This window comes from Dendrobates tinctorius, unplaced genomic scaffold (genome assembly GCF_039654945.1).
Source record: "Dendrobates tinctorius isolate UK_male_01 unplaced genomic scaffold, ASM3965494v1 ptg000129l, whole genome shotgun sequence".
Classification (NCBI taxonomy): Eukaryota; Metazoa; Chordata; class Amphibia; order Anura; family Dendrobatidae; genus Dendrobates; species Dendrobates tinctorius.
In genome coordinates, this window is record NW_027361797.1 from 2,481,019 (window position 1) to 2,611,614 (window position 130,596).

Consider the following 130,596-nt stretch of genomic DNA (forward strand, 5'->3'; position numbering starts at 1 on the left):
GTTCCTCCGGGAAAACCAGACTAGGATTATGTCATTTCTCAAGTCCATGGAGTCCTGTTTATCTGCCTTACAGTCCTCCGACCCTGGGAATGCTTCCCAGTTGGCTAGCCTCCAGCAAGAACTCATGCAGCAACGCGACACCCATATCCTCAACTATATGGCGTCGGTAGATAATCGGCTCTTTCCATACAATCCGTTTCTGCACAGTCCTCGGCTCCGCACCCGCTGCTTCGCTTATGCAAACCACCCCGACATAGTGGTAACCCTAAGTTTTGTCATGGATTTTTGAACCAATGCCGGTTACATTTTGAGCTTTTACCGCAGCACTATCCCACCGAGCGTGCGAAGATAGCTTTTATTGTTTCTCATTTAGAGGAGGAGGCATTAGCATGGGTAAGCCCTCTCTGAGAGTGTGATGATCCCCTCATCTCTCAGCTTTCCACCTCTTTGGACACCTTTCGCAAGGTGTTTGAAAGGCCGGGTCATCTGGCTTCCGTCACCGAGTCCCTCTTTAACCTCCACCAGGGTACTCTATCGGTAGGACAATATGTCATCCGGTTTCGCACCTTGTCCTCTGAACTCAGTTGGAACAATGAGGCCCTTGTGGGGGCCTTCTGATGTGGTCTGTGTGGTCGGACTAAAGATGAACTGGTGGGCCGGGATACCCCTACCTCTTTGGAGGAGTTGATCTCTCTTGCCACACGCACTGACCTGCGTTTTCAAGAGCGTACCCGTGAGGCAGCCAGAGAGAGAAGATATCCTCATCTCCCTCCATCTACTTGCAGCCCTCCCCGCTCATGACCCGTGCCTTCTTCTACGGTCTCCACCCATCAGCCTATGCAGGTGGACCGGTTCAAGATGTCCGAGCAGTGCCAGAATGAGAGGCTCACACAAGGACTCTGTCTTTACTGTGGAAGTCCTCATCTTTTTCGCTCCTTTTCCAAGAAGCCGGGAAACTTCTCCACCTAGGAGTGGTAGGAGAGGCCTCCCTATGTATACGTGACTCCTCTCCCCCCTTGATCGTGTCTGTTCTGTTGCATGTGGACTCCAATCGCTATTCTAAAGAGGCTTACTTAGACTCAGGAGCGGCAGGGAACTTTATTAGGCTTGAGGCGGTTAAAAAATACCGGATTCCTGTCAGGTCCCTGGAGACTCCTCGGGTAATTGCTTCGGTCGATGGTAAACTCTTGCAGGAGACCGTTACCCATATCACCGAGGAGATTGAGATGCAGATTGGAGCTCTGCACCGAGAGAAGATTTCCTTTCATGTCTTGTCGACTATGTCCCACGGACTGCTTCTTGGTCTCCCTTGGTTACGGACTCATGAGCCAACCCTGGACTGGCGGTCGGGTGACATACAGTACTCCGCTGGGTGCCATCTTGTCAGGAGAAGTGCTTGTCGTCCGTCCATCCCATGAACTTTACCTGTCCATCCTCGGCACCTACAGGTCTGCCATCTGCTTATTGGTTTTCATGGATGTCTTCGACAAAAAGGAGGCTGAGACTCTGCCTCTTCATCGTCCATACGACTGCCCGATTGACCTCGTTCCTGGCGCTACCCCACCCAGGGGCAGAATTTACCCGCTTTCGCCTGCTGAAACCCAAGCTATGTCAGATTATATCCAAGAGAATCTTGCCAGGCGTTTCATCCGCAAGTCCTCTTCACCCGCAGGAGCGGGAATCTTCTTTGTCAAAAAGAAGGACCGCTCCCTCTGTCCCTGCATAGACTATCGAGGGCTGAACGATATCACAGTCAAGAATAAGTACCCACTACCACTGATCCCAGAGCTCTTCGACCTGTTATGGAAATATATATGTATATTTCATCTAGATCTCACTTGCATGCTATATACTCCATGTACCCCATATACTCATATATACTCTATATATTCATATCTGCGCGCTTAGAGAAATAATCATAGCTGTCCTGAACTTTGTAACTAGTTACTGGAGATTACCTAACCCTAACCCCATGAAGCCTGTCTGGACAGCCAACGTGATAGCATTGTCTTGTGTCTTGAGAAATATCTAGCAGACATAGGGAATAAGGAAGTAAGGCCAGATGTGCCAGTCGATACCAGAACATGCTGACACTGCAGAACAATAGGCCGTAAATTATATTGCTAGAATCAGCTTTTTTGGTTAAACTCTTCCATATATGTTCATGTATTCAAACTGACCAATTAAACTAGAAGTTCACCCTTTCCCTGGATGTATCCATAAATATAGGTATGCTTAATAAAGCTTCAGAGAATTGAAAGAATCGATTGCTGTTTGTGTGTACAGTTCTTTTCTTCCAGCTGAGCGCTCAATAAGACTGTCTAATTTGGGCAGGCCACAGCATGCACAAGGGTATATCTACCCAAGCAAATTTCTACAACATACCGACTAAGAGGAGCACGAATTTTTACCAAGTTGGGTCTTTGTGGGGCCTACAACTTAGTCCGCATTCGCTCCGGTGACGAGTGGAAGACCGCCTTTAACACCCGAGACGGTCACTATGAGTACTTAGTCATGCCCTTCGGTCTTTGCAACGTCCCAGCGGTATTACAGGAGTTTGTGAATGACGTCTTCCGGGATATGCTGTACTCCTGTGTGGTAGTCTACTTGGACGATATTCTCGTGTTTTCCGCTGATCTGTCTGCTCACAGAAAAAACGTGCGCCAAGTCCTCTTGCGCTTAAGGGAAAACCGCTTTTACGCCAAGCTCGAAAAATGTGTCTTCGAACAGATGTCCTTGCCATTCCTGGGGTACATTATTTCAGACTCCGGTCTACGAATGGATCTGGCGAAGATGTCTGCTGTTCTCGATTGGCCACGGCCCCATGGAGTGAAAGCAATCCAATGTTTCTTCGGCTTTGCGAACTACTATCGGCAGTTCATCCCCCATTTTTTTTCGTTGGTTCACCCTATCTCTTCCCTAATCCGCAAAGGGGCTAACCCAAATGCTTGGTCCCCTGAGGAAGAAGAAGCTTTCCAGGCCTTGAAACGAGCCTTCGCCTTGGCTCCAGTGCTTCGTCCTGAGGTTAATAGACCTTTCACCCTCGAGGTGGACGCATCTTCGGCCGGGGTCGGCACAGTCCTTCTGCAGAGGTCATCTTCCGGACACCTAGTCATGTGTGGCTTCTTTTCTAAAATTTTATCCCCATCTGAGCGAAACTACTCCATCGGCGACAAAGAGCTGTTGGCCATTAAATTGGCTTTGGAAGAATGGGGATACTTACTGGAAGGCACCATACATCCGTTCAAGATCTATATGAACCATAAGAACCTGGCGTACATCCAGTCCGCTCAGAGACTCAACCCCCGGCAAGCTAGGTGGTCCCTGTTCTTCGCCCACTTTGAATTTGAACTTCATTTTCGGCCCGGCGATAAAAACGTTAAAGCGGATGCGTTGTCTAGGTCTTTCCAGTTGACTGAAGCTGAAGAAGAACCTTCCCATATCATCAACTCGTCTAAGGTGATTACCATGGCTCCTATCAGGTTGACCACGTTACCTCTAGGAAGAACCTTTGTGACTGAGAGCAACTGGAGACGAGTGTTGAACTGGGGACATTCGTCCAAGATTGCCGGCCACGCTGGTGTCAAGAAAACTTTCCTTAATTTCCCGTTACTATTGGTGGCCATCCCTTTCCCAGGATGTCAAAGACTTTGTGGCTTCTTGTCCTTCCTGCGCTCAGAACAAAGTACCCAGGCAGCCACCCTCCGGTCTTCTGCTTCCACTTCTTGTACCTTCGGTTCCATGGCAGCACATAGCCATGGATTTTATTACCGATGTACCTCGCTCCTCCGGTTGCACGATGGTTCTGGTGGTCATAGACCAATTCTCGAAAATGGCTCATTTCGTTCCTCTTCCCAGCCTACCCTCTGCTCCTGAATTGGCGAAGATATTCATTTCCCACGTCTTCAGAATCCACGGTTTTCCGCTGCACATCGTATCTGACAGAGGGGTTCAATTCACGTCCCGGTTTTGGAGAGCTCTTTGTGGACTCATGAAGATGACATTGGACTTCTCTTCCGCCTATCACCCCCAAACCAATGGGCAGGTGGAACGCACAAACCAGATCCTTACATCCTATCTCCGGCACTTTACTAAAGCTCATCAAAATGACTGGGTTGGACTACTTCCTTGGGCCGAATTTGCCTACAATAACGACTCCAGCGAATCGTCCACCAAGTCTCCCTTCTTCATCATTTTCGGACAGCATCCCAGTGTGCCTCTTCCAGTACTTCCTGCCTCTGGGGTACCTGCGGCCGACTCCCTATCCGTGGAGTTCTCCAGGGTATGGCAGGAGACCAAAACCGCTCTCGAGAAAGCCTGTGACAGGATGAAACAACACGCTGACAAGAGGTGCCTGGACGTTCCCCGATATCTTCCTGGTGACAAGGTGTGGCTTTCCTCCAGATACATTCGCTTTAAGGTACCATCTTACAAACTGGGTCCCCGTTACATTGGTCCTTTTGAGGTTATCAGGCGCATTAATGATGTTGCGTACAAACTGAAATTACCCCCTTCGCTCCATATTTCCAATTCCTTCCATGTGTCACTCCTCAAACCTGTGGTACTGAACCGGTTCCATCCTTCTACTGGCCACACTACCCAGCCTGTTGGCATGGGGGACAAGTTTGAGGTAAACGACATTCTGGCCATGAAGAAGGTAAGAGGGAAAACTCTTTTCTTAACTGATTGGAAGGGTTTTGGTCCTGAAGAAAGGTCATGGGAACCCAGAGAGAATATCCATGCTCCTCTGATTTTGTCTAAGTTTCTTTCCAGCCTTAGAAAGAGGGGGCGTAAAGGGGGGTACTGTCATGCCACTCCCACCTGGGGGCGGGACCCCGGGTTTGTTGTCACCACTTCCGGTGCCACGGCCGCTCCGAAGGTCCCGTCAGGTGCGCACGCGCACCTCTCACTCCTAGCTCCATGGTTGCGCTATGTTCCAGTGCCCAGCTCTGTGTTTGGTCTCGTCCTCTCTATGATACTGGAGGACTTGACCCGGAAGTTCTAGGACTCAGGTGCTATATCAGGCTGCCTCTTCCTATGGGAGGTGCCTGATTATTGTTATACTTCCTGGTTTGGTCTGCTGTGTCCCTGCCTGGCTGTGCGCTGTATTCGGGTCCTCAGCCTTGTACTGTATTGTGCCTCTTGGCACACGCTCTGATCCTACACTCTGCCTTGTACTCCGTTGTGCCTCTTGGCACACGCTCTATCCTGTACTCCGTTCCAGTACTCTGTTGTGCCCCCTGGCACACCTGCTGTCTAGCTCTGTATTCTGGCATGCTCTTTTGCATGCATCCCGCTTGCACGTCCCTGCAGACACACTCACTTGTGTCTCCTGTGAGCCGGTCGCCTAGTGCCAGCAGTCGTGGTACCTTACCCCTAGGGGATTGCCCCTGGCACTCCCTGTATAGGGGGTGGTCCTCACTAGGTCAGCTCCCTCTGGACGAGTTGGTGCCACGACCCAGAGAGTCCACTCCAGGAGTCGTCACACTTTATTAAACTATTGCTTCCCTTAAATTTTCTATATTTTGTTTAAAAAATATTGTGGTGGGGTATTGGCCAGTTTCTGTACACTTTAAGCAGGTCTAAGAGACTGAATTAATATTCTCCACAGACCTATTCAGGCCGCAGCTTTACACATATTTATAACATGGTCATTGCCACTCTAAGGCCTATACCTTAGCTATGTAGCACTGCCTGTCACCTGTGTAATACACTCCACAGACCTCGTCACTCTCTGGTACATATCCTGTAATTATGCCGTTGTTGCTCAAAACCATGCAAAAGATACATTCTGCCTGGTTGGGTAGTTTCCAAAAGAAGAGTGTAGGTGTCATGATCCATGCTGGATCAAGACATATAAAAAGCACAGGTAACCTTTTTTTTTCCTAAGCTGTGTTTAAGTTTGGTTTTTGCCCCCCGTGGCCATTAGGATTATTGCACTGTGGTGTCGTTTGTTCTAAGTTTACCCCCAGTGGTGGTGAGTGTCATTGCACTCTAGTTTCTTTGGTTAAGTGCACATGATTATTATGCAGGTGTGATTGCTGGCTCTGCTATAAAAGAGTCACAGATGTTGCAATCAGTGTTGGTGATAGTGTTCATTTCAACCATTCTTGGTGGAGGAAGGAGCTGGAGAGCGTTCCTAGCAGCACTGTCTTAGCCTGGTGTGAAAGGAGTCATATGGGATTTCCTTGTAGCTCTGACAGAGCTTGGTGGCAGCAAATCAGGAGGAGAGCTGCATGCTGGTGGTGGACTCTTGCCAGGAGCAAGTGCAACAGAGTAAAGCTAAGTGGTGTCTCCCTGTTTGTGTTTTTCCTTAGTGTGTATTAGTGCAGCGGTGGGGCCAGTGCCTGCGCCACCCAGTTCCCTAGCAAGGGATAGATGTAGGGTGTGCTAGGGCGACAGGTTCCTGATTGGCGTCCGGTGCGGAACCGGCATAGGGAACGTTAGGAGCATTAGGGACATTGACTCAGGGGAGTGCAGGAGGTCTCCACGTCCACTTCCCCTATCGCAGGGCCCACCGTTGTAACTGTTTCCCTTCCCTTTGTCTTGTTGTTTTAGTTACCGGCCTGCGAGCCGTGTCACACAGGACAGTATCACGTGCCGCGTCCTGTTGTTTTAGTTACCGGCCTGTTGGTCGCGCCACACAGGACGGGTCCATGTGACAGTAGGCTTGGGAAGATTGGTCAATGGCACTCCTGGCTCTTTCCCTTGAGGAGATTGCTTAAAAAAAATGAGGCTTGTACATGTTCCTGACATGGGTTTCAGGGCTGACAGACTGACCACAATACAGGCCCTTGCTTACATACACTATATTCAGAATTTAATTCTAAAGCTTTTGGTGTCTGGTAGAATCCACTTTACTGACATTGATCATATGGCTCCCCCAACTCCTGTGTTACATTCACCTTAGAGCAGCTTCACCCACAATGACAGTGGCTTCATTGGGATCCGGTGGCCAAAATGAATTTGGTGCTCACTAAACTCAGGTTTCACAGCACCTACTGGTCCTCTAAAAATGTGAAGCGAGGGCCGCATAGTGACATGGTGGTGGATGTGGTAGGCAAAGCCCAAGCTGAAGAGGGAGCCCCCACACTCTGTTAACCATCTAGATGCTATAGTCATTTTTTACAGCAGCATTTAAGGGGTTAAACAACTATAGTCTGCATCAACACAATTCATGGCAGATGCAGCGAATTGTCAGCTATATTATACAGTTGACAGCTACACGATTGTCACCCATCGGGGAATGCTAGTCTCTTATAATGAAGGTCAGTAAAAGACGAATTGGCGGTCACTAAGGGGTTAAAAAGGAACCAGTCGCAAAGTCCTAAACATGATAATAAAAACATTTCCCACATTATACTTATTTTACATCACTCACCGACTTATATATAGGGGGATAAACCAAACATAAGAGGATCAGTATGTGCACTTAAAGAGGTTTTTGGGATAGGTCATCAATATTTGATTGGTGGGTGTGTGACACTCGACAATTTCGCTGATCAGCTCACGATCTCCTATGAACACCAGCCAGAGGAGGATCGTGATGACAGGCACGGGGTCTTCAGCAAACCTCTAGTTGTCATGACAACCCATTGGCACCCCGCAATCACATGACAGGTGCACCAATGTGAAGGATCAATGATGCACTTTCTGGCTTTGTGTGTAACATTACACTGTCAGTAGTGTTGAGCATTCTGATGCTGCAAATATCGGGTATCAGCCGATATTCGCTGTATCGAAATTCCGATACCGAGTACCGATATTTTTACAATATCGTATACCGGAATCGGAAGTTCCCAGAATGCAATGAGCCAGTGTTGTGGCTGTGATTGGCTGCTGAAATGATGTCATCATGATGCGCGGTCTGTGCGCATCATGATGCGCGGTCTGTGCGCATCATGATGCGCGGTATGTGCTGGCCTGCCGGGGGTCTGTGCGGGCCTGCCGGGGGTCTGTGCGGGCTAGCTGGGGGTCTGTACGGGCCTGCCAGGGGTCTGTGCGGGCTGCTGGGGGTCTGTGCGGGCCTGCCGGGGGTCTGTGCGGGCTGCCAGGGGTCTGTACGGGCATGCCGGGGGTCTGTGCGGGCTGCACACACACACAACCCCTGGCAGGCCCGCACAGACCCCCAGCAGCCCGCACATACCCCCGGCAAGCCCGCACAGACCCCTGGCAGCCCGTTCAGACCTCCGGCAGGCCCGCACAGACCCCCAGCAGCCCGCATAGACTAGACCCCCGGCAGGCCCGCACAGACCCACGAGAGGCCCGTACAGACCCCGCCTGCACACACAGACATGCACAGTGTCCGCCCACGCACCGCCAAAATATTCCCCCCTCCCAAACTGGATGTGCAAGTAAAGAAAGTGTTTTTTTTTATTTCGATATTTGTGCCCCATTGACTTACATGGGTTTCCGGTATCGGAATCGGCGATACCCGATACTTTTTGGGTATCGGTCCGATCCAATCCGATCCGATACTTCATGATATCGGATGGTATCGCTAAACACTAACTGTCAGTAATAAAAGCGACACTTAATTAATTAACAGCCGTGGGTGGATCCTGGATCCACCTGTGGCTGTTAGAGGCACTTGATGGCTGATTAAATCAGCCATCACGTGTGTGGAAAAATGTGGGCTCTGAGTGGGAACCTGCATAGAGTGGGAGCCTGCATCAAAGGCATGGACATGAAGAGATTAAAGACTTCTATACTAAAGTGGACATACTGATCTTCTTATGTTTTGTTTAATCCCTTAATATTAGGTGGTGAGTGAAGTGTTATGAGTGGCGGAAGGCACTAAAAAAAATAAATAATTAAAGTGTCTTCGCCACTCGGGGTCCACCGTGCGACAGATGGCAAAACCGCTGCTAAGGGAGGCAGTGCACTACAGCGGTAGTGTGCACAGGGTTCTAAATCACCCAAGTGCAAAAGAGGCAGTCTCTGTTATGGGACACAGAGCTGCACAGGAAAATAATAAAGAAAAGGTAACGCTGAGCCTGTTAAACGCACAGGGACACAGGAGTAGTTAAAGTGGCACTACAACCAAATGGACTTACCGTAAATGAGCGTGTGCACGGCGTCGCAACTGCGAACGCCACAGAAGTCTGCAACCGCAATAACGCAAGCGCAATGCAGGACGCTTTGCTGCTGAGATGGCTTGAAGCTTGAGCGCGCTGGCGCTAGCGCTGCTACTGGCTGACCCAATCACTCACACACTCGTAATAACCGAGGGAAGGGGTTTCATAATAAGTCATCCACCAGACCAAGCATCCATCAACAAACATACAGCAGCAAGTATCAGAAAATACTAGCGCATGGCATAACGGCCATGCGCACTTTTTATAGTGACCGGGACCTTCCGGAAATCTCCAGAGACCTCAGCTGAACCAATGGAATCAGGAGCAGGGACCTGAGCACCTGACTCCTGAACTCCAATGGGAGCTCATTCCAGGAGCATGCTCAGAAGCTGGCAGAAAGGACTTAGCCTCTGGAGATGAATGTGAGGATCTGGATCTCTGCATTAGTATGGCAAGACACAGATTCCTAACATTACCCCCCCTCCTAAGGCCCCCTCCTCCCCGAGCCCTGGTAGGAGTTACAGTAACCCGAGACACCTGGAAGGCATCAGAGGAACCGAGGTCACCAGGTTTCAAGAGGGACACTTGGGAGATAGTAGGAGCGGGAGTGACAGAGGCACGCTGCCGCGTGTCGGCAGTTCTCGCCACCCTCTGTCTAGGAGGGTTAGGCTGAGCACACAAGGTGCAAGCCTGAATATATCTTTTTATGTCCCGAGCTCTATGGGGCCACCAATACGCACCAGTCAACAGTTTTGAGACCTGCATATAGCCCCGATGGTGGTGCGTGTTAGGTGCATGCGCCCAGGCGAGCACCTGAGCCCTAAGATGAGGAGGAACAAAGGTCTTGATAACTGGTTCAGACTCCAACCTTTGCGGGGAGACGGCTTCCGGAGAAACTGCACAGACATGATGACAACCGCAGATGGATTCCTGGTCGGAGTCTGAATTAAGGTTGGTACGAGATATCTCCATGGGCTCAGGAGGTAGAATCTCTGGCTCTGCCAGCTCAAGGGGTTCAAAAAATTTGGGAGCTGAAACGGATTTGCGCTTGGAGTGCGCCCGCTCCATTCTGCGCTCCGAAAAACGGAGGTCAATCCGTGAGGAGACGGAGATTAGCTCCTCTAAGCTGGTGGGGATCTCTCTAGTAGAGAGAGCATCCTTCGCATGCTCCGCTAGACCTCACCAAAAAACGGGGATTAGGTCCTTGTCGGACCATTCCAACTCAGACGCCAGTGTCCGAAAACGGACGGCATACTGGCTAACCGAGAGTGACCCCTGAGTAAGGGCGAGTAGCTGCAGGGACGTATCATGCATGACCCGAGGACCGAGAAAAACTTGCCTGATGGCAGTCAGCAAGTTAGCCGCGGACCGAATCTTGGGGTCACCACGCTCCCACAGAGGCATAGCCCATTCCAGCGCCTTGCCCGACAGTAGGGAGATGACAAAAGCCACCTTAGCCCGCTCTGTAGGAAATTGCGCAGCCAGCAGCTCTAGGTGTATCGAGCACTGACTGATAAAACCCCTACAGGAGGCGCCATCCCCAGCATATTTATCGGGCAACGGGAGGCGGGTAACTGTCGGTGCAAGGGCGGACATGGACATACGCCCTACCGCGTCCATAAGTGCCTGGACGGCAGCATCTGTGGCCTGCGCAGCTGCGAGAGACCTCTCGAGGGAGGCCAAGCGAGCCTCGAGCTGACGCACAAGCTGTAACAGCTGCTGCTGATCCGCCATCTCTAGCCAGACCCTGGCGCTAGTATTATGTTATGAGTGGCGGAAGGCACTAAAGAAAATAAATAATTAAAGTGCCTTCGCCACTCGGGGTCCACCGTGCGACAGATGGCAAAACCGCTGCTAAGGGAGGCAGTCCACTACAGCGGTAGTGTGCACAGGGTTCTAAATCACCCAAGTGCAAAAGAGGCAGTCTCTGTTATGGGACACAGAGCTGCACAGGAAAATAATAAAGAAAAGGTAACGCTGAGCCTGTTAAACGCACAGGGACACAGCGGCACACGTACGGTAGCCGAACACAGGAGTAGTTAAAGTGGCACTACAACCAAACGGACTTACCGTAAATGAGCGTGTGCATGGCGTCGCAACTGCGAACGCCACAGAAGTCTGCAACCGCAATAATGCAAGCGCAATGCAGGACGCTTTGCTGCTGAGATGGCTTGAAGCTTGAGCGCGCTGGCGCTAGCGCTGCTACTGGCTGACCCAATCACTCACACACTCGTAATAACCGAGGGAAGGGGTTTCATAATAAGTCATCCACCAGACCAAGCATCCATCAACAAACATACAGCAGCAAGTATCAGAAAATACTAGCGCATGGCATAACGGCCATGCGCACTTTTTATAGTGACCGGGACCTTCCGGAAATCTCCAGAGACCTCAGCTGAACCAATGGAATCAGGAGCAGGACCTGAGCACCTGACTCCTGAACTCCAATGGGAGCTCATTCCAGGAGCATGCTCAGAAGCTGGCAGAAAGGACTTAGCCTTTGGAGATGAATGTGAGGATCTGGATCTCTGCATTAGTATGGCAGGACACAGATTCCTAACATGAAGCATCCCTAATTATTTTCAAAAGAAGTGAAGTGTAGTATGGAAATTTTTTCTATGTTAATGGCTCTTTATGACATGGTTTCCCATTATAGCATTGCCCCTATTGACTTATTTCCAACAAGCCAGTGTCATCCTGCATTTAATGTAATGCTCACAAGGAGGATATTAGTGTATCAAAGGCAAAGATAAATTCTATGTCAAGGTGACACTATATATTAATCATCCTATGTACTCATGATTTCTGCAAATGAACGAAAAACATATTTAAAATGCCAAATCTACATTGGCTCAGGTCACTAAATGACCTTAATATCTTGTTTTATTGCAGTGTATTGCTTGTAAATTGATTTGTGTAAAGTCATAGATCATGAAATAAAATGTTAATAACCCTAAGAATTATCATTATTAATACAAGGAAGATGGAAAAGGAATTTTTAAAAGCAACCCGTCGTTTGAAAACTTTGTGCCTGATGTACATACATGGTGGCTCAGTGGTTAGGATTGAGAGCTGTAGTCCTGGGTTCTAGTCCCACCAGGAATAACATCTGCATAGAGTTTGTATGTTCTCCGCCAACACACCAAATTCAGTAACATTTGTAAGACACGTAAAGGGGTATCTCCATATCTAAGGTCCTATCCCAACATGTAGTAGGTGTAATAAATAATAATAATAGCAAATACCTAAAATTAAAAATGTATTATAGTTCTTCTCATAAGCTATGTCACTTTACTCATGTGTAGGGTACTGCAGTAGTTTAGGTATCCATGGTTACTAGTGATGGGCGAACCTGAACAGTAAAGTTCGGAGTCCATTCAAAACACCTAATATTCGGGCACAGACCTCGAACACAGATTAATCCAGGAAGTCCGTGTTACTGCTTGGGTTTAGCACACCGTACATCGTTTCTTTTCCACATTGTCATCTGCATGACAGTGCAAGAAACATCGGTGGCTCTGATCGGGGTAAAATCATTCCTACCTGTCAGAGCTGCTGTCAGAGCACTGTGGTCAGAGCAGGTCACAGAGGCATCAGCTGATGTGAATACTACTCCCATCAGCTTACGCCTACTGTCACTGATAACAGCAAAAGCAGGTGCTGCTGATGGGAATATTCATCAGCCGGCTCCTGCTCTATAAATAAATTTAAAGAATGATGTGGTCGTGAGGTCTGTTCCATTTTTGATCACCAGCATGGCTTAACTGACATCTGCGTGCTGTCAGCTTTATCTAGGCTGGTTATCAAGAATAGAGCGGTCCCCACGCCTTATTTTTTAATTAGTTAAATTAGAAAATTTAAAAACGGGTGAGGTGTCCCCCATTTTTGACATCCAGCCAAGCTAAAGCAGACCGCTGGAGGCTGGTATTCTCAGGGTGGTAAGTGGCCTTGGATATTTGCCCCTAGCCTAAAAATAGAAGTCCGCAGCCACCCCAGATTAGGCTCATTTATTAGATGCTGATTATCTGACAACATGGGAACCGCAGCTCTCTGACCAGCAGTAATTATCTTACCGCCGATAGAAGGCCATGTTTGCTATGCTGTCACACAGATGACAGTATGGCAAACAATGGATGTTCAGGGCCCCAATTCATCTGAATGGGCCCTGGGTTTGGGTCCGGGTATTGTTCTCGTACCCAAAATTGAACTTTTATTAAATTCGGCTGAACCCGCCGGACCTGAAAATCCAGGTGTTCACCCATCACTAGTCGTAACCATGGATGCCTAAGCTACTGCAATGCCCTGCACATAGGTTAAGTGGCATAGCTTATCAAAAGTACTATATTACATTTCTATTATGAGGTATTTGCTGATATTAGTATTATAACACCTACTACATAATGGCATAGGATTTTGGAGATGGGGATATCCCTTTAATGATTTTGGTCCATTTTATCAGTGGAATGCGCCATTCTGGCATCTCATCACAAATATTACTCCAGTTCCACCTACGCTTTTGGAAAATTTGTTTAGTGAGCGTAGTCGGGTCCTCCTAGTCCTGGTACCTCCGCAACTCCGACCAGTTTGGTAGAGCTGTCCGAAAGTGGTACGAATGTTTATTTTCTATTAGTGTCCTGTCTATGCACATCTTATTATGTACACATTTTGCTCCATTTTTAAAGTTGTTTTTCTTTTTTAAGTCTTTTTTTATTCTTCCTCAATAGCATTTCTTATCCAAACTTTTTAGACATATTACTAAATGTGTCTTTTTTTAAAACTTTAATTATTTTGGTGCATCTCTTTCCAGTCCCCTCCTATAGTTAGGTTTCTGGTGTAGTTTTTATTTTAACACAGTTGAAGACTAACGTGTGACATTTTAAAAGGTTTCCAACTTTTTATGCTAAAAAGTAGCAAAAAAAATGGCTAGAGACAAAAATAAAAAGCATTTTGGATTTAGAGCCAAGTACATGAACTTTGTGTGTCATTTGGAACAATTTGGTACCAAAAATGTGCAAACCACAAGACAAAAAAGAAGACTGATGAATCGTGACCTAAGTGTTTAGACTCCTGCAGGTGCCTGGGTTGTCTGCTATGCCCCACGCTCTATTAATATGCATTATTTGCCGTGAGACACGAAGAAGTATGAATACGTTGAAATTTATTACTGCCACCTGGACTGTACAAAGTATCAGAAGCAGCTTTAGCTACAATATTTTTTTGCATCACATCATGAATTATTTATAGCTATAAAAAGTTTTTCTGCTTGTAAACGGAAAATGCAATACAAATATTTAACCATGGATACTATTCTAATGAGAAAATGCATTAACATACCAGCTATAAAATAAATGTGTGTTTTCCTTATACAGATTCGTCTCTAATGGATTTTCACTCAACTATTCTTTAAAATACTTTTGTTTAAAAAATACGGCTTTTTAGCGTCACTTGACATTATTCACTGAGGTTACATTTGCTGGTTGCATCTCAAGTTTTATAGATACATATGTCATCAGTTTTTAAGTAGGCTGAACATGTCTTAAAGAAGCACTCACATCTATATTTGTATCATTAAATAAGTGTATCTATGAATGTAATGTAGTTGTGAGTGCATTAATCTGGCATTTTTGTGCGCACAGTAGCTGTGCGCGCACGATCGTCGCCAGGTGTTCAGATAGCTGACACCCGGCTCTCAAAGCCAATCTCCGTGTTTGGAACGACCTACCCCATAAAACTGTCACACTAGTTAACCTTTTCAGTAAACACCATAAAAAACCTAATAAAAAATGGGGCAAAATACTATGCTTTTTCTTTTCATCACACTGCCGAACAAAAAAACTAAATAAAACGCGATCAAAAAGAAAAAAAAAAATAATAAAAATGGTATAGCTGAAAATGTCATCTTGTTCCACAAAAAGCAAGCTGTCATTTAGCTCCATCAGTGGTAAAATAAAAAAAACTACAGCTCTCAGAACAAAGCGATGCAAAAATAAAAAATTTTTCTATGAAATAGTTTTTATTGTGAATTTTATTGTGAAAAGGCCCAAAACATAAAAAATTATATAAATGTGGTATCGCTGTCATCATATTGACCTGCCGAATAAATCTGTATATCAATTTTACATGACAAAACAGACATCTCAGATGGCACAGCAATGACAGGGGGTGGTGTGTAATGAGACCATACGCGTTTCGAGCAACACGGCTCTTGAACACCAGTTTTCTAATTTTTAAATAAGCCCTGTGAGTGAGCTGCATCCACTTCTATTTTTCCTATTGCCTTGGACGCTGTGCAGCAGTGAGGAAGCCGTGCTCCTTTTTGTGCTTGGAATTACATCTCGGGGGTGAGCTTAATGTTCTCTTTTGTTTTTGCATATCAATTTTACCACATGCCGAACGGCATAAAAATACCCAAAGAAACAATTCCTGAATTGCTGGTTTTTCTCCATTTTGTCAGTGTGCCTAAACTACATTTAGCATCCACATATTTGGCATTTTTGTAGCAATGAGCGTCCGCCTAATTTATGGGTGCATATCATCTGTAGCATAAACGGGGCACCACAACTTACTGGGCGCTACAATGTACTGGTCACTACAATGACAGATTGCAATTTTCATTCAGCAATATCCACTGCTGCCTTGTTTCTGGAAAAAAAACATGGAGTCAAAATCTTCACTACACCTGTAAATAAATTCCCAAAATAGTATAATTTCCAAAATTTGGTCCCTTGAGGGGATACTCTGCTCTTCTAGCACTTAGGGACTCTGTATATGGAGTCCGCAAACCATTCTAGGAAAATCTACACTCCAGGAGGCAAATAGGGCTTCGTCCCTCTTGATTTTCGCCATATGTCTAAGCAGTATTGTACAGCCACATATGGGGTATTTTCACGTTCAGCATTAATTGTGGCACACATTTTTATGCCATTTTTACCCAATTCCTAGTGTGAAAATGTAAAATTTGGGGCAAAAAAATTGGTGTCAAAAATGTAATTATTTTTTCTTCACTGCCCTATGGTATAAAAATCTGTGATACACCTGTGGTGTCAATTTGACCACTGCACTCCAACATGAATTTATTGAGAGGTACAGTTTGTAAAATGGAGTCACTTATGGGAAGATTCTGCTGTTCTGAGCTTTGAGGGCTCCTTCCTTTCTGAGCTTTGCTATATGCCTGAAAAGTATTTCCTGATTACATATAGAGTATTGACGCACAAGAAATTGCACAACAAACTGAGAGGTCCATTTTTCCTGCTAGCCCTTAGAAAATAAAAAATTGGTGCTAAAACAAAATTTTAGTGGTAAAAATGTAACTATTGCCTCCAAATGCAATATGGCGTCCGCTCTCAATTTCAGCCAATTTTGTGTTAAAAAAGTCAAACGGTGCTCCTTCCCTTCCAAGTCTTGCCATGCAAGTTTTCCCCCACATATGGGTTATTGTACAACAAATCTTGGATTCACATTTTCTCCTGTTACCCTTGTGAAAATAAAAAAAAATGGGGCTATTAGAACATTTTTGGGGGGAAAAATTAGATTTTTTTTATTTTCACAACTCTAAGTTATAAACTTTTGTGAAGCACCTGGGAGTTCAAGATGCTCACCAGTGATGAGTGAACTTGCTTGGTGATACTCGGATTTCACTTGAGTATCTGGGGTCTCGGAAATGTTTGGCACTTATCGTGCATTTGCTGGTGCTCGGATTAAATGCTCAAATCTATGCCCTATATAGGAAGGAGAGAAGTCCGGCTTTCAGGATCACGCTGTTCCAGTCCAAAGTTCACAAGGAGTTAATCCAAGGACCAAGCAGTGATTATAACTTTCTTTTTATTCCATAAACTCTACGCGTTTCGTGTACACACTGTACACTTCCTCAGGAGCAAAGTTACACTGGCATCACATTCCATTCTCCTTATATACTAACTCCCCCAGGAAGTGAGGTAGGTGATCATTGCACTTAAAAAAATTCACACATAACTATCAACATAATGTAAAATCACAAAAATCACTAAAATTCATCTATAAAACACACTTCTATAAAAACACACATATGTAAAACTTCACACTAGAAAAAATGTAAAACATTATAATAAAATTATGATTATACTCAATAAAAATCTAAAATTCTTGGTACATCATATCAATTAGCAGAACAACATACACAAATCTCTTATATAACCGCACTTATATTTTCCTTTCAGTATTAACCCTTCATTCAACATATACTTTTACTTTCCTTATATTTCAGGCAGATGATCATATACTAATTAATGTATGTACTCCTATGCAGATTCGATCCTGCACAGCAGACCCATGCTCTGCACTCAAGAAACGTTTCTGTTCTCTCAGCCAAAGGCTCCACATCTCCAGAGCTGTCAGTTCCTTTTCAAGGCACCAGCCAACTATTCCAATCATAGTAAAATACCGCCGATTGTATCTCTTTATATGTTAGCGATATGATCATTCCCTTGCTGTAATGTTATAGCATGGACATCACACAATTATCAGATGCCAATACTACTCTAATTCTTAGCAGACAAATATGCGGAGCACCAAAATTATTTAAAGATGTCAGATATTTCATTTAAACCGTATGGTTGCTAAGTCTGCAACCTATGAATCCAGTAAATTTCCTTTCTCATCAGAATGACACTCCTGTTCACAGTGTCTTCTGAAACATAATCAATTGGGGCCACTTTAATACATGGTTTCTTCCCATGTTTTATAGTGCAATGTTTTGATACTCCATGGAACATAAAACCTTCAATTATATTGTGTCTGTGCGAATTCATGCGGTTATGCAGTTCTTGTGTGGTTTTACCCACATACTGTAAACCACATTCGCATTCTATCAGATATATCACAAAACTACTTTTACAATTCAGGGAAAACTTTATATCAAACACCTTATTATTCTTAATTGAACTGAATGTGGTCATATTATGCATAATCATGCCACAACACAGACACCGAGCGGTATTACATTTAAAGACTCCTGGTTTTTTGCATTGTTCATCCCTAATTTTTTCTTTTTTCAGGCGACTGGAGGCCAGTATATTTCTAAGAGTAGAGGATCTTTTAAAGGTTAGTCCTGGTTTATTCGGTAGCATACTCCCCAACACTGGATCATTAAGAAGAACAGACCAATGATCCTGTAAAATATTCCTAATTTTTTTATTTTGTTTAGTAAAATTAGTTAAAAAGTTTAAGGAGAAACTATCATTCTCTTTTTCTTTTTTCTTAGGATTTACTAAGTCCATCTGTTCCAAACCTGCGCACTCATTATATGCTTTTTCTAGCAGTTTTTTTGGGTAGTTTTTCTCAATAAACCTATTTTTCAATTCTTTGGCTTGTGATACAAAATCTGACTCTAAACTACAATTTTTCTTAATCCTTTTATACTGGTTCTTCGGGACATTGATTAACCATTTATAATAATGACCACTATTAAAATCTAACAAACTATTTTCATCACACTTCTTAAAAAAAGTTTTAGTAAAAATCTTCCCTTCTGAATGGAAAATGGTCAGATCCAAATAATCTATACTCTATGCCCTGCATGTTTGGCATCTGTTGCACAGCCAATAAACATGCTGAGATTGCCATGTTACTAGTGGCATTACTGTGATTGGTTGCCCTCATTACCTCATCAGAGGTTATAAAATAATTAGCACAATCACACTTGGCACACTGATGCCATTGTACAGCTCAGGGACAGTTCTTACTGGAGGAAAAGAGCAGTTGTCCAAGGCCTATGTGCAAAGTTTTAAGAGTCAGAGTCCTCTAGTGGTGATACTTTGATGAACCATCTTACTAAGAGGTCTTCTTAGGGCTAATCTTGTGCTTTGCGGTTTCCATGTGATACAGTCTGCATTTAGCCTAGGGACAGTTGGATTAGGGAGAGTGGCTGACTACAGTACAGCGGCCTCTAGGCAGAACTTAGGGATTTGCATTTTGTTACTAAATATATAGCTGATGCAGGTGACCACATTTTTTTTGTTGCAAAAATTGGCTATTGTCATCCATACAGTTTAACCTGCTTTGTGTGAAATTACATTGGTATGAAATTTTTAAAAATCGCTGGGCCTGCTACAGGTGCTGAAATTTTTTTTTTTAAATGAAAAAATGTAGTTTCAATTAATCAAGGAAACTTGTTTTCCAGAGACTTAGCAATAACAAAATGAGTAAAGCATGCGATAAGGGACAGGGAAGTGTAAGTGCTGATGATGCTGCACACAGACGGTGCGGATGTGGGGCAGGTATGACTGCACCTACTGCTGGAGCACAAGCAACACGCCCATCTGTGACACATAGTTTCCTGTCCCACTTTGCAGGGAAGCACAGGACAACACTTCTGAAGACAAATCAGTGTGAACAGTTGGTCGGTTGGATAGCAGAAAATGCTTCCAGCATGCATTCCAGCACCACCCAGTCTACCACACCGTCCAGTCTCACCAACCAAGGAACACTTAATCCTTGTGTTTGTGGGGCAGTGTGGTTTGGAGTCATCGGGACTAAGTCCTGCATCATGGGCACTGTGAGGCACCAGGGCGCCCGCCCTGCTAGTGCATTGTCGCTGCAACAGTGGTTAGTACCCAACGTCGCTCCTTTAAGTCAATAAAAGTTAGGACCCATTGAGAAGTTTGCCATGATGTTGCAGTGGGCTTCATACAGTCTGATTAGAATGTTAAACTAAGAACCCCATGTTCAGTTATATATAGTTTTTGCCTGGCGGCATTAGATTGATGTATGATTTTTGGAGGTGCTGTCATTCTCTTTTTTAGCATAATACTCACCCTGATCCTCCTTCCTCCCATTATGTCGAGTCCCATGAAAACAGTGATCCCACACTAGCCTCATTGGTTTGCATTTCACTTATGAAATGGATATTGAGAAACTTCCACTTCTCGATGTTTTGATTAAAAAAACGGACAACGGAACATGAAAAACAAAAGTTTTTGGTAAAAGAATCCACCAACACTCTTCTCAGATGGGAGAGCTACCATCCTTTGCCTCTGAGAAGAAGAATCCCAAAGGGCCAATATTTGCGCATTTGGCCGAATTGTTCCGATAATTAAACATTCGTTCAGGATGCACAGTATTTACAGAATAGATTCTGGGATGGGGCAACCCAGACCATGAGGTAAGAGAATCCTACCAATATGCTTTCAAACAGAGAAGGGAGTTGCTGCTGGTGCACACAGGAGAAGAGGGTGCAACTCATTGCAACCTCTGACAACCTATGGTCCAAGGTTAGCGATCCATCTTCTGGGGGTCTCCGGTACCTTCCACTGAGCCCCTAGTTCATTAGCTGGTGCAGCCAAAGCAACAATAGCTGCAGCAATCCGGGGGTTAAACGAGGGTTGTGATACACTGTCCGGCAGTAAGGTCCATAGGGTACTGTCCTGTAACTGGCCTTGAGCTCTCTGCACATGCGCCAACCTCACTGTCACTGGATGCATGGTGCCTCCTACACTAGCTTTCTCACTGGTCGCACTGGGAGGTGTCTGCTGCAGTCCGTCACAGCGCTGGGTGCTGAGCATGCTGCCTATCTTGCTGCTCGCACGCTGATGGCGGGAACCCCACTGCTGCTTTGCGCGCTTTTCTCCCAGCTTCCGGACGGGTTTTCTGTCTAAACACACCCCCATTGCCCGGGTCTTGGGGCCTGTCTGGTCCCCTATTCCTTCCCCTGGGAAACATGGGACGCAGCCTCGACTGTTCCGTACTCGGCTCAGTACAGGTACCTGCAGCCCAGTCTTCCTCCTTACAGACATGCCTGTCAATAAAATCAGATTCAGGTCCACCATATTTTAAAGATTTGGAGGTGACCCTGTTTTGATCTTTTTTGGCTCTATCATGAGTGAATGGGCATATATTATAATTAGGCCTCCGCCTCTGATGGTCTTCCCCACGCCAGGGATGTTACTTTAATCTGTTTGGTGGTATTCAATAATGGGAATCTGATCATCCCCATTGAAAATGTATCTCCACTGCGGATGAGGGATGGATATTTTCCATCCCCCGGTAATGGTGGTCTTTTTAGCTAATACCTTGTCTGTCTCTTCCTCCCCATACTTTATATCTATTTTGGGGCCCGGGTTATATATTGGAGAGTTTGTGGAAGAATAATGATCTGCATGCTGGCAGATATTAAATACAGTATGCACATCTAGCACACCTACCCCTCCTCCAAAAAAACAGTCCATATTCCATCCTTGTTGATAAGCCCTGTTTCACACATCCGTTTTTTGCATCCGTCATAGTGTTAAAAAACGGATCCGTTTCCGTTTTGCCGCAAACGGATGCAAACGGATCCGGTTTTTTGACGGATTCGCGGTAGCCGCTAATGGAAGTCTATGGGACAAGAAAATGGATCCTCCAAAAAATGGCGGATCCATTTTTTAACGGAAAACAACGGATTTTGACGGATTTGAAAAAACGGAAGTGTGATCCAGGCGTTAGTAGGAAGTGGAGAGAGCAAACATGATTCTCTCTGTCTGATGTGACACATTAGCATGGTCACGGTGAGAGAAGCGTGAACAGGGAGCCAGTTATTCTAAGTTTGGAGGTTGCGATGCATCACCTTGGTAACCACCAAACAATGTTGATATGGGACCTCTGTGTACACATCATGGGCACCCTATAAGATCCCGTACACAGGGACGCATCACTATGGCAACCACCAGCTGTTAATAAGGCACCATTAGTGGGCATGCACGTAATTTACCTAATTACACGTCGGGACGCATCACCAAGGTAACTTGTCGGCGAATAGTAGGATGCAACTTCCAGACATGCACAATAGGCCATTGCTCAGGAACGCATCACCACAGCAATAACTGGCCATCAATGAGGCGCAGTCACTAGGCATGTGCAAAAGCGTGGTATACAGTCACGGACACTGGGTCTTATTACCACAGTAACAGCCAGCACCGAGACACATTACCATGATAATCACAAGCCAACTGCAAAACTTCCGGGTATGCACAGTAATAAGAGCTCGACAAACAGTGGGTTGACATTATGTAAAAAAAAAATAGGCAGGGATATGATGGTTTTCACATAACCTATATAAGTATGGGACAAAGGGTCGCTATGGAAAACACTCATTACCTTATAAAAATTGTTCCCAGCATCATGTGACCTGTCATTAGCAAGATCTGGATATGAAGTCAGACTCCAAGGGGAGAAATTTTGTCTCTGTAAATTGGCATTAAATGGCTGCTCCAGGCAAGCATTTGATCCATGTGTTGCACAGCACTCTGTCAGCATTCTGCCACATGAAGGGGCTCTGATATTATTATAGCACCCCCTAATTGTCCTTTTTGAAACTTAGGAGGCCTTCTACTACCCAGGGGTTACCTTCATAGTCTTTTACCTTTATATATATTCATCTCCATTGAGAAGTCCCCCACTACAGGGTGATGAAACGGGTAGGGTTGGTTTGTACAGGGCCATTTTTAGAGGGACAGGTCACACCTGGGCACTGTCCTTGTCAGGACGGGAGATATTGCATTGGGCACAACAGGGAACATAGTTTTACCTGCCTGACTTAATTTCCTTTTTCCCCCTCCTGCATTATGTTTTAACTGGCCGAAAACTGCTAATGGTAAAATCCAACCATTTTTTAATTGAGTACTGGTTCACTTTATCACTTTAATGTCTGCATATGTCATTGCGAGGTATTGGTTACCCATATTTTAATCTTGAATATTAAAAGCTAATTATGATATCGGATCCTGATTAATGCTACTTAGATTGATTGGATTCTTGTACCCCTAGTGGGCTTTGCTTATCCGGTATGTCAGTCTCCACAAGGAGGAACGTTATTCCTTAGACCTTAGTCCAGAGCCTTTCAACTAGCCAAATCAGTTGTCATACTTGCACTGATGAGGGGCAATTCCCCAAAACATCATGTCTGCAAATTAAGATTCTGATTTGGCTTTTACCCTAAGTCATATTGCAAAGCTCAATAAAGGGTCAATTGACTTGTAGGATTGCTGCTTCCAACAGGTGGTGCTATAGAGTTCAAGTCCTCTTCCTCTCCGAAGAGGCAATTTGCATATCGTGCTTCTGTAGTAATTCACATCCTTTTGATTATATTGCTGCATGCTGTGACACATTGAGACAGGTCCCATTTTATGACAGAGAATAGAAGACATGATTATTGCTGGTGAGTTATTATTAGATATAAGTATGTGAAAACACTTAGAATATAGCGTTACATTGTAATGTCAAGGCAAGCGTGTTCAGTGTTTTCTAGTTACCTTTGCAGAACAATGAAAATAATTTTAAGCAAAATTATTTCTGCAAATGGTGGAGACTCAAAATAGCAAAATAGATATAATTTAATTTTGAGCAGAGCAGGTGGCCAAACATGACACAGTAACTGTAATTAAGTGGCTTCATCATTGAATCAGATGAGATATGAGGTGTTTTGCAAAATTCTGAAATATGGACAGAGTACATTTTAGCCTAAAATGTTATGCATGGTTAACAGGTCCCTGTCAATTGAATTAGAATTTATCATACATTATTATTTTACCAGCCATGGATATGAAGGTCTGCCACTGTAGGGAAACAAAACGATTTCAAAGGCTAGTTTCACACTAGCGTTTTTTTGCGCTGCGTTTGGAGCACACATGAAACGCATGTCAAAAGCGCATGCAAATGCTTGTAAACGCTGCGTTATTTTGTAGCATTATTGTGCGCATAACTACAAAAAATTGCAGCGTTTTTATGCGTTTGTAAGCGTTTTTCATGCGTTTGCATTTTTTATGCGCAATAAACTGGAGAAAAAATCCTTGAAAAATTCTTGCAACACACTCCACCAATGGGACAGCAGTGGGCGTATTGAAATTCTTTATATAGCCTCTGTTTACAGCTGAATTCTTCACATTTTTCTTGCATTTGACTTGAGAAACATGAATCTGCGCTGGAAGAACTTTGACTTGGATCTGGACATGAGGACGGCTCAGCCTTATGCCGTTGCTTGCCATGAACATAGGGAGAGAGAGAGGCAGCAAAGACGGCAGCAGCGGCGTATGTGGATACATCCCATTATTGAACTCTGGGAGAGCCGTGGAGCGTACCACACCCTCTACAGTGAGCTCCAGGCAAACCCGGAGAAATTTACTGATTATACCCTGATGACCAAAGAAACCTTTCACTTTTGCTTGGTCGTGTCCAAGAAGTCATCCGGAGACAGGACACGCAGCTCCGGCGTGCGATTACTCCTGAGGAACGGCTCCTGGTCACATTACGGTATGTAGTTTTGCAAAACCAATGCCTAATTTTCTTTGTTGTGACATGTACTCTAAATCTGGCAGAATTATAGTTCTGCCATGTAGTTAACAAAAGGCTGTGGTAATTTTTTTATGGCATGTATTGAACAAAAGGCTGCTGATATATTTTTTTATTGAATTTTAGGTGTGTACAAAAATCCCTATACACAAATAATTAATTTTTTTTTTCTTTGTATCACAGATTCCTGGCTACTGGAGAGACACTCTCTTCACTGCACTTCCAGTACCGGATTGGAATATCCACCTTGTCTGGAATTGTTGCGGACACCTGCCGGGCTTTGTGAAACATTCTTTGTCCCGAATTCATGCCCATGCCAACCGCAGAAAAGTGGTTGGAAATCGCCGACAGATTCTGGACTGTATGCAATTTCCCTAACTGTTTGGGAGCGGTGGATGGGAAACACATCAAGATTATCAAGCCCAAAAGACCAGGCTCCGAGTACTACAACTACCAAAAGTACTTTTCTACTGTACTGATGGCCATTGCTGATGCGGACTGTATGTTTATTGCAGTGGACATTGGAGCATTTGGCCGTGGGAATGACTACCAGGCTTTTAAGACCTCTGACATGGGCAGGAGGTTGTATGGCAACAACTTCAATTTCCCCATGCCACGGCTTCTTCCCAACACCGAAGGTCCGCCATAGCCATTTGTAATGGTTGGTGATGAAGCTTTCCAGATGTGCCAAAACCTGCTCAAACCCTACCCCAGCCGGGATTTGGACCTCCACAAAAGAATTTATAATTACCGGCTCACCAGGGCCAGGAGAACAGTAGAGTGTGCATTTGGTATACTTGTATCTAGATGGCACATTCTTGGCACAGCTATTAATCTGAAACTGGAAACAGTGGATGAGGTGGTCAAGGCCTGTGTGGTTCTACATAATTTTGTAATTTCTCGAGAACACCCGAACTTTGATCTTGATGATGTTGCTCCTAATCCACTGCCTGAATTTACACAGCACCCTCTCAGGTCATCCATCGAAGTTGGCCAAATGAGGGACCAATTTGCGGCCTACTTCAACTCAGATTTGGACGGGTGGAATGGCAAGAGCAAATGGTGTAAAAACGTTTTATTGCATGTTGTTGGTATGTTAATAAAAAAAACTGTTTTGCTACCTGTACTGAGTGCATTCTCTGTTTTTACACTCCCAATACCTTTAGCAAGTAGCCAGGTGTATCAGTGAATTTATGATGCTGTGTTTTGTGTATCATGAATTTACTAATACTTCTGAGTAGGTGACATACACACACAAGTTGTATTACCTTTATGATCTCTACAGTGTGTTCAATTAACAGCGATGGTGGAGATAATACAACTGTGTCAGGTAAAATACCCAGGCCTTGTGTCATGCTGAATACTTATCACAAATGGCCATTACAATACAGATTAAATTGCAGCATCACTACACTCTTCTGGAAAATATATTGAGAGTTATAGCAACGCTGCAGGTTCAAACTCTATTCACCTGCCCAGGTGTGATAGTGATGCAAGGTCAGGGTATTTGGGAAGTATATATAACATTGATTTTCAAGATCAGCAATGTGTTTCTTCCACAAACATGTAATAGAGTATGTGGTTATTTCCAAGGTATATCTATAGTTCCTTGCCTTTTCTCTAATAGTTAAATGCGAACGGAAAAAAAAGGAAGGTAACAATAAATATGCCTTGCACTCAACACCATCCTCTATGCCAGGGTTTCAAAAATGTAGTCCTAAATGTCAACCAACAGATCATGTTTCCCTTTTTTTTTTTTTTGTAACTCAATTCGATTTACTAAAAACATGATTTGTTTGTTGGCTTTTAACACTGTAGTTGGGGAACCCTTCCATAATTTAGTGTGTGCAATACACCAGTTATCTCCATTACTGATGTTTCTTGTGTCAGTCTTGGAGATATGTGTTGTCAACGAAGCCAATCTACATGACTTGTCTTTTTCACAGCAGTCTCTACATTTTTTTAAGATTGCACAGACTGTATCCAGCAGGGCTCCCCAACTCCACTCCTCATGGTCCACCAACAGATCATGTTGTAATGAAATACATATCTCCATTGATAATGGTTTCACAAGAGCCCAAAAAAAAGAGAATTCCATACAACATGATCTATTGGTGGACTTTGAGGACTGGAGTTGGGGAACCCTGCTGAATCCAGTCTGTGCAATATTAAAAGAATGTAGAGACTGCTGTGAAAAAGACAAGTCATGTAGATTGGTTTTGTTTTTTGGACAACACATATCTATATGAGTTGTCTTTTCCACAGCAGTCTCTATATTCTAGTAATATTGCACAGACTGGATCCAGCAGGGTTCCCCAACTCCACTCCTCAAGGTCCACCAACAGATCATGTTGTAATGAAATCCATAGCTCGGTTGCTAACTGCTTCACAAGAGCACAAAAAAAAGAGGATTTCATACAACGTGATCAGATGGTGTATCTTGAGGACTAGAGTTGTGGAAGTATGCTGGATCCAGTCTGTGCAATATTACAAGAATGTAGAGACTGTTGTTGAAACGACAAGTCATGTAGATTTGTTTCGTTGACAACACATATCTCCAAGACTGACACAAGAAACATGTCTCAGTAATGGAGATATCTGGTGGCAAAAACGCTAAGTGTACGGCGCAGTGTGTGTACGGCGCAGTGTGTGTAGTCGGCGATTGACACAGTAACAAATCAAAATATTTTGAAAGCACAATTGCATATTTATTTTTTAACAAAAAATAAAAAAATTCTTTTATTAGGAATGACGTTTGGGGAAGATTGGGATACTTTGGGTGTGTGGAGAGACGAGGAATGACTGGAGGTTGAGGAAGGGGTTCTAGGAGAAGGGGCGACGAAAGTACTGGGGGAAGGGAGCTCTGGCATGGACATGGAGGCAGGTTGAGACACATTAGGAGGAGAGGGTGGATGGACGAACAAAGTTTTTTTTTTTCTTTGGCGCAGGAATATGCTGCCCGGAGCGACTTGCAGCCTGTGACCGCCTTACTTTGGTTGACCGCCTGGTGATGGTGGACTGTGTCGCTGCCCCATAAAATAGGGAAGGTGGATCACCCCTTTGCTGCTCTGTGGTGGCGGTGACGGTGCTGATAGAAGTGGCAGTGGCGGTGCTCCTTGAAGGGGAGAAAGTTGGGTCGGTGCTCCGAGCAGGAGGCTGCCTGTCTGGTATCTCAGCCAAAGTTCTTGGGGGACTCTGAGGAAGAGTATTGGTGGCGGTGATCTTATGATGAGGAGTGGTGGTGCTCCTTTGATGAGTAGTGGTGGTGGTGATCCTTTGATGAGGAGTGCTGGCGGTGCTCTGTTGCTGAAGAGTGCTGGCGGTGCTCTGTTGCTGAAGAGTGCTGGCGGTGCTCTGTTGCTGAAGAGTGCTGACGGTGCTCTGTTGCTGAAGAGTGCTGGCTGTGCTCTGCTGCTGAGGAGTGCTGGCTGTGCTCTGCTGCTGAGTGTTGGTGGTGCTCCTTTGATGTTGACTGGTGGTGTCTGTGGCCCAAGCAGGTTCTGTGGTGGTTTGGCTCCAAGCTGATGGTGCTGTGGCGGTGGTGGTGCTCCATACAGGAGCAGCGCTTGCCATAGTGGTGGTGGCGGAGGAGTGTCCAGCAGCACTGGCTTGGGGTGGTGTATTGGTGTCCAGCTTCGCTGGGAAAGCAGGTGGCTGTGCAGTGGTATGCAGCAGAAGTCGGTAGGGTGGTGAAGCGAGTCAGCGGTGGAACTGTGGGAAATGACACCACTGACTGCTGCACATACCGATTCTGCTGCATAGCCTGCAAGTAAGCAGTGTTGCAGGCCTGTAACACACTCAGCTGTTGCTCAGGACTAAGGTGTTCCACCATGCCCTGTTCAATTTTACTGAAAAAATGGTGTGCTGGTCTGTTGAGGTTGGCCTCCAGATGGTCAAGGCGCTGGTCAACAGAGTGAAAGCGGTGTTCCATGTGGTTAAAACCACGTTCCATCAGGGAAAAACCGTTTTCCATTCTGGCGGACAGCGCCTTGAGGCTGCCCTTAAAGGCCTCGCTCAAGAGCATGAACTCGGGCATGACAGGCCTGTCCGAGGCCCTCTGCCGCTGGCGGGTAGTGCCCGCATAACCAGTGACAGAGACCTGGGACAGGGGAACACCTGATGGACCAGCTTCCTGGTCACCAGCTGTCTGTGTTGCTGACCTGCAAGATGCTTCCTGGCTGTCAGATGGCTGGGACGGGTACGAGGCCAATCGATGAAGAACCGCTCCCCGGACAGGTTGCAGGGTGCTGCTCCAAGTGCTGTGGAAAGAAAGGGAAACCATTAGTATCATGCATTAGCAAGAAGCATCATCTGTGGAATAGAAAAGCACATAACAATAACAAACAAACAAACAAAAAAAAACTTACGCTCTGCTGGCAAGGACCGGTCTCAGGAAAGCCAACTCTCGCTAATAGCGGTACTTTCTTCTGTGCCTTGCCGCTGAACCACTCCGAACCTGTCCCACAGCACGAACATCAGTGTTGAAGCGGTCCTTCATCGAGGGCCAACGTGTGCGGATTTTGTTCACTGTTGGGAAAAAAAAGAAAAAAAAAATTAGAAAATGCACTTTAGGCAACTTAATTATCAGCACACACACCGGATAGAACTTTGCAAACAATCAATGCTGCAGCACAAATAAAATTCTAGACAAAATGCAGTCACTGTTGATACTGAGGACACTGTTATGTTTCCTGCTAGAATATATGTAGCAGCGAAAATAACAGTATCATCCGGAGCAAGAGTGAAAGCCGGATCAAAACAGCAGTTGACAAAGCAAACACATTGTTTACTCAAATCGCGTGCGCGCACAAGGCGCTGACGTGCGCCCTGCCAAGCGCTCGTCAGCGACCCCATAGACTGTAATGCTATTTTTGGGCGCACACCGAGCGCACACGTGCACGCGCGATTTTTTTAACGATGTAGGCGGAACAAAAAATGCAACATGTAGTGTATGGCGCGTCTGGGCGCACACCTATAAAATGCGCAGCGCACGCTAAACGCTGATGAGCGCATACATTCGCAAGACCCTGCGACCACCATGTTACAGATAGGGGAACATTGCGCGTGCTCCCAATAGCGCACGATGCGCTGCGCGATCAAACACTAGCGTGAAACCAGCCAAAGTCAGAGATTTGACTGTCTCCTTCTGGCTATAAGAACAAATAATGACCTTAAATTGTGACTGAATGATCATGATTCAGGTAGCCCCCATTTTTTTAGCGCTGAGAGGACAGTTCTGTTTTCACATTGCTTGTCACCAGTGGCATATGACGGCCGCTATGGGGCCTGTGAGTTAGGAATCCCGTTGCTGGTGCCGGTGCCAGCATACTGCATCTTATATTAGATGTGGGCACATGCCAACTGAATTCAATGACCAGTTACACATTCCTGCTATTGGGACGTGATTAGAGATGATTGAACCCAAATTGTAAAGTTTGGGGTTTGTACTGGACCCCTAGTGACACAGAAGTCCGGTTTCCTGTTTGGATTTGGATGCCTATTAAAGTTTGTTGAAAGGCTGCAACACAGCAAATTAACAGGCTTTTAGACTTCATTTACAAAGTACTACAATCTTTCTACCACACATACAAGGATAGCTTGCACCGAATCGAATGGAAATGCCACAGCTTCTTCAGTTTGACTCATCTGTCTATAAACGGCAGCAATGCTTGCAATTTCCTCACAAAATGTTTAACATTTTTTAGACCATTTATATAATTTAGGTAGCCTAAAATGTCTGATACTGCAGCATATTGTTAAGTATTCTGTTTATTACTTCTGGCTACATTTTGTTTTCCCCTAGTCTGATAGGTGAAAGTCACTAGACAGTAAAAAGGGTGTGTTAGCATTACAGAACGCAACACGTGTTCATTCGACTTCAAGGGCAATTCTCAGTGGTCTACACATTTATTCCAAGCAATTAGAATCCTTTTAATGATGCTATTCCCGCTTATTTACCATGAATCAACTTTTTGGCAAATTTGAATTTCAAAAGATCCACTCATCTCTAGTTCATAGCTAATGAGCTGGCGAGTTTGAGACCTGTGCACTGTTCCCTCTGAAGGGTATAGCTGTGGAAGGAGGAGCAGTTGAAGCATGTGCTCTTGGAACAGTAATGCATGAGGAAAGGGGAAGGCACCAACTTGGCATCATTGTTAGTTATATTTGAGTGTCTGGTAATACGAATACCAAGGGTGTGAGCACTTACCCTAAGAAAGAGCTCAGTAGTTAAAAAGCAGAGGCTAGTGCAGCCTGCAACTTAAAAGATGTATTCTCAAGTTGGGAAGTTATCCCCGATCTATGGGACCAATACCCATCCCAGCAATCAGGAATCTAAAGAATCCCATGTGGTAGATCATGCGCATTACTGCTTTATTAATTTTTAATGGGTTTTGCTTAGTGCAGGGGAGGTGCCCAGCCTGACTGTTGTCAGGACAGAACACATCAATGAGAGAAGTAGAGTTACACTAGGTTACTTTAGTTCCTGGTTGAATAGGAGAATATTTTAATACTATGAAAAACAAAGGATCACACTGGCGCTGATCAAAATGTACCTGAAAGACAAGCTGCTGGCAGTCTGGCAGATATAGTGTGCTGATCTGCCTATACAATACAATGCAAATTAGATTGCCGCGCTCAATAGCAAGCTCCAAAGTTGCTGCTGAAATGAAACTGACCTGTCTTTGTCATTCACAAGCTGGAGGAAGTGTGACTGAGTCCTGCATGTGATGATCAGACGTCGGGGGAGTTTTCTGCACAAAGGCCAGTAATGTCTGATGCTGGGAGCGTCCTCCCGTTGTTGACAAACCCCCATGAAGACACTGAAAGGCACAGCGGGTAACCTCGGACGACGGCGCCACTGTGAGGTAGCGTGGTGAGCGGGGGGCGTGGCTAAGCGGTGACATCACCTGTCCGTGAATGACGGACATGTGCTAGGGCCAATCTGTATTTCATTTTTTTGTAAAAATATCTGAAATGTGATGAAAATTTGAAAAAAATAGCAATTTCAAAATTTTGAGTGCTTATATTCTTAAACCAGATATGCCATACAAAACAGTAGATAAATAACATTTACAATTTGTCTGCTTGATGTCACAGAACAATATTAGGGTGTGATAATAAAAAAATTAAGTTTATTCAAGAAAACGGTTATTTTACCCCAAATTTGTAATTTTCACAAGGGGTAAAAGGAGAAAACAAACCTTACAATTTGCAACACGATTTCTTTCAAATGCAATGATACTCCACATATAACAAAAAGAGTGCTGATTGGGCACATTACAAGGTCCAAAATGTTGACAGGGCTATTTGGTATTTGGATCTTAAATTTGGCTGTAATAGATTGGGAATGCCATGTCACATTTACATGGCTCCTGACATGCCAAAATAGCAGAAACCCCCTACAAGTAACCTGATTTTACAAACTAGACCACTCAAGGAATTAATCTAGAGGTGTATTGAACACTTCAAACAGGTTATTTACAAAACTTTTTAGCATTTAGGGTACGTTCCCATGGTCCGTAATCGGCAGCACTTTGGACATAGCACATGTCCGTTGCATCCAAAGCGCTGCCGGTTTTCGAATGCAGGTGATTCTGCATGTGTTCATTGAACCGTGTGGATTCACCACTATACATTGTATGGGTGATATTTATCCTGTTGAGACTTGCGTCTCCGCAAGATAAATTGACATGCTGCGGTCTGTAAAGATGCGCTGCATGTGCTGTCTCCGCAGGTGTCTGTGCACGCATAGTGGACATGGGATTTCCTGAAATCCCATCCACTATGCTGTAACATCTGGACGCTGTTGGTTGGATTCTGCCGACGTACGCAGCGTCCAACCCTCAGTGTTTACTGACCATGGGAACATACCCTTAGCTGTGAAAACAAAACATTTTCCACTAAAATACTGTTTTTGCACCAAATTTATAATTTTCACAAGGGGTAATAGAAAAAAAAATGAACCCTATAATTTGCATTGCAATTTCTCTTGAACACAGTAGTATCCTATACTGTATGTTTTTAAAAACTAATGTTTGGGTATGTGGCAAAGCGCGACAAGCAAGGAGCACAATTTAATTTTTAGCACACAAATTTGGACACCATGTTGCATTTGCAGAGCCCCTAAGGTGCAAAAAAGCAGAACTACAGACAAGTTACCCCATTTGGCAAACTAAACCTCATAAGGAATTCATCTTTAGGTGTGGTGCGCATTTTTAACCTAGAAAATACAACACAGAATTTTATACATTTCGGCTGTGAAAATGAAAAACTTTGGGATTTTGCATTAAAATTTTACTTTAGCCTAAAAGTTTGAATTCAACCACTATAGTGGTTGTCCTGAAGTAGTTGGCAAACAGAGCTGTATGAAGGCCTATTCTTTGCAGGATGAATTAAATATTTTTTTGGTAACATTTTGGGGCACATAACTTTTTCATTCACTTTTCATCCCGTATTTTCTGATGCAAAATGCATAAAACAAAAACCAGCAATTCAATTTTTTTTTTTAACTCACCATGAGGTAAAAGTGATAAGACAGATAAATAATAATCTTTATATAGCGCTAACATATTCTGCAGCGCTTTACAGACATTATCATCGCTGTCCCCAATGGGGCTCACAATCTAAAATCCTTATCAGTATGTCTTTAGAATGTGGGAGGAAACCCACACAAACACGTGGAGAACATACAGACTCCTTGCAGATGTTGTCCTTGGTGGGATTTGAACCCAGGACTCCAGTGCTGCATGGCGGCAGTACTAACCACTGAGCCACCATGATGCCTGGTGCTTTGGGTCAGTAATGATAATGATACCAGATTTATATTGTTTTTTATGTTTTGCTACTTTTGCAAACTAAACAATATTTTGCAAAAAATTTCTTTCTGCATTAGAGAGCTGTAACTTTTTTAACTTTATTTTTGAATGAGCCATATATTAGGGCTTGATAAAAAAACAACACCAAAAGCACACTGGCGCTTGTAGGTTACTGGTGACTGAAGATGCTGGCAGTTCAACAGGCTCTGTGTGCCGTCCTGTCTAGAAACTTTACAAACTGAGTCAAAAAAATGAAACTACTGCACTACTGAACCAATCTAGATGATAAAACTTGTTCCAGTGAAGACCGTTAACCTCTAGGATCATTATTATGTGATGTAACATAAGTATTGCCACTTAGATAGTGGCACTATTGGGAATGTAGTACTTACAGGAATACGTGAACTGCGGCTTCCGTTTTAGCACTAATTACTGATGAGGTCCTGGTAGAGCGGGCAGTATGTATCGGGCGTGTCTTCCTGTCGGCGTGCCTACCTGGGCTTGCAAGATGTGCATACACGGCATGCTCCATCTGGAAACACTGTCACTGAGTAATGAGTGATGAAGCAATCAGTGGGTGTGGCAGAACGTGACGTCTGCAAGATGTGCGTACACGGCATTCTCCGGCCAGAAACACTGTCACTGAGTAACAAGTGACGAAGCAAGTGGTGTGCATGGCAGAGGGTGACATCTGCAAAATGTGTGTACATGGTGTGCTTTGACCAGAAGCTCTGTCGCTGAGTAAGCAAGTGTGAGGCGTGGCAGAGTATGACATACCACCCGCTCTACTAGGACCTCTTCAGCAATTAACCTAATAGTAACATAGTTTTGAAGGCTGAAGGAAGACCTTATGTCCATCTAGTTCAGCCAGTTTTTAGTGCAGCTGTTCTGCATTGTTGTTCCCAGGGAATCCTGGGGATCAGTGCTACAATGTTAACGGTCTTCACTGGAACAAGTTTTAGCATCTAGATTGGTGCAGTAATTTTTTTACTCCATATTAGGGCTTGTTTTTTGAGAGACAATTTGACGTTTTCATTCATACAATATTTTTTACATTCTTATAACTTTTACTTTTCGGTTGCTTTTTATTCAATTTTTTGCATGTGAGTAAGATGAAAAAGCAACATTTTTGGCGTGTTTACTTTTTTTCTGCTGTGTTCGCCATAACAGTAACTCTTTTATATGGCCAATTGGCAAGTCCAAAGCAGCTATTCAGCATACTTAATTGTGCTCAATATTGAGAGACATAAAATAATAATTATAAGTGAAAGCCAAATGAAGTTCAGCATTTTGGTTCGGCACTCGACAACAGTCATGGTCTCTCCCGTGGCCGTTGGGAAAATGAATTGCTCACCCCTGGTGTGTATCCTTCTGTGTATATACATCACATCTTGCCGTCTGCCATGAGAACTGTGAATGGACATCATTTGAATTGTGTGCTTAGTTGCATATTTCTTGCAGTGCTTGAATTCACTTTATAAGCTATAGTTGTGCTTTATTACTGTGCATATATTGTAGTACTAACTGTGGACACTATTTGTCACAGGGGAATGAGGCTGAGGTCACAGTGTGTGATAGAATGTTTATACACAAGAGTTGAGCGACTTTAGTCGGATCGGGTTTCATGAAACAAAATTTGTTTCAGATGAAACTGGTCCGACTAGGGCAAAAAAAGTCGGAGTTTCGTCCGAAACCCGACCCCAATGCAAGTCAAGGGGAATAAAAGTTTCATTGAGTGGATGAAATATGCATCATGACCGGAAGCAAACATCTCATCAATTCCAATTATTCTGCCTTCTTCATAGCTTCAGAGGAGCAGAGGACAGAACTCCACAGCTGGCAATCTCATGGTTGAACACCTTAATGATCATGGAGAGTTATCCATATCAGATAGGTGGGATCGGACCTCCGGACCTCCATCCAATCAGCTCTTCCTAACTCCAGGGTCAGACATTATATTATTGTGTTATATAATGGTCTTAGTTTCTGACTTACTATGTAAGCTGTTAAATGAATCGATAATTTATATGCTTATGGAAGTTGTGGTCATAAACATTACTTACTCTTTGAGTTTTCTATTGTATTCTTTCCCTTTTCCCTTTTTTCCTTCTGTACCCCATTTTCTTTTTCCTTTTCCCTTTTCCCTATGTCTATTAATATTTGAAAAACCTTAATAAAAATTATTGGAAAATAAAAATGGAACAAAACTATAATGCCTAGTGCACCACTTTAAATTCATGTTTTATACAGTATTATGCAGAGACTACAATATGAAGAAAAGTTACAGGTTCAGTCTACAAGGGAATAAGATGTTACTAATGTTGCATTAGGTAAAGACAATTTCTAAGGCCGGGGTCACACTAACCAACGCAACATACGGTCAGTATTTGACATGCGTAATACGGATGAATAGCCCCTAAACAGTGCTCCGTATGTCATCCGTAATCAAGGTGTGGTCGCGTATTTTGCGCATGTAAGCATCCATATGTAATCCGTATGGCATCCGTATGGCGAGATTTTCTCGCAGGCTTGCAAAATGGACATATAATGGAGCCCTATGACAGGTTTATAACAGAAACCAAAGAATAGATATGGACACATAGAATACATATATATATATATATATATATATATATATATATGTATTCTATGTGTGTATATCTATTCTTTCTTTCTTTATTAAACCTGTCACTGTGAGTTTACTGTATAGCGCACTGAATTGCCGGCTTTGCTAAAAGACACCGGGTGCGTATTTCTCGCAAGTCACATGTGTGGTCCGTGTGTAATCAGTATTTTTTGCGCACCCATAGACTTGCATTGGCGTACTACGGCCGTAGTACGCTGACAATCGCAGCATGCTGCGATTGGCACAGAGTGTAGAATACTGATGAGAAATATACGGCTGGTGCGAGGGACCCCATAGAGAATCATTGGTCCGTGTCTAATGCGGGCTTTTAGTGCCTCTCACTCGGCTGTATTCCTCGCCAGTGTGACCCCGGCCTAAGAGTATGTTGGTACAGATCTAACGTCTATAAATAATTTTCAGTAGCTAATCCTAGGGGGCATTATATATATGAAAAAAAACACATTTGAAAGGTTGATGTCCTATGCAAGCCTTATTTGTGTGAATTTTTTCCACTAGGCAGCCAGACCATAATGGGTTACTGGCTGTCTTCATCAGTGGGTTGCACCTGTGCTGCCCCAGCCTTTGTCAATGGAGGTCTGATGCATCCTGCTAGTGCTAATATTAGTCAGGGTTTGATGAGTCAACCTTTCAAATGTGTTTTTTTTTATTTTTGGGAATTTTTTCCTATTTCCTTATGTGTTTAGAAATAGTGTTAGGGACTCGCAAAATTTGGGGACCCTTGACGTTCGGGTTGCGAGCTTATCTGCTTTGGCCAAAATAGTAACTAATAACCCATATCATTTTATCTTTTTGCACTTTTTATCATTTTTGCAGGATGCAGCTAGACCTCTTTATGTTGGCTTGTTTTTTTCTGTGTGATGCATATATATATATATATATATATATATATATATATATATATATAGTGCTGAGCAGCCCGCCTGCTAATACTATGGGTGTCATTAATAGGCTGTTATCTGTGTGACTGATGTCCTATGCAAGTCTTATTTGTGTGCATTTCTTTCCACTAGGCAGCCAGACCCTCTTGGGTTACTGGCTGTTCTCATCAGTGGTTTGCACCTGTGCTGCCCCAGCCTTTGTCAATGGAGGTTTGCTGCATCCTGCTAGTGCATTAGTCAGGGTTTGGTGAGTCAACCTTTCAAATGTGGTTTTTTTTTTTAATTTTTGGGAATTTATTCCTATTTTCTTATGTGCGCATTATATATATGCCTTCTAATATTATGTACAAGCCTAATTCCAAAAAATACAAATTATTTGGAAATCTCTTGCAGACATACCGTATTTTCCGCTTTGTAAGACGTACTTTTTTTCCCCCAAAATTGAGGGGAAAAAGGGGGTGCGTCTTACAAAGAGGATATACATTTGCGCTGCCACTGAGGGTACTTGCCGCGGCACTCTGTGCCCTGATGCTGCCGCTGCGCTGTCCGCCACCGCTGCGCTCCTGTCCCCCGGTGGTTTCTTCCACCCCACCGCCGCCGCCGCCTCGCTCTGTCCCGTTCAGCGTGGGGGGGTCTCTGTCGCTCCATGCCTGCTTTCTTCCTGGAAAATGGCCGCCGCGCATGCGCAGACGGACATCTCGGCACTGAAATCTCGGGAGATGAGATTTCAGCGCTGAAATCTCATCTCCCGAGATTTCAGTGCCGAGATGTCCGTCTGCGCATGCGCGGCGGCCATTTTCCAGGAAGAAAGCAGGCATGGAGCGACAGAGACCCCCCCACGCTGAACGGGACAGAGCGCGGCGGCGGCGGCGGTGGGGCGGAAGAAACCACCGGGGGACAGGAGCGCGGCGGTGGCGGACAGTGCAGCGGCAGCATCAGGGCACAGAGTGCCGCGGCAAGTACCCTCAGAACGGGACAGAGCGCGGCGATGGCGGCAAACACCGGGGGGACAGAGCGCGGTGGTGGCGGTAAGAACCGGGGGAGAGCGCGGCGGTGGTGGCAAGCAGGCACCGGGGGACAGCGTGGCGGTGGTGGCAAGCACTGGGGGACAGAGTGCGGCGGTGGTGGCAAGCAGGCACCGGGGGACAGAGCGTGGCGGTGGTGGCAAGCATCAGGGGACAGAGGGCGGCGGCAGTAACAGACACCGGCAGCGGCACGCTGCACATCAAAACACCCCCTCATCCCAGCAGCAATGTTCCACTCCGGCCTCCTCCATCACCACCCCTGGAAAGCAATAAGACGCATGGATTATAAGATGCACCACCATTTTATTAAAAATAAAGTTTTTTTCCTATTTTTCTCCTCAAAATTTGGGGTGCGTCTTGTAATCCGGAGCGTCTTATAAAGCGAAAAATACGGTAGTTTATCACACAGTAGAACAAAGAGAAGATATCAGAAGTTGAAAGTCAGACACTTTTCCGTTTTCGTTTGAAAAAATGAAACATTTTTTGAATTGGGGTTATATTTAATTTTTCTTCATATCCTATATACTTCTTATTCTATATCTGGAAGGCTTCCTGCCAAATTAAATGAAATTCAGGTGGTAATAACGCAGTCTGAATACCATAGGTTCTTATGTTATGCTGATTTATTCCTGCAGGATGCAATAAAGCTAACATTTTCACACTTTTATTTAAACACATTAATTTATTTTATAACGTTTTATTACAATATTAAGTTAGGTGAATGTGGAGGAATACAAAAACCCTCCGAGAGCTCCTACTGCCACTGCTGTCTTGTGGCTCAGACATACATCTGTGGGAAAACAGAAAACATATAAGAAAATGTAACAGGTATAAACCACACACAAACACATAAAACAATACTAGGATTAATCTATAATAGGCAAAACACTTCTATGTAGATACACCTTTACAAATATAAAGGTTACCTGGTTTGGTGATAGTTTTAAAGGTACTTTTTGGGGATACATAAAGTCCTATTGTACACAGAATATTTGTTTATTCAGATCCTTATGAAGTTGGAAGACAGAGTACCCCCATGTCTGTATTGGTGATGAAGTAATGTTATATTGTCAGCCATGTAAGAAATCAAAAAGCTTGAAGAAGCAATCCTCCTCCTCCAACAAATGTGATTATTCTCCTAATATACTGAAATCCTCATATTATGTAGCACTGTGTACTTACAATTGCACATTTTGTCTTTCTACCCAGTTAGTTCTTCTCTTTTCTCTATGTAGAAACAGGAAGTCTCTTTTATCTGCATGAGTCATCTACTTCTTCATCTTCTGACCCAGCTGCTGCTGCATTCCTCTCTTCTAGCATTGATTTTTGCAGTGACTCATGACTCATGCAGGGAAATGTTACTTCCTATTTTTGCATAGAGCAGAGAAAAGAGAAGAATTAACTGGGTAGAAAGGAAAAATTAGCAATTTTATTTGCACAATGCTATATAATATAAAGACTGCAACAGAGGTGTATCTAGTGGGGGCAGACGGGGAATATTCCCCATGAGCAACCGGCAGGGGGGTGCAATCAGGCCACTTAACATGGCAGCCCGAAATGTCTTCCCCGGTGGCTGCATTTTGCCGTCCCCAGGACTGGGAGTCGGCCATACTCTGAGTTGGCTGTTAAGCTGACAGCTGGCTCCCAGTGATCAATTGTACACGCATCTTATAGACGGGAGTACAATTAAAGTTCTGATCACAGGGTCAGGGCAATTTTATCAACATGATCAGGTCATGTGATCACACTGCTGATACTGTCACTCGCCAGCGCTGCAGAAGATGAAGACACTGAAGATTCAGTGTAACTGGGGATATCTAGGGTGGGGGACTCTAGTGTGTAGGGGGGGAGATTTAGTGTGGGGGAGGGGTTTGGCAATATTTAGAGAGGTGGGTGAAATTTAGTGTAAAAGGGAGAGGAAGATTTGAGGACACAAGTTTGGGGAGCAAGAAAGGGACAGGTGCAGAGACAATATGGGGAGCGGGAAGAATTTGAAGACAGTATGAGGAGTAAGGGGGAAGATGGGGGCATGAGTAAACAGTATGGGGGTTGGGTGTGGACACAGTATAATGAGTGGTTGGGTGCGGTCACAGTATGAGGGGTGAGGGGGGTAATGTATGGATGCACAGTATGGTAAGTGGGGGATTGGTGCAAATGCAGTATGGAAAGCAAAGGGAGAATGTATGTGAACACAGTATGAGGAGTGAGTGGGGCCTGCAGGCTTATGTGGCACCCCTGAGGGTTCAGTCGCCACAGAGGTGCTGCACCTCCTCCTGAGGTGTGGTGCCCCATCATCCAGATAAGGTGGAGACACCTGACCACACTCCAACACCTGCATCCCACACAACATAGTAGTGTAGCAAAGCACCTTTGGTGGACCCTGCTTGGAACACGAAGAGTGCTGGGAGGTGGGTGGAGCTTAGCTGCACAAGTGAGCGAGAGATGATTAGGACTAGGTTAGTCTGTGAGAGAAGATCCCCTGAGTGGGATGGATGGAGGGAGGTGCTGCAGCAGTCTCCTGTGACCTGGAACTGCTGGCACTGGAAAGAGATATAGAAAGCCTGATTCTCCATAAGGAAGAAAGATTTGTATGGAACGTAAGGAGAAGAAGAGAACTAAGGACTAGGGTCAGAGTGGAGCCCTTCCTCAAGTTCTAAGCGCAAGGCTGGGGTCTGGTCCCCGAGGTTGTATAGATACTAATGGTCCAGCAGCAGACACCGGAGGAATAGATGTTGTCACCACTTTATTCCCACACAAGACTTGGGGGCACAACCGCAACGTGAGTGAGCCGGGACTTGGTAGTAAGGAGTCCCCGAAGCAGGCTACAGCTGTCTGCCATACAAGTAGAGTTCAAAGGAACATCTTAAAGGAGGAACTTGGGTTTAACACACAACCACAAGTACTTCATTACAAGCGCTAGAAAGGAGACGTTCAGAGAAGGCATATGTTTGCGGAGTGTTGGAACGGAGTACTTCATCTTGCCTGGAGGTTGGCTGAGCCCCTGACCTGGAGGACACAGCTCCGAGGCGGGCACCTGTATGCACAACAGACTGTGAATAAAGCTTTGGAACTACATGCCCTGGTGTCCTCCGCTTAATCCTGCATCAACCCACTCAGCACTGCTACATCTCTGTGCTTAACACTGCACCGTTACGCTCTCCTCATTATCTCCACATTTACACTGCCCTGGGACTACAGCCCTACCTGTGGAGGGCTACAACATCATTGCTGCACCACACCATCTGTCCCAGAGAAGCAACCCTGCATGTTATGAGTTCATTTTCCCCTTCACCATTGAGGTCTGATGAACTCCCTCTTCTGGTGAAGGAAAGTAGTGAGGCTGATTACCAAGCACCTGAGCTGGGAGAGGATGACTGGGCGACGGGGATCTCTGACTGGATATAAGGCAGCCGACGCCCTTCTGCCTCGCTGGTGATTTCTCTGTGGAATTCTAGGAGACCAGTCTGATTCCTGCTCCTTTTTGCATTTGTGTTTTGGTTTTAGTTTGCCTTGCTTTTCTGGATTCTGCCATTCCCTGCTGGGGTGAGCTGAATTCCTTTTTGCCTTTTTGCTCTGTCTTCAGAAAATACCTGAGTACTGACATAGTCTTTTTGAAGCCTAGCGTCTTCAGGGCCTTTTTCCCTGTCAGTCTGTTGGCTCTTATTTTTGATAGGGTTTTTCGTGGACTGCAAACAGCAGCTTTCCTATCCTGTCCTATCTAGTTAGCTTTGGCCCCATCATTTGCTCAGTCTATCTTTCTCTATCTGTGTTAGTGTTTTTTCTTCTTGCTTCACCGTCATTATATGTTGGGGGCTGCCTATTGCTTTGGGGTCTGCTCTGGGGCAGTTTAGATTTCCCTTTCTGTCTTTAGGCTATTTAGCTCTCCGGCTGTGATCGAGGGGTCTAGGGCACCATAGGAACCCCCCACGGCTACTGCTAGTTGTTGTTGATAGGTTCAGGGGTCTGCAATCCGATAGCTGCCAACTTCTCTGGTTTTCTGGACTTAGCTAGCATTTCTGTTTTTGCCTCCTACGGTGACTCATTCATAACACCTGCAGCTCTGGTCAAATTGACCAGAAACCACAGGTGGCGTCACGAATCATCCACTTATAAACTTTAATCAGCCACGCTTAACACCATCCCCTTTCACATGGACGCCCAGGGCCACGGACCGGGTCGCCGCTACTGTGACACTTCCCTCTGAGATACTGGCCCGGTACTGAGTACCCCACGGCCCTGGCGGGCGATCCATTTTGGCATCACGAACAGGATGACGAAGCCCGGTACCACCGGGTCCTGTGTGCTGAAGATTTACTACATTGGACTTAAAATTGCTGAGAAGGTGCAAAATAACCAAGTTGATAGACTGTAAAATGGACTCTCAAAATGGCCGCCGGCGCGGTGAAGAAGGGCGTGACAACATGGGTGGCCCTAAAAAAAGAGGGTGAACTGTCTTGGGCCTTCCCTGCCTGAACTTCTATGCGACAGCAACATGGCCCACCCCCAGAGGGGTTTGTATACTGGCTTTGTATGGAGGCCGGGGGCAGAAGACACCGCCCCCAGAAGGAGGAGTGAGGCCCTGTGGCAGAAAAGGAGCCCAGGAAGCAGAGAGAACGCCAGGACGCCATACTGGAAGAAGCACGGAGGCCTGAAGAGCGCGTGGAGGCTGAGCTCATCTTCCTCAGCGCACTGATTGAAGGCTCCAACCCCGCTTCCACCATGGACCGCCAGCAGCTGGAGGATGAAATTACCTAGCTGACCCACCGTTTGCGGCTGAAGCAGGAGACTTTGTGGACTCTGAAATTGCAGCTCGCCCAGGGTGGGCCTACACCAATGGTACCTTCACCACCAGTACCCACCACCGCTGCAGCGGTTCTTCCTCAGGCAGCACCTGTGGAACCTGCGGCTGCTGCGATGCCATCGGCAGCGCCTAGTACCACTTCCACGCTGCAACTGTCGCTGAGCGCTGCCTGCCAGGAAGATTTACCCGAGGGCCTGGGAGCTGAGGAGGAAGAAGCTGTGCTCCTGCCTGGCCAAACGCGGCCGCGCAGGTCCTGCTGGAGGCCCCTGCGGACCCGGAGACACCATCCGCTTCACCACCTTCTCTGGCCTCTGACCAGGCAGCTCCAGCAACCACCACTGCCACCGGCTGCTGTCCAGTACCTGCATCGGAGCCAAGACACCACCGGGAAGCATCAGGTATGGCCGCTGCCCCTGCAACCAGGTTGCCCCCTGAATTCCCGTACACCGCGTGCAACGGGCCGGTGCCCCGCATGGGACAAATGGAAGAGCTGTGTTCTCAATTCCAAGGCACTAAGCTGACTGTGATGGGGAAGTGGAAGAAGGCTCTGCTAAAAAGAGCAAGGCTGGAGCAGGCGCATCCCATTCGACATCTTCTAATCTCAGGAGAGGAGTCTGAGCAGCTGATGGGTGTTACTATGCATCATGGGTTCCCCCTTCCAGAGATTCATGATCCCCGCGTTTCACCCTACAAGCGGCCACAGGCAAAAGTTTCACCCGCGGTCCGACCAAAAGCCAAGGCAGCAGAGATACCACCTGAAGCTGAGGTACAACACCCCCAGGTACAAATTGCTACCCCTGCTGTACCACAGGCAGCTTCTGCTCAAAGACCAGCTGCCACTCCATCTGCACGGGCAGCCACCAATCTAACTCCTTGACAGGAAGAGTACCTGCAATTTGTCAATCCGCCAGGAGGTGGACATCCAGACAATCTTCCCTGGAAGCAGCAAAAGAAGCCCGCTTCCACCACCCCAGGAGGAGAAAAGCACTTAAAATGACTGCAACTAACTGAATTGTTACCCAGGAGGGTATGGGCACCGTTGTGCCCTCATTTTCTGTGTTTTTCCCCAGTTCGCCCAGTTGGCACCAGTTTTTATTAAACTGAGAGATCATGGACAATGATTGATCCAAAAACTGTCTTGTAAATAGTTGCGCCTCTTAAGGTGCCCTTTCTTGGTTTTAAATAGGCCTTCTTAAAATAAGAACTACCTCGGAATGGGAGCTCTGCTCCTAACATAAGGACATTTCAAGACATTTTGGACTGGATCAGTGTCTACTTTATCACTAATGTCTTAATAATTAATGCTTAGTATTTTATAGTGAAGGATAAGAATAGGTTATCATGATAGTCTTTGATAAAGATATTGATAGCAACAGAGTTATAGAATTTAGTCTTGTAGTAATGCTTGAATAAAGATGTGAAATTTGAATAAAGATTTGAATGCAGGTGACGAACCAGGCATCAGCGGTTGTCACTCTTGGTCTAGAGGAAGGAGTAAAATGGTAAAATGTGGAAAATGTGAAAGACAGAAAGATGAAAAATGCGTTGATGATGGTACTTGAATTAGCAGTAAACTTCTTAGTAATTATTATTATCCAATAGCACTTTAAATTAGGTAATATGATAAGATATAGATAGTCTGTTAAATCGTTCTGTAACGTTCAAGAGTCCATGCCTCCCACAATGGGAAGTTTAGTTTAAGAACTGTTTATCAAGTATTTCAAAAATTTTGTATGTTCCTTATTTGTACATCTTTGTTTCATTTACAACCCACGGACGTGCTGTTTTTAACGGGGGGGTATGTGGCACCCCTGAGGGTTCAGTCACCACAGAGGTGCTGCACCTCCTCCTGAGGTGTGGTGCCCCATCATCCAGGTAAGGTGGAGACACCTGACCACACTCCAACACCTGCATCCCACACAAAATAGTAGTGTAGCAAAGCACCTTTGGTGGCTCCCTGCTTGGAACACGAAGAGTGCTGGGAGGTGGGTGGAGCTTAGTTGTACAAGTGAGGGGGAGATGATTAGGACTAGGTCAGTCTGTGAGAGAAGATTCCCTGAGTGGGATGGATGGATGGAGGTGCTGCAGCAGTCTCCTGTGACCTGGAACTGCTGGCACTGGAAAGAGTCATAGAAAGCCTGATTCTCCATAAGGAAGAAAGATTTGTACGGAACATAAGGAGAAGAAGAGAACTAAGGACTAGGGTCGGAGTGGAGCCATTCCTCAAGTTCTAAGCGCATGGCCGGGGTCCGGTCCCCGAGGTTGTATGGATACTAATGGTCCAGCAGCAGACACCGGAGGAATAGAAGTTGTCACCACTTTATTCCCACACAAGACTTGGGGGCACAACCGCAACGTGAGTGAGCCTGGACTTGGTAGTAAGGACTCCCTGAAGCAGGCTACAGCTGTCTGCCATACAAGTAGAGTTCAAAGGAGCATCTTAAAGGAGGAACTTGGGTTTAACACACAACCACAAGTACTTCATTACAAGCGCTAGAAAGGAGACGTTCAGAGAAAGCATATGTTTGCGGAGTGTTGGAACGGAGTACTTCATCTTGCCTGGAGGTTGGCTGAGCCCCTGACCTGGAGGACACAGCACCGAGGCGGGCACCTGTAATGCACAACAGACTGTGAGTAAAGCTTTGGAACTACATGCCCTGGTGTCCTCCGCTTAATCCTGCATCAACCCACTCAGCACTGCTACATCTCTGTGCTTAACACTGCACCGTTACGCTCTGCTCACTATGTCCCCATTTACACTGCCCTGGGACTACAGCCCTACCTGTGGAGGACTACAACATCATTGCTGCACCACACCATCTGTCCCAGAGAAGCAACCCTGCAGCGCTGGTCAAATTGACCAGAAACCACAGGTGGCGTAACAAATCATCCACTTATAAACTTTAATCAGCCACGCTTAACACCATCACCTTTCACATGGACGCCCAGGGCCACGGACCGGGTCGCCGCTACTGTGACACTTCCCTCTGAGATACCGGCCCGGTACTGACTACCCCACGGCCCTGCTGGGTGATCCACTTGGACTGGCCCTCAAGATAACAGGAGAATCCTCCAGTGGGCCCCTGTGCAAGAGTGGGCCACCACCCTCTTATATGAGAAGTACTCACCACAATATACATGAATCACTATGTACCTATAAAGACAGTATCTTATTCCTGTAACAATCTACCCAGTCCATTGTTATATAACTTTGTGATTGAGGATAATATCCCATTTACATGTAGCTGAAAAGTGGGGCCCTGGAGTTGGTGACTGGTGGGCCCTTGGCACCCCAGTCTGACACTGAGTGGGGCGTGGGTGCAGACAGTATGGTGAATGGGGGGAAGGGTGCAGACACAGCATGAGTAGTGAGGGGAAAAATGTATGCGGACACAGTATGGAGAGTGAGAGTGATGGAATGTGTGCAGACACAGTATGGGGAGCGAGGATGATGCGATGTGTGCAGTCACAGTATACAGTTGTGGCCAAAAGTATTGAAACCCCTGCAATTCTGTCAGATAATACTCAGTTTCTTCCTGAAAATGATTGCAAACACAAATTCTTTGGTATTATTATCTTCATTTAATTTGTCTTAAATGAAAAAACACAAAAGAGAATGAAGCAAAAAGCAAAACATTGATCATTTCACACAAAACTCCAAAAATGGGCCAGACAAAATATTGGCACCCTCAGCCTAATACTTGGCTGCACAACCTTTAGCCAAAATAACTGCGACCAACCGCTTCCGGTAACCATCAATGAGTTTCTTACAATGCTCTGCTGGAATATTAGACCATTCTTCTTTGGCAAACTGCTCCAGGTCCCTGATATTTGAAGGGTGCCTTCTCCAAACTGCCATTTTTAGATCTCTCCACAGGTGTTCTATGGGATTCAGGTCTGGACTCATTGCTGGCCACCTTAGAAGTCTCCATTGCTTTCTCTCAAACCATTTTCTAGTGCTTTTTGAAGTGTGTTTTGGGTCATTGTCCTGCTGGAAGACCCATGACCTCTGAGGGAGACCCAGCTTTCTCACACTGGGCCCTACATTATGCTGCAAAATTTGTTGGTAGTCTTCAGACTTCATAACGCCATGCACACGGTCAAGCAGTCCAGTGCCAGAGGCAGCAAAGCAACCCCAAACATCAGGGAACCTCCACCATGTTTGACTGTAGGGACCGTGTTCTTTTCTTTGAATGCCTCTTTTTTTCTCCTGTAAACTCTATGTTGATGCCTTTGCCCAAAAAGCTCTACTTTTGTCTCATCTGACCAGAGAACATTCTTCCAAAATGTTTTAGGCTTTTTCAGGTAAGTTTAGGCAAACTCCAGCCTGGCTTTTTTATGTCTCGGGGTAAGAAGTGGGGTCTTCCTGGGTCTCCTACCATACAGTCCCTTTTCATTCAGATGCCTGCGTATAGTACGGGTTGACACTATTGTACCCTCGGACTGCAGGGCTGCTTGAACTTGTTTGGATGTTAGTCGAGGTTCTTTATCCAACATCCGCATAATCTTGCGTTGAAATCTCTTGTCAATTTTTCTTTTCCGTCCACATCTAGGGAGGTTAGCCACAGTGCCATGGGCTTTAAACTTCTTGATGACACTGCGCACGGTAGACACAGGAACATTCAGGTCTTTGGAGATGGACTTGTAGCCTTGAGATTGCTCATGCTTCCTCACAATTTGGTTTCTCAAGTCCTCAGACAGTTATTTGGTCTTCTTTCTTTTCTCCATGCTCAATGTGGTACACACAAGGACACAGGACAGAGGTTTAGTCAACTTTAATCCATGTCAACTGGCTGCAAGTGTGATTTAGTTATTGCCAACACCTGTTAGGTGCCACAGGTAAGTTAAAGGTGCTGTTAATTACACAAATTAGAGAAGCATCACATGAATTTTCGAACAGTGCCAATACTTTTGTTCACCCTCTTTTTTATGTTTGGTGTGGAATTATATCCAATTTGGCTTTAGGACAATTCTTTTTGTGTTTTTTCATTTAAGACAAATTAAATGAAGATAATAATACCAAAGAATTTGTGTTTGCAATCATTTTCAGGAAGAAACTGAGTATTATCTGACAGAATTGCAGGGGTGTCAATACTTTTGGCCACAACTGTAGGAAGTTGGGGGATGTGTAAGGAGGCACTATGGAGAGTGAAGGGTAAATATATGAGGAGACAGTATGTATGAATAGCAGGGTTGATGCTAGAGGAGACAGTATGATGAGGGAGGGGGAGACATGTGAGGAGACTACTGAGGGGAATCGTGTAAAGGGACAGTATGGATGGAGAAAAGTGTGATTGGACACAGAATAAAAACTGAGTAATGTGAGGGGGAGCATGGGGGACAGTGTAAGGGCAAAGCCAGGAGGGGACCGTATGCCAAGGAGGTGGAGTGTGAAGAGGGAGCACAGTATAGAGACTGGGCCCTATAGGGGGGACCCAGTGTGAGAGGACAGTGTGAGGAGGGGGCCCAGTATGGACAGGGGCAGTGTGGAGGGTATGTACCATAAGAGGGACAGTATGTTGGTGATATTTTATGCAGGGAATATAATGAGGGTCAATTATTTATTCAGGGGCTCAGCATAGGGCAGATATTTTTATTCAAGAGCATTAAAATTACACTGCTATATTTAAGGCTATGTGCACACGTGCGGAATTGCTGCGGATATTTCCGCGGCATTACACAACTCCCTGCCGCGGGAAATCCACGGGAAATACGCATGCGGAATTCCCGTGAAAAAATTGCGTTTTCCAAGCTATCTGTAGCATCGCTCGGAAAACTGAATGACAGGTTGGTCACACTCATCAAACATAGTGTTTGACGAGTGTGACCAACTTTTTACTATTGAGGCTGCCTCTGCGGCATCAATAGTAAAAGATATAATGTTAAAAATAAAAATAAAATCGTGATATTCTCACCTTCTGGCAGCCCCTGCAGCCTTCCCGATCCTTGCCATGCTCCTAGCGAGTCCCGGTCCCAGTGATGCCTTGCGACAATGACCCAAGGTGACGTAGCATCAGGCGAGACCGCTACGTCATCACAGGTCATTGTCGCAAGGCATCACTGGGAACGGGACTTTCCAGGAGCATCGCTGAGGCCTGTGAAGGCTCTGGGGGATGCCGGAAGGTGAGAATATCATGATTTTTTATATTAATTCTTTTTTAACAGGGATATGGTACCCAGGGCCTGGAGGAGTCTCCGCTCCTCCAGACCCTGGGTACCATCCACACATTTTCCGCTTATTTGCGTATGGTATGCATAGCCACATGCGGAAAGTAATCAGAACTATGCATTCCTATGTGTGCAGAATACCCATGATTCCGCAAAAAGAATGAGCATGCTGCGTATTTCTCTGCGAAGCGATTCCGCCGCAGAAAAATATGCAGCATTAGCACACCATGTGCGGAATGCCATTGAATTCAATGGGTTGCAGATTTTTAGCGTTTTCGCGGCGAAAAAACACGGCAAAAACGCAAAAAATCTGCACGTGTGCACACAGCCTAATGGTTTCGTGTGGGGATGTGCTGCAGAAAACCGGAGAAGATTGAAGTCTGCAGAGACAGGCTATGGCTGTGAAAATTCATCATGAGGTCTGGACAAGATGAAGAAAAGAAAGAGAATGACTCCAATCAGAGAAAACACCATCTATCGGGTGCCTTCATGTAAATATTTTTTTGTGATTCTGACTAATTTTCATATTTGTATTTATGTTAGGACTCGGCATTAAAGTGTTGTCCAAGTTAGTGATGAGTCTGCAATCATTCTATGTGACGGCAAACTTCTGAATTCTGATAAGCGCAAATTGCATGCTGTAAGGATTCTCTGGTTCTGGCGATTTGCATACATGTGGTTACATGCCGACTAGACATGCGTTGTCTCACTCAATGAAAATGAATTGAGCGAGGCTGGATTTGTCTGGTCGGAATGTTGATAGAAGTATACAGATCTCATACTTGTGATGACATAACTATCCACTCTTACCTACCGGCAAGGGAGAATCCTAAAAGTGTGCAGTGCATTTTATCTGACAATTCAGAAGCCTGCAATCAGAGTGACTGCAGACTTTCATCTCAAACCTGAACAAGCCCTTTAATTATAAAATAAAGCACTGTATCATGACAATCCTAACAGCGTGTGGAGCTCCCGGGCACGCACGGTGCAGAGCCGTGGGGTACTCGGTACCGGGCCTGTCGACTTCAACATGGGACGGTGTCACGGCGGCGGCGACCCGGTCCGTGGCCCTGGTGCATCCATTAAATAAAATGATGATGAAAGGGGAAGGGGAAAAGTTGTTGGTGATGTGGTAGAAATGAAGATAAAGTTTGTAGATGGTAAAATACGTGACGCCACATGTGGTATTCTGGTCAGAGGTGACCAGCGCGGCGGTGTTGTTCCCCTGAGACTGTTGATGTGGCGCAGCTGAGGTAAAAATGGCTCCCCACAGGTGGAGCAATAGTCCCAGGCCAAAGATGTTAGATTAATAGTCAAAATGGCTGTGAACGCCGGGGTGCAGAGAAATGAGAGGAGGACACAGAGAGGTGCAGTTTCTTTACCTTTTACTGGTAACTGGTTGCAATCCGGAGTACCACATACAGGTGATGGTATGAGTCCGGCTCGCCTGGAGGAATTCAGGGGATCCACCTTGCCAGGTGGGGGTTAGGACCTTCCTTCTGCACTTTGTGTGTGGGTCTCCACTGTATATAACTAAGCTGCGACCCTCTATTCGTGATGGTTTGACTAACCTGTACGGCTGTCAGCGTGAGCCTCTTCCACGGGTACCGTTCTCTTCACTGTCGGCCCCGGGCTCCTTATCCACTGCCGTGCCCTCAGGTGTTCAATGTCGCACAGGGATTTACAATCCTCTGTACTTTCAGATTCAGCAATCAGGACATACAGCTCCTGACACCAAGGACTCTGGTGTCCCTTTTCTCTCTATTAGCGCTTCGCTCTGGGGTCTGCTATATGCAGATTTCTAGCTTCCCCAGAGCCTCTCCGTCTCTGCCCGTGTCCTTTCGCTCTTCACAGATCAGCTCTGCCTATTGAGCTCCTCTCCGATCAGCTCCCTGTCTTGAACTGACTGGACCTTCCAGAAAGATCTTTTCACCTCACGTTTAACTGTCTTGTCATTTCTCCTCACAGCTCACAGCTGCTCTCGTTTCCATGACAACCCCCTCAGCTCACCTCTAGCTGACTCACCCACCCCCTCAGCTGGCCAGAATTTATAAGGCAGCTCCCTTTTCTGACCTGCAGCAGGAATTGTGATTTAATCTATGTTACCTGGCATGGGGGTCCCCTTTCTGCCTCCAAGCATGACTTCACCTCATAGAGGGAGGCAATGTCACTGTGACAACCGGACTATGGGGTGTCACACGTGTAATATACTCACTGTCAGGATTCAGCTCTGCTTGCTGGTTCCAGCAGTCATCACATGGCCACTTCACTCATGCGATTTTCACACTTTCGGTCACGTGCCAACTCACTTCTCTTCCTGCTTCTCTCAGTTTTTCACTGAACACTGAGATAATTAGGGAGAGTAGCTCGTCAGCACGTGACAAAGTGTGCAAATCGCATATGTGCTTGGATGGGGAAACCCCGAACTGAATTTTGCCCCTGGGTGCTAGAAAACCTATATACACCTCTCGCCTGCATATATTAAGAAGATAAACAGTTTAATGGGAGTGCCTGTTTAATGGCACTACCGATGTAGATGGCATAAGACATAGAGCTCAGTGATTGGCTGCAGCACTGTCCACATGACAACATCCCTGCAGTTTGAACACAATCAATTAAGCAGTAGCAAGAGGCGGCACTGGACTCTAGGAGGGTGAGTAACATCACAGTTTGTGTTTTGTTTTTGTTTTGCTTTTTCCCTTCATAGCCAGTTGAGCAATAATCTTTAAAAGAGGACTATCCATTTAATCATTTATTCTTTTGTACCTTACCTAAAAACATACTCTCTCTTCTTTTAACTCTTTTGGGTGAATGATTTTCATCTGCAGCATGCTCTGAAATAAAATTAAAACTGTGTCATAGGGTGAATTTTAAACAATATAACGCATGAACCTCCATTCATAGAACCTTTTATGCATTTACTGGTGTTTCACTTAGAAATAAAAGCATAAAAGCAGAATTTCTTTCAGTGCAAAGATTCATTAACACATGCAGGTTAAAGATATTTCACAAATTGCCTGAATAGCCAAAAGAAGAAGGGATATTGTAGAAAATAGAAATTCACTTGGCACGGGGTCAGGGGAGGGATGGGGGTGTTTGATATATTTTATCTTAAAGAAAAATCAGATCTTCTGACTTGTCTATTTTAGTAAATGCCTGTATTTCCCATGAAACTACATATTTCCCAAATAATATGTAAATATTTCTCTAAAAACTTATGAAAAAATGGGTTATCTCATTTGTAAATATAATACAGTTGTGCTCAAAAGTTTACCTACCCCGGCAGAATTTTTGCTTTCTTGGCCTTTTTCAGAGAATATGAATTATAACACCAAAACCTTTTCCCCACTCATGGTTAGTGGTTGGGTGAAGCCATTTATTGTTAAACTACTGTGTTTTTTCTTTTTAAATCATAATGACAACCCAAAACATCCAAATAACCCTGATCAAAAGTTTACATACCCTATTTCTTAATAGTGTGTATTGTGATCTCTAACATCAATGACAGCTTGAAGTCTTTTGTGGCAGTTGTGGACGAGGTTCTTTATTTTCTCAGATGGTAAAGCTGCCCTCTCTTCTTATTTAAAATCCGCCAGTTCCTGTAAATTCCTGGGCTGTCTAATATGAGCTGCACGCTTGAGATCTCCCCAGAGTGGCTCAATGATATTGAGGTCAGGAGACTGAGATGGCCACTCCAGAACCTTCACTTTGTTCTGCTGTAGCCAATGACAGGTTTACTTGGCCTTGTGTTTTGGATCGTTGTCATGTTGGAACGTCCAATTACATCCCATGTGCAGCTTCCAGGCTGATTATTGCAAATTTGCCTCCAGTATTTGCTGATAACATGCTTCATTCATCTTTCCTTCAGATTTGACCAAGTTTCCTGTGCCTTTGTAGCTCATACATCCCCAAAACATCAGCAATCCTCTTCTGTGCTTTACAGTAGGGATGGTGTTCCTTTCGTCATAGGCCTTGTTGACCTCTCTCCAAATGTAACGTTTATAGTTGTGGCCAAAATTTCAATTTTGGTGTCATCACTCCAAATTACCTTGTTCCAGAAGTTCTGAGGCAAGTCTCTATGCTGTTTTGCATATTGTAGTTGAGATACTTTGTGGCATTTGTGCAGTAATGGCTTTCTTCTTGCGACTCAACCATGCAGCCTATTTTTCTTCAAGTGCCTCCTTATTGTGCATCTTGAAATAGCCACACCACTAGTTTTCAGAGAGTCCAGTATTTCAGCTGATGTTATTTGTGGGTTTTTCTTTGCATCCCGAACAATTTTCCTGGCAGTTTTGGACGTAATTTTTGATGGTCTACCTGACCGTGGTTTTGTTTTTAGAGAGCCCCTAGTTTTCTATTTGTTAATCACAGTTTGAATGCTGCTAACAGGCATTATCAATTCCTTGGATATCTTTTTGTATCCCTTTCCTGTTTTATACAGTTCAACTACCTTTTCACGTAGATTTGCTGACAATTCGTTTGCTTTCCCCATGACTCACAATCCAGAAATGTCAGTGGCTGGATGAAAGATGCAAGAGTCTGTCTGGATCCCAGAAACTCACTCAGCTTTTATGTACACACACTGATTACAAATAGCTCACAGGAGAGGATGATACGTTTAGTAGCCATTCAAACCCATTTGTGTCAACTTCTGTGCATGTTATCAGGCCTAAATCACCAGGGTACGTAAACTTTTGATCATGGTCATTTGGATGTTTTGGGTTGTCATTTTCATTTAAAAAGAGAAAACACAGTAGTTTGACAATAAATGGCCTCACCCAACCACAAATCATAAGAAAAAAGAACACAACCCCCATCTGTGGATGTCAGGCACTCAGACCATCCTCATCGAGTCGGTTTCTAACCATTTGTGCAGACACATGCACATGTATGGCCTGCTGGAGGTCATTTTACAGGGCTCCGGCAGTGCTCCTCCTGTTCCTCCTTGCACAAAGGCTGAGGTAGCGGTCCTGCTGCTGGATTGTTGCCCTCCTACAGCCCCCTCCACATCTCCTGGTGTAGTTGCCTGTCTCCTAGTAGTCCCTCCAGAATCTGGACACTACGCTGACAGACCCAACAAACCTTCTTGCCACAGCTCGCATTGATGCATCCTGGATGAGCTGCACTACCTGAGCCACTTGGGTGGGTTGTAGAATCCGTCTCATGCTACCACGAGTGTGAAAGCACAACCAACATTCAAAAGTGACCAAAACATCAGCCAGAAAGTATTGGTACTGAGATGTGGTCTGTGGTCGCCACCTACAGAACCACTCCTTTATTGAGGGTATCTTGATAAATGCCAATAATTGAAATGTAAAGAAAATGAAATGTAAAGTGCTGCGGAATATGTCGGTGCTATAGAAATAAAATGTATTATTATTATTAATAATTTCCATCTGTTGTCTATTCCATTTGCACAACAGCATGTGAAATTGATTGTCAATCAGTGTTGCTTCCTAAGTGGACAGTTTGATTTCACAGAGGTTTGATTTAGTTGGAGTTATGTTCTTTTGTTTAAGTGTTCCCTTTATTTTTTAGAGCAGTGTGTGTATGTATGTATGTATGTATGTATGTATATATATATATATATATATATATAAATTATACACTGTATTACCATATATGCTGTATATTTATATAATGAATCATGATGAACGTTTAGTATAATATCACTTTCCATTTCCAAATACTGCCTCTATGATGAGTTCTTTTTTTTCTAAGATTGTACTTCTATGCATTTCTAGCTATTTACAATGGCAACAGGTGTTTGTGTTTATGCCAAATTACTTCACTGAGAAGATGGGATCACCTAATTGGCTGACACAATCAGTGTGACATTGACTTATAATTTCAAAAATATAATTATAGAGGTTACTGATTAAATTGTAAGACTGATCATTTCCAGATAAATCAGTGATTATACATTTGCTCTAAAAAATTAGATGAAAAGAATCCGGCTTCACAAGGAAATTTTTTGCAATAAAAGATAATTGTTACTGGAATGGAATTGCTAGACTAAGTAACATAATGAAACATATGGATGAACTATATGCAGAGAGCTAAAATGACAGCCATAAATCTTACCTATATTACCAAAACAGCCAATGATCGGATGTTGCCAGCTGATAATTTTATTCATCCATTCTAGCTTGTAAAAGTCTGAATACCCACATAAACCACACAGCATGACTGCAAGAAAAACAAGTAAATTCTCTGAAAACATAAAATATTTCTGCAGTGAAGTGATTGTCCTTTTTTTTTGTAAATTTCATGCAAATCTGAGCTACAGTAGAAAAACCCAAAGTTTTACCCTCTGGTGTTATTCATGACATTTTTGGCAAAAAGACCTTATGTAAAGATATATAAAGTGAAGTGAGGGCCTGACGGTCAAGATATGAGCCACCACTAAGACATGCAATGGGCATCTATTTGTAGGTTGTGTTTAGCTTACTGCCCACAATAGGGGTAGACACCATGAAATGATGCCGCCATGCTGCATCCCACTGTGGAAGGCCAGTGTGATTTCTGGAAGCAATATGGCAACTGGAAGCTGCATTACAATATTTTGCTAAATTAGTTTGAAATGTCTGTAAGAAAGAAAATTGATCAGCTGTATTATGCTTGTTATATTAGACAACTTTTGTATCCAGTATTCTACAAAATCTACTCTATGGTTTCCCAGGGCACAGCAGCAGTGAAACCTGGAACCTTAGGCCGGGGTCACATTGTGTTATGGCAGTCCATTAGACGGACTGCGTTACACCGCGGCATAAAGCGATCATATTTGAAAGACACCAATGAGTTTATAACACTCATTAAATCTCTGGGCTCTCTCCCACCTTCTTCTTTTTTGGTCACATGGGATGTTAACAGCTTATATACATCCATTACACATGAAAAGGGTTTAAGAGCCACAGAAAATTTGATGGTAAAGGCAGACATGGACACTAGAATCCGCAACCTCTGTTCCGATCTCTTAAAAGAGACACATTTTATGTACAGAAACAGGGCCCCCCTACGCTATTGCCTATATGGCTTAATTTGAGGAAGATTATGTCTATACCCACCCTTTATATATACAACATTCTATGGTATGGCTTAGATTCATAGATGACATTATTTTTGGGTGTGGAATGGCCCCCTGGACACTCATACAATTTGATCATCATATCAATAACATATGGCCTGAACTCAAATTTTCCCTACAATTTGATACAGACAGGATGAATTTCTTAGATACGTTGAACAACAAAGATTCACTAGGGACCCTAAAGATAGATCTTTATATCAAACCAACCGATAGGAACAGTATTTTACATTTTGACAGCTTCCATCCATCCACAGTTAAAAAATCTATCCCAAGATCGCAATACTGCAGGATAGATAGAATAGTCTCAGAGGAAGCCACAAAGGCCCAAAGACTGACTGACATGACAAAGAAATTTACAGAAAGGGGTTACCCAGCAAAACTTTTGACTGAATCAAGATCCACGATAGGCCAATTTGAGAAAACCAATAAAACAGATAAACGTATACCCTTTGTCAACACATACCATCCTTACTCGAGAAAGATACAATCCACTATAAACAGACACTGGGGTCTATTATCTAAAAGTTATCCAGAGATAGAGGAAGTTCAGAAACCATTTCTCCCCTGCTATCGGAGACCAAGAAATTTAAAGGATAAGCTTGTTAGAGCACATATTGGCTCTAACACAAGGATACCAAGACAGACGTTTCTCCAGACACAAAAACGTGGCACATTTCCATGTCTGTCCTGTCTGCAGTGTAATAATATACAAAAAGGAGATCAAATTTTTCATCCACAAACGGGAAGGGCTATTCCTATTAAAGGGTATTATACATGTGAATCAACATACGTTGTATATTTAATTAAATGTCCATGTGGCCTAGCTTATGTGGGGGAGACCACGCAGATGGTGAAAGACAGAATTTCACAACATAAATCTAATATAAGATGTAAGAAATCTCATCTCCCACTTCCATATCATTTTCTCGAGAAGGGACATAATATATCCCAATTGAAATTTCAAGTATTGGAGCAAGTTGAAATTGAAAGAAGAGGGTATGATAGGACAAAGAAGCTCAAAAAAAGAGAGGCCTTTTGGATTTTCACTCTACAAACCTTGGAGCCCAAAGGACACAATAGAGACTATGACACACAGAGTTTTCTGTGATATGAACTGTCGTTGACTGATATTGTATACATTTCGGATGCTTTGTGTTTTAAAGAACCTATTTTGACCATTGTTTTTTCTTTTTCATATAGAATCATTAGAATTGGCTCTTCACTTCCTCACCGGGCACAACTGTTTCACCTGGTATAGTATTTTTTTCTCCGCCATCTTTACATATACACAGATCGTTCGTTTTCCACATATGCCAAGGTTTAAAACCAGATTTGATATAGTTTATTCCTACTATACATCCTCCCTTAATTTAAAGAATCTTAAGGACATTTTACATACAATTGTTTTAAGAACGTAGGTAATATACAGTATATCCAATTAGTTGCACAACAGTGTTAGCTTTCCCTTATCAGATTGTCTTTTCAATATTTTTTATTTCTCTATTTAGCCACAATAGATCTTTAAAATGAGCCTAATATACAATAATGTGGGCGCAAGTTTAATATATCGGGTGGCCATTACACAGGGACTTTCAGTCACACCTCTTGCCTTGTCCTGACTATCACATGAAAGGAGTAAGAGCGCAGGCGCGCTCCTCCATTGATTTACTATGACCGCTGGATCTGCAATGCGCAGGCGCGATGACGTGGACAGGTTTGTCCTCCCCAGGCTGCACGTGACCGCTAAGCCAGTAAGGTACAGACATGATGACTAGAGTTGAGTGACTTTTGTTTTTTTAGGGTCGCGTTTCGTTTCGTGAAACCCGACTTTTCTAAAATTCGGGTCGAGCAAGATCGTCCGATTATAGGGAAAAGTCGGGGTCGTCCCGAAACACGAAACCCAATGTAAGTCAATGGGGAATAAAAGTCGGCAGTGAGAGGAGGACAGGAAACACACCTACAGTGCCCATTTGAATGCCAAAAGCATCAATTCTTCTTACTTAAGCTTGTCAACCTTAATTAACTTCATAATACAAGTTACGCACTGAAAAATGGGGGTTATTTGGCTAAAGTTGTGGGGGGGGAGGGCTGGCTGCAGGTTTTCATGTGCCCTGGGCGAAAGAGCGCCCCTTTAACACATACCACAACTCATCATGCTCCGATACGGCAGAGAAATAGCGGTATAGTACAATGAAAAATACCTCACTTTTTACATCTCATGACGAGGCCCATCTATTTCTCCATACAGAATCATTGGTCCCATATAATGTTTGAAACAGTATATGATGAGCTCCACATAATGCTACAGTATATGTTGGTCCCCATGGATGAAGCTCCACTGTCTTATGGGCCCAAATAATGCTCCAAACATAATGGGCCCCATTTCTAATGCTCTAGTGTATAATGGGCCCTGTAAATGCTGCACCAGTGTCTGATGTCCACCTTTGGAATGTTCCAGTGTATGGTGGGCCCCATCTATCATTCTCCAGAGTATAGTGCTCCCCAAAAATTGCTGTCCCAACATTGAAAACAATCAAATAAGTCTCCTCGCTAGGGAATCCCTGTACTTCTCTGGATTCCTCGTCGTCCCCATCTTCCATCTCACTGCACAGTATTTCAACTTTGCAAGTGCTGTGATCCTGGGCAAGCAGGGGGGGCCCACTCGTTGGTGACGGCACTGGCACAGGGCCCATGATAGTACGGTGGTGTGTCTGATGGCGGGTGGGCCGAACCTGCACTTTCATCTGCAGCTTCCTCTTTGTCACCTTGTAAGATGGAACTGTATATGGGAAGGGTAACCTGAGTTTCATCAGGGTCAGATTCAGGTCGTGTAGCGTGCGAGGGGAATGTAGTGGTCTGGGTCAATGTACCAGCAGATTCATCGAGCAGTGGCTGGGCATCAGTGCACTTGTGTCACCCCCAGGAGTACGGTCGCCACAGTGGCATTACCTTCTTCCTAGGGAGTGTGATGTCATGCTTGGGAGCAACGAAGGATCTCTCTAGCAGGTTAACTGATTGGGCGGCGTTATTCCCACGAGTCATGACCCTCGAAACAGCGTTCATGAAGGCAAAGTGTTTGTTTTACGTGGGCAGTATGGTTGCAAAGCTGAACCTTAAAGGAATGTCCAGAAGGGCACCACCAGGAGTGGAGCCTACAGTTAAATTCGACTCCACCTGGGAAACCTCAACCATGCCAGCTACAGAACAGATGCACACATTGCAAGCTTAATTCCGTTAACGAACGAGACTCCATCATGCCCCGCGGTCCGAGTCCGGCTTACTAGAGGGACACGTGAGGCTCTGGCACATGAGATTGGCCAATAACTGGTGTGTCATGCCCTTACATGTCCGTGGCTGCATGTGCGCTACACTGAAAAGGCCAGCGGTTGTCACTTACGGGTGCAGATAACCCGCTGAACAACGTTAGTGATGGGGATCACTGATTACAATTATTACCCACGAACGATGATTTCCCAGTAAGTGCAGGTCAACCGCAGTTCCGGAATTAGGCCTAACCGTCATTCCTGAAAAAATTAAAAACTTACGTGTGCAAACCACAGGTGCTGTAGCTTGCTTAACAGCTCGCCAGCCGTTCTCACGCCCAGTATGGATTACACGTGATTGCGCAAAGGTGAGAAAGGGTACCGTATCCCCAGATAACATGTATGGATAGCGTACACATTCAAAATATATGTCTCAGGAGGCAGGCTCAGACGGTGTTAGGCCCAGTATGGATTGCACGTGATTGCACAAAGGTTAGAAAGGGTACCGTATCCCCAGATAACATGTATGGATAGCGTACACATTCAAAATATATGTCTCAGGAGGCAGGCTCAGACGGTGTTAGGCCCAGTATGGATTGCACGTGATTGCACAAAGGTTAGAAAGGGTACCGTATCCCCGGATAACATGTATGGATAGCGTACACATTCAAAATCTATGTCTATACATCAGGAGGCAGGCTCAGACGGTGTTAGGCCCAGTATGGATTACACGTGATTGCACAAAGGTTAGAAAGGGTACCGTATCCCCAGATAACATGTATGGATAGCGTACACATTCAAAATATATGTCTCAGGAGGCAGGCTCAGACGGTGTTAGGCCCAGTATGGATTGCACGTGACTGCACAAAGGTTAGAAAGGGTACCGTATCCCCAGATAACATATATGGATAGCGTACACATTCAAAATATATGTCTCAGGAGGCAGGCTCAGACGGTGTTAGGCCCAGTATGGATTGCACGTGATTGCACAAAGGTTAGAAAGGGTACCGTATCCCCAGATAACATGTATGGATAGCGTACACATTCAAAATATATGTCTCAGGAGGCAGGCTCAGACGGTGTCAGGCCCAGTATGGACTGCACGTGATTGCACAAAGGTTTGAAAGGGTACCGTTTCCCCGGATAACATGTATGGATAGCGTACACATTCAAAATATATGTCTCAGGAGGCAGGCTCAGACGGTGTCAGGCACAGTATGGATTTGACGGCCCAGATTACACAGCGGAGGAGCAGGGAGAGGTAAAGATTGCAAATGCTGGGGCCCTGCCCAAGCAAGGGGGGCCCACTCGTGGGCGTCGGTACTGGCACTGGGCCCCTCATAGTACAGCGGTGTGTCTGACGGCGGGTGTGCACCACCACTGTCAGAGACACTTGATTGCACTATGAGGGACCCTGTGCCAGTGCCGCGCCCAAGAGTCGGCCTACCCACCTGTCCAGGGCAACGGCACTCGCACGGTGTCGTGCGCTAGGTGGTGACCCCGGCCATGGGGGGGGAGGCAGCACAGTTAGGGAGTTTTAGAAAGTGGCATATGTTGATGTTGGACATTCAGCTGATGCAAAAGGCGAAATAGGTGAAGTCCCAGGAAGAGGTGGACCAAAGCAAGCCATTTTTCTGTCACCCTATGTGTCATCAGGGGAAGGTGGGACAAAATCCTTGGAAACCCATGCATGGTTCATTTTAATGAAGGTTAGATCATCCACATTTTGGGTTGACAGACGGGTCCTTTTTTCTGTCAGGATTGATCCAGCTGCACTGAAGACTCTTTCCGATAGCACACTTGCAGCTGGGCAAGCGAGCTCCTGTAAGGCATATTGGGCCAATTCAGGCCAGGTGTCCAGTTTAGCGGCCCAATAGTCAAAGGGGAATGACCTGTGTGGGAGAACATCGATATGGGAGGAAAAGTAGTTTGTTACCATAGTTGACAACTGCTGTCTCCTGTCACTTTCCATCGATGCAGTATTACCAGTTGTGTGAGCGGTATTTGAAAAATCAGTCCACAACATTGTCATGAAACCCCTGTCTCCAACGCCACTTCTGCTGTGTGCACCACGAACACCTCTGCCAAGCTGCCCCCGGCCCGTACGGCTCGTGTGAGAACCATCACCGCTGCTGTGTGCTGGGAATGCCTCAAGCAACCGATTTACCAGAGTTGCTTGTTTATTAGCCAATATTAGGTCAAGGTTCTCCTGTGGCATGATGTTTTGTAATTTGCCTTTATAGCGTGGATCCAGGATGCTGGCCAACCAGTAGTCGTCATCGTTCATCATTTTGGCAATGCGGGGGTCCCTTTTTAGGATCTGCAAGGCATAATCTGACATGTGGGCCAATGTTCCCGGTGTCAATGATGCACTGCGAGTGCTGGGTGGAGGAGCACTTTCTGGCAAATCCACATCCCTCCAGTCACGCACAAACCCTGTACCAGACCTTGCCACGCCAACATTTTCACTTGCCCCACGAGATGCATCCTCCTCCCCTGAGTAATCATCCCCATCATCATCCTCCTCCTCCTTTTCTTCCTCCACCTCGTCCAGGAGAGGTCCCTGAGCAGACAATGGCTGAATGTCATCAAGGATTCCCTCCTCCTCTTCCTCCTCATCAACATTGGCTGCAGACGCCTGCTCCTTAAGGTGCGTCAAAGTTTGCATGAGCAGACGCATAAGTGGGATGCTCATGCTTAGGATGGCGTCGTCTGCGCTTACCAGCCGTGTGCATTCCTCAAAACACTGAAGGACTTTACAGAGGTCTTTCAGCTTCGACCACTGCACATCTGTCAACTCCATGTCTGCTCTCAAAGTGCCTGGCCGTGTATCCTCCCACAAATGCATTATGGCCTGCCTCTGCTTGCACAGCCGCTCCACCATGTGCAGGGTGGAGTTCCACCTTGTTGCAATGTCGATAATGAGGCGGTGGTTGGGAAGGTGGAGCAATCGCTGCAGCTTCTGCATACGAACGGAGTGTACAGGCGACCGGCGGATGTGCGCGCACAGTCTTCGCAACTTCTGGAGCAGGGCTGTTAACTCCGGATAATTTTTGAGGAAGCACTGCACCACCAGGTTCAAGGTGTGAGCCAAGCAAGGTATGTGGCTGAGTTTTGAAAGGGCTATGGCTGCCACAAAATTACGGCCGTTATCACTAACTACCTTGCCTGCCTCAAGATGTACACTGCCCAGCCATGACTCAGTTTGTCGCTTCAAGTACTCGGCCAGCACCTCGGCGGTGTGTCTGTCGCCCAAACACATCATCTGCAACACAGCCTGCTGACGCTTTCCACTAGCTGCTCGATAGGGGGACACATCGTGTGCAACAGTGGCAGCTGCAGATGGAGTGCTCGTACGACTGCGCTCTGTGGACGAGCTTTCGCTTCTGGAGGAGGAGGAGGAGGGTCGAACGCCTACAGCCAACTGTTTCCTATACCGTGGGCTAGGCAGCACTGTCCCACCACCGCTATCCCCTGTGGACCCTGCATCCACCACATTAACCCAGTGCGCAGTGATGGACACGTAACGGCCCTGGCCATGCCGACTGGACCATGCATCAGTTGTGAGGTGCACCTTTCCGCTCACTGACTGCTTGAGTGCATGGACAATGCGGTCTTTCACATGATGGTGGAGGGCTGGGATGGCTTTGCGAGAGAAGAAGTGGCGACTGGGTAGGTCATAGCGTGGTACTGCATAGGCCATGAGTTCGCGGAAAGCTGCGCTTTCCACCAACCGAAAGGGCATCATCTCAAACGAGATTAGTTTGGCAATGTGGGCGTTCAAACCCAGTGTACGCGGATGAGAGACTGAGTACTTTCTTGACCTACTCATAGTGTCTGGGAGGGTGAGCTGGACTTGAGAGCTGCATATGGTGGAAGTAGCGGTGGACAGGGCGGACTGAGAGAGGGTTGATGATGGTGATGGAGTTGGTGTTCTTTCTGATGGCCTAGAATCAGTCTTTCGTTGATATAACAGTGGGATTCCCTGACTGCTGTGGCCTTGCAACGACACCTCAACATTTGCTGCTGTGCTAACTGGTGGGCTTACAGTGGGGGAAACAATGTAGCGTTGCTGACTACCTTCGTTGTGATCAGTTGCACATGTGGCACTTGAGGTTTGGTGTTGTGTCCACGCTTGCAAGTGCATGCTGGTTAAATGTCTAAGCATGCAACTGGTATTCAAATTTTTCAGATTTTTCCCTCGGCTAAAGGTCTTTGCGCACTTCTTACAGATAACCTTGGCCTGATCATGAGGATTTTGTTCAAAAAAGTGCCACACTGCACTCTTCCTACTTTGGCAGACATTTTGCGGCCTAGCACGCTGTGATCTTTTGACCCTCTGGACAAGCTGTCCAGCAACTCTTTTGATGTTTGGAACCTGTCTTTGGAGTGCTCCGGGCCTGCCAGATAACAGCTGTTGCGATGTCGATGTCTGCTGTGGATGCTCCTCATCTGAGCTATTGGAAGCAGCACCCTCTTCCCCCAATGGATGCCAATCTGGGTCAACAACTGGGTCATCCATCACCTCCTCTTCTATGTCATGTGCACCTTCCTCTGTGTCACCGTGTATGGTGGTATAGTGTGCGGGAAGGGGCACCTGAGTCTCATCAGGGTCAGAATCTGGCTTTGTACACTGCGAGGACAATGTAGTGCTCTGAGTGAATGTACCAGCAGAATCATCCATCAGCGGCTGTGCATCAGTGCACTCCATGTCAGATTCATCTTGGCCTGGGTAATTCACCATTTGACTTGATAATCCAGGCATGGTATGTGAAAACAGCTCCATGGAGTAATCAGTAGTATGGCCTGCGTCATCCTTCAATCTTGGTTGGGGTGAAGGACACAAGGAAAGGTGTGGTTCATGAACATGAGCCTCCAATGACGACTCAGTGCTTTTACTTTTTACAACTGAAGAAGAGGAGACGATAGAGCTGGAGGCTGAGTCAGCAATGTAAGACAAAACTTTTTCCTGATGCTCTGGCTTTAAAAGCGGTTTGCCAACTCCTAGAAAACTAAGCGTTCGAGGCCTTATGTAGCCAGACGATGACGCAGGCTCAACACCTCCTGCATTCGGTCCTATTTTGCTCTTGCCACTACCATCAGATCCACCACCAACACCATCATTACCAGCTGCCAACCCCCGCCCAATTCCACGGCCTCTTCCACCAGCCTTCCTCATTTTTGGTAAAAATGTAGACAAAATCCAACAAACTATATAGTAATGTAAAACAAGGTACAAGGTGTCTATAGGACAGGGGAGATTTTGAATTTCTGCAGACACTTGTGGACACTGGACACTTTTGGATTGTGTGAGGCCCAATGAATATCTGAGCGCTATGTGACAGGCTCGATGGCACAGCTGTGACCAAAGTGACGAGAGGATAAGGGAGATTTTGAATCTCTGCACACACTTTTGGACACTGGACACTTGTGGATTGTGTGAGGCTCAATGAATATCTGAGCGCTATCATAGAATCATAGAATCATAGAATCATAGAATCGTAGAGTTGGAAGGGACCTCCTGGGCCATCTGGTCCAACCCCCTGCTCAAAGCAGGATTCACTAAATCATCCCAGTCAGATGTCTGTCCAGCCTCTGTTTGAAGACATCCATTGAAGGAGAACTCACCACTTCTCGTGGCAGCTTGTTCCACTCATTGATCACTCTAACTGTCAAAATGTTTTTTCTAATATCTAATCTGTGTCTCCTCCCATTCAGTTTCATCCCATTGCTTCTAGTCTTTCCTTGTGCAAATGAGAATAAAGTTGATCCTTCTACAATGTGACAGCCCTTGAGATATTTGTAGACAGCTATTAAGTCTCCTCTCAGTCTTCTCTTTTGCAAACTAAACAATCCCAAATCCTGCAACCTTTCCTCATAAGACAGGGTTTGCAGACCGGTCACCATTCTGGTTGCTCTTTTCTGAACTTGCTCCAGTTTGTTGTCTTTTTTAAAATGTGGTGCCCAAAACTGGACACAATATTCCAGATGAGGTCTGACCAAAGAGGAGTAGAGGGAAATAATGACTTCACGTGATCTAGACTGTATGCTTCTGTTAATACATCCTAGAATTGCATTTGCTTTTTTTGCTGCTGCATCACACTGTTGACTCATATTCAGTTTGTGATCTATTAGTATACCCAAGTCTTTTTCACATGTGCTGTTGCTTAGGCCTATTCCTCCCATTCTGTATATGCTTTTTTCATTTTTATTGCCCAGATGTAGTACTTTGCATTTGTCCCTGTTAAAAACCATTCTGTTAGTTGCTGCCCAGTTCTCCAGTTTATTTATATCTTTTTGAATCCTCTCTCTCTCTTCTCTAGTATTAGCTATCCCTCCTAGCTTTGTGTCATCAGCAAATGTAATCAGTTTACCCTCAATTCCTTCATCTAAATCGTTGATAAAGATGTTGAACAATACAGGGCCCAGGACAGAGCCCTGTGGTACCCCACTTGAGACATTCTTCCAACTGGATGTGCAGCCATTTACGACCACTCTTTGGGTCCGATCACTAAGCCAGTTATGAATCCACCTAACAGTTGCCTTGTCCATTCCATACTTAGTCATTTTTTCAATAAGGATTGTATGAGATACTTTGTCAAATGCTTTGCTGAAGTCAAGATATACTATATCTACAGCATTTCCTTGATCCACCCAATCAGTGATTCCGTCATAGAAGGAAATTAAGTTAGTCTGACATGACTTATTAGTTACAAACCCATGCTGACTCTGTTTAATCACTTCATTCTTATCCAGGTACTGACATACATGTTGTTTAATAATTTGTTCAAAGATCTTTCCTGGTATAGAAGTCAGACTCACCGGCCTATAGTTGCCTGGGTCCACCTTCTTCCCCTTTTTGAAGATAGGAACAACATTTGCTCTTCTCCAGTCTTCTGGGACTTCTCCTGTTCTCCAAGAATTTTCAAATATTATGGAGAGGGGTTCAAAAATTTCTTCTGCTATCTCCTTCAGTACTCTGGGGTGTAATTCATCTGGACCTGGAGACTTGAATTCATTTAGGTTAGCTAAGTGTTTCCTCACTATCTTTCTGTTTATAGATATCCTGGATTCTTTTATACCCTTAATAGGACAGTGAAGAACAGTTGATGTCACATTTCCTTTCTGAGAGAAAACAGATGCAAAATAGGAATTTAAAAGTTTGGCCTTCTCAACATCCTGTCTTACCATTTCATCATTTTCATCCTGTAAAAATCCTATAGCATCTTTGACTTTTCTTTTACTTTTGACATATCCCCAAAATCCTTTATTATTGCTTTTGACATCTCTTGCAAGCCTCAATTCATTTTCAGCTTTAGTAATCTGATTTGTGCCCTGCAGGTTCTGCAGACAGCATTATATCTTCTTTAGATATGCCTCCCTCTTTCCATTTTATAAACATTTCTTTCTTCCTTTTTAGCATGTGCTTAAGTTCTGTGTTCATCCATCCTGGTTTCCTTAAATGCTTCCTATTCTTCCCTCTTTTTGGAATTGTTAACAACTGTGCTTTGAGAATTTCATTTTTCAAGATTTCCCATCCTTCCTGGACATTTTTGTCTTTAAGGATATCCAGCCATTGGATCCCTCCAATTCTCTTTCTGAATCCCTTAAAATCTGCCGTTCTGAAATCTAACCTTGACGTCTGAGTCTTCACAGGTCTTCCTCCTCTAGTTATCCAAAATTCTAAAATAGCATGGTCGCTACCTCCTAGGGTCCCAGCCACTTTTACCTCCTCAACCATTTCCTCCCTGTTTATAAGGATTAGATCCAAGGTAGCAGTTCCCCTTGTTTTCTCCCTTACCTTTTGGAAGATAAAGTTGTCAGCAAGAGAGGATAAGAATTTCCTTGACCTGTTAGTTTTGCCTGAGAGAGATTCCCAACAAATGTCTGGATAGTTGAAATCTCCCATGACAACTATGTCATATTTTTGGGAGAACTTGGCCATTTGATGCATAAAGAGTTCATCCATATCTTCAGCTTGCACAGGTGGCCTGTAGTAAATGCCTACAATGGTGTCCTTTCCATTGTTCTGTCCTTGTATTCTTACCCAAACAGTTTCCACAGAACTCCCAGTCTCTGAAGCTTCAATCTCTGTGCAGATATACGCGTTTCTAACATACAATGCGACACCTCCTCCTCGTTCATCAAGTCTGTTTCTTGCAAATAAGTTGTATCCTTCTAGTCTTGTATTCCAATCATGTGTATTGTCCCACCAAGTTTCAGTGATTCCAATGACATCATATTTCTTTTCCTGCGTTAGTAGTTCCAATTCTCCTTGTTTGTTGCCCATGCTTTGTGCATTAGTATAGAAACATTTTAGTTTGTGATTGGTTTCTCTTTCTCCAATATTTTTATTAATTAGATTCTTTTGTCTTTGTTCTTCCTGTTCTTCCTTTCCACTTCTAATAGCAGAGTTCTCAATAGCATTTGTCAGGTGTATGGCTTTTTCTAGTCTTTTGCTTCCCTTCCCATGTTGTTCTAGTTTAAAGCTCTCCTTACAAGTGTAGCAAGACGACTTCCAAATACATGTTTTCCAGTCTTCGTAAGGTGCACCCCATCTCTAGCAAGTAGTCCATCGTAAAGGTACCTCACTCCGTGATCCAGAAATCCAAATCGTTGCTGAAGGCACCATCAACGTAGCCAGTTGTTCACCTGCAGAATCTTATTCCACCTCCTTGTTCCATGGCCATCCACTGGGAGGATGGAAGAGAAGACCACCTGCGCTCCCAGTTCTTTCACTTTCTTGCCTAAGTCTTCAAAGTCTCTGCAGATGGTTTCCAGGTCGTTTCTTGCGGTGTCATTTGTCCCCACATGTAGTAGCAGGAATGGGTAGTCATCTGTAGATCTGAAGAGTCCTGATATCCTGTCAGACACATCTTTAATTTTTGCACCTGGAAGACAGCACATTTCTCTTGAAGTTATATCCGGTCTGCAGATAGCGGCCTCTGTTCCTCTCAACAGGGAATCCCCCATGACCACCACTCTCCGTTTCTTCTTCACAACATTTTTCTTTCTCCATCCAGGAGGACTCTGAAGGCGTACGAGGTTGCTGTTTGTGGGCAAAGTCTTATCCTGATGTATTTCTTCATTGGTTTCCTGCGTGAGAGCCTGGTACTGGTTCCTGAGGAGTATGGGTGCTGACTGCCTCCTGATCCTCCTGCTTCTCTGGGTCACATGTCTCCATTCCTCTGTTTCTTCAGGTGCACTTCGAATTTCTTCTCTTTCTGTAACATGAAGAGATAATTCTGCTCTGTCCAAGAACTCTTCGCCTTCCTTAATGATCTTCAACGTAGCTAACCTCTCTTCGAGACTTTGCAACTTTTCCTCCAACAGGGACACAAGCTTGCATTTGTGGCATGTGAAGTTTGGCTTTTCCACTGGTAAGTCTGTGAACATGTAGCAAGAAATGCAGCTCACCAAATGGCTCCTGGCCTCTTCCATATTGAGATTTCTTAAAAACGATGAAAGATGAGCCAAAATTCGGCGCGCGGCTTTCCGACTTCCTCTTTTCAGCTGCAACAGCCAAAACCCAGTGATCGTTGAGCTCGCGGAGACTCTTCAGTTATCCCAGAAGGCACTGGGAATATGCAGATGATCTCCTCAAGACTCTTCCCCTGGTTTTCCGATTTCCTCTTTTCAGCTGCAACAGCCAAAACCCAGTGATCGTTGAGCTCGCAGAGACTCTTCACTTATCCCAGAAGGCACTGGGAATATGCAGATGATCTCCTCAAGACTCTTCCCCGGTTTGGCTATGTGACAGGCTCGATGGCACAGCTGTGACCAAAGTGATGAGAGGATAAGGGAGATTTTGAATCTCTGCACACACTTTTGGACACTGGACACTTGTGGATTGTGTGAGGCCCAATGAATATCTGAGCGCTATGTGACAGGCTCGATGGCACAGCTGTGACCAAAGTGACGAGAGGATAAGGGAGATTTTGAATCTCTGCACACACTTTTGGACACTGGACACTTGTGGATTGTGTGAGGCCCAATGAATATCTGAGCGCTATGTGACAGGCTCGATGGCACAGCTGTGACCAAAGTGACGAGAGGATAAGGGAGATTTTGAATCTCTGCGCACACTTTTGGACACTGGACACTTGTGGATTGTGTGAGGCCCAATGAATATCTGAGCGCTATGTGACAGGCTCGATGGCACAGCTGTGACCAAAGTGACGAGAGGATGAGGGAGATTTTGAATCTCTGCACACACTTTTGGACACTGGACACTTGTGGATTGTGTGAGGCCCAATGAATATCTGAGCGCTATGTGACAGGCTCGATGGCACAGCTGTGACCAAAGTGATGAGAGGATAAGGGAGATTTTGAATCTCTGCACACACTTTTGGACACTGGACACTTGTGGATTGTGTGAGGCCCAATGAATATCTGAGCGCTATGTGACAGGCTCGATGGCACAGCTGTGACCAAAGTGACGAGAGGATAAGGGAGATTTTGAATCTCTGCACAAACTTTTGGACACTGGACACTTGTGGATTGTGTGAGGCCCAATGAATATCTGAGCGCTATGTGACAGGCTCGATGGCACAGCTGTGACCAAAGTGATGAGAGGATAAGGGAGATTTTGAATCTCTGCACACACTTTTGGACACTGGACACTTGTGGATTGTGTGAGGCCCAATGAATATCTGAGCGCTATGTGACAGGCTCGATGGCACAGCTGTGACCAAAGTGAAGAGAGGATAAGGGAGATTTTGAATCTCTGCGCACACTTTTGGACACTGGACACTTGTGGATTGTGTGAGGCCCAATGAATATCTGAGCGCTATGTGACAGGCTCGATGGCACAGCTGTGACCAAAGTGACGAGAGGATAAGGGAGATTTTGAATCTCTGCACACACTTTTGGACACTGGACACTTGTGGATTGTGTGAGGCCCAATGAATATCTGAGCGCTATGTGACAGGCTCGATGGCACAGCTGTGACCAAAGTGACGAGAGGATAAGGGAGATTTTGAATCTCTGCGCACACTTTTGGACACTGGACACTTGTGGATTGTGTGAGGCCCAATGAATATCTGAGCTCTATGTGACAGGCTCGATGGCACAGCTGTGACCAAAGTGACGAGAGGATAAGGGAGATTTTGAATCTCTGCGCACACTTTTGGACACTGGACACTTGTGGATTGTGTGAGGCCCAATGAATATCTGAGCGCTATGTGACAGGCTCGATGGCACAGCTGTGACCAAAGTGACGAGAGGATAAGGGAGATTTTGAATCTCTGCACACACTTTTGGACACTGGAGACTTGTGGATTGTGTGAGGCCCAATGAATATCTGAGCGCTATGTGACAGGCTCGATGGCACAGCTGTGACCAAAGTGACGAGAGGATAAGGGAGATTTTGAATCTCTGCGCACACTTTTGGACACTGGACACTTGTGGATTGTGTGAGGCCCAATGAATATCTGAGCGCTATGTGACAGGCTCAATGTCACAGCTGTGAACAAAGTGACGAGAGGATAAGGGAGATTTTGAATCTCTGCACACACTTTTGGACACTGGACACTTGTGGATTGTGTGAGGCCCAATGAATATCTGAGCGCTATGTGACAAGCTCGATGGCACAGCTGTGACCAAAGTGACGAGAGGATAAGGGAGATTTTGAATCTCTGCACACACTTTTGGACACTGGACACTTGTGGATTGTGTGAGGCCCAATGAATATCTGAGCGCTATGTGACAGGCTCGATGGCACAGCTGTGACCAAAGTGACTACAGGATAAGGGAGATTTTGAATCTCTGCACACACTTTTGGACACTGGACACTTGTGGATTGTGTGAGGCCCAATGAATATCTGAGCGCTATGTGACAGGCTCGATGGCACAGCTGTGACCAAAGTGACTACAGGATAAGGGAGATTGGATTGCTTTTAAAAAAGCAGTTTGCGGAGCAGTGGGTAAACAGCAATGCCAGCCTGTCAGGAAGCCTTAAAAGGCAGCCCAACAACCAACACCACTGATACACCACTATATAGCCTCCCCTTGCACTGCACACACAGTGACTGGTGTGTTGTGCAGGCCAAATTGCTAGCAGCAGAAGCAGTTTTTTTTTCTTCTCAGCAGGACAAAAAAAAAAAATTGGGATTGCTTTTAAAAAAGCAGTTTGCGGAGCAGTGGGTAAACAGCAATGCCAGCCTGTCAGGAAGCCTTAAAAGGCAGCCCAACAACCAACACCACTGATACACCACAATATAGCCTCCCCTTGCACTGCACACACACAGTGACTTGTGTGTTGTGCAGGCCAAATCGCTAGCAGCAGAAGCAGTTTTTTTGTCTTCTTCCCTGCCTCACTCTCTCCCTACAGAATCAGCAGCAACCTCTCCCTATACTGAGATCGGCAGAAGTAAGATGGGGGTCGGCGTGCACGCCCTTTTATACCCCCTGTGACGCCCACCAAAGCAAGCCAATCACTTGCATGCCCTTCTGAAAGATGGTGGTGACCCCTGCCTATGTCATCACGTTGCCCACAGTGTCCGTGGATCCTGATTGGCTGAAAAAGAGCGCAAAACAAACTTTTGAAACGCGACTTTGGCGCGTAAGTCGCCGACCTCGTGGCCGACCTCATCCTAGGGTCGGGTTTCGTTACATGAAACCCGACTTTGACAAAAGTCGGCGACTTTTGAAATTTTTCGACCTGTTTCGCTCAACTCTAATGATGACGCGACTGGGGGAGTTTCCCCGCCGGGTCATATAAACCCGGAAATAGATTCTAGTGACCTGGCGTCCTTCACTTCAGCGGGCACACCGCGGTTTTCCTGGCGTCCTCCACTTCAGCGGTCACACCGCAGGATTTTTAAGGCTAGAGGAAGTAGGTAACATAATACATAATTTTCCACATCACACCATGAGTGGTATACATTAAACAACATGGAGCAATCCTTTTCATTTTTGTCATTGCAGCGTCATACAAAATAAGTGACTTAGATCACTACACCAGCGCATTACCTCTCCTCATATATTATTTAATTCAGGTACTATTCACTTTAAAGATGTTCCTGCGCTCACTCACTTGCACTACTACCATTGAGCGTTTATTTTCTGCATATTATAATAATTTAAAGATCCCGCTCTATATGTGATTCTTTCTTTGCTCTTTTTTAGGAAAGACATATTTTACACATCACGTGTATTACTGTCACCTTTCACTTTTTGGTTGGCACCTTGTTACCGGAACTCCATGATATCCTTATTCATGTTTTCACCTATGATGTAGATTTTATAGATTTTATAGGCAATTTTGGCGGATATCTCCTTAACACCGATTCATATACCCTACCTCACGGATCACTTCACACCTGGAATTCACCTTCAAGATTTTATTTGACAAGATTTATATTCCTTGTGTGGTGTAGTTACCACTATGTCAGCTAGGGGGCGTTGCGTGGGTGTCCCAGGACGGGTGTACAGGCACATTCAGTGTGGTAACAGGAGCAGGGTCCTAAATGACCATTATGGGTCTCAAGGTGGGTGGCCTTGGGATGCAGGCTCCAGGGTGTATTGATCAGCAGAGGTACTGCTGATCTTTCTGTTACACTGTGTCAGGGAAGCCTGTGTGTGTCTATACAACGTTTAGTGATGTCATAGTCATGTGATCACCTGTGGGTGTGGTTACAGGGCTATGTAATTGAGGTGTTTGGCACATGTGAGAGAGTGTGGAGGGAGTCTGTCTGAGTGTGGACAGACTTCCATGTGTCCAGGGGGGACACTACAGAGAGTGTATATGGGGAGGACTACAGCTCCCAGCATGTGCTGAGACTCTCAGTCCAAGTCTGAAGCCACGGACATTTCTGTTCCTTTGCCTGAAGTGAAGCTTACATTTCAGTGTTATGCTGTCTATGGTTTATGGAGTAATAAACCTGGTGGAATTTTAAAGGAACGTGCCTCATGTTTGTCTCCCGCTGCACCTAAGCGAGTCGAATCCCTACAATTGGTGACAGACTGCGGGCAGCGACTCCCAGAAGCACGTGTGGCAGTGCTGGCGATTCTGAGCCAGGAGAGCAGACGGTCTGACAACCGTGAGTAATACTGACCGAGGTCAGAGAAAGTGACTGTGTTAATATTTGTGGGATACCTCTGAGGAGAAGAGGCGTCCGAGAACTGTGTGGCCGACACAGATAACAGACAGGAGTCTGTGGTGCACTGACCAGGGTCAGTGAGAGACTGTGTCCCTGGAGGGGTCAGTGTTGGGAGGAGCCCTGAAGCACGTGCTATGACCTTGGACCTGGTGAGGCGTGTGTTGAGCAATCTCAGGTGGAGACGGATGTCCTGAAGAGCACTCGCTGAGCCCCTGGACCTGATGAGACCGGTGTGTTGGGAAACCCTGGGAGGAGGGCTGCTCCCTGAATAGCACCCGGTGTGCGCCTGTGTGTTGGACGGTCTCAGGCGGAGACGGTACGTCCTGAACAGCACACGGACAGGACATGAGAGACTGTGCATGTGTTTTTGGTTTTTTTTTCTCTTTTCCTCTGCAAAACCTGAAGGTGCTTGCTGTGGCTCAGTGGGGTCACGAAGGTCTCGCAGCACAGGGACCTGGTGTTTTTCCTTTTTTGGGATCTGCCCTGGGAGCATTGGTAGCAGACGCTATCTGTCTACACCATCCTGCTGCAGCTTTATTGCATATGACTAAGCGGATACAGTAGTTGTGGCTTTACACAACTATTAAGGGTGAGTACCCTGTATCATTGCTTCATAACCCATTATACCTGCACTGGTAAGGCCCTATGGGTGCACTTTTGTGGTTTTTATCTTTGAGGGTGACAAGCGGTTTCCGGTAACCCGGCGGGGTTAAGAAGGGGACAAGCGGCTTCTGGTGGATCGGTGGGTCCACGAAGACTGCGCAGCAGGAGCTGCAGTGACACCAGCCGCTGTGTATGTGTGTGAACAGCAGCCGGAGGTGCCGGTGATCAGTGACAGCAGGAGCTGTGGTGGTGCCAGCAAAGACTTGTGTGGTATCGTTAAAAGACAAACTGTACTGTGTGAACTGTGGCATAAGAAGTTCTGCAGAACGGACATGGGGAAATCCCAAAAGGGGGCGGTGACCCAAAAGGGAGTGGTAACCAAAAAAGGGGTGGAGTCCCAAAAGGGGGCGGTGACACAAATTGGAGTGGTAACCCAAAAAGGGGTGGAGTCACAAAAGGGGGCGGTGACCCAAATTGGAGTGGTAACCCAAAAAGGGGTGGGGTCCCAAAAGGGGGCGGTGACCCAAATTGGAGTGGCAACCCAAAGTGGGGTGGTGGTCCAGAAAGTGGCCAAGTGTGAAGAAGTGACAGCACTGGGTGACTCAGTAGGTATGTCTGGAGTACCGCAGTGTATGTGCAGGTCTTTTTCAGAATGTGGAATATCCTTTCCGGGTAGTAATGATGGGCCACAGATGTGTACAGTGATGCTGCACCGGGAAGGAGCCTTTGGTCGGCTGGACTCAGAGAGTCAGGTGACTCTGACAGGGACGCCTCTCGTTTTCTCTCTGACCGAGAAAAACGTCAGGGTTCGCTGTAAACACGGGGTCACGGTGAACTACGCAGTAGACACAGTAGTGTTTGAGGGGACCAAAGGTGGTGAGTGCCAAGGTAGAGGGATACCACGGGACTTAGTCTATGCCTGGGAGAGGGGCCGGGACTTTCTTTTGTTTGATGACGTTTGGTCGGACGGTGGAGATGCTTCGACTGTGGGGCAAGCAGACACTGAAACAGTGACGGCTCCTGACATGGACAGGTCAGAGGTAGAACTGACCAGAGGAAGAAGTACATCTGCCCAACTCACGGACCTGACGTCTCGTGATAAGACAGATGGTGGGCTGGGAGATGAGACTACTGGACTAGACACATTGGTGCTGGACGGTAACTGGAGGGTTCACTCGACTGGTGTGACTGACCCAGTGGTACCCTTTGATGATATAATTAAAGAGGTAGTGGTGAGACACGTGCTGGCCAAAAGAGAACAAGATCGTGAGATACAGCTTATAAAGGAGACTGTAACAGAACATGTCGAACGGGAAAGAGTCCTAAGGCAAGCAGCTGAGCACAGAGTGGATGAGCTGGAGAAGGAAGTCTCTGAGCTCAGAGGTCACCTGTCAGCGTGTAAAACCATGAACAAGACCCTGTTGGAAGATATGGAGGTGCTCAGAGAGGCCCAAGAGAAGCATCAACAGGAGATTCTCAGGAGAGAGGATCAGCGTCGCTACCTGGCAGAGGAGCGAGATAAAGTTCTGCAAGAACTCAGTGGAGTAGTAAAAGGTCTTCTACAGGAGAAGTGGATGGGCGAAGACGTACAGCGGCCTTGCCCGACTGATAGCAAGGCAGAACTGCCAAAGCCCATCTTGGAAAAGGGTCCTGAAGACTGTAAATCTCAGGAAGATGGTGAGCCAAGAGCTGCACAAGACAGTCACCCGGTCTTGGCAGATACCTTGAGGGAAGTGTCCGTGGGGAACCCAGAGCCATCTGTCCAGGATGAGAGCAAGTCCATGACCTTCAAGTGCGTGATGGAGGTACCCGAAGACGTGCGAGAAGCGTGTGCCAGCGAAGGTGTGCATGAGACCTTTAAAAAGGCAGTAAAGGCCTATAGTGTGAGCTGGGCACCAGAAACAGATCAGTTGGTGATACTGGCAGAAACGGAAGACACAGAGAGAAGGGTGGCTGTCCTGAAGGAGATGCACCTACAATGTCTCCGCACGAAACAGATGCTCGTGGAGCGTAATAGGAAAGCCGCTCGACGTCTGGAGCTTGCAAGGGAAGCGCAAAGTCGGCTGGGCTTTGTGGAAGACATAATTCCGGTACCCAAAAATCTGGTGGGGAAAGTTGTTGGCAGACTTGGAAAGGTAATGCAGGAGATGGTGAATCGATCCAGTGTGAAGAGAGTGAGGATCCCACCTGCTGCTGAAATCCAAGTCGCTGTTGAAGATGACATGGTTCCTGTCATTGTGGTTGGTTCGGTGGAAAGCATTGGGAAGCTTCGCATGCTCCTGGAATATCGGGTAGCGTACCTGAAGGAGATTGAGCAGCTAAGACATGATCGACTGCAGGTGAATAAGCAGATACAGAATGTCAGGTGGCGTCCCCCTCCAACCCAAGGTGTAAGGACCCGAAGGGATCCTCCAAGGAATGAAAGGACAGGTAGTCGAAGGCAAGAACGTCGAGAGTCCGCAAGTGGCCGGTCTAATCTTAGTAACATAGGCACGAGACTTGGTGGTGGACATAGCGACAGAGGGTCAGACTCAGACCAGCCAGTTGGCCCAGCTGGACGTGGGACTCATGACCGTGCGAACTGGGAGAGCCAGTCAGTGAGAGAAAGGTCGCGTGATGGAGCACACTGCAGACAGGCGGAGACTAAAGAGTGTCTGGTCACACTGACGGACGTTGACGGGAAGGCCCAAGGCCGAGATACTGACCGCTGGGGGCAGGGGAGGCCTAACGTAAATATGCAGTATGACTACCGAAACAGACGGAGATGGTCCTCCCGACTGGTAGGGCAAGGTGACATGGGTGCCAGGTCTCAAGATCCCTGGGTGATGTCATGTGTTCAACCCCACAAGTTTGAACAGAGGGGGGAGGTATGTGGTGTAGTTACCACTATGTCAGCTAGGGGGCGCTGCGTGGGTGTCCCAGGACGGGTGTACAGGCACATTCAGTGTGGTAACAGGAGCAGGGTCCTAAATGACCATTATGGGTCTCAAGGTGGGTGGCCTTGGGATGCAGGCTCCAGGGTGTATTGATCAGCAGAGGTACTGCTGATCTTTCTGTTACACTGTGTCAGGGAAGCCTGTGTGTGTCTATACAACGTTTAGTGATGTCATAGTCATGTGATCACCTGTGGGTGTGGTTACAGGGCTATGTATTTGAGGTGTTTGGCACATGTGAGAGAGTGTGGAGGGAGTCTGTCTGAGTGTGGACAGACTTCCATGTGTCCAGGGGGGACACTACAGAGAGTGTATATGGGGAGGACTACAGCTCCCAGCATGTGCTGAGACTCTCAGTCCGAGTCTGAAGCCACGGACATTTCTGTTCCTTTGCCTGAAGTGAAGCTTACATTTCAGTGTTATGCTGTCTATGGTTTATGGAGTAATAAACCTGGTGGAATTTTAAAGGAACGTGCCTCATGTTTGTCTCCCGCTGCACCTAAGCGAGTCACATCCCTACACTTGATAAATAGTTCAACCTTGTTTCTTGAAGTATGCATTATAATGTTTGTTATCTTCTCTAAATATGATACTCAATAAAATAGATTTGTTTCTACTTTTGTATATATGCTTTTTTAGAGAAGTTCTGCTGAAGATCCGTTGTCGGATCGAAAACGTTTAACATAACATACAATTTGGATGCAAATAAAACAAAGGATCTAATCCAATTTGCCATTTGAGTGCCAAGTTCTTTCATAATATTACGTGGGCTGGAGACCCTACTTGTGCACCTACTACCATTCATTTGAAGAGTGCCTTGTTGCTTCTATTAAATGGACTATGTCTGACAGGATAGTATTATATGTTAGTTTTTATTTTTTGATTGTTTGCAGGAGACAAGGACGTCGGAGATTAGGTGTTCAGTAAGTATGGTAAATTAAGATTCAATAAAGGAGTCTGTGTGATTATTTCAAATAGAGGACTTTATTCTGGGTGTCTGCTTTTAAACAATATCACTATGGGGTTAGTAATGAATAGGTGTCTTATATACGCCTCTCAGTTACTAACCTGTGGGCTTTATGTCACCCAACAATACAAAGGTGACATCAACCCCACAAATATGAACCTCACTTGCCACCACTACAGGGCAAAAAGGAAGAGCGAGGCTAAGTGGAAGAATATGCGCATCTATAAGATGCGCCATTTCTGGGGTGGCTGAGAGCTGATGTTTTTAGTCTGGGAGGGGCCAATATCCATGGCCCCTTCCCAGTCTATTAATATCAGCCCGAAGCTGTCTGCCTAGCCTTTGCTGGTTTGATTTTATAGGGGGTCCCATATCAATTTTTTCTGGGGTTCCCCTGTAAACTAGCCAATACAGGCTAAGCAAACAGCTGTGACCTGATATTAATAGCATGAGAACCTTTATGACTATTGGCTCCTTTGCAGAATATTAACATCAGTCTTCAGCCATTGGCTTTCCCTCTGCTGGTTATGAAAATTATGCGAGAGCCCACGGAATTTTTTTTTTAAACTTTTTTAAACACTGAGGCAGATGCAAAAAGCTAAAGGCTACAGGTAATCTCTGCCTTACAAAAATCCAACTTATGAAGGACCCTTAGTTACGAATGTCAGATGATCAAAAAAATAATATTCATCTCACTGCCATACTCTTCGTCTGCCTCATTTCTTTTGGTATGAGAGAAATCACTGACATCTGAAGTCCGACTTTTCATGAAAATATACTTTTTGACAATTAGTATTTTGTACAATTCCATTTGTATAACGCCTATATGATACTGTGTTTATTGAACTCAATAGAAAATTTGCTATAATTGCGGCTCTTTATATCATTGTATTCTCTTTGTATTCTCATTCTGTTGTATATTATAGAAATCACAAAAAAGGGTCTTAGTTTTTTTTCATTCTTTGTCCAGCAAAATCCTGGCATTGTTCATAATGTCTTTCTCAAGGACACCTTGAAGACCTCACTACATTTAGTAAAACAATTTTGGTACCTTTCTTATGGAAGGTTTTAAGATTTCACCTAATTTAAAGAAACCATTCTAGCACATCTTTCTTCTAATAAAACAGCACAGCCACATGCATTGCATATTGTAATCCTTTTGTCAAAGCGAGATTCTTAAGATAAAAGAGAACTGCTGAAAGAGACATGAAAATACATAACCATAAATTGGAATAAGGGAAAAATCTTAAAAAAATACTCAAGATTTCTCTTCTTTGTACAAGGAGCTACATACATAGAAAAAACATGTATCTAAGCAGGTATAGAAATCAAATTTGATCTGAAATACTATATTATATAATATAAATTTCAAAACAATCATGATATTCATTAAATACAGCTTAATAAGAAAGATATAAAAGACTAAAGCTTTCCTATTATATAAGCATCTAACTTACATTCGACCCCTAGTTATGAATGATGGATGTTAAAAAAACAAAATACGAACCCAAAAAACTAATATTGACCTCCCCACTGAGTTATCAGTCTACTGGCTGGCCCTCTTCTTTCCACCGTCATGTGCCGCATCCCCGGACTCTTACTGAAGGCCAGTACTTTCAGTCACGTCGAGGTCGGTGTTCGCTGAGCATCACAAAGTCACATTGTCATCACAACTTTATGATGCCCACTGAGCTCCAGTGCAATGTGCCCAACGACGGAAAGAAAAAGACCAGATGGCAAAGAGCAGACGGCCAAAGAGGTGAGTACTGGTTAAAAAAAGGTAGTGTAGCTCATCTCCAAGACTTTTGGCTGCAACCAGGCCCAGGAAGTTATTGTACATTGATGTTGTGATCTTATAATGCACAGTAACATCTGTGGCCTAAATGTTGCTGGAAGAGACAGGAGATGCAGTAGGCAGCAGTGGAAAGAAATGGACTGGATGATGGCCTGCGGCAAACAGCATGGTGGCCAGAGTGGTCATTGGTGAAGTGAGTATAAGTTTGTTGGGGTTTTTTTTAGTCCCGTTCCAACTTGCATACATATTTGGGTTATCAACAAACCTGCAAACTCGTGGATTGCCTGTAGTCCAATAAACTTGATGGAGCCATTACGAATTATAAAAATTCCAAAAACACCATTACAACTTTCAGCAATATTCTAGCTTTTATGTCTTCATAGACAAATATTTAAAAGCATGTTCACAGTCAGAGTGGAGAAAAAGACATATCTAGGACTGACGCGTTTCTGACTATCCAGTCGTTACTCATAGTTGGACTATGAGGAAGGTCCGGATGGTCAGATATGTATTTTTCTACACTCTGACTGTGAACAACATTTTTGAAAATTTTTGCCTATGAGGAAATAAAGACTGGAATCTCAAGTAACTTTTTGCTGGCGTTTTTTGGGACTTTTATTGCTGCCAAAAGTGAAAGTGGCGGTGTACAAGCTGTGCTGAGCTGATGGGATTGTTCTATTTTATATTGTGACTTATAGATCATTACAGATCCATGCCTTTTACTTATAGAAAACAGTTCTAGTAGAGTAGTGAAGGATGTATTGTACACCCTTTGGCACATGCAATTAACATTTTTTGTGGAAATATCTAAAAATATGCTTTGCTAGTTACTCGCCAAAAAACTAATAATAGCGGAATTAGAATAAATGACTCTATCCAAACATCATTTAGTGATAATTTTCTTGCTATTTTTCACACCCAAAATATATTCTTCCGAAAAGCATGCAACTTGTTAATAATTATTAGGCAATTTCCCAACAGCAACCGTGATACCCAACAGAGAAGACAGGAAACCTTTTTAGATAACCTAGTTTTCTTACTATATTTCATGTTACTAAGCAGACACACAATTAAATTACAATCTGTAAATCAAACATTATTCTCACTCCGCTGAACATCAATCCGAAAAAACATATTTACATGTCAAATATGCGCAGGCGAAAAACAATCTATGAAGATTGTCACTCACGTTCATATCTTATTTATAACGGAAAGGAAGAGTATATGAAGGGCGATAGGCACAATTTTGGGAGCAATCATTTCTGCTCAATTCATTGCATTTCCCAAATGACACATGAGATATAAAGTGGAAGGTTATCCATATTTTCTATATACATTTATGGTGGAAACGTTCCAGTGGATGTTTTATTAGGCTGGTTTCAAGGACGCAGCTCGAATGACCCAGTCAGACCGGCAGGTGTCCTGACCTGAGCTGATTGTCTCATGGGCATATATGAGCCAGTTATATCAGCTCTGGAGACCCAGTGGTCAGGCAAGGTCTTCCAATCTGAGGACGTCCACGATTCATGGACATGGGGAAAAAGCCTTAAGGTAAAAATAAATAAATCATTGATTCTTTTCAATTCTTGCTGTATGGTTATACATTTCAATTACTCTTACTATTTTCCATGAAAAGGTCTTGATTTTGGAAAGGATAACCACTGTTCTGAATTTCTATGTTGCTTTTCATCATATTGGAGCAAAATACATTGGTGTAATATCCGACATCCTTCACAAACAAATCATTCTTACAGCGTTTCTGTGGAAGAGAAAAACAAAAGTAATGTTTTTATGTATTTATAGTGTATCCTATATATGAGCAAGTGTCTTCGATCAGATAGGGATAAAAAGGTTTGGGACTATCCGAAACTGCAAATGACAAGCTATTTTGCCCGAGATATATTATTACTTTTTATCATTACTTTCGTCCGTCTATGTAGACTCTTCTTACCTAGACCACATACAGTTAGGTCCATATATATTCGGAGAGAGACAACATTTTTCTAATTTTGATTCTAGACATTACCACAATGAATGTTAAACAAAGCAATTCAGATGCAGTTGAAGCTCAGACTTTCAGCTTTCATTTGAGTGTATCCACATTAAAACTGGATGAAGGGATTAGGAGATTCAGCTCCTTAACATGTGCCACCCTGTTTTTAAAGGGACCAAAAGTAATTGGACAGATTAAATAATTGTAAAGAAAATGTTAATTTCTAGTACTTGGTTGAAAACCCTTTGTTGGCAATGACTACCTGAAGTCTTGAACTCATGAACATCACCAGACGCTGTGTTTCCTCCTTTTTGATGCTCTGCCAGGCCTTCACTGCGGTGGTTTTCAGTTGCTGTTTGTTTGTGGGCCTTTCTGTCTGAAGTTTAGTCTTTAACAAGTGAAAACATGCTCAATTGGGTTGAGATCAGGTGACTGACTTGGCCGTTCAAGAATATTCCACTTCTTTGCTTTAATAAACTCCTGGGTTGCTTTGGCTTTATGTTTTGGGTCATTGTCCATCTGTAGTATGAAACGACGACCAATCAGTTTGGCTGCATTTGGCTGGATCTGAGCACACAGTATGGCTCTGAATACCTCAGAATTCATTCAGCTGCTTCTGTCCTGTGCCACATCATCAATAAACACTAGTGACCCAGTGCCACTGGCAGCCATGCATGCCCAAGCCATCACACTGCCTCTGCCGTGTTTTACAGATGATGTGGTATGCTTTGGATCATGAGCTGTACCACGCCTTCGCCATACTTTTCTCTTTCCATCATTCTGGCACAGGTTGATCTTGGTTTCATCTGTCCAAAGAATGTTCTTCCAGAACTGTGCTGGCTTTTTTAGATTTTTTTTTAGCAAAGTCCAGTCTAGCCTTTTGATTTTTGATGCTTATGAGTGGCTTGCACCGTGCAGTGAACCCTCTGTATTTACTTTCATGCAGTCTTCTCTTTATGGTAGATTTGGACATTGATACGCCTACCTCCTGGAGAGTGTTGTTCACTTGGTTGGCTGTTGTGAAGGGGTTTCTCTTCACCATGGGGATTATTCTGCGATTATTCTGCAGCATTACCTATATATTATGTGGTGGCATAACCCCTTTAAATACATCTGTTATTATAGGTAGAAAATGGCAAAATACTAACACACCATATTCTAGTTACTATACTTACCATTTTTCCAACAATCAAAAATAACAACTGATGAGACAATGAGTAGCCGATGCAGCCTTTTTGATTCATCATCTTCTTGCAAGGCGCAGTCACAACACAAGGCTCCTTGTCATCTTTGCTTTAGTAAAAAAAAAATAAGGTTTAATAATGTTATATATATATTTAAATACATTAACAACATTTGTGAAATTCCACCAAGACTGAAGGAACCAAATCTTATCTATGTGCTGCATATTCGACATCACTTCAAACATTGGGCATGGTGCTCCCTGCTGGTCCGGTTAATGAGCTCACTTTGAAATAAATCAATTCTAAATTAAAAACTGTGCATTTCATTCATTTTCTTTTTTTCTGAAGCCGTTTGTTTTACTTTATTGCACTGCCGCCTTTTCACCTGTATCAAATTTGTTAGACTTACATGAAAGTGAATGAATCATTGTTTGTAGTCCGTTTAGTGCCTGCTCAACTTTGACTATTTATCTTAATGTGTGTGCTGAGTCATCATGCCATGCTGACTATTAAAAGGAATCTGTCAGCAGGTTTTTGCTAATTCATCTGAGAGCAGCTAGATATAGGGGCAGAAACCGTGATTCCATCGAGGTATCACTTACTTAAAGGGAATCTGTCACCCTTTTTTTTTGACTATGAGCTGCTGCCACTGACATCAGAGGCTTATCTACAGCATTCTGTAATGCTGTAGATAAGCCTCCGATGTAACCTGAAAGATAAGAAAAAAGAGTTAGATTATACTCACCCTGGCGTTCGGTCCGGTCCGATGGGTGTCGCCGTCCGGTCCGGGGCCTCCATCTTCATACGATGCCATCCTCTTGTTTCCTTCCCATCGCGGCTCCTGCACAGGCGCACTGCTCTGCCCTGTTGGGGCAGAGCAGTGCGCCTGCGCCGGAGCCACGACAGGAAGGAAAGAAGAGGATGTCACCGTTAGAAGATGGGAGGCGCCAGACCATAATACCCATCGGACCAAGACTGGACCTCCCCCGGTGAGTATAATTTAACTCTTTTTTTCTTATCTTTCAGGTTACATTGGGGGCTTATCTACAGCATTACAGAATGCTGTAGATAAGCCCCTGATGTCAGTGGTGGCAGCTCATAGTAAAAAAAAAAAGGGTGACAGATTCCCTTCATTTGGTTGCAGCAGTTTTGATCAAAACCTGCTTTATCTGCTGCCGATCTACCAGTTGTCTACATGTTGAGCTCTCTATAAACCCTGCCTACACCACTGATTGGCAGATTTCTGTGTACACTGTGCAAAAGCAGTAATCTACCAATCAACAGTGGGGGGCGGAGTTGGGCTAACCTCATGCGGATAAAACAATGATTTTATAAAAAAAATGGCACTAAGCAGACCAGTAAGTGATACATCACTGGAACCAGAGTGCCTCCCTACATTATGCTGCTCTCAGATTAATGTTATGATTGAGTCACCGTAGGAGGCAGACACAAAAATGGAAGCTACATCCAGAAAACCAGAGAAGTTGGCAACTATCAGATTGCAGACCCCTGAACCTATCAACACAACTAGCAGTAGCCGTGGGGGGTTCCTACGGTGCCCTAGACCCCTCGATCACAGCCGGAGAGCTAAATAGCCTAAAGACAGAAAAGGAAATCTAAACTGCCCCAGAGCAGACCCCAAAGTAAAAGGCAGCCCCCAACATATAATGAAGATGAAAAAACACTCACACAGATAGAAAGATAGGCTGAGCAAACGATGGGGCCCAAGCTAGCTAAACAGAACAGGAAAGGAAGGTTGCTGTCTGCAATCTGCCAAAACCCTATCAAAGACATAAGCCAACAAGCTGATATGAAAAAGACCCTGAAGCAGCTAGGCTTCAAAAACTAAATCAGCACTCAGGTATTTTCAGAAGACAGAGCTAAAGAAATTCAGCACACCCCAGCAGGGAATGGCAGAAATCCAGAAAAACAAAGCAAAACAAAATCTAAGCACAAATGCAAAAGGCCGAGCAGAAAACTTAGCTTTAGAGGAGCAGGAATTCAGACTGGTCTCCAAGGATCCCACAGAGAAATCACCCGCAGGGCAGAAGGGCGTCGGCAGCCTTATATCCAGTCAGTAACTCCACTCAGCCAGTCATCATCATCAGACTCAGGTGTTTGATAATCAGGCTCACTACCTTTCTTTACCAGAAGAGGGAGTTCCTCGGGCCTCAGTAGTGAAGGGGAAAATGAACTCACAACAGATTAAGTAGCAAAATTCTTCTGACAGATTCCCTTTAAATATTGATGGTGGTCTTTCCTTACAATGACCCTATATTACAATATGTTCAACTTATCCTGGTATTTACTAGTGTTAAACAGTGCCAATTTGTGTAAATCAGTATGCACATCTTACTAGTACCGTGCAGGGCATCATTTGGGCACAGGACGGTAACCTTAGCAAAAGAAATTCCTCACAGGCACCGAGCTAGAATGATTTTTAAAGTGGCTAAGTCCTCCACATCACTGTCTAGCTAATGGAAAGTGCATATTGGGGGTGACAGACTCCCTTTAAATAGGGTGACACAAACTTGTTATTTTTATTCTCATACTTAATGGAGGTAGAACTGTGATCATCACTCATAATACCACGGAAAGCTATGCTTTTTAATAATATTCACAAACCTTTATGAAACAAGAGTCCATATAGATTCATATGAGACCTAATTCTGATTGTCCCATTTAAAGTTTGTTTTTTTTCTTTGACAGATTTGTAAAGTTGTACTAATGTCATGAGTCTGACCATACATCAGCTTACTTACAGGCTTCCCAAAAGAGAGGAAATACATTCATCACTGAATTGCTCAGTTAGGCACAAAGATGTATCAGGTATCGAATCTCTGTAGACAAGTCCTGGTGTAGTCTGGTTCCAGGATGTGGGGAGAATCCAGAAATGATCTCCAAAAAGATCCTGGAATTCTGGAATTAGGAGAAAATGCAGTTGGTTTTGACACAAACAAACAAAACAAACTTTTTAATAAGTATCGTCCTATTAACAAATTTTTAATTGTTTATGTGATATTACAGATGTAGCCATTCCTAACCTAATGCACAAGAAACATACTGTGTTAATACCAGTGGTGGCGTACGTGATTCATGGACCCACAGTGCCACAGACCGGACTTACCCTGGAGGGGCGTGACTAAGCAACTACCATGGTGTTCCCTGGAGTCTCTAGTGGTGAGGTCAGGATAGTGCGACAGGTAGCTAACAGGTGCCACGTCAGGGCAACATCTGGCAATAGAAGCTGACCCCAAGGGCCTAAGCCATTTACTCAGATTCTTAGACAGGGCAGGCCAGCCAATAGCACAGGTTCAGACTGTGCAGACAGGACGGCCACTTGGGATCGGTTCAGACTGTGCAGTCACAGGATAGTAGACGGGCCGGCTACAGGGACAGGTTAGACACACTGGTCTCAGGAAGCAGTTCAGGTACTGCTGATGCAGTTTCAGGGTACAGACACCGCCAAAGCGGACACATGTATAAAGACTATCTAGACTGGACTAACAGGAAACAGGATACGGGAAACATTAACAGACTGTTGCCAGGTCCACCATCCATATACAGTTGCACACACTAAACCAAATAACAGTAACAATAGGGGTTACTCAGGCACCTCCCTATTGGGGAGGGTGCCTTTTATAAAAGATGCCTCCCAGCTATTGTCTGGGAGACACCTTGCAGATGAACACATTATGCTAAATGCCTCTCAGCAACAAGCTAAGGGCATTTAGCAAAAAGCGCTGCCCCTTTAAAAGGCGTATGCGCACATGCACACTAGGCGTACCATCGGGAGCAGTGGCGTGCACACAAACTGAAAGCAGAAAGTATGAAGCAGGAACATGCCGGGCACCATGCCGAGGGCCAGAGCAGTGAGTAAGCTGGCATCCCTGCATGGAGGGAGAAGGGGACACCATGCAAGGGCGTCGGTAGCAGCACTATAGATATCACCGCACAGAAAGTAAAAAAAAAACACTTAACACTTAACCCAATGATAGCCATTGAATATGTTTAATCAGGTTGGACTTTTTTGGTGCCAGGATATCTTCCGCATTGTTATATATTTGTAATTTTAAGGATAGCTACAGCTATTCCATGCATTATATTTTTAAACATTTGTGAATACACATTTTTAACATTTCACGCATTCCATTGAATATGACATGATGATCAGCGTCTAAACAACGCAATCCAATTTTGCTATTTAGAATAGTAGTTTCCATATTTTAAAGGGGTTGTCCAGCCTTAGGCTACAAGTCTGCAGTCACTCTATGTGACTACAGACTTCTGAATCCTCATGTTGAGTGCATTGCACGCTGTGAAGTATTGGCGCTAGGAGTGAAGGGCGCATGACCACAAGTATGCTATTTGCTTACACACAGTAACGTGCAGACTAGTCGTGACTATGTGTACGCAAATAGCGTACTTGTGCTTGGCCTCACTCAATGTAATTGTATTGAGTGAGGCTTTGCACGTCTAGTCAGAATATGACCAGAAGTATGCACATCGCATACCTGAGGTCACTTAACCGATGTCCGCAGTGGAGAATCTTCACAGAGCGCAATGAACTCAATGTGAGGATTCACAAGTGTGCAGTCACATACTGTAGAATGACAGCACCATTGCAGCCTAAGGCCAGAGAACTCCTCTAAGGGATTTTTCCAACTAGAATATTTATTGCATATCCAAATATCCAAAAGATATGCTATAAATCTCCAATAGATGTCTCAAGAGCAGCCTTTGTAGCATGTGTCAGAGAAAGGAGAGGTGAAGGGTCATGTGTAGAGTCACTTTTAGCACACCAATATAAGTGATTGGAGAGCTGAACTTGCACTCTCAATTCTTAGTGGTGCACAAAATGTATTATTATGAAAAAAATATCTAGCATCATCACAAATGTAACAACCCATAATATAAAGTGTAATTTACCCCAAACTTTGATTAAACAAATGTAATACTATAATGTGTAATTTAATATTTTTGTCCATTCCTCCTCCTAAAAATATGCACATGGGATAAATGAATATATAGAAGTGTGTCCTGGCCCCAGTGTTGTTCAACATTTTAAAAGATGGTCTACATAATGGAACTGAAGGTAAACCAATTCAATTTGAAGACGATGCAAGATAGGAGTGATAGCTAATACTAGAAAAGATAGAGAAAAGATTCAGAAGGATATAGATAAGCTTGAACAATGGGCAGCAACTAATAGAATGGTATTTAACAGGGAGAGATGCAAGATTCTACATCTGGGCAAGGAAAATTAAAATGGCATCTATAGAATGGGAGGAATAGCACTAAGCAACAGAATGTTTGAAACAGAGCTGAGTTTACTAATAGATCACAAACTGCACGAGTCAACATTGTGATACAGCAGCAAAAAAAGGCAAACGGAGTTCAGAGATGTATTAAGTGAATCATAGAGTCTAGATCATGTGAAATCATTATCCCCCTCTACTCCTCCTTGGTCAGGCCTCATCTGGAATACTGTGTCCAGTTCTGGGCACCACATTTTAATAAAGACATCAAAAAACTGGAGCAAGTTCAGATAAGCTATCAGGATGGTGAGTGGATGGCAAACTATGACCTATGAAGAAAGGTTAAAGGATTTAGGAATATTTAGCTTGCAAAAAGAAGGCTAAGAGGAGAATTAATAGCTGATGAATAAAAAATCAGTGGTGCTTAAGTATGATAACAGGTGCAGCGCACCTAGACAAAAAACCACAAATTGGTCGATATAATAAATGTAAAGAATTGGATTAGGTTTGCGCACACTAGCCACTCATGAGTAAAAAATCAGTTTAAGAATGATTATATGTTTAATATTTAGACCATAGATAAATTATTGCACAATGCCCAATAAGATGCTGACAACACACCCAAAATAGCTTAAGAAAAGAATAATCTTCCTCAAGTGTTGCCTGCATTAAAGAACCTACAGAAAAAAAGAAGTTACGCACTAGACCAGTACGTGCTGCAGACCACCTATAGGAAAAAGGCAGACACTGGCTGGACAACAAAAGGTTAATAGTGAAACAGACAGGGAACAAGCTTCCCTGCAATAAAAAAGTTGCAGGGAAGCTTGTTCCCTGTCTGTTTCACTATCACTAACTCTGAAAGCAGGGGGAGGACCACCACAAACCAGCCCCTTTAGTGATGTCACAAGCCCAGGGGTATAAGGTACTATCACTCAGGACAGCTCTCATTCTAGCCTGGGAAGCTGCTGCAACCAGACCTCAATGCATTGTGACATCTGGCTCCTCCCACCAGCATGGTTTGGCCTAAGATGATCTAAGCAATACGTGAGTCTATTTCTTCTCTTAATCCCCTTTTATTTGTATTCACTCTATACATATAGTTAGGTCCATATATATTTGCATGGCTGCCACTGGCAGCCATGCATACCTAAGCCATCACACTGCCTCTGCCGTGTTTTACAGGTAATATGGTATGCTTTGAATCATGAGCTGTACCATGCCTTCGCCATACTTTTCTCTTTCCATCATTCTAGTAAAGGTTGATCTTGGTTTCATCTGTCCAAAGAATGTTCTTCCAGAACTGTGCTTGCTTTTTTAGATGTTTTTTAGCAAAGTCCAGTCTAGCCTTTTTATTCTTGATGCTTATGAGTGGCTTGCACCGTGCAGTGAACCCTCTGTATTTACTTTCATGCAGTCTTCTCTTTATGGTAGATTTGGATATTGATACGCCTACCGCCTGGAGAGTGTTGTTCATTTGGTTGGCTGTTGTGAAGGGGTTTCTCTTCACCAGGGAGACTATTCAGCGATCATCCACCACTGTTTTCTTCCGTGGGCACCCAGGTCTTTTTGCATTGATGAGTTCACCAGTGCTTTCTTTCTTTCTCTGGATGTACCAAATTGTAGATTTTGACACTCCTAATGTTGTAGAAATTTCTCGGATGGGTTTTTTCTGTTTTTGCAGCTTAAGGATGGCTTGTTTCACCTGCATGGAGAGCTCCCTTGACCGCTGGTTTCCTTCACAGCAAAACCTTCCAAATGCAAGCACCACAACTCAAATCAACTCCAGGCCTTTTATCTGCCTAATTGAGAATGACATAATGAAGGGATTGCCCACACCTGTCCATGAAATAGCCTTGGAGTCAATTGTCCAATTACTTTTGGTCCCTTTAAAAACAGGGAGGCACATGTTAAGGAGCTGAAACTCCTAAACCCTTCATCCAATTTTAATGTTGATACCCTCAAATGAAAGCTGAAAGTCTGAACTTCAACTGCATCTGAATTGTTTTGTTTAAAATTCATTGTGGTAATGTCTAGAATCAAAATTAGAAAAATGTTGTCTCTGTCCAAATATATATGGACCTAACTGTATTTTAATTGTCTCATATTGTCAAATCTTTTTATACCTTCTGTAAACACTGCCTATCTTTTGGGAGTAAAATATAAAATTATTTGTTCTGTCTCCATGTTCTACACCGAACTTTTACGTGCCTGAAGTAATTACGCTACTAATTTGGGTTGGCTCCGTACCCCTTTATTAATTTGAATATTGATAGAGAATCGGAAGCTGGTGGCAGCGAAGTGTGCTCTGGGCTAGCTGACAGCGATGGAACGGGTTTTATAAGCTAATTGTCTGGCTGCGGCCAAAGCCTTTATAATTCCCTCGCTGCAGCGGGCCTAATAGCCAGTGCACAACAAGTAGCCCGTCTGGCGACTAATTATCCTAGGTGCAGTTCCATGACTGACCTGAGGGCAAGGGGGCGCCGGAGAGCTGCAAGTTCCAAAGCGGAACTGAAAAGTGGGATATATATAAATCCCGGCAGTTTGTAACACTTTGTGGCAGCAATGGGATAACTAAAATAAGCGGTAAATTGTTAGGTCAAGACTAGCTTGCTGTTTTTCATCACATTGTGGCAGTGGTGGGATAACTAAGATAAGCCCCTTGCACATGTGACAGCCGTGTGCGGCCAAAGGTCAACAACCCCTATACCTGAGAAAAGCCATCATAGCCACCTCCGCTTCAAGGTCTGGAGTCATGGGATACATCTTCATAACCCCCTTAGGCCTCTTTCACACTTCAGTTTTTTGTGTCAGTTAAAATCCGCCAAAAAGGCGGACAAGCGGATCCGTTCTTAACTGATGTGAACGGATGCTACAGGATCCGTTTTTGGACGGATCCGCAAAATGAGGAAATTTAAAGGAACCGCTGGCCGGGAAGGGGGGAGAGAGAGAGAGAGAGAGAGAGAGAGAGAGATTTTTTGTCCGGCAACCAGACAGAATTTCGGGTTAAATCAGTGTCTGGAGGATCCGCCGGCCAAAAAAACGTTGCAAGCTCTGCTTGGAAATCTTTGAGGATGTTGACGGACAGCAACATTATGGCGGATCCGCACAAAAACGGATGCAATGGACGGCAATCTGTCAATATCCACCAATAATGAAAGTCAATGGGGAAAAAAACGGATCCGCAAAAAAAAATTGCGGATCCGTTTTTTTCAAAACCTGGCGGATTTTGACTGTAAAAAACGGAAGTGTGAAATAGGCCTTACACATGCAATCCAACTCCACAGCGTAGCATCATTCCCAGTGAACTTAGGGAGATTGTTCAATATTGTCCCCAGCGGTATACTTGCCCTTGGAACTCCTCCAACCACTTGGTCTGCCACCCTTGTGTTCAAAGACTGCATCCTGCCGACTACACCACTTGTAATAACCTGCAGGAAATGCAGGATGCAGTCACGCACGGGGAGGCAGTGCAAGGGTTAAACTGGTTTATTTACAAGGGGATGTACTCCACGCAGGGAGTGAGGGATTTTAGGGTGAAGGTAAAGAAGGGGCAGGACTGGAAAGATGGCAGGGTAAGTGAGGGACGAACGAGAGTTCAGTAATAAAGAGGTTAAACTTACCGGACTGTAGTCTTCTTTTGCAAGGAATTTCAGGGTTCCAACGGTGGCACCGGCAACAGCGTCGCGGACCGTCGTGATGCAGTCTCTGACAGACAGGGATCCAATGGTGACACCGACAACAATGGCACATGCAGTCTATCAAGTCTGTGTACACGATGAGAGGGGGCATTGCTCTCACCACTCTTAGTCACAAGTCCACACTCAGAACGTGTCACTCCAAAAACAATGCCGTGCTCCTCGGTCAGTCCAGCTACTACTCTCATGGGCTCTGGTTTGTCACTGCGCACAACGGGCCTGCAGGCGCTAGCGTCTGTCTCAGACTGGTCAGGGGAGTCTCCTCTGGTAACGGAGGCAAAGTGTTCATGCAAAGTGCGCTCACCGCGTACTGTCTGCCTGTCTCAGTCCTCATTTAGAGGGCTCTTTCGAGTATGCGGTCACTCTTGAGCAGAGCAGGTGCAGCACTCACTGTCTGTTAGTGTACGGCACTACCAGGTAGGTTCAGTCTTCACCATGGTTGGTAGCAAAAGGAAGAGTATCACCAACAGTGAACTGCAGCACCAGGTGGCCTTATAAAGGGAGGTGGGAGTGGCCCCCACATGCATAGATAATTAATCACAATGCAGTAACACCAGCGGCCACCGAGGGGAAAAACTGACATTAACCCCCGATGGCCAGAAAGGAAAAAAAGTTTAAACATAAGCAGCCCAAAACTGACACAGATCCAAAAATAGATAGTGACAGTACCCCCCTTACAGTGAGGGCTCTCTGGACCCTCAACACAGCCCCTCAATGGAAAACCACCTACAGTGAGGATACCTAGATCCACCAGAGTTCACCTCAGCCACCACCTGACTCTCAGGTTTATGGCAAACACGGACTGATGGAAGTGACAATAACGTATGCTCCGGAGGTGCCACATATCTCCAGAGAGCCGACATGGGGAATGAGTTGTATATGGGCCTTACTGGAGGTAACTCCAGCTGGTAAGTCCCCGGGCCGAGAATGGCCGACACCCGACATGATCCGATCACCCGAGAACTCCAGATCCCAGAAGTACAATTTCATTGGATGTTTTTGGTGGACACCCATACATACTCGTTCACACACAGGTCTGGACCTGAACGTTTATTGTCACACATGTTTGCCACGAGACGGTGAACTATTCAAGGAACTGACAACAGAGACGTCCCCCTGTGTCACCACACTCACACCCCCACAATTCGGAAAGGGAACCACCACCCTTCTCTGACCCCTCCTCCTATGAGGACTCCAACACTCAGGGTTAGCTTGTGGTGAGGGTTGAGACTTGCCCCTACTCCCTGGCAGCATCTCTGCTGCCCCCACTGGAGAAGAAGGGGATGACTGTAGAATGACGGCAGATACAGTAGCCCCCAGGCAACAGTCCTCACTCGACTGACCCCAGCCGACTACTTCCCTAGACCGCCAATCTATTACCGGGTTGTGTCTTTTCAACCAAAGGAGGCCTAAAACGATAGGTGATGGCATTCCCCCCAAGACGTAGCATGACAGGGACTCTTCATGATGAGTCCCTATATGCAGTTTTATGTTATCCACGACTTGGGTCAACCTCCCCTGGCTCAGTGGGACAGAGTCAATGGCCTGGATGCTTAGGGGATTAGCTAGCATCCTACAACTCAGGCCACCATGGGTCTGGACAAAGAGAGCATCCACGAAATTGACTCCCGCTCCACTGTCCACAAGCACCAGTATGCCCTCAGGTACCCCGCCAACCACCACTTCTGCTGATACAGTACACTGAGAGGGAAAAATGGAGGAAATATACCCTCCCTGGTCGCCTCCCTCCACACGACCAGGCGGACGCGGCTTCTTAGGTGGCACAGAAGTTTTAGCGCAAGCCGGGCAGACCCTAAAAAAATGGCCAGTCTGCCCACAGCAAAAACATGCCCCCAAACCACGACGAACCGCAGGCAACACCACTGGGAACCAACTCCTCCCACCTGCCTGGGCTTGTCAGCCTGCACCAGTGAGTCCTCCTCCTGAGCGAGGACTACATGGGGCATATTTGCCAAAGCCGCAAAAAACTCGTCCACCGACCGTAGAGATGGTGAATCGGCCGGCAGGGAGAAGGCCCAGGATTGGGCATCACCTTTAAGGAGAGATATGATGATTCCCACCCGCTGTTCCACACTCCCTAATGAATGAGGGCGGAACCTGAAGTGTGGCTTGCAGGCCTCCTGAAAAAGCAAAAAATTATCTCTCCCTCCAGAAAACCTGTCTGGGAGAGATAACTTGGGTTCTGGTTGAGCCTGAACCTGAGCTGAGGCCCCGAACCCCACCAACTGCTGGAGCTGCTGCTCCACCACACCATGCAGCACCCCACGCTCCTCAGTGAGGGTCTGCAGCAATTGAACAAAGGTCTGCATTTGGGCCATGGCTCACCAGAAAAAAAATGGGCAGTTGGTGATAATGTCACGGGGCAGAAGGGGGAAAACAGGAGACGTGGAACCAGGACTCATGAACTGCCCCTCAGGCTAAGGGGGTGCCCTGACTTTCCATAACTTGGAAATACACTTGATGGTAGTGAGGCCCAAGTCCCCGACCTGTCCCTATCTCCTGTTTAGCCCTGAGCTAAACCCCCAACCCCCTCCCCAGGAGGTGATAGGGAATAAAATGAACTGCACCAAAAGCCAAAGGAAAGATAATACAGACACCTAGGGGTTAAATAAACTAAAAAACTAAACTTAGCTTTCTCTGCTGCAATGCACCAAGCAGTGGAGTAAGGCTCCAGATCAGCATTCAGCTGCAGCTCCACTGCACACAGCCAGCTCCTGATAAGCTGAACCACCACTGCACCAGGTAGGTCCAGTCTTCACCACGGTTGGTAGCAAAAGAGTATCACCAGGAGTGAACTGCAGCACCAGGTGGCCTTATAAAGGGAGGTGGGAGTGGCACCCACCTGCATAGATAATTAATCACAATGCAGTAACACCAGCGGCCACCGGGGGGAAAAAAAACCCCTGCAGACTAACTAAAGTTGTAGTAACACCAGCGGCCATCGGGGGAAAAACTGACATTAACCCCCAATGGCCAGAAAGGAAAAAAGTTTAAATGTGAGCAGCCCAAAACTGACACAGATCCAAAAATGGATCGTGACAGGCACTTGGCTTTACTTCACTCACTCTGCTCTTCTGACACGGTTCCGCATGCTCCGCTCTGCTGAGATGGCTCTGCATGCTCCACTCTGCTGAGATGACTCTGCATGCTCGGCTCTCCACTACTGGCATGGCTAATCCTCTCAGCACCACAACTTCTATCCTGGACAGCAGCAGCATGATCTGTCACAGGACCAGCACACTTGGGTCGGGGAAGCAGAGCACCCTCTTCTCTGCTTTGCTCGCTGCACTTACTTGGCACCAACCTCTCCTGCAGCGCATGCGTTTTCATCCTCCCCTTGTGTCAGCGTGCTCTCCTTAGGCTCTCCCCGCCGCCTCCTGTCAGCAGGAAACTCCGTCTCTCTTCTCCTTCCCTCCTGCAGCAGGGCAAGGTCCGCCTCCCTCAGGCTTCCCCCTGGAAACAGAGGATGCAGCCCTTTCAGTTTCAGACCAGGCATGCAGGTACCCATGGTCTGGTCCACCTCCTTACATGTGCACACCTAAAACTGGCAATCACTTACAGAGGAGGAATGTCTTTAAATGAAGGAGACTGATATTGCACATAACATCCCTAACAAAGGAGACCGTGCTTTTCTTATACGCATAAGAATTTGTCTTGAAGTCACGACTGACAACCGGCAGCTCTATTTTTGAAAGATTGACACATTGGGTATTTGTCACCTTCTGAGGCACAACCCGCAATACTCCTGCCTTGTGGTTTAGGAACATTTAGAATCAGCAAGTCGTGGGCAGTATTAACTTTTATGGAACAGTTGATTTACAGATTGTTCACATCTTTACCATGTTCGCTCATGTACATTAATATTTAAATGCTGAATGCTTTTATATTGTTCAACTGTATGCATTTTATCACTACGTGCGATTAGATAATAAAGTAGTTTATATCTGTATTTTATCCTGCGGTGAATTTCAAATTACTTTTCTGGCACAGGTGGTTCAATAAGGTTTTTATTTTAGTAGTGCTAGCGGTTAGTTTATAACTCGCTCCATAGCTTTCTTTGGTTCTATGTTCAGTGTGGTACACACCATGATAGCAAACAGCACAGTGACTACTTTTCACCCTAAAAAATAGGCAGAATGACTGATTACAAGTTTGCAGACACCTGTGGTGTTAGTTATAGGACACACCTTAGTTTAACATGCCCTTATGGTCAAATAATTTCTAATCTTTTATAGGGGTACCATCATTTTTCAGTAATTTTTTTTTGCGTTGCTTTACTTTTTTAGCTTGAACCACAATTCAAAAATAATGACTTTTGCTCAATAATTCAAATTCAGCAAATTTAAATAGAAAATTACTTCTGTCAGTTTCAAGTCATTGCAGTGGTCGTTTGTGAGGTTTTTTTTTAACATTATTTGTTATTTTCTTTGTTTAATGAGATTAAAATTATTTGGGTAATGAGTTATAATGTTAATACGAATTACTGTAGGTGGAGCTTTGAAATATGGACCATTTGTTAAAATGTTCAAGAGTTATTTTTGGCCTGTGGTAATCAAATCTTTTCTAAGTGTATTTAAGTTTCAGCTCATAGGTCCATTTTGGTATCTAAGAGAAATCTCTATCTTTCCAATATCTTGTAGTGATGATTTTGGTGGCCTTGATAAAATGGGGAATTATGGAGCTTTTATTTATGAATTCATGTTGAGTATCTAAGTTAAGTAAGGTTAAGATAGGGGTTAAGTCTATTTTAATTTTAAAGATATTTTCTATTTAACCCCTTCGCACCCGAGCCTGTTTTTGCCTTCGTGACCGGGCCAATTTTTTCAATTCTGACTAGTGTCACTTTATGAGGTCATAACTCTAGAACGCTTCAACGGATCCTGCTGATTCTGACATTGTTTTCTCGTGCCATATTGTACTTCATGGTGGTGGTAAGATTTCTTAGCTATGAACTGCGCTTATTTGTTAAAAAAAATCGAAATTTGGCGAAAATTTAGAAAATTTTGCAATTTTCAAACTTTTAATTTTTATGCCCTTAAATCAGAGAGCGATATCGCACAAAATAGTTAATAAATAACATTTCCCACATGTCTAGTTTACATCTGCACAATTTTGGAAGCATATTTTTTTTTTTTAGGAAGTTATAAGGGTTAAAAGTTGACCAGCTGATTTCTCATTTTTACAACAAAATTTACACCACTATTTTTTTGGAGATCACCTCACATTTGAAGTGAGTTTGGGGGGTCAATATGACAGAAAATACCCAAAAGTGACACTATTCTAAAAACTTCACCTCTCAATGTACTCAAAACCACATTCAAGAAGTTTATTAACCCTTCAGGTGCTTCACATGAATGAATGGAATGTGGAAGGAAAAAATAAACATTTAACTTTTTTTCACAAACATTTTACTTCAGAACCATTTTTTTTTATTTTCACAAGTGTAAAAAGAGAAAATTAACCACAAAATTTTTTGTGCAATTTCTCCCGAATACGCCGATGCTCCGTATGTGGGGCTAAACCACTGTTTGAGCACACGGCAGAGCTCAGAACGGAAGGAGTGCCATTTGACTTTTTCAATGCAGAATTGGCAGGAATTGAGATCGGATGCCATGTCGCATTTGGAGAGCCCCTGATGTACCTAAACAATGGAAACCCCCCAAAAGTGTCCCCATTTTGGAAACTAGACCCCTTAAAGAACTTATCTAGATGTGTTGTGAACACTTTGAACCCCCAAGTGCTTCACAGACGTTTATAACGTAGAGCCATGAAAATAAAAAATCATTTTTTTTCCACAAAATGACCTTTTAGCCCCCAATTTTTATTTTCACAAGGGAAACAGGAGAAATTGGACCCTAAGAGTTGTTGTCCAATTTGTCCTGAGTACGTTGGTACCCCATATGTGGGAGAAAACTACTGTTTGGGCACACGTCGGGGCTCGGAAGGGAAGTAGTGACGTTCTGAAATGCAGACTTTGATGGAATGGTCTGCGGGCGTCATGTTGCGTTTACAGAGCCCCTGATGTACCTAAACAGTGGAAACCCCCAATTCTAATTCCAACCCTAACCCCAACACACCCCTAACCCTAATCCCAACCCTAACCATAACCCTAACCACAAACCTAACACCAACACACCCATAACCCTAATCCCAGCCCTAGCCCTAGCTCTAAGCCTAGCCCTAACCCTAGCCCTAGCCCTAACCCTAGCCCTAACCCTAGCCCTAGCCCTAGCCCTAACCCTAACCCTAGCCCTAACCCTAACCCTAGCCCTAACCCTAGCCCTAACCCTAGCCCTAGCCCTAACCTGCGTGCCTGCTTTTTTTTTCTTTACTTTTTTTTGTGACAAGATCGCTGCCCTGCGATCTGACTCATAGTAACGCGACTTCTCCTCTGATCTCACACTGACAGATGATCAGAGGAGAAGCAGCGTTACTATGTGACAAGATCGCTGCCTGGCACATAGTAACGCGACTTCTCCTCTGATCTCACACTGACAGATGATCAGAGGAGAAGCAGCGTTACTGTGTGACATGATCGCTGCCTGGCACAGCTGTGACAGGCAGCGATCAGCTGTGCCAGGCAGTGATCTAGTCACACAGTAACGCTGCTTCACCTCTGATCATCTGTCAGTGTGAGATCAGAGGAGAAGTCGCATTACAATGAGTGAGATCGCCGGGAAACAAGCAGCTTTCCCAGCGAGCGCTCTCATTGGCTGCTGTGACGCTGACGCCATCAGGACCTGAACCAATCAGGTCTCGATGACGTCGGGGGTCCCAGCATGCATTGTGCACCTGGATCCCCGTGTTGTAAGGTATGTGGGGGTCCCGGGGGGCACAAAACCGCCGACAGTAGATAAACGTCGGCGCTGCACAAAGCCCAGCAAGCGCCAACGTTTATCTACTGTGGGCGGTCGGGAAGTGGTTAATGTTTTATTATTTCCCAAAATGGTTTGATTATGAGGCATAGGAACCAAATGTGAGATTGGGTGCCTAGGTCTAGATGACATCTCCAGCATTTTCATGAGTAGAGATCTGGCCATTTTTTAAGGAATATTCTGAAGTCCTAATACATTTTAACGCAACAGATGGCCGGTACCGACCGAGCTTCCACACCTGTGCAGACTTTCATTAGTCAGGCTTCAGAGCATATCAGACGGATATTTGTATCATACCCTACTGAACATTGAAATAGAAAAATATCATTACATTTAACTGAGAAAATAGATTTTAATCAATCTACGAAATGTCGGCCAAGATTAAGAAAGTACAAACTTTTTACTGAAAATTTTATCATCTAACCAACTGGTTTCAATATATTAAGTTATATAAAATCTAGATTCAAGTATATGATTAAAAAAAACAATTACAGCCAATCTTTCATGAAAAGATGTCTTACCTTCAAAGTATGTGGGGTCTCTTCGCTTTGTAAAGTAGGAAGTCTCATCAAGTGTTTCTTTCAATACGTTTTTCAACCTCTTCATCACTAAGGCAGCGTATGGGAACTTCATTTCATCAACTCTTTCAAGTGTGCCTTTTATCTCCTCTAAAATAAAAGATGAAAAGAAATCTGCATCTCATTACAGAAACTTCCTAATTACAATTAAAGTGAATAAAAAAGTGCAGGATTCCATCTTACTGATGGCTGCATATCTTCACATGGTTTCCTGAAGAATCGTTTGATGCCACATGCAGTCATACCAGATTGCTGCTATTAAACACGCTGAAATGAAAAAGGATCAAATTTGCTTTTAACGTTTATAGAACTTAACAGGATTTACTTTTGCAAAATCAAAAAAAAATTCATATAGCAAAACTGTAGAAAAAGACATGGACCACATCTCCTAAATCTAATCAGATGTCACAGTAAACCTCTTAGTGGGTTCTATCCTGTGGACGACTAATACATGTCTTTAATGGAAAAAGTCTTTTAACCCCTTTCTGACATGAGACGTACTATTCCGTCCATGTGTCCTGGGCCAATTTCACCATGGATGGAATAGTAGGTCTCAGCGATCGGCCTAACACACGGGTGGTGTGCGGCCGATTGTGGCCAGGTGTCAGCTGCTTTTCACAGATGACACCCGGCACTAAGTGCCAGGAGCGGTCACAGACCGCTCCAGGCACTTTAACCCCCAGAATGCTGCAATCGAACACAATTGCAGCATTCTGGGAACAGGCAGAGGGCTGACAGCCCCTCTGCCTTTGGATTGGAGACCCCGCAGCATGATACGGGCTCCTGATCACTGCCATGGTAACCTGATGTCGTCATGACATCATCCGGGTTACCAGAAATGAGAAACTTCCCGCTCATGCGCAGTGCATGTCAGGAAGTCTCTCAGGTCAGTGTGCATGGATAGCAGCGCTGACAGCTTCTATAGTATGCAGATACTGCTTCATCTGCATGCTATAGAAGCGATCAGCCTGCAAAAAATGAGTGTCCCATAGTGGGACAAAGTGTAAAAGATAGCGTAAAGTAAAAAAAATGTAAAATAATTGTAAAAATATTTTTTAAAAATAATAAAAAAAATCAATATAGTCTATCACTAAATAAATATTTGAATGAAAAAAATCTAAACAATAAAAGTACACATATTTGGTATCGCCGTGTCCGTAACGACCCGTCCGATAAAACTGTCCCACTTGTTAACCCCTTTAGTGAACACCATAAAAAAAACAAGGCAAAAAGACAATGCTTTTTCAGCATACCGCCGAACAAAAAGTGGAATAACACGTGATCGATACGACGGATATAAATAAACATGATACCGCTGAAAATGTCATCTTGTCCCGCAAAAAACAAGCCCCCATACAGCTCCATCACCAGAAAAATAAAAAAGCTTTAGCTCTCAGAATAAAGCAATGCAAAAATATTTTTATTTTTATATAAAATTGTTTTTTCTGAATAAAAGCGCCAAAACATAAAAAAATGATATAAATGAGGTATCACTGTAATCGTACTGACCCGAAAAATAAAACTGCTTTATTAATTTTAGCACACGTGGAACGGCATAAACGCCCCCCCTCCAAAAGAAATTCATGAATTGCTCATTTTTGTTCATTCTGCCTCCCAAAACTCGGAATAAAAAGCGATCAAAAATGTCATGTGCCCGAAAATAGTACCAATAAAACCATCAAATCGTCCCACAAAAACAAGACCTCACATGACTGTGGGCCAAAATATAGAAAAATTATAGGTCTCAAAATATGGTGATGCAAAATCTATTTTTTGCAATAAAAAGCATCTTTTAGTGTGTGACAGCTGCCAAACATAAAAACCTGCTATAACGCCTCTTTCACACGTCCTGATATTTCTGGTAGAGGGGATATCAGTGTCCGTGTGTGTAATACTTGCCGCACACATGTGACATGCGTGTTCCGCATCAGTACCACAAGGACAGGTGCCAGGGAAGAAGCATTACACGGCGATTGGCACAAGCAGGGGAGAATGATGAGAGCCATGTTCAGCACCCGGCGCCGGGGAACAGCACTTACTGTAACGCTTCTTCCCTGGTGCCAATGCGTGTCGCATGAATGAAATCCATGTGAATTATGAGTATGCACGTGTCCTGGATGTTTTGTGGCCCGTGCTGACATTAAAAAACGGACATGTTAGCATGTTTTGCTCACGGACACATAGTCCGAGGAAACACTGACATGTGCACAGACCCATTCACTTGAATAGGCAAATAGCGCTCCGTTTCTCCCGATTCTCTCAGCATGGCTGCCCAATGGTATAAAATTCTGTGACACACCCATGTTGTTAATATGTCCAGGAAGGATGGGAAATCTTGAAAAATGAAATTCTCAAAGCACAATTGTTAACAATTCCGAAAAGAGGAAAGAATAGGAAGCTGTTATGAATGGGTCACCGAGAAGGATAGCAGGCCCAGGCTAAGCCACAGAAAACCAGAGAGGTTGGTAACTAAGTGGATGCAGACCCCTGATCCTGTCCACACAACTAGCAGTAGCCGTGGAGCATACCTACGATGATCCTAGACGCCTCGGCACAGCCGGAGAGCTAACTAAGCCTAAAGCAAGAAAGGGGAAATCTAAACTGCCCCGGAGCAGACCCCAAAGGAATAGATAGCCCCCAAAACATATATTGTCAGTGAGACAAGATGAAAATACAAACGCAGGCAGAAAAATAGACTGAGCAAACGATGGGTCCACACTGACTAGACAGGACAGGAAAGGAAAGATACTGTCTGCAATCATGCAAAAAACCCTGCAAAAAGTCCAACATGTCTGATGCACAAAAACACTGAAATCGTACGACTTCGCCCCCCACTATCTCAGCACTCTGGTATATTCTGAAAGCAAATGAAAAGAGACCAATATAAAAGGGGACAAAACAAACTGGCACATGCAGTAACATACTGGCGGTGATTCAGCACAGCCCCAGCCGGAGCTAGCTGACCCGCACAAAGCAGAGATAAACAAAACCAGATCTAATGCAAACAGAAAAGCAAATGAAACACTTAGCTGAACATGCAGGGAAAGAACAGGAGACATCAGACCTCAGGAGGCACTGGAAGAAAATCACCAGCAGGGATAGAGGGAGTCAGCTGTCTTAAATCCCAATCAGAAACCCCAGATCTCCAATCGTCTTCCTCATCATCAGGTAGCAAGTCTCTGTCAATCAGATCAGCTCCACTACCTCCAGTAACCACCAGAGGGAGCCCAGCAAGAGAACTCTAAATCTGACCAGCTCCACTATCTTCAGTAATCACCAGAGGGAAGCCAGAGAGAGAATTCACAACAGGAAGCATTTAAGGAAACTAGGATGGATGAACACAGAACTTAAGCACATGCTAAAAAGGAAGAAAGAAATGTTTATAAAATGGAAAGAGGGAGGCATATCTAAATAAGAATATAATGCTGTCTGCAGAACTTGCAGGGCACAAATCAGATTATTAAAGCTGACAATGAATTGAGGCTTGCAAGAGACGTCAAAAGCAATAATAAAGGATTTTGGGGATATGTCAAAAGTAAAAGAAAAGTCAAAGATGCTATAGGATTTTTACAGGATGAAAATGATGAAATGGTAAGACAGGATGTTGAGAAGTCCGAACTTTTAAATTCCTATTTTGCATCTGTTTTCTCTCAGAAAGGAAATGTAACATCAACTGTTCTTCACTGCCCTATTAAGGAAATAGAAGAACACAGGATATCTATAAAGAGAAAGGTAGTGAGGAAACACTTAGTTAACCTAAATGAATTCAAGTCTCCAGGTCCAGATGAATTACACCCCAGAGTACTGAAGGAGATAGCAGAAGAGATTTTTGAACCCCTCTCCATAATCTTTGAAAATTCTTGGAGGAGAAGTCCCAGAAGACTGGAGGAGAGCAAATGTTGTTCCTATCTTCTAAAAGGGGAAGAAGGTGGACCCAGGCAACTATAGGCCAGTGAGTCTGACTTCTATACCAGGAAAGATCTTTGAACAAATTATTAAACAACATGTATGTAAGTACCTGGATAAGAATTAAGTGATTAAACAGAGTCAGCATGGGTTTGTAACTAATAAGTCATGTCAGACTAACTTAATTTCCTTCTATGACAGAATCACTGGGTGGATCAGGAAAATGCTGTAGATATAGTAAATTTTGACTTCAGCAAAGCATTTGACAAAGTATCTCACACAATCCTTATTGAAAAAATGGCTAAGTATGGAATGGACAAGGCAACTGTTAGATGGATTCATAACAGGCTTGGTGATCGGACCCAATGAGTGGTCGTAAATGGCTGCATATCCAGTTGGAAGAATGTCTCAAGTGGGGTACCACAGGGCTCTGTGCTGGGCCCTGTATTGTTCAACATCTTTATCAATGATTTAGATGAAGGAATTGAGGGTAAACTGATTAAATTTGCTGATGACACAAAGCTAGGAGGGATAGCTAATACTAGAGAAGAGAAAGAGAGGATTCAAAAAGATATAAATAAACTGGAGCAGTGGGCAGCAACTAACAGAATGGTTTTTAACAGGGAAAAATGCAAAGTACTACATCTGGGCAATAAAAATGAAAAAGCATATACAGAATGGGAGGAATAGGGCTAAGCAACAGCACATGTGAAAAAGACTTGGGTATACTAATAGATCACAGACTGAATATGAGTCAACAGTGTGATGCAGCAGCAAAAAAGACAAATGCAATTCTAGGATGTATTAACAGAAGCATACAGTCTAGATCACGTGAAGTCATTATTTCCCTCTACTCCACTTTGGTCAGACCTCATCTGGAATGCTGTGTCCATTTTTGGGCACCACATTTTAAAAAAGACATCAACAAACTGGAGCAAGTTCAGAAAAGAGCAACCAGAATGGTGACCGGTCTGAAAACCCTGTCTTATGAGGAAAGGTTGCAGGATTTGGGAATGTTTAGCTTGCAGAAGAGAAGACTGAGAGGAGACTTAATAGCTATCTACAAATATCTCAAGGGCTGTCACATTGTAGAAGGATCATCTTTATTCTCATTTGCACAAGGAAAGACTAGAAGCAATGGGATGAAACTGAATGGGAGGAGACACAGATTAGATATTAGAAAAAACTTTTTGACAGTTAGCGTGATCAATGAGTGGAACAGGCTGCCACGAGAGGTGGTGAGTTCTCCTTCAATAGAAGTCTTCAAACAGAGGCTGGACAGACATCTGTCTGGGATGATTTAGCAAATCCTGCTTTGAGCAGGGTGTTGGACCAGATGGCCCAGGAGGTCCCTTCCAACTCTACAATTCTATGATTCTATGATCACTGCACCCCTAGATGAATTCATTGAGAGGTGTAGTTCATAAAATGGGGTCACTTATGGGGGGTTCTGCTGGTTTGGCACCTCATGGGCTCTCCCAGTGGGTCACGGCACCTGCAAACCATAACAGTAAATCTGGTGCTCCTTCCCTTCTGAGGTCTGCCATGTGCCCAAACAGTGGTTTACCCCCACATATGGGGAATCAGCATACTCAGGACAAATTTCATAACAACATTTGGGGTCCAATTTATCCTGTTACCCTTGAGAAAATAAAAAATTGGGGGCAAAAAGATCATTTTTGTGGAAAAAATATGTTTTTTTATTTTTACGGTTCTACGTTATAAACTTCTGTGAAGCACTTGGGGGTTCAAAGTGCTCACCACACATCTAGATAATTTCATTAGGGGGTCTAGTTTCCAAAATGGTGTCACTTGTGGGGGTTTCCACTGTTTAGGCACATCAGGGGCTCTTCAAACGTGACATGGCGTCCGATCTCAATTCCAGCCAATTTTGCATTGAAAAGTCATACGGTGCCCCTTCCCTTCCGAGCTTTGCCATGCACCCAAACAGTGGTTTACCTGCATATATGGGGTATCAGCGTACTCAGAAGAAATTGCACAACAACTTTTGGGGTCCTGTTACGCTTGGTAAAATAAAGAAAATCGGATCTGAAGTAAATTTGGGTGCAGTTTCTAGAATGGTGTCACTTTGGGGTATTTTCTGTCATATAGGCCCCTCAAATGACTTCAAATGTGATGTGGTCCCTAAAAAAAAAATGGCGTTGTAAAAATGAGAAATCGCTGTTTAATTTTAACTCCTATAACTTCCTAACAAAAAAAAATTGGTTCCAAAATTGTGCTGATGTAAACATGTGGGAAATGTTACTTATTAAGTATTTAGTGTGACATATTTCTATGATTTAAGGACATGAAAATTCAAAGTTGGAAAATTGCGAAATTTTCAAAATTTTCGCCAAATTTCCGTTTTTTCACAAATAAACGCAAGTTATATGAATGAAATATTGCCACTATCATGAAGTACAAGATGTCACGAGAAAACAATGTCAGAATCACCGGGATCCATGGAAACGTTCCAGAGTTATTACCTCATAAAGGGACAGTGGTCAGAATTGTAAAAATTAGCCCGGTCATTAACGTGCAAACCACCCTTGGGGGTAAAGGGGTTAAAGGGGACCTTTCACCAAATTTTTCATGTTGAACTGGACAGCACTGCAGAGCAGAATAAAAAGGTTTACTCTTTTTTTTATTTCTCCACTCCATTGCGGAGATATTAGCCAATAATCCATTAGGCACCTAAATAGTTAATTTTTGCTTTATTTCAAAGTTGGAATTACCAGTGGGGTGTGAACTTCTTCCTTTTTCTGACCCTGGCCAATCATGAGCAGGTAGCAACACACTGGGGAAAGAAGAACATGCCCCCAACAATAGGCTAGAACAGGCTCAGTTTGAGACAAGCATTGACAACCGTGTGCTCTGCTCACTACAGAGGGATGACAGGCGCTGGAGAACAGCAGACATGGGTGCGATTAACTGACAGCTTTCAGCTCCCATCTGTGGCAGTCAGTTAATCTTGACTACCACTGTTTTACAATACATGTCTCACACCGAGCATGGACTAAGCTATTATTGGAGTGCGTTCTTATTTCCCCAGTAAGTTGCTGATTCTTTATGTTTGGCCAGCATCAGAAAGAGGAAGAAGTACACGCGCCCATTGATATTCCTCTGGTAATCCCAATTTAAATATAAAAAAACTGCCTGCTTATGATTGGTCATTCATCGCCTATCATGTGAGTAATGTCAATTGTGGAATATCTCCTTAACTATCTCATATACAGAATGTAATCTATTATATACTTACCTAAAATTGTCTGTCATCCACTTCCGTCCAGACGTCCTCGAATCCCACAATCCACCGTGCCGCACCGGAAGTAAGCCGACCGCCATATAGGAATACCCAAGTGATAGGTATTCCAATATGGCACCCGCTGGTGGTACCAGGCCCTTCTGCAGTACCACCAATGGGACACCGCCGGGACACCCACGTCGGACCCCCCCCCGCTGCCGCTGCTGGACCACCGCCAGGACCCGCCGCCAGACCCCCGCCAGGACCCACCGCCGGACCCCGCCAGGACCCGCTAACGGATCGCCGCCAGGACTGCACGGAGGTGGGTGGGCAGGCAGCGGCGGGACACACACCACACACACACACTGCCCTCCCGATGCGAAAGCATCGGGCCCACATCTAGTACTTATATAATTACTCTTTGACATTGATAAATGGAATCTGAACATATTGGAAACTGTATGAAACATGACATCATGAATTTTCTGGCAGTGTTATTTTTTAAATGGTTGTAGTTACCTTTTGTATCTACTTTTGTTTAGTCTCACTATGGGATGTGACCATGTGATTACTGATTTTCATCATACATTGTAATACTTCTATATTGCAGTGTATTGAAGACTGACAGGCCACCTCTTGGTCTGTGGATCTAGTACGACCTGATGTGCCTTTATGCATAATAGCTCTGGAAGCCATTGATAGCCTTTGGAGGCCAAAAAAACCATTGACACCCTGCTGGGCAGCCGACAGGATGACTCTGTTTCACCTCTTAGACCATGGCATCAAAGGAGTAAAAAGTCCAGGATTAGAGTTTCCTCTTGATACCACCCATTGCAAGGTGTCAGCTAATTGGTAGAGCTCATACCCGCTGATGTTGGCGCAGGTTCTGTCATTTTTTATACTGGCCCAGCACGAATATACGGTAAACAAATTTCACAGCATTTGCATGCACGACAAAAGTTTTAAGGCATTTTTTAAATACCTCATTCCACTTTCCTTTAGATGCTGAAACTTGAGGGCTGTATTTTGTTCCTCTATTCTTGTAACTAAATAATGTAACTTGCGCTGTCTTTTGAAGTTGATTAGAAGGCAGACAAGACTGAATCTCTAGCTCAATGCTCTTTGATCCCCTCATCCTAGACTGTAATTAGAAATACGGATACATACTGCCACCCAGTGATCATCACTGGTACTATAGCTATTTTTTTCCAAGTTGATGTAGTAATATTAGAAAATTTACTAATTTATTAGGCTAAGTAAATAATTAAATCATAAAGGTAAGATCCATGACACAATATAAAGTGGTCGGCGTTCATAGCAAGTGAACATTTCTGCTACACACAGGCGATCCAATCATTGCCTGTGTGTAGCAGAAGTGATCAAAGTACTTCAGCTTCTTGTCTCCCATGGAGAGTATTGAAGCATGCAAAAAGTGAAAAAAAAATGTTTTTAAAAATATTAAATACAATAAAAGTTCAAATCACCCCCTTTCACCCCATTCAAAATAAAACAATAAAAATAAAATATACACATATTTGGTATCGCCGCGTTCAGAATCGCCCGATCTGTCAAGATAAAAAAATATCAGCTTAGTGAGAAAAAAAATTAAAAATGCCAATTAAATGTAATTATGGGAGATCAAAAGATCGTATCTACACCAAAATGGTATCCATAAAAACGTCAGCTCGGTGCCCAAAAAATAAGCCCTCACCTAACCCTAGATCACAAAAAATGGAGGCACCTACAGGTCTCGGAATATGACAAAAAAAATTAAAGAAATTTTTAACAGATTTTGATTTTCCCGTGTGGCGCCACTGCGGGTCCATTAGCCACAGAGGTACTGCACCTCACCCAGAGGTGTGGTATTCCACGACCAGGTAAGGTGGAGGCACCCAACCAATACCCACATTCCACACACACGTAGCATAGCAGAGCCCCTTTATGGCCCCTGCTTGGAATACGAAGAGTGCTGGGAGGTGGGCGGAGCTTAGGAAAAGAGCAGGAGATTTGTAGGCAGTTAGTGAGTTCCCGCAGAGGGAGGTGAAGTGACAGGACATGTTTGGAGCAGCTCCTGTCAGGAGGAGCTGCTGGACAGATTGGCATTGAAGGAAAGTTCCCTGAAGGAAAGAGTGGTTCTTCTAGAGGCACGGGTGGAAAGTGCTCCCCGTGGCGCTTGTGCCACGCTGACAGCCGTCAGGTGGGGGAAGAATCCAGGTCGCAGAAGGGTCTCAGCCCCTAGCCTAGTGGAGTGTACATTGTGATTTAACTAGCAAGCTGACAGCTGTGGCTGCTTTATGGGCCACAGCGAATTACCACAGTTATCTTTGCCAGAAAAGCAGCCACATAGGATCAAAGAAACGCCTGAGTCACGTTATCTGACAGGATCCACGGCAGCTGGCCTGGGACACTGACTGTGAGATGCTGAAAGGAAGGAAAGTAGCAGGCAGCATTGTGGAGATGGCCAGGGAAGGTACAAACTGACAGGGAGTGCTGAAAGGGTGTACTTTATTTTGCCTGGGAGATGACTGGACCCCCTTGCCTGAAGGACTCAGCACTAAAGCAGGCATCTGTACCGCGAACAGAACTGTGAGTAAAGTCTCGGAAGTGCATTGAAATGCATCATGTTTCCTTCCTGCCTCATCAACCCGGCACTGCTTCAATTTTCACTCCCCACTACATCACCACCTCAAAAACTACTCTCAACGGCCCTGAGACTGCTGCTCTGCCTGTGGAGAGCCATTTTCACCTCAGCTGCATCATAGCAACGGTCCCAGGGGAACAGCCTTGCAGCGCTGGTCGCCTCTGACCAGAATACCACAGGTGGCTTCACGAATCACATATAAACTTTATTCTCATTTAATTACACACCAAATTACATGACCGCCTGGGGCCACGGACCGGGTCACTGCCACTGTGACATTTCTCATTGGAGTTATCGGGCCCGGTACCGAGTATCCCACGGCCCCTGGGGCACGTCACCCATTTCCCAGTACACGATTTGTTGAAACCAATAATGTCGTTCAAAAGTGCAACTTGTCCCACAAAAAAAAACAAGCCCTCACATGGCCATATTGACAGAAAAATTAAAAAAGTTTTGGCTCTGGGAAGAAGGGCAGCGAAAAAGAAAATGCAAAAACTGGAAATGACCCAGGGGTTAAGGAATTAATGGGGTCCATGTCTCCAGAAGCACAAGCTTGGCACAATGTATGGGCACTACAATGTGCAGGCACTACAATGGCAGATTTGCAATTTTCATTCATCAACATCTACTGCTGCTTGTTGGGGAGAACACCCAATGGAGTCATAATTGTCACTATACCTGTAGTTAGGTTCCCTGATGGGTGTAACTTCCAATATGGGGTTAATTCAGGTGGGATTCAGCTCTTCTTGTACTTAGGGGCTCTGTAAGTGGTTTCTGCAATCTATTCTATAATAATTTATTCTCCAAGAGTCAAATAGCGCTTCTTTTCCTCCTTGCTGTGTGGCTAAGCAGTACTATACAGCCACGTTCAGCAGAGATTGTGACAAATTTTGGTGCCACTTTTACCCATTTCCCCATATGAAAATGTAATATCTGGGGATAACACAAAATTTTTGTTGTAAAAATTTACTGTTTCATCACTGCCCAATGGCCCTCCTTCCCTTCTGAGTTTTGCACTGTGCCTCAAAAGTATGGTAGTTGCAACCACATAAAAAAATTGCAAAAATATATATTTTTTAAATATTACAAAATAGATAAACACAATGAAAAGAGTATTATTCATATTTTTCAGGAGAGCTTGCATAACAAATTGAATACACCAGTGGTCCCCAACCTTTTTTGCACCAGGGACCGGTTTCAAGCAAGACCATTCTTCCATGGCCCGGCAGGGCGGGGATGGAGGTGTGGCAGGGGCGGGGCTTTGGTCATAAGGGGGCGGGGCTATGGACACTTGTAGTTTAGCAGTGCATAGTTATAATTAAATAACATTTATAATGTGACTCAACTCACCATAGGTTTTGAATGAGTGCTCCATCACTCCCTTCTCCCCATCATTGCCTTCACCCCATCACTCCCTTCTCCCCATCATTGCCTTCACCCCATCACTCCCCTCTCCCCATCACTGCCATCTCCCCATCATTGCCTTCACCCCGTCATTCCCCTCTCCCCATCATTGCCTTCACCCCATCACTCCCCTCTCCCCATCACTGCCGTCTCCCCATCATTGCCTTCACCCCATCACTCCCCTCTCCCCATCATTGCCTTCACCCCATCACTCCCCTCTCCCCATCACTGCCGTCTCCCCATCATTGCCTTCACCCCATCACTCCCCTCTCCCCATCACTGCCGTCTCCCCATCATTGCCTTCACCCCATCACTCCCTTCTCCCCATCACTGCTGTCTCTCCATCATTGCCTTCACCCCATCACTCCCCTCATGGCCTTCTCCTCATGTCCCCATCTCCTCCAGGGCCAGGCTACACAAACACAGACCAACACACACACACACACCCATCTCCTCCAGGGCCAGGCTACACACACACACACACACACACCACCTCTCTCCTCTCACCTGTCGCAGCATCGCCCGCGCTCCCTCGCTCTGACACAGCAGCGGCGCGCTCCTCTCTGTGTCAGTCAGAGACAGGAAGCGCGGGCGGCGGGCAGGAAGCTGGATGCAGTGGACGGGTCCTTGCAGCTCCGCTCCTGCTATTCCCTCTTGCAGGCAGCGGAGCTGCTTGATCGCTCCCTGGCCGCTGCTACACATGCCGCTAAGAACTGCTGCGCGCCGCCCCAGCCCCCGCTACACCACTGACCGCCCCTGGCTCCCCTTGTGTCCGCGGACCGGCAAGGGCACTGCAGCGGCCCGGTGGTTGGGGACCCCTGGTATATACGGTAGTTCATTTTCTCCTAATATTTTGAAAATTGAAAACTTGGGGCCAAACCAACATTTAGTGGAAAAATTGGTAATTTTCCATTGACTCAGCCCAATGTTATTAAATTCTGTAAAGCACCAGAGGGTTAAATCACTGACTAGACACCTAGATTAATTCCTTAAGAGGTGTAGTTTCTAAAATGGGGTCACTCGTGGGGGGGTTCCTGCTGTTTTTTCATGTCAGGGCCTCTTCATTTGTGACATGGCAGCCACAATCTATTCCAGCCAAACTGCGCTCCAGAATTCAGTTGGTGCTAATTCTCTTCTGAGCCCTGCCATGTGCCCAAACAATGGTTTTCCACTACCTATTGAGAAAACCTTTAACGAATTTTGCAGTCCATTTTTTTATGTTAACCTTGTGAAAAGGTAAAAATTTGGGGAATAAATCAACATTTTGCTGAAAAAAAAAAATTTTTTTCATTTTCACGGCTCAAGGTTATAGAATTCTGTGAAACATCTGAAAGTTCAAGATGCTCACCATACCTCTAGATAAGTTTCTTGAGAGGGGTCGTTTCCAAAATGGAGTCACTTGTGGGGGGTTTCCACTGTTTAGACACATTAGAAGCTCTGCAAATGTGATATGTTGTCAGCTATCTATTCCAGCCAATTTTGCATTCCAAAAAGTCAAATGGCGCTCCTTCCCTTTCAAGCCCTGCTGTGCACCCAAAGAGTAGTTTTTCACCACATATGGGTAATCAGTGTACTCAGGAGAAATTGCACAATAAATCTTAAGGTCCATTTTTTCCTCTTACCTTTGTGAAAATGAAAAACTTGGGGCTGAAGCAACATTTTTGTGGAAAAAATGTATTTTTTAATTTTTATCGCCCAACATTAGAGATTTCTGTGAAGCACCTGTGGGTTCAAAATTCTCACCACACCTTTAGATAAGTTCCTTGTGGAGTGTAGTTCCCAAAATGAGGTTGCTTCTGGGTTGTTACCATTGCTTAGGCACATCAGCAGCTTTGGAAATGCAACATTGCCTCCACTATCAATTCCAGACAATTTTGCGCTCCAAAAGTCGAATGATGCTCCTTCCCATCCAAGCCCTGCTACGTGCTAAAACAGTAGTTTTCCACCATATATCCAGTATCTGTGTACTCAGGAGAAACTGCACAAATTGCACAGTCCATTTTCTCCTGAAAAAAAAAAAATTGTGCCAATATTTATGTGTGAAAAAGTTAATAAACTTTTTGAATGTGGTTTAGAGCACTTTGTGAGATGCAGTTTTTAAAATGTTGTCACTTTTGAGTATTTTCTGTCATAAAGGCCCCTTAAAGTGACTTCAAATGGGATGTGGTCCCTAAAAAAATTTGTTTTGTAAATGTGGATGGAAAAATGAGAAATTGCTGAGAAACTTTTAACCCTTCAAACTTCCTAACAAAAAAAATGGTTCAAATTTTTTATATTTTCATAAATAAATGCAAATCATATCAACCAAAATGTAGTACTAACATGAAGTTACAAAAATAAAACAATGTCATAAAAAAACAAAATTACCTGGATATGTTGAAGCGTTCCTGAGTTATTACTACATAAAGCGACACTGGTCAGAATGGAAAAAATTGGCCTGGTCAGGAAGGTGAAAACAGAATTGGGAGGGAAGGTTACAAACTTTACAAGAAGCAAAATGAACATAAACCCTGCTGTAGCTAAATAAGTAAAAAGAAAAAGTGCATTTAAATAACATAGGGTTCTTAGTAACACTGTTTTTGATCAAAAATAGCATAAAAGCCATCCCACCTGTTGGGAGTAAAGGTGTTGAAACAGATAGCAATGTCACAAAACATAGCTTATATATACAGTATAACAACATTTACCATGTCTACTTTATGTCAGTGTCATTTTTTTAAATCACTGTTTCTTGGGACTTTATAAAAATTAAAAGTTTAGCAACAATTTTGTTTTTCATGGAAATTTATAAAACTTGCATTCAGAACGTTTGTTAACTCTTCAGTCGTATCACATGAATAAATGCAAGTAGATGAAAAAAATGAAGGGAAGGATCGCTATTTGACTTTTGAAATGTAATTTTTGCTAAAATAGATTATGGATGCCATGTTACATTAAGAGAGCTTCTGAGGTGCCAAAACAGCAGAAACCTTCCACAAGTAACCTCACTTTGGAAGCTTCACCCCTCAAGGAATTCATCTAGGATTGCAGCATTTTAAACCCACGGGTGATTTACAGCTGTTTTTAGTATTGGCAAGTGAAAATGAAAAATTAAATGTTTTTTTCACTAAAATGTTGTTAAAGCCCCAAATATTTAATTTTCAAAAGAGGTAATAGAAGAAAATGGACCACATAATTTGTTAGGCAATTTCTCTTAAGTTCGCCAATATTTTATATGTAATCGAGAACTACTTTTCAGTCACTCTGCAATGCTCAGAAGGGAAGGAGCACCATATTGCAGTGTAGATTTTCCTGAATGGTTTACCACACTGGCAGAGCTCCTGAGGTGCTCGATCAGCAGACACCCCCATGAGTGACCCCCAATTCACAAAATGCACACCTAAATTACCGTAATTGATTTAGGGGTGGATTTAGCATATTGACACCACAGGTGTTTCATAGAAGTTTACACTACTGGGTAGTGAAGAAAAATAATTACATTTTTAACACTGAAATGTGGTTATAGCCCCAGAGTTTACATTTTTAATGTGACACTAGTCACTTCTCACAGATGAACCATGAGGCTGGCTGGTCAAGAGTTTTAAGGTCAAAAGCCAAGAGAGTAAAGCCCCCGTTACACACTGCGATATCGCTAGCAATATCGCTGTAAAGTCATCAATTTTGTGACGTTGCAGCGATATTGCTAGCGATATCGCTGCATGTGATACTTACCTCCGACCGGCTCCCCCGCTGGTTATCGCTGATCGCGCGAGAAGCTGCTGGACCATTCCTCGTCGGTCACTTCCTGCGGCGCTTCCTGCTGTGACGATGAGCGACGCATGGAGCTGGGCGGGAGGACGCAGGATCGCCGCGTCTGACAGGTAAGTAGCGATCCCCGTCTCCAGCGATGTCGCTGGTGAGATCTGCCTGAGTGGCAGCTCACTAGCGACCACCTAGCGATTCATCAGCGATCCTGACCGCGTCATATCGCTGGTCGGGATCGCTGGTGAGTTGCTAGGTGTAACGGTACCCTTAGTAATAGATAGAGGCGTGAGATGAAGGCGTAGTCAGGAAACAGTCTGAGGTCAATAGTCCAAGAAGGTAGCAGATCACAACAAAAGGGCTAGGCAAACGGATGGTCAAGGCAAATCCAAGGTCAAACAGCAAAGATCAGAATACCAGACAAGGAGCACAGAGCAAGCACACACCTAATGAGAAAAGCCACAATTGGCAACAATCAAAGGCAGAGAGATGGTAAAATAGCAAAGTAAATACTCTGAACAAGAGACACATGGATGAAGCCCTGGCGCACCCTGGTTCTGATTGGACAGCTAAATTGTCACTCCAGACGCTGTCAGCTCAGCACGCACCAGCATCCAATTGGGTAAATGAGCTGTCCATCACCATGCTAACAGCACAGCATGCCCCATTCCTAGATTGGTCGTCAGAACTATCAATCACTGTGTCTACACACTCAGATAGGAGAAGTTGTTGCATTTACAACTTAAAAAAGCTAAAAATTGTGCTATAATTTGTAACACAATTTCTCCTGAAAGTACCAATACCCTGTATGTGGCTCTACAGTACTGTGTGGCTACAAGACAGGCCTCAGGAAGGAAGAAGAGCTGTTTGACTTTTGGAGCCCAGATTTTTCTAGAATAGTTTGCAGACTTCATTTGCAGAGCTAATAAGTGTCAAAACAGCGGAAATCAACCTCAAATGGCACAATTTTAGAAATTACACCCCTCTGGGAAATCATCTACAAAGTAGCACTCCACTGAAGTTTAATAGAAAAGATCACAGATTGGATGTTGCAAAGTGAAAATTGTAAATTTGTCAATATAGTGTCCAATACAATGTAGTGTCCAATACATTGGGCCTAGTTTGTGCTACGGGAACCATGCACCCAGTAAATTTAAGTGGGCTCTCCTCACTACAGTAATGCCAAACTTGTGGACGCTAACTGTAGTTTAGTCACAATGTGGGACTCAGAAGGGAGGGGGCATTTGGATTTGGTACCTCAATTTGTGGGAATACTTACCAGGTCATGACAAAAATTTACCTCAAATGTCAGTGAAAAATGCACTGAAGCTACAACAAAAATGGCGGTAAAACCATTGTTTTTTTTAACGGAATAGATGAAATCATCATATTAAGTAATTTAGACTATTTCTATATCAACTAATAGGATCACGTTGTGAACCATGATAGTGACATGACTGTAGCAAAACAATCGACCCTTTGGATTCTTGGTCACCACACAGAGCTTTGCCCCAATAGATTTCAGTGTAAGTTGTTAGCATACTGTGACTGGTATGTGACTTTGTTGTTTTTTTATTCAAAGCTAAAACAAAACCCCAAAATAGTCAGTCAACAGCAAGTCACAGACAAGGGACATACCAGGGAAGGTAAGAAGAATGGTTTATATTTTTTGAATGTTTTACTGATGGGAGCTATGTATACCAGGATGGGGATCATGCAAAACAGGATAGGGAGGGGGCTGTGCATACCAGAATTGGGATGAGAGGGCCATACATACCAGGATAGGGAAGAGGGGGCCATGCATACTAGGATGGGGATGAGGGGGCAATGAATACCAAGATAGGGTTCAGAGGGCCATGCATACCAGGATAGGGATGAAGGGGCTATGCATGCCAGGATAGGGAAGAAGGGGCTATGCATACTAGGGTAGGGATGAATGAGCCATGCATACCAGCATAGGCATGAGGGGGCCATGCATATCAGGATAGGGATGAGGAGCCATGCATACAAAGATAGGGATGAGGTTGCCATGTATACCAGGAAGGAGATAAGGGGGCCATGTATACCAGGATGGGGATGAGGAGCCATGCATACCAGGATGGGGATGAGGAGCCATGCATACCAGGATGAGGATGAGGAGCCATGCATACCAGGATGGGGATGAGGAGGCCATGCATACCAGCATAGGCATGAGGGGGCCATGCATATCAGGATAGGGATGAGGAGCCATGCATACAAAGATAGGGATGAGGTTGCCATGTATACCAGGAAGGAGATAAGGGGGCCATGTATACCAGGATGGGGATGAGAAGCCATGCATACCAGGATGGGGATGAGAAGCCATGCATACCAGGATGGGGATGAGGAGCCATGCATACCAGGATGGGGATGAGGAGGCCATACATACCAGGATATGGATGAGGGGGCCATGCATACCAGGATGGAGATGAGAGGGCCATGCATACCAGGATAGGGATGAGAGTGTTATGCATACCAGGATGGGAATGAGGGGGCCATGCATACCAGGATGGGGATGACAGTGTTATGCATACCAGGATGGGAATGAGGGGGCCATGCATACCAGGATGGGGATGAGGAGCCATGCATACAAGCATACCAGGATGGGAATGAAGGGGCCATGCATACAAAGATGGGGATGAGGGCTCCATGCATACCAGTATAAGGATGAGGAGCCATGCATACCAGGATAGGGATGAGGAGCCATGCATACCAGGATGGGTATGAAGGGGTCATGCATACTAGGATGGGGATGAGGGGGCCATGCATACCAAGCTAGCGATGAGGGGACAATGCATACCAGTATAAGGAAGAGGGGGCCATGCATACCAGGATGGGGATGAGGGGACCATATATACTAGGACAGGGGATGTAAGTTCAGAATTTACCACATTTTTGCTTTCATTTTTATTTCTATGTTCCTGCTCTAAAACCTAAGTGCGGCTTATAGTCCGAAAAATATGGTACATAATTTTGGTTGTGTCACTTTCATGAGAATTGTTGATCAGAGTTAATGTGCAGCCTTAGCTCAAAAAATTAGGGGTAGAGCAAGACAGATTGGTGTTGGTGCAGCTGCTGCATGGCTGAAGCTCTACCCACCCACGGTGCCAATGGCTGCACAATTGTGAAATATAAATGGCGGTGAGCATGTTCCAGCCGCATGTGCCAGCTGCACTGTTTGGGCTTTACCAATACCTATGCAACATTGACATGAAACAGATGACAATGAATGGTTGATCCTTCTGAAGACTAACACTTGGGTAATAATAATAATAAATTTTATTTCTATAGCACCGACATATTCCACAGCACTTTACATTAATGAAATACAGAATGATTGATTGCTGATGACATTTAATTACAGTCTGTAACTTTACTTCCTGCTATAAGACTGGCTTCTGCAATAGTCGCACAACTACTTCAATATGTAAGAGAATTTGTTTTACGATAATGAGTTTTTATAAAAAAAAAAAAAACTAATTTGCGATGAAAGAGTTTTATACAACAGAAATCATATATTAATGTTAATGGCTCCAGATACGTTCACACCACTGTATTAAATGATATTCAGAGACAATTTTGTACGTCTCTTTATCATATCAGGTCACACTAGACTACATCAGTCTACCTTTATAATGAGTCTGTGAATTGTTACAAGTAACCCTAAAATATGTATAATTATAATGTAGCAGAGTTACGACAGCGAGACATTCTGCTCTGCAACCAATGTTAGATGTTCTTTTAGGAAAGTAAAAAAACAAATGTTTACAGCAAAAGTTTCCTATGAAGTGGAGTTAGTTCTATAAATTCCATACTGTACCTAATAAGATCTTGAAGCCTGCCATGCCATCTAGATTGAATTCTTCATATTCATTCCTGAGAAGTCGTACAGATTTCCAAACGGCTGATGTAGCACTTCTTACAGCGCCCTCATTATTTGTCGTACAAGGAGAGAACAATGCTAAAGACATAGGCAAAAGTAGCAGCCGCATCGTCAACTGAACTGTCCCTGCAGCTGCCTTACACCAATGGTGGTGGTCTGAGTGTCTGCTTCCTCAGTAGATCTGTATGTAGGGTGTAGCAAAACTTCTGTTCTGCTTATGGGAGGGATCTAATGGCTTATTAGCCTTTTATTCTAGAGCAGAGATGCACAGGAATCAATGGACCTGCTCAGCCACACTCCTTTGCAACATCAGTATTACGGATCACAACAACCTATAATTAAGGACACCTATGTGAATCAAAGATCAGGCACATTAGTCGATATGATATGTTCATGCAACGTTTTTTTCAGGTAGGCAAACCCTCCAAGTTTTTCAAGAGAAGGACGCTTTAGGAAACACCAACTTTATTTTTCCCCTAAATCGCATTTTTTTAGCCCTTTTCTTTCACTTTCTGTCTGCCTTTTGAACTTCTTTTGACCACTGGTGGGTGTTTTTTAGTCTTTTTCCAGCATTTTTGAGGCTTTTTTTACTACTGTTTTCCAGTTGTTGTTTTTTTTTTTTATCTCCATTCAACAATGAAACTTGTGATTAAAAATGCCTGCAAAATGCTCAAAAAGACACCAGGCAACTTTGAGCCATCCTGATAACTTGAAAAGTCTGAACAAATGCTCAGCAAGATGGTTTTTAAAAATGCATATGTTAATTCTTTTGAGCCTTTTCATATGTTGGAATATGTTTGGTGCAACAACTCCATTCCTGTCTATGAGTGTTTAGTTGCTAGATTTGTATGCTGTTTATAAAGTTAAATAAAAAAAACTCCCAGAGGCTCACACAGGGAGAGCATGTGACTGTATTTCCTTTTTTCCTGTGTCTGTGTATGAGAGAAGCAACCTGCTGTAGATGATGCACAGATAGCGACACAGAAATGATTTATTCCTGATCTATAAATCATATATTGTTCCTGATTGTTCCTGAATAAAGAAGCTCTGTTGTCACATGCTTGGAGAGTATCCTGAATAATCCACTGCCAACATGATACCACTTTTTCAGGGGGTTTTCTTAGCAGAATCTGCCTGGAAAAGGCCTTGTGTGCACCCACCCTAAGGGGCTTTCAGTATATAATGCTTATTTCAAATGTGAAGAAAGGAATGGTATCAGATATCTGCACTTATCACTTACCTTGGCTTTGCAGAAATAATCTACTATTACCTCTACTAATGTCTTGGAATATCAGGAAAAAGAATGGGACATAATTCACTGTGTCTGTGATTTGTCAGATATACAGCAATGTTAAATGGAATCTGTCAGCAGGTTTTTGCTATGTAATCAAGAAATGCAAAAAAAAACTGTTAATGCAAGAATCAAAAACAAGGGCACACAATGCAGAATAGCAGCAGTCCAATTGTCAAACTTATAATGTCCTTTAGGTTCCTCCTCCACAGATGATCACACAGGGGTTGTAGCGCCAACATGACCGCGAAGATATCCACAGATGGGGTTCTTTATACTATAGTCCGTCTTCTGGCGGCAGTGGAGCCCCTAGTTCAATAGCCGTGCGGCCGAAGCAAACAGCCGCAGTACTCCTAGAATCAAATGTGGACCGGTGTGCAGCAACTGGCAGGAAAGGCCACAAACGTATGTCCCCGGCACCCGGCTTTCTCCCTTCCGTGCACGGTACTCACAGTCACTGAGCGCACGACACCTCTCTCTCATACAGTCACTGGGCGCCCTGCACCTCTCTTCAACAGTCCCGCTGAAGATGGCGGGAGCCGACAAACACAGTTGCAGCGCCGGTGCTCAGGGGATGGAGCACACTGCTCACCCTGCTGCACACTGCTGGTTCGCGCCAAACTGCCTGCTGCCGCACGCACTTTTCCTTTTATCTGGCCCTTCCTACCCAGGTCATGAGGTTGGCCAGGTCCCTCATTTCTTCCCTCAGGCAACATGGGAGGCAGCCTCAACCGTTCCGGACCCAGTTTGGTACAGGTACCCGCAGCCTGGTCTTCCTTCTTACAATATGCATAGCCAATACCTCACTTTTAGGCTGTGTTCACACTTGAAATATTGCTCCAGTTTGGGGAGAATCATTGATGGTGTGGAGGCACGAGGGTCAGTGGATGCGCTCATCCGCTGGCCCAACTGTCTTTAGAAAGACTGCTTGAACCAGGGCTCATACCACTGAATGCCCACTCTCTCTCCCCTTGGGCAGAAAACTACTCAGACAACAAGTATATAGTGCACAACGGACCTTCAACCAGCATCCAGAGGTCAGAGAGAGATGTGAATGAGGCCAACCTGCACTATTTGATTATGTAATCTATTTGCATAGTTTTTCCTCCTCTGTTTGGCAATGCCAACAAACTTTCTAGCATGGACATTGTATGTAATCAACATATCAGCAAACATCATTGTTCAGTGGCCATGCATTACTGTTTTGCAAAGATAACAGAAAATAAACTGTAGGAGATAATAGTAGAGGTAATTATCCGCCCTACAAGAAGTCAATACTTCAGAAAACAGTTTATGATTCTGGGCCTACATAATTTACATCTGGCATAATTAAGAACAAATGCTGTGCAGACACAGTGGTTGGCGGGCTTCCAGGGTTGGCTACCACACTTGCGCACGCACACAGAGAGGAGGTAATAACATGCTTAGGAAGATGACAGTCCACTGAGGTACAAGTTCAGATGACCCAAGGGTTACAACCTGGTTTCTCCGAACATCTCCATGGAGCCAGGCGACCAGCGAGTCCCAATCCTGGCTTTCTGCAAACATATCCATGGTTCAGTGATGGTCAATGGAGCAGATCTGTATTCTTCCAGCTGGGGTCGAAGTCCCCTAATTCGGCATCCTGTATTATAATAAATATGTGTCCCTTGTGATGGAGCCATGAAGTATTGGCCGCAGGCCTTTAGGGTCCCCTGGATGTTTGGATGTCTTGGCAGAATCTCTTGCTGTCTCTCTCTCTCTCTGAACACAGGCCGATCCTTTCGTTTTATAGGTCACAACTTTTCATTTAGGCATTCCACGACAAGCTTGGGGGAAGGTGGTAGGGAGTCTTCTCTCACTGCTAGAGTGTTTAAACAACATGCATAGGTTGTCCTTCATATTGCAGAGCACAAATGGGTCATCAACATATTAACAAACATTCATTGCACCTTTGTTTCTCAAAGATAGTAGAACAATACTATGACTGCAATACAAGGGCAGATACAGTTACTGTTAACAATGTTTCTGCAGTTTTCACTCTCACCGCTATAATTTTTCACCTTGTATTAACCCCCTTAATCCCTGCACCTATTAGCAAACTGGTCATCTCTCCCTCCATCCTCCCCATCCATATCACCTCCTCAGAACTGTTCCTCAACATACAATCCTCTGTCTCCAAACACAGACAGCCCCTTCCTGCTCTTTCCTGCTCCCACCTGCTATCACTGTCTCTGCTCCTGCTCACTGACGGTGATATCTCTCCAAACCCTGGTCCTCCTCACCACATCCCCACAGTTATTTCTACCTCCCATCCACGCTCTATCACACATTTCAGTAACCTGTCTAACCTAATACCCATTTGTCCAGGCCCCGCTTCCCCAGTCCCACTAGCAGGAGTTCTATGGAACGCTCACTCTGTCTGCAACAAACTTTCCTACATCCATGATCTTTTTATTACTAGCAAACTTTCTTTCCTCGCCATCACCGAAACTTGCTTAACTCCCACTCACACAGCCTCTCCAGCTGCACTTTCGTATGATGTATTCCACCTTTTCCATACTCCCCGCTTCAGAAGCAAGTATGGCAGAGGAGTTGGTTTTCTCCTGTCAGATAACTGTTCCTTCACCAAAATCCCACTGCCACCCTCTGTAACCCTCCTTTCCTTTGAGGTGCACTCTATGCGTATTTATTCTTCCTCCAACCTCCAACTGGCTGTCATTTACCGCCCCCTTCCCCAGGGCCAGCCACCACCTTCTTCAACCATTTCACTACCTGGCTACTTCATTTTCTCCCGCTGACATCCCCACTATCATCATGGGTGACTTCAACATCCCAATTGACACTTCCTTCTCAGCTGCTCCTAAACTTCTATCTCTCACTTCCTCCTCAATGGTCTTCAGCAGCCACTCACAAAGATGGCCACACATTGGACCTCAACTTCACCCACCTCTGCTCTCTATCGAACCTTTCTAACTCGCAGCTCCCTCTTTCTGATCATAACCTACTTATATTCTCTTCCCTCTCCTTGTCCACAATCCCCACTCCACAAACTTGCTCATCCTCGCAGAAATCTTAAACACCTCAATCTACACTCACTCTCTGAATCTCTTCTCCTTCTTAAAGACATAAGTTCCTTACACAATGCGGACACTGCTGCTACTTTCTATAACACCACAATAGCTGCAGCTATGGAATCGGTCACCTCTCTCACACAGACCAAAGCTCGTAAAATCAACAGACATCCCTGGCACACCAACCTGACCAAAGAACTGAGGCAGGCTCCTAGAGTTGCTGAGTGGAGATGGAAAAGATCCCACTCCAACGAGCACTTCATCACATTCAAACAGTCCCTCACTACTTTCAAGGCCACACTTGCTGCAGCAAGACAAACCTACTTTTCAGCTATTCAACACTTTCAATTCTCTCCTCCATCCCCGAGCACCTCTTGTTTCTACACTCATCTCAGCTGAAGACTTTGCCTCATTCTTCAAGCAGAATATTGATAACTCAGAGAAAGTTTTGGACTATAACCCCCAGAGCCCCTCCTCCTATCTTCTCAGCCCTACTCCTCCAAAATCAACTTCTCCACCATTACAGAAGATTGACTCTCCACTCTACTATCAAGATCACATCTCACCACCTGCGTACTTGACCCAACTAAATCCCATTTCATCCCAAACCTCACCACAATCTTCATCCCAACCCTAACCCATCTCTTCAACTTATCACTAAAAACTGGTGTTTTCCCATCATGCTTAAAATATCCTCTCTATCTAGCTGTCTCCCCATATCGCTTTTCCCCTATGCCTCAAAACTACTGGAACAACATGTCCATCTTGAACTGTCCATCCACCACTATTCCTGCTCCCTCTTTGAAAACTTACAATCTGGCTTCCGACCACATCACCCCACTTAAACTACCCTAACTAAAGTCACCAATGACCTATTAACTGCCAAAGCCAAGTGACACTGCTCTGTCCTCCTCCTCCTGGATTTGTCCTCTGCCTTTGACACAGTGGACCATTCTCAATTACTTTAGACCTTCTCGTGTCTTGGCATCACAGACTTGGCCCTATCTTGGATTTTGTCATACCTAACAGATCGGACATTCAGCATCCCCCACTCGCACACCAACTCATCACCTCGCCCCCTATCTGTCGGAGTCCCGCAAGGTTCAGTCCTAGGGCCCCTGCTCTTTTCCATTTACACCTTCGGCCTAGGACAGCTCATAGAATCACACAGCTTTCAGTTTCATCTCTATGCTGATGACACACAGATCTACATCTCAGAACCAGATATCACCTCCCTACTAACCAGAATCCCAAAATGTCTGTCCACTATTTCATCCTTCTTATCCGCTAGATTTATAAAACTTAATATGGACTAAACAGAATTCATCATCTTTCCCCATGTCACTTGACCCCCCAAGGTCCAATAGGTCATCTTTCCCCATGTCACTTGACCCCCCAAGGTCCAATAGGTCCTATCCATTAAAATAAATGGCTGCTCACTTTTCCTAGTCCCTCAAGCTCGCTGCTTCGGGGTAATCCTTGAACCTGAATTCTCCTTCAAACCACATATCCAAGCCCTTTCCTCTTCCTGCCAACTTCAACTCAAAAATATTTCCCGGATCTGTACATTCCTCAACCAAGAATCTGCAAAAACACTAGTCCATGCACTCATCATCTCCAGCTTTGACTACTGCAACCTCCTGCTCTGTGGCTTCCCCCCTAAATCTCTTGCACCACTGTAAACTACTCTAAATTCTGCTGCCCGACTAATCCACATGTCCCCTCACTATTCCCCGGCCTCTCCCCTCTGTCAATCTCTGCACTGGCTCCCCATTACCTAGAGACTCCGGTTCAAAAACCTAACCATGACATACAAAGCCATTCACAACTTGTTTCCTCCATACATCTGTGACCTAGTCTCCGGATACTTACCTGCACGCAACATCCGAACCTCACAAGACCTCCTTCTCGAATCCCCTCTTTACTCCTCTTCCCAAGGTTTCTCCCGTGCATCCCCCCTACTCTGGAACTCTCTACCACAACATATCAGACTCTCGTCTACCATGAAAAAGGAACCTGAAGACCTATCACTTCTGACAAGCCTACAACCTGCAGCAACCACCGACCTCCACCCGCAGAGCCGCACTCCACATAGAGAATAATGGAGCCTCCAGCACCGACCTCCACCCGCAGAGCCGCACTCCACATAGAGAATAATGGAGCCTCCAGCACCGACCTCCACCCGCAGAGCTGCACTCCACATAGAGAATAATGGAGCCTCCAGCACCGACCTCCACCCGCAGAGCCGTACTCCACATAGAGAATAATGGAGCCTCCAGCACCGACCTCCACCCGCAGAGCCTCACTCCACATAGAGAATAATGGAGCCTCCAGCACCGACCTCCACCCGCAGAGCCGCACTCCACATAGAGAATAATGGAGCCTCCAGCACCGACCTCCACCCGCAGAGCCGCACTCCACATAGAGAATAATGGAGCCTCCAGCACCGACCTCCACCCGCAGAGCCACACTCCACATAGAGAATAATGGAGCCTCCAGCACCGACCTCCACCCGCAGAGCCGCACTCCACATAGAGAATAATGGGGCCTCCAGCACCGACCTCCACCCGCGGAGCCACACTCCACATAGAGAATAATGGAGCCTCCAGCACCGACCTCCACCCGCAGAGCCACACTCCACATAGAGAATAATGGAGCCTCCTGCACTGACCTCCACCCGCAGAGCCGCACTCCACATAGAGAATAATGGAGCCTCCGGCACCGACCTCCACCCGCAGAGCCACACTCCACATAGAGAATAATGGGGCCTCCAGCACCGACCTCCACCCGCAGAGCCGCACTCCACATAGAGAATAATGGGGCCTCCAGCACCGACCTCCACCCGCAGAGCCGCACTCCACATAGAGAATAATGGAGCCTCCAGCACCGCCCTCCACCCGCAGAGCCGCACTCCACATAGAGAATAATGGAGCCTCCAGCACTGACCTCCACCCGCAGAGCCGCACTCCACATAGAGAATAATGGAGCCTCCGGCACCGACCTCCACCCGCAGAGCCACACTCCACATAGAGAATAATGGGGCCTCCAGCACCGACCTCCACCCGCAGAGCCGCACTCCACATAGAGAATAATGGGGCCTCCAGCACCGACCTCCACCCGCAGAGCCGCACTCCACATAGAGAATAATGGGGCCTCCAGCACCGACCTCCACCCGCAGAGCCACACTCCACATAGAGAATAATGGGGCCTCCAGCACCGACCTCCACCCGCAGAGCCGCACTCCACATAGAGAATAATGGAGCCTCCAGCACCGACCTCCACCCGCAGAGCCACACTCCACATAGAGAATAATGGAGCCTCCAGCACCGACCTCCACCCGCAGAGCCGCACTCCACATAGAGAATAATGGAGCCTCCAGCACCGACCTCCACCCGCAGAGCCGCACTCCACATAGAGAATAATGGAGCCTCCAGCACCGACCTCCACCCGCACTCCACATAGAGAATAATGGGGCCTCCAGCACCGACCTCCACCCGCAGAGCCACACTCCACATAGGGAATAATGGAGCCTCCGGCACAGACCTCCACCCGCAGGGCCGCACTCCACATAGAGAATAATGGAGCCTCCAGCACCGACCTCCACCCGCAGAGCCGCACTCCACATAGAGAATAATGGAGCCTCCAGCACCGACCTCCACCCGCAGAGCCACACTCCACATAGAGAATAATGGAGCCTCCAGCACTGGCCTCCACCCGCAGAGCCGCACTCCACATAGAGAATAATGGAGCCTCCAGCACCGACCTCCACCCGCAGAGCCACACTCCACATAGAGAATAATGGAGCCTCCAGCACCGACCTCCACCCGCAGAGCCGCACTCCACATAGAGAATAATGGAGCCTCCAGCACCGACCTCCACCCGCAGAGCCGCACTCCACATAGAGAATAATGGAGCCTCCAGCACTGACCTCCACCCGCAGAGCCCCACTCCACATAGAGAATAATGGAGCCTCCAGCACCGACCTCCACCCGCACTCCACATAGAGAATAATGGGGCCTCCAGCACCGACCTCCACCCGCACTCCACATAGAGAATAATGGAGCCTCCAGCACCGACCTCCACCCGCAGAGCCGCACTCCACATAGAGAATAATGGAGCCTCCAGCACCGACCTCCACCCGCAGAGCCGCACTCCACATACATGGCTGCTCTCAGTGCTCTGTGCTGTGCGCACAGGACCTGTGATGAGGTCACAGGAGGGGAGGAGACAGGGGTCACATGATCGTGGGCCCTGACACCTTACCTCCTGTGATCTCATCACAAGCCTTTGCACGCTACCAGCAGCATCAGCGTTCACGCTACTTGTAAATGCTGCTGGTAGCAGAGCACATAATGCCGCCCCCACGGTCACTCACTTTTAGGTGGGGAGAAGATGGAGTGCCATTGCAGCAGCCAGCAGGAATGTGGTGGGGGCCCCCTTAGAAGCTCTTGTGGTGGGGGCCCCGGGGCTGAAGCCCCGCCTGCCCTGCCTATAATCCGGCCCTGCGCGGTGGCGGATTATAATGGGGCAATTTACTGGCCTGGGCTGTGGGCCCCTTAACCCCACTGGGCCCGGGGCAACTGCCCAAATTGACCTCATTATAATCCGCCACTGCATACTACATACAAAACATTCATACAATACATACAATACATACATATAGACATACATATGTAGTATGTATGTATGTTGTATGAATGTAGTATATACGTAGTATGTATGTAGTATGCATGTATGTTGTATGAATGTTGTATGAATGTAGTATATATGTAGTATGTATGTATGTTGTATGAATGTAGTATATATGTAGTATGTATGTATGTATGTTGTATGAATGTTGTATGAATGTAGTATATATGTAGTATGTATGTATGTATGTTGTATGAATGTAGTATATATGTAGTATGTATGTATGCTGTATGAATCTAGTATATATGTTGTATATATGTAGTATGTATGTATGTTGTATATATGTAGTATGTATGTAGTATGAATGTATGTTGTATGAATGTTGTATATATTGTGGAGATGTGGCTCGCTTAGGTGCAGCGGGAGACAAATGTGAGACAGGTTCTTCCACAGTGCTTGCGGTTTATTCACGGCATAAACGCACAAGGCAACGTAACACCAAACAAATAGCCTTTTAGCTCAGGCAAAATAACACAAAATGTCCGTAGTTGTAGACTCAGAGCAGGAGTCTCAGCACACATGGGAGGTTTAGTCCTCCCCACACACAACTCCCTGGTTCAGGAGCAGGTCACATTATAAGGCTGTAGCCACACCCACGTTCCCAGCAGCTGACTGGTCACATGACTGTGACCTCACCACAGGTCCTTCAAACAAAAACAATATCTGGTATGCTTTACTTCTGCCTTACATTATGGAGATAAGCCATTTATGAGACACATATCTCCCATCAATTACACGACCCTTAGCCCTGCCACATACCTCCCCCCTCTGCCTAAAGCCGTGGGGCTTGGCACTTTCACCTACCAGGCAAGGGATTCTGGAGAGGGCATCAGCATTCCCATGTAGCTTCCCGGCCCTATGCTCTACATGGAAGCTGAAGTCTTGTAGGGCTAAGAACCAGCGGGTGACCCTAGCATTCTTGCCCTTGGTTTCCCTCATCCACCTGAGTGGGGCATGGTCGGATATTAACCTAAACTTCCGTCCCACCAGGTAGTACCGTAATGTGTCCACTGCCCATTTTATGGCCAAACACTCCTTCTCTACAACTGAGTAATTTCTCTCACAAGAAGTCAACTTCCTACTCAAGTAGAGAACAGGATGCTCCTCCCCACGTATCTCTTGGGAAAGGACAGCTCCTACCCCGACATCTGAGGCATCTGTCTGGAGGACAAATTCACGTTTAAAGTCTGGGGCCACCAAAACGGGCTGCTTACAAAGAGCTCCCTTCATTTCTTGGAAGGCTGACTCTGCTTCTTCGGACCAGCTGACCATCACTGACTTTGTCCCTTTAAGCAGATCAGTTAGAGGTGCAGCCATTGTGGCGAAGTTTGGGATAAACCTCCTGTAATATCCCACAATCCCCAGGAAGGCTTTAACTTGCTTCTTTGACAGAGGTCTCGGCCATGTTTGAATTGCCTCCACTTTATTGATTTGGGGTTTGATCTCGCCACGCCCCACTACATATCCGAGGTACTTGGCTTCTTCTCTCCCCAAGGCACACTTCTTCGGGTTTATTGTAAACCCCGCCTCTCTTAGAGCGTCAAACACTGCTTGGACCTTTTCCAGGTGAGTCTCCCAGTCCGGGGTAAAGATGACGATATCATCCAGGTATGCGGCAGCGTATAGCTTATGAGGTGCAAGGATTCTATCCATCGCCCTCTGGAAGGTTGCTGGAGCTCCCTGTAGGCCAAACGGCATCCGGACATACTGGAAGCACCCGTCTGGTGTGGAGAATGCCGTCTTCTCCTTGGCTTCCTGTGCCATGGGGATCTGCCAATATCCCTTGGTCAGATCCAAAGTGGTTATGTACCTGGCAGGTCCAAGTCTCTCGATGAGCTCATCAACGCGTGGCATGGGATAAGCGTCGAACTTGGAGACCTCATTCAGCTTCCGGTAATCGTTGCAGAACCTCCATTCACCATCAGGTTTTGGGACCAGGACAATCGGGCTCGACCAGCCGCTCTTGGATTCCTCAATGACCCCGAGCTTCAACATACGCTGCACCTCCTTGGAGATTACCTCTTACCGGGCCTCAGGAATACGATATGGTTTCACGTTCACCCGCACATGTGGCTCGGTCAGAATTTCGTGCTCCACCACCTTCGTGCACCCCGGCAACTCTGAGAACAGGTCGCGGTTTTTCTGGAGTAACTCCCGGCACTGCTGCTTCTGGGCCTTCGATAGAGTCTCCGCTATGGTAACGGCTCCAACCTCCCCTTCTAGGTTGCCCAGCAAGCACGGAGTTACCGCTGGCTCTCTATCTTGCCACGGCTTGATAAGGTTAACATGGTAAACCTGGTATGGCTTCCGTCTTCCGGGTTGGTGGATCTTGTAGTTTACGTCTCCCAGTTTCTCCACCACCTCATATGGCCCTTGCCACTTGGCCAAGAACTTACTTTCCACCGTCGGGATTAGCACGAGAACTCGGTCTCCCGGACTGAACTGCCTCACTCTGGCTGACCGGTTGTAGACCCTGGCCTGAGCCTCTTGTGCCTGGCGGAGATGTTCTTTAACAATGGGCATCACCTTCGCAACCCTCTGCTGCATCAGTGCCACATGCTCAATGACGCTTCTGTGGGGCGTGACTTCGGCTTCCCAGGTTTCCTTGGCTATATCTAGGAGACCTCGCGGATGCCGGCCGTACAGAAGCTCGAAGGGGGAGAACCCCGTGGAGGCCTGGGGAACTTCACGGATAGAAAACAGTAAATACGGTAAGAGACAATCCCAGTCTCTACCATCTTCCTCTATGACTTTTCTCAGCATGCTCTTCAGGGTCTTGTTAAACCTCTCAACAAGGCCATCTGACTGTGGATGGTACACTGAAGTCCTCAGCTGGGAAATTTGCAAGACTCTGCACAATTCTCTCATCACCTTGCTCATAAAAGGTGTCCCCTGGTCGGTCAGGATCTCCTTCGGCAAACCCGTCCGGGAAAACACATGGACCAGCTCACGGGCTATACTCTTCGCAGAGGAGTTTCTCAGGGGAATGGCCTCAGGATAGCGTGTGGCATAGTCCAGGATGACTAATATATACTGATGGCCCCGAGCTGATTTAACTAAGGGACCGACCAAATCCATGGCAATTCTCTCAAATGGCACCTCAATAATGGGCAGTGGCACAAGAGGGTTCCGAAAATAAGATGTGGGGGCAGTTAACTGACATGTCGGGCAGGACCTGCAATAGTTTACTATTTCCCGGTGACACCCAGGCCAATAGAACCTCTGTACAATCCGTTCCTGGGTTTTTTCCACCCCCAGGTGTCCCCCCAAGATGTGTGAATGGGCCATGTCCAACACTTTTCGTCTATAGGGGCCTGGTACTATTAACTGCTCTGCCACCTCCTCCCTTATTTTCGTGACCCGGTACAACAAATCCCCACTCAACATAAAATGGGGAAACCTTGTGTCTGCTCCCGGCTCTTGTGCAACCCCATTAATGACGGTGACATTGTTAAAGGCTTCCCTTAGTGTGGGGTCCCTATGTTGGGCAGTCCCAAAATTCTCCCCGGCCACCCCCAACTCCGGGATGTCAGGTACAGGGGACCCTTCCTCTTCATCCCCAACAAGGACACATAAAGGGAACTCGTCTGCCTCTGGTGGTGGCGATACCTCAGTGGGGTGGATTGGTTCCCTGCTCTTGCTAGCACACTCAGAACCCATCCC

General features: G+C 45.0%; 1 protein-coding gene across 1 annotated transcript; it reads right to left on the bottom strand.

The window, feature by feature from the left end:
- Positions 1-38,345: 38,345 nt before the first annotated feature.
- On the bottom strand, positions 38,346-118,230 carry CUNH16orf89 (chromosome unknown C16orf89 homolog). The gene is made up of 8 exons (XM_073542780.1): positions 117,838-118,230; positions 99,007-99,153; positions 85,399-85,555; positions 82,628-82,745; positions 81,080-81,218; positions 54,794-54,898; positions 51,481-51,543; positions 38,346-38,530 (listed from the first exon to the last, which is right to left on the bottom strand). The coding sequence occupies exons 1-8, from the start codon at positions 118,007-118,009 to the stop codon at positions 38,454-38,456; spliced, it is 978 nt and encodes a 325-aa protein (XP_073398881.1). The 5' UTR covers positions 118,010-118,230; the 3' UTR covers positions 38,346-38,453.
- Between the last annotated feature and the right edge of the window lie 12,366 nt (positions 118,231-130,596).

Coding starts and splice junctions, on each gene's coding strand:
- CUNH16orf89 (XM_073542780.1), bottom strand. CDS start 118,009: ATGCGGCTGCTACTTTTGCCTATGTCTTTAGCATTGTTCTCTCCTTGT. Junction 82,746..85,398: donor TCCTCTCTTTTGGGAAGCCT/GTAAGTAAGCTG, acceptor TTTTTACTAAAG/CAAAGATGACAAGGAGCCTT. Junction 54,899..81,079: donor AGACCTTTTCATGGAAAATA/GTAAGAGTAATT, acceptor TTTTTCTTGCAG/TCATGCTGTGTGGTTTATGT.